The 144,179-nt window shown below is 44.2% G+C and overlaps 2 protein-coding genes and 1 pseudogene across 2 annotated transcripts; 1 reads left to right on the forward strand and 2 right to left on the reverse strand.

The window, feature by feature from the left end:
* Positions 1-19,486: 19,486 nt before the first annotated feature.
* Positions 19,487-117,530, reverse strand: LOC147890820 (uncharacterized). The gene is made up of 14 exons (XM_087389707.1): positions 117,378-117,530; positions 117,149-117,296; positions 115,420-117,060; positions 100,365-100,517; positions 87,562-87,735; positions 77,596-77,622; positions 77,295-77,415; positions 77,032-77,122; positions 68,116-68,209; positions 52,321-52,399; positions 20,889-21,060; positions 20,519-20,599; positions 20,178-20,408; positions 19,487-19,978 (listed from the first exon to the last, which is right to left on the reverse strand). Exons 3-13 carry the CDS (start codon positions 116,833-116,835, stop codon positions 20,261-20,263), a joined length of 2,556 nt encoding a protein of 851 aa, XP_087245833.1. The 5' UTR covers positions 116,836-117,060; positions 117,149-117,296; positions 117,378-117,530; the 3' UTR covers positions 19,487-19,978; positions 20,178-20,260.
* LOC147890821 (uncharacterized) lies at positions 26,412-28,654 on the reverse strand (annotated as a pseudogene).
* On the forward strand, positions 93,702-96,168 carry LOC147890822 (uncharacterized). The gene is made up of 6 exons (XM_087389754.1): positions 93,702-93,781; positions 93,863-94,713; positions 94,845-95,076; positions 95,202-95,349; positions 95,485-95,814; positions 95,932-96,168. The coding sequence occupies exons 1-6, from the start codon at positions 93,702-93,704 to the stop codon at positions 96,166-96,168; spliced, it is 1,878 nt and encodes a 625-aa protein (XP_087245880.1).
* Positions 117,531-144,179: the final 26,649 nt, after the last annotated feature.

Genomic DNA, 144,179 nt, shown 5'->3' on the forward strand with positions numbered 1-144,179 from the left:
GATCATGAGGTCTTTTTGGCATATACTGAAATTTTCAATTGATGTAATTGTAGCACCTTATTTTGAGGTTGCTACTCATATAATATAATCAATCAAAGATTTCACCCAAAAAAAAGTGTATAAAAGATGGCGAGCTCTGGAGCCCCCGCAGCCCTAGTCAACCCTCAGTCCCTCTCTGTTCCTTCTCTCGTTTTGCCCGTACAGCCCCCGTCTTCCACCTTGCATCTTGCATTGCCATCCGTATAGCTCACGTCCGCTATACAACATTCTGTACAGTCCATACCACTCGTGTCAGCTGTATGACATTCCGTACAATCCCCGGACCCCCGCAATTATCTACCCAGCCTTCGATTCCGCCCTTTCTACAAATTTTCCCACCCGTACAACCCATACTTGCAAAATCAGTACAGATCGACAGCTCCCGAACAATCTTTTGTTTTTTCTGCTGCCTTTGTTCCTCATGCTCGAGTCTTCATTCGATGAAAGTGTGGTATTTTGCCTTCTTCATCCTCTTTTAAATCAACAAAGCTTAATCTCACAGATGGCCCTTCTTCCCTGCAGTTGGATCTTCTGCGTCAGTTATGCTCAACCTTTGTCACAGATGTTCCTTCATCAGGTTCCCCATTTGTCTGCTCTTTGGACTCTGCCCTTCTCGTTTCAGGTCTTCAACAGGCTCAGCATTTTGGAGTCTGTCTCTACTTTATGGGTAGGGTTCTTTCTACCGCTCAACTTCGTCGTTGGACTGAAACTGCAATGGGTCCGGATTGTATTTCATCCTGTCTTTCTAGGCAAACAATTTTATTATGCCCGCGCTTCTTCGACTGATGTGGTGGAGCGGCTAGTCAATCGTGCTGGTGTTCCTGGGGCTAGTTTCTTCGCTTATGTCATGCCCTAGGATCCACTTTTCGATCCTTCTGCTACCCTTCTGACACACTATCCAGTTTGGATTACTCTCAAAGCGCTGCCTGTGTCTGTTCTTCAGCATCTTCCAACTCTTTCAACTTTTTTGGGAAGGCCTCTTCATGTTTCAAGACGGGGATTCTTGCAAGCCTCCCGTGATGTTCGTCTTTGCATTTTGTGAGATATGACGCAACCCATGCCATCTACTCTGGATCTTGATTTGGGATTTGCCCATCCGATGCGCATCAAGCTACATTTTGCATCTTTTCCCACGGCATGTTATCGGTGCCAACAGGTTGATGATTTTGCACGTGATTGCCCTTCTACATCCAAGCCCATTCCTCCTACTCATTCTTCAGCTATCCGGGTTACTCTTCCTTCTCCTCTGGTTTCTACTATGGCTTCTTTAGCGGAGCCTTCTACTACTCCGAAGCACTACTGGAGAAAGGTTGATAAATCACAGACAAATCTTCCTCTTGCTGAAGAAGCTCAAGATTGCACCCTTGAGCACCATCAGTTTTCTTCTACTCAGGATATGGATGTACCCTTTGCAAAGGGCATTTTACAGGATGATATCCATGCTCTCTTAGGATGCTGCCCTTGCTCTTACTCAAGTTGATCCTCAGAATGAAGCTCAAATGCTAAACCCTGCTTTATTAGATGCAACTTTTTCATCGGAAGATACAGATGTTGATTTAGATTCTCTGCCTTTGATGCCTGTGCCAGAGTTTTCTTCTGTCCGAGATGCAGAAGTACCTTTTTTACTGAAATTTTTTCATCCCATGTTACAAGTTTTTGACCCTCTGATTCAAAAATTTCGGATACCAACCTATATCAAGCAAAATCACGAGGGCAAAAAACTTGTTTTTATTGATGGTGTGGTTTCATCACTGCATCAGTTTTTTCAGAGCAACAATTTGAAGCTGGAGGATGCTGTTTGATCCTCCTCCAGCTTGATATCACTTTTCACTTGGCTACCTCATAACTTTTGCTCTGAGGTTTTACTTGTAAAAATTTTTTCTTTGTACTTATTGGTGGGTTTTTACCTCTTTTGAGGTTTCCCACATAAATATAAAGATTTCACTAAAAAAAAGTGTGTGTGTGTGTGTGTGTGTGTGTGTGTGAACATGAATGAAATTCATCTTGTTTTACTCGGGTTAGAGAAAGTATGTTTTCTTTCTTAAATTAACATGGCTTTCATAGTGTCTTCACAAGAAAGAGAGCATGTTTCCTATCCATTTGCAGGTTCCTATGATATGGCACATTTTCTATGTTGCAAGGATTTATACTCACGGTTCCATGATATAGGGAAGGCAATGTCGTGAGCATGGTTTAATTCCATGGACAGCTGACTGGATTCGAGCCAAGGTAATAAGGCAGCGACCACAAAGAAGAACGTGTAATCCATAGTTGAATCACTCCTGAGTGTAAGGTCTAGACAACCATAGTCTACACCACATGCCCACACCGAGAAGTCCATGTCCTTAAGAAACACGTCTCTCCCGAATGCGCTGTATATTGAGCCCTTAGTTAACCTAATTCTAGCTCTGATATTGCTGTATCATGGTACAGCTCCATCTGAGTCTCTAGGACTCTGGCGCTGCCTCTCTGTGAGGAGCTTAAAGAGGCAGCACTAGAGCTTCCACAATGATACTACAATGGCATTTCTAAACATAATTTAGAGGCTTATGTCTCATCGATCTTCATGCAATGTGTGTACAAGGAGAATCCTATTTATGGCACAGATATTTAACTTATTAAAAGGCCATCCTTGTTGCCCTCAGCAGTTTCAACATCTCCAAGCCAAGGCTATCAGTCACATCAAAGATCTTATAGTAAAATGTCTTCTTCATGTAGGGAAAGCATAAATAATTGCAAGTAAATTTAGCTGCCATTACGATACAAAATACAGGTTTAAAATATTGACAGTAACAGAACACTTCTTGAATAAAGGTTTAAGAAATAACCATGTAACATGGAGGGAACACCATGCAATCAATAAGTTGCTTGTGGTTAACGTATAACGTTCATACATATATATATATAGACACACACACAAAGAGAGAGAGAGAGAGAGAGAGAGAGAGCTCTTAGTGCATGACACCATGCCTAGAATTTTGAAAAGCCCATCCAGAGCCCTGGAATTCGAAGTGAATGATAATAACTGAATTGTTATCCGAACACTGGTCACTGTGCAATACCATTATTTCAAGTAGTTTTTGGGGGTTGCTGCTTCTGTACCATGGGATAAATATTCTTCCAGTATAAATGTGTCTGCTCATATGCATCTAAAACCTTATTCTCTCCTAGTACAAACATCAAAATTATTAGTATCCTATAGCTATATTACTCACCCAGACAAAAGGGTTAAGACAGTCTGCCAACGGGCCCTGAGAAGTCAACACCCCAAGAATGTGCGAGATCAAAATGGCCCATACAGTGCAAAGGATTCCGCACCAGCAAAAGAAACTTCCCCTTACACATACAGCAACTAAATATCTACTTTCCACAAATTGGCGTTGCACCACGAGTCGAACCAATCTTGATCATTCATGCATGAGCAGTGGAGCAGAGCTTTCCAATATTCAAGAAAATGGGGGAGGGGGGGTGCGGGGGGAGGGGGGGGGGGGGGGGGGGGAGGTTTGGGTGGGTGGAAGACCTGGTCTTCTCTGCACTAGTATGGATTCCAACGATTGCTATTTTGATCTACATCACTTTTCTCTTATATGGACAGTCAAGCCCATGAGACTCAAACAAAAGCAAAAAGATTACACAAGGTCAATCTCCCTCCCAAGCAGTATCCCACGTTGCTAGAGAGTGAAGCCACCCCAAAAAAGCATACTCCAATGGATGAGAAAAACACACACACACAATCCCAGACTTAGGAAAAACTCATTTTTTTCATACCCTGCCATAGGTCTAGCCCATGTCAGGCTCCTTACTGTTATGACTGCACCAGACTGGATCTCCAAGCAGCAAAGGCCAAGTGCACGGATACATGCTACACACCTCACGAGGCAGGTGGGTCCAACTGGGAGAAATGATGATGCACCAATAGGCATGACATGCCAACTTTCATTTGATCTCCAGTGAACTTTTTCACTTGGTTTAGCAAGCATATATGACCCAATGCTCTGTAATGAGGACAATAGATGGGTGTGGATCCTAGTCTACATGAGAGCATCATTGATCCCTGACTCCTGAGAGGCTAGTCTGTGGAATCTCAGGTATACTAGTTCTGAGAGCAAACTTGGCCAAGATAGAGCCTCACAACGGACCCTCCTGACTCCAGACATTGAGTCAGCAGGACCCACATGGTCAATAGTGGTGTGACCATAGCTGATTCATTTGTCCTTAGTTGTCTACCTCGATACTGTCCTCTGTAGTAACTCATCACACTAGAGCAGCCAAAGAACTATGTGAGCAAATTGAAAATTTATGGATCCACCCGGATTGTGCAACCATGGGAGAATTCTCACTTAATGAAAAGGATTAGTTTGTGAACATATTGAAGGCTGCCACCAGCTAAGAGCAAGGATACTACTGATCTCCAGAGTTTCGCAAAATTTACATCAGAGGCTCACAGACAGCTGGTGTGTGATACTTGATTTACTAACAATCTTTGAGAGGCTCACAGAGAGCTGGTGTGTGATACTTGATTTACTAACAATCTTTGAACAACGTACTTAAAACTTCATTCAAAACAAACTAGAGGGATCCAACTCCATAACATCCTATTAAGCCATCCAATTGGGCAACATTGTGAGTTTTTTGATGATCTGAGCTAAGGCGAGAACAATCAGAGCCTAGACATCTGACTGAGAGATTGCCAAGGTTGAAAGAAAGTCAAAGTGGAGAATAGTGCATTTAAATCTGCTCTATCGGAGCACCCTCCATTGAGTCTACTCAAGACAACAGAAATCCAGAACTACCAGAGGGGAGCAGACTATTTCCTTTATTTGCAGCAAACAGATTTTTCCATGCTTTTGTGTTAGAGAATAATTTTCGCTGCTGCTTGTATCATGAATCCAGGGACAATGAATGTTTTTCCCAGACGTCCACCAAACACCCATCTAATAAAACTAAACATCTCCAATTAATACACACGGACATACCATTCCTAGTCGTTTCAAACCATAAAAAATATAACTGGCATTGGAAAATCTGCACCTTGAATCGATTTACATGGCACTCATCATAGGGAATGGTCACTTTAGGGTACAGAGAGTCAGTACAGATCAAAATGATTTGACTAGTTGGCATGCGCACATTGTGACAGCACAAACAGATTGACCTTTACACACATAGCTTAATCTTTGATCCCTTCATCAGATATAAGCCGCACTGGCCATCCTCTAATAGACATATCTCAAGAAAGAAAAACATGCTGTTACCATATATTTTGTGTTGAGTCAATAGCTGATCAATTGCCTCTGATAGAGCCATAGAGGAGGACAATGCTAGCCACGGTGGTTTGCTGCGTTCCGAGGTGCAATCTCCATACGCCCTAACTCGGTATAGGTAGGTTCTCACCTGAAATGTTGCGTCCAGCTGCAATGGATATGAACCAAACTCAGCCTGGACAATCAGGGCTTACTGCGAATCATCCGTGCTAACATGAGTACCTGTAGTCGCTCCACATGAGCCCACTCTGTATCTGACAGATTTAGCCCCCAACAAGGGCTGCCGTACATCCCCGCTGGTTGGACCAAGGAGTCAAAAAGTAGGCACTTGGTCTGAGGGTCCTGAAAGTTCATCGAAAACACTGCCTCTCTAGTCTGGCCAACGAGGCATGCCCTCTACTCAAGTGAGCCTGCATCACCAGTCTCATGGTGAAAATAGGTCCGGAGAAGATAACCCCTAGCTATGTGTATGACGAGACAATCTTGACCATTGACCCGTAAAAAGTAAACTGCTCCCTATGCATAGCGACCCCATAACCTTGGTTTTGCCAAGGTTGACCTTCAACTCATGTGACTCACAAAAAGACTGTAGCGCATCTAAGTGCCTTTGGAGGCCCTATGCTGAGGACGATAAGAGTACCACATCATCTGCATGTAGCAAAATCTGAATCAAAGTGCCAACGAGAGAGCAACCAGCCCGCCCTATCTGCATAACAGTCTCAAGCTCATCAATGTAGAGGCCAAACAAGGTTGGTGATAGAGGACATCCTTGTTTGACCCCAATAGTACTCAAAATTTTATCTATCCATCCAGACTCTGTCCGAACTCTACCTAATACTCACTCGTAAAGTGCCATGACAGCCCAAAAAATCTCTTGATCATAACCCAAATCCTACACGCGCCTGATGAGACGGACTCTCGGAATTGTATCAAAGACTTTACGGAAGTCCACAAAGCAACAATGAACCCTCTGTTTCCATGCCCTCGCAGAATCTGGCCTATCCATATGCTTCAAGCCCTTATAAATCGATGAGCCTCGGCGTCACCGATGCATGAATCTTAGACATGACATGTCCAATCATGATGGTCTTGTAGTTCCCTAGGCTCATGGAATCCCATGCCTTGTGGATGGGTGAGATAGTATTAATAGTCCAGGTGCATAGGAAGCCAAGACAAACAGTTTCATTGAAAAGCTTTGGTAGGATCGGGGCTAGGATATCAATCCCATATGCAATGAATTCAGTGCATAGACCCTCATGATCTTTCGCTCAGCCATTATGAAGCTTTACCACAACATCCTTACCCCCCCCCCCCTTTAGTGAAGAGTGTACAGGAAGTGGAACGAGGTGTATGTGAGGTCTGGAACTAGCTGATTTGGGATGTCGTAAAGTGTGCATGCATAATCATACAAGATTTTAGTATCAGTGATAGATGAAGGGGACCATCGCTCTACAAATCTCCACCAAAATCCTTGGAAATATTGTTCAACAAGATGTTCAGTAATTCCTCCTCATTTTAGCGGATAAAGTCATGTTTCTTCCTACGAACTATCCAACGATACTCACATATCGTTTCAAGTTCGTTAGGAAGGTTGTGTTTGGTTTTGAATCTGAGGTGACAGCATGGATCCTTGCACTCATCATCATATCAACTATTACAAGGGACGGTCCCAAGTGGCGGTTGGCAAGTGGAGCTAGTAATGTAAGGGAAGGCGTGAAGGACAGCCTCGTCAAGTGAGGCGGCTTATCAAAAAAGCGTGATTCTATAGTAACAATATGAAATCAATGTAGGAACAAAGTGGAGACAGGTTGTGAACACAAGTGAGCAAGAGTGCACACACAAGAAAGCTCCAATAGAAATGTTCAAATGAAACAACACAAGTACTTGGTATATATAGTACCCAAGTACTACTGGTCAACCATAGGGTTGACTTTATGCCTACAACACCATATCTTTGTAATCTCTTACAAATCCCCCCTCAAAGATATGGCTGAAAGTACCCTGGAAACATCTCAAGTATACCCTGCAATACCTAAAGTACCATGGTTGCACAAATTCATCCGGATATATATGCAACCTATGGGAGTACATGAAAACAATGTCATTGTGAATCACTTCACAACCCCCCTTGACATTGTGAGAATGTCTCTGATCCCCAAGCCATGTTGATGTCGTAAGAAAAGATCTGTTAACAGGGCTTTGGTGAGCCAAGACAGAGAGTGCCATGGACATATCTGAGAAGCCTCTTTGCTACATTCCAATGTGTGATCGTGGGGCAATGCATGAATTGGCTCAAAAGCCCTATGGCGTAGGCAATATCAAGCAGTGTGGAGCATAGATATATCAAACTCCCAACCAATTGCCTGTACAAAGTGCCATCAAACTTTTCAGCAGTATCATGATTACTCAGCTTGAATCCCTTTTCCAATGGAGTAGCCACAGGCTTACAGTTCTCTATTTTAGATTTCTGCAACAACCCCTTCGAATACTTTGTTTGTGACATAGAGATCCCATCATGGGTCTACCAAAACTCAATGCCAAGACAATAATGCAATAGGCCCAAATTTGTCATGTCAAAGTTGTGACATAAAGCAGACTGCACTGCTGTTGCAAATCACCGCCAATGAGTATGATGTCATCCACATACAGTACCAACATGACCAATTCTGATTTTTGCTACAAAACATAAAAATTTGGCTCTGTATGAGTGTTTATGAAGCCTGGGACAGCAAAAACTGATGTATCTTCTAATACCACGCACAAGGTGCTTGCTTTAGCCCATATAGAGCCTTCCTGAGCTTGCATACCTTGTGCTCTTGTCCCTTCACCTCAAAACCTTGGGGCTGATGTACATAGACCTCCTCTTTAAGATCTCCATTGAGGAAAGCGGTCTTGACATCCATCTGGTACACTAACCAACCATAAAACGCAGCAAGAGAGATGACAGAACAAACGGTGGTCATCTTGGCCACTGGAGCAAAAGTCTCCTCATAATCTATCCCCTCCTCTTATGCATACCCCTTGGCAACCAAACGGACTTTGTATTTCTCAACTGTGCCATCTGAATGGTATTTCACCTTATAGATCCATTTCGTGCCAACCAAATTTTTCCCAATGGGCGCATCAACAAAGTCCCATGTGGCATTCTTCTCAATGGATTTAATCTCAGCTTCCATAGCTTTTTGCCATTCCGGATTATGCTGAGCATCCTTGAAGCTCTAAGGCTCATTTTCAGCTTCAATCACTGAGGTCATCAAAGCGAAATTGACCTTTTTCTTATTTTTTTGAGTGCTGGCCCTGGTTTTCCCCAAAGTAGGCTGATCCTTAGCATCTTGAATGGTCAACCTTGCCCGGGTCTGCATCAACATCTTTGGTGGCCTCACAATGTTGATAATGCTTCCAAACATGAGGCTGTCTATTCTCATTAATTGACTGCAAATCTGAAACATTTGAGGGAGAGCCATCCTCAACATGAGGCAAGCCATCTGAACTATGAGAAGTAGAAGGGGAAGCATCAAGAGACTTAATCTCACCATCCTCAAACTGGATGATGTCCAAAGAGGTGTCATCGTATGGTGGCAAGTCTACACTAGCGGGCTGCATGCACTCATTCTCAGCAAAGAGAACATCTCTGCTGATTATTACATTCCTGGTAGCGGGATTATAAAGCCTAAATCCCCTACTTTCAGTGTTATACCCCACGAAAATGCATTTGACACTCTTGTCATCAAGCTTTGTCCGATGTGCATCTGGAACCAAAGCATATGCCACTGAGCCAAAAACTCTGAAATGACTAACCTTTGGCTTAAAGCCATACAAAGCCTCAAATGGAGTCACATTAACCAAAGCTTTGGTAGGGCATCTGTTCAGAATATAAGTGGTTGTCACAACTGCTTCTCCCCAAAAAGCCTTTGAGACTCTCTTGAATTTCAGCATGCATCTCGTCATCTCCATGAGAGATTCTTCCTCTCAGGGAGTGGATTTGATGTGGTGTGTAAGGGCATGTCAAGTGATGTTTAATCCCGTGCTGCTTCAAAAATCCCTCGAATGCATGTGACATGAACTATCTCCCTCTATCTGAGTTGAGTGTTCCAATTCTAGAATTGGTTTGGTTCTCAGCCATAGCTTTGAACTCCTGAAACCAATAGAACACCTCATATTTTTCTTTCATGAGAAAAAGCCATGTAAACCTGGAGAAGTCATCTATAAAGGTCACAAAGTACCTTGCTCCTCTATGCGTGGGAATAGTCATGGGGCCACATACATCACTGTGCACTATCTGCAACACTCTAGTTGCCTTGACCCAATTCTTGCCTTGTTTACTGAATGGCAAGCAATGCAATTTGCCAAGTGCACACCCCTCACACACTTCATTTGCTGGTTGCTGCAATTTTGGCATTCCCTGAGTCATATTATCTTTGTGCAAGTAGGACCACGCCTTGTGATGGACATGCCCAAACCTACCATGCCATAAATCAGCTTGGGAAGTGTTTGCTACAGCTAATACCTTCTGATCATAAGGCTGAGCATCAAGCTTGTATAAGCCTCTGTCATATGTGCATGTTGCTACAATCTCATACCCTTTCTTTGAATCCTTGATCCTACATTGGTTATCCTGAAATTCAACCAACATATGTTGATCATAGGCAATGTTTGAAAGTGAAATCAAATTTTGCCTCAAATCTGGAACATACCAAACATCTCGAATATACTTAACTTTCCCATTATCAAGCTGAATAGGATTGTGCCCAACTCCGATGATATCTTGAGAAGCATCATTGGCACACGTAACCTGTTTGCCATGAACAAGTGTGATGCTCTCAAACCACTCCTAGCGAGGAGTCATGTGCTTAGTAGCACCACTGTCAATATACCATGCATCACTTGCAACAAGGGAAGCATCCCCTGATTGATTTTCAGCATTCAAATCCCCCCTGGCATCCATCTTCTCACTAAATGTAGCAAACACAAAATCTCTATCACCTTGGGCAAGATGAGCTTCACCGTGTGCATCTGAAGCATGAGTTTCAATGGGGGCAACAAAATTACTGCCAGAGCTGTCCCTTTGCCTTTTCTTTTTATTGGCAATCCTTTTCTGACACTCTGCAATGTAATGCCCTGGCTTCTTGCGATACTTGCATTTGCCCTTTTTTTTCTTTTTGCTTGAACTGCTTCCATTCCCCTCCTTTGGCTGAGTTGTATGGCTGTGTTTGCTCAAACTTTTTCTGAAATTTGCCCTTTTCACCCATGGCAAGTGTTTGCTCACCCTGACGAGAGACTTTGGCAAAATTTGAGCATCTCTCCTCTTCTTGCAACAAAAGCCCAACTAACTCATCGAACGACAGTGGGGCTGCCTTGAGAACAATGGTCAATGAAGTGACGATTGTGCCATATGAGAGCGCTAAGCTATTGAGAGCAATAGAGACGAGCTTCTTGTCTTCTATTTCCTCATCAATACTTGCGAGTTGATCACGTAGATCAATGATCCTAACAATATGATCAGTGATGGCCTAGCCTTCCTGCATCTCGAGATCCTTGAGCTGATTTGTCAAGGCAATGGCCCTTGCCTCATTCTTAACATGATACATGTTTGCCAATCTTTCCCATGCTGCCTTTGCATCCTTGCACGACTTGATAATCGTCATAATGTGCCTCTTCACATTTATGGCAATCAAAAACATCGCTTGGACATTGCGGCGGTCAAACTTCTTCTGCTCCTCCGTTGATGCTATGAGACTAGCAAGAGGGGTTGTAGCAGTCTGCTGTCTACCTGTAGTCTGACCCAAAGAAGCTGTGCTGGATGTAGATGGGCCTGCTGGCCTCACCTCATCCCCACTAACAATATCCCACAAGCCCTTACTAACAAAGATGTTCTTAAGCATGAATGACCATAAGGCATAGTTTGATCCATCCAGCTTGTCACCCTTGGATAAATTGCCAAAACTGTCTGAAAAAGTCGACATGATGCAAAATGGGAGACCCACAAGCTACAAATGTACCTGCAAAAAGAACTGCAAGTCCCAAAAGTGCAACTGGCTGCAAATGTGCCTACAAATCCCAAACCAATGCTTGTTGCAAGTGCAAAGTAAGACTAGCTGCTCTGAAATGCCACTACATTGCAAAAATGGCATAAACCAATCACTGCACTCTGCTACAATCTGAAGTGCAATCCCAAACTGAAAATGCACAACCCAAATCTGAAATAGCACACCCACGAGTGCTCAAATGCATCCAACGGATGCTAAAAGGCATCCACAACTCTAGAGTAACTACAAATGCACCTAACAATGCAGAGTATCTGCAAATGCACCTGAGAGTGCAAGAGTATGGGTTGCAAAAACAGTCCCGAAGCGAAATACACAGCTCAAAACACTTGCTGGAAGTGCAGCTTAGCCCGAACAACCTACAAAATAGTCCACTGACTGTGTGGGCAAGCTGGAGATGACAAAGGAGCTGAAATGAGTTGCTTGGAGCTGAATGAAGCTCTCGGGAGTACCTCTGAACACGATACACGTGTAGAGAAGAGTCTGAAGATGCCCGAAGCTTGAGTCTGGAGAGACTCAAGCTGAAAAGAGCCTAGATCTAAGCAAAAACGGCGAAAAACAGTCGAAATCTGCTCGAATCGCCTTCTAACAAGTCGTACGGACTCAAAATCAGGTTCCAATAATTCGTACGGATAAAATAATGCGGGACAGGCTTCTTCTTTTGTTTTCCCAAGAAATAGACTTCTATTAAGTAAGAGGAAAAACCCACGAGAGCAAGCTCTAGGTGGAATACATCATGAAATCATGAGGATAACTAAACCCCCTCAAAGTGAGGTGGAAAACAACCAAGGCTAAGGCTGAATGTGCCACCTCAACCCTGTAGGACTTTTAGAGAAGAAAGAAGAATACTTCCATTCCCAGATAAAAGAAGCCCTCCTAGTTGAGGCTGCACGGGAGTCTCCGTGCATACTCATCCATACGGCCATCAAAGTATGTACGGTGTCTGTCCAGATACTAGCCAATGTGTGCGAGGGATGAACCTGAGTTCCCTCCAATCCCTCTGTGCATCTGGCTCTCCAGATATGCCAGGATGCTATGCTCGCTAGAATCTCCAAAGAGATATCCACAGAGACATGTACAGCTGCAAAAGAAGGTGTGGTATCACATCCAACGATCAAGACACAACCTGATGAAGTCGAATCGTGATGCCTCGAGAGGAGTCAAGTCTCTCATAGAATACCTGAGGCCCTATAAGAGAAAGCCAAGCCACTGAGCCCCATGTCATAAAGAATGGGGAGTGGGCAAAGTGACTGAAAATCTTGGCTACCCCCATCCAAATCATCCTCGCCTGTTTGCAATCCCATAAGCAATGCTGAATAGTCTCCAAAGCAGAGAGGCAATGAGGGCAAGTAGGCTCGGCTCCGAACCTGGATCTCCAAAGGCTCACTGTAATCCCACCATGGATTGAAAGCCAAAAGAAGAGAATCATCTTTCTATTCCTGTGGGATTTCCAGAGTCTCTTCCAGAAGCACCTCTGCAAATCCGAAGTGATATCAAATGTCTCCCAATGAGGAACTCTAGAAGGTCTCCAACCTCTACTACTGAGCTAGAATCTCCTAGCATTACTGGCCGTGTAACAAAAGAAGGTGATGCTCTTCTCTCAATGCCTTGCGTCAATCCATTTCACTCTCCAAGGTCCCACTGCAACTACCTAAGGGAAACTCCCCCGTAGAGCCAAAGCTTCCAAGATCCGCTCGAGAGTAGTCGGGGGTCTAGGTCGAGGAACCACTCTGAATATGATCCCTACACCAAAACACCTACAACCCTCATAGGCTGAAAAGCAGACTCAAGAAAGATATCCTCTGTGGACCTGAGCAATCTGCCACCATCATGCACACTACAGACTAAAGCATCCTCATGTGCATCTCGGAAGACCAAAACCTGAAGAGGAACAACACCTCTCGTAAAAGTACATGCCCAAGTCTACCCAATTTGTTGGAAGGATTGCCTCAATCTGCAAGATCCTCTCTGCACTCCCTCTGAGATGTCCTCTCAACTGAGATTGGTCTCCTCTAGAAGCCTATGGAAAGCTTTCCATGACTTTTAAGATGATGCGGGTCCCCTCTACCATCTGGACCACTGCATGAAGAGTGACGCACCAAGTGGTCTACCATAATCATCCAATATACTGTCGTTCCACACGATCGGTTGTCTATCAATCTCTTCACGCGAGAAAGAAGGAATCCTCCGAAGAGTGCTCCTGACACTGGCCCTGCTTTCAGTATGGCAACCATGAGAGGGCACGAAGGTGATCTTAGGTGTGCTGTGATGAAAATCCACCTAATACTGCTCATCCAGTCTTGTCCTGAAGAAGGTGTACACGTATGTATGCTGCTAATAACAAATGTCTTCCAGGGCTCCTGCGATGGCATAAGTCTCCGCACCACCATCTTGCAGAGTAAAGCTCTGCACTGTAAATCTAGATCAATGATATTGAGACCCCCTTCTTGTGTAGGAAGGATCAGGGTCTCCCAATCTACTTGGCTAACACATCTGATGTGCCATCAAGCCCACTCGAAAGAAAACTTCTGATCGATCTCCTGAGTTAAGTAATGCATTCCTTAGAACGGCACCTCCATGAACAAACAAACTAGGCCGTGGCCAAGACGACCTGGTTGACCACCACAACTCTAGAGGCGAAATCCAGCTTGACTGGGCTTCAAAAAAGAAGCTTCCTCCTGATGCTCTCCAACACGGGAACAAACTACTGCATGGAAGAAATATCCAAGCAGACCTGGCAGCCCAAATACCCGACAGGCACACCCCTCTGAACCTAAGTGAATCCTATGTCAAGCTCCCAAACTGGACTGTCCTCATCACTAATCCAAAAGCCATTGGATTTATGCCAATTAATCTACGTCCCCGTTGCCAAGCATAATAAAGCCAATGCTATTCTGAAAGAACTGAGCGTCTGTGGTGTGGCATCCAAGTAAACTGCTGTGTCATCTGCCAACTCACTACTATCAAGTAGCTCCTCTTCCCTTCTGCTGGGAAGTCTCAACCCAAAGATGTCAGCTTAATACTCATAGCTTCAGCCACGAACAAAAAAAGAAAGAGAGCATCCCACAAACTGATCTAGAAATCCGAAATCTCTCACCTCTTACCCCACCAATAAGTACCTGGCTGTGGGTGTAAATGAAAGTATTACAAGCAAATCCAGGTATAGCAACCTAAAGGAAAGTTGTAGCCACAATTGTACTGATGCTCTGTCATAAGCTTTCTCAAAATCCAAGAGTAGAATGGCTAGATTCTGGCCCCTCTGCATGGCAACTCTAAAGCTTCCCAAAAAGAGAAAATGTTATCAAAAATACTTCTGCCATGCACAAATCTGGTCTGAGTGTCGTGAATAAGATCTGGGAGAAGAGGCTCTAATCGGAGGCTGATTGCCTCGGCCAGAATCTTGTAACATGTCCCCAAAAGTGTGATAGGCCTCCACTGGGACACTAAATTTCTGCAACCTCCTTTCGGGATAAGGTGGATGAGACCCTCTATGAGCGTCCTGACCATCTCGCCAGAGTCCCACATGCCCTACAAGCTTGATGTAATGTAGTCTCCAATCGTATCCCGAAATGCAATGAAAAAAGAAGGGGTGAGGCCATCCGAACCTGGGCACTTGCCCTTGTGAAGGGCTGAAAGTGCAGTCCTGAACTCTATGTTGGTGAAAGGTGCATAGGGCAAAACATGCATATCTGGTTTCACCAACACGGGGATGCTCTGCCACATAACCTATCTAGCATCCTCTCTATCCCGTGTGTCAGGATCTGCAATAAGAAGAGCGGCATAAAAATCTGAAGCTATGCGCATGACATGAACTGGATCTGACTGTAAAACCCCATGTGAGTCAATAAGCTGGGATACACTCTCTCTACTATTTCTAGGGCCAAGAGTAGAGATAAAGTGTTTATTGACTCTGCCACCCATCTAAATCCAGAAGAACTCCCGTGCATGAGAAACATACACTGCTCTCTGATCAAGCAATATCTACTGATGAGTCCTTGCTGTAGCAAGGCGCTCCTGAATCCAAGCATCTAAAGGCTGTTTTTGCTCTTCCCTCTGCAAAGCTGCCAACTGCTGGCGAACACCAATCTCACGTCTGATAATATCTCGTCTCTTGGTACACGCAACTGAGTGGTAGAAGTCGCTAATACTAGAAAGGACAACAGCTACATGTGATGGATATGGCTGCCCACCCTGGACATGAGAAACCCATATCTATAGGGCTGCCTCTGTAAGGACCTCCTCTGTGTACAAGGCATCTGGAATCGCGATGCTAGCAGACCGCCGGCCTCTCAAGTGAGGCCCCGAGATAGCCAGAACGACAAAAAAGTGGTCTGAAGTGGAAACGCCAACATCAATGCATTACCCGACCTGAAAACGAACCCCTCAACAGGGGAAAACCTCCTGCTCGATCAGCAAGGAATGAAACCAAGTCGCGGAAAATCAACAGGGAAAAGAACCCTGTCACCTGACGAAGAAGCCCTGTCAACAGGGAACCCAATCACTAACTCACCAAGAGTAGAGGGCACAAACTCCTCCTTTGGGAAATCTGAAGCATCTGCCAGAGCTGAAAATCAGTTTCTGTGAATCAGGCCGAACACCAAAGTGCGAAGAATCCCTTCTGACAGAAGAGGATCAATAGTGTAAACCATCCCCTTCCCCCTATCCAAGGGAGGAAGTAAGGACTGCTCTCGATCCTGTGTCTACCCATCCGCGGAGACCTCTACTGCCTCCAAGGGTGTCTGGTATTGTTGGTCCTAGGGGAGAAGCTGCAACCGGGGACGAGGTCGTAGCTAAAGCGTCTCGAACTGTGTGCTGTGAGACTGGAGCGACAACCCGAGGTGAAGCAGAGTCCACTAGTGTATCCTCGTGAACTGAAGGAGGAATCTGCACACGAACCGAAACCCACTGGTATGTGTCCGGTGCCTTTGAGGTAGAAGATCGAGAGGCACCTGAGGTAGAAGCTGGCAGTATCAAAGGAGCGCTCAATGGAGGAGCACTCTGGCAAGTAGGAGGTCAAGGAGGACCACCATGTGGAGGTCAAGGAGCAGTGTTGGACCTGTCCCACCCCCCTGTTGAGGCCGAGGAGCAAGTGCTGGATCTGTACCACCCCCTTGTCGAGGCTGTGGGACAGTAGCTGTACCAAAGGGCTTCTTGGGCCTTTTCTTCTTCCTGGGGCAATCCTTAGCAAAGTATCTAAAGGTCCTGCATATCCTGCACTGGTGCTGCCTACCTGTAATCTCTAATCTCTGGTGAAAAAAAGAACCATCCGAGCGCTGGATCATAACACGGTCCATCGTGAGGTTAGAATCCTTACAGAGGACCCTAACTCTAGGTATCCCATCAACCTTGGTTACCTCTACTGCAGTCAATGGCAACCCAAGGAGGGGTGGGACCTGAGCAACCACGCCAAAATGCTCCCCAATAACAAAAAGAAGTCGATGGTAAACCTAGGGAAGCCCGGAAAATCTGATGAAGAGCGAAAAGATTTCCTTATCTGCCTCCACTGGGTCGAAACCAATATCAAAGGCGTCAGAGAAGATCTTCATGTGTCCCAGGTGTAAAAACTCAGCTTTGAGCACTGTGCTCGCAGTCTCTGGAGTGTCAAAAACAACTTGGAAAAAACCTCGTCCCAAAAGACGAACATCTAACAAACGTGGAGTGAGGTCTGTTGGGAGAGCCGCAAGCATCCAGTCTCTGGCTTGGGATCTGGAAGGATAAGACCCGAAGATGCGTGTGAGCAACGTGGTAGAGCATTCAATCTCTACGTCCTTCTTGAGCTGCTGCAACTCGTCTTTAGAAAAAGTAATAGTTTTCGCGGCCGGTGGAGGAATTGGCTGACGGAATATCCATCGCCAATCGAGGTGAGGAGGCTGACTCGAATACTTTTGAGGCTCTGTCCGCTCCAAAAAATACAACGGGAGAAGGAAGAGGGGGGAGATAGGAAGAAGGAAAAAGAATGCGGGGGGTAGGGAGCGGGGAAGAGGGAGGGCTGAGGCAAGAGCGAGGGGAGGGAGCAAGGTAGAGGGAGCGAGGGAGCAAGGAAGGGGGAGCGGGTTGAGAGGAGAGGGAGGTAGAGGCGGGAGGGAGAGGCGGGGGTAGGAAGCGGGTAGAGGAGAGGGGTGTAGAGGCAAGGGGAAGGGTAGAGGCGGGGGAAGGGTAGGGGGAGGGTAGAGGCAGGAGAAGGGTAGAGGCGGGGGTGAGGGGAGCGGGGTAGAGGGATCGGGGGAGCAAGGAAGGGGGAGCGGGCAGAGAAGGGAGGTGGCGGGCTGAGAGGGAGAGGAGGAGAGAAAGCGGGCTGAGAGGGGAGGGGGCGGGCTGAGAGGGAGAGGAGGGGAGGAAGCAGGTTGAGAGGGGAGGGGGCAGCTGAGAGGGAGAGGAGGGCGAGACTGAGGGAGGCGGAGGGGCTGAGCGAGGCGCTGAAGGAGAGGGTGCAGCAAGAGAGCAGGGAGGAGCAGCAGCTCAGCAAGGATGTTTTTGGTCCCCTTTGGACAAGCTTGTTTGTATGCGAGCAGCTTAGATATTTCAAAAAACGTCGAAATCGAACCTCAAAAGGTCAAAAAACAGCCGCTAGACTGTTAGAGCTACCTCAAATGAAAGCTGGAGAGCTGAATGTGAGAACCATGAACACGCACTAAAGCACCAAGCTTGCGAGAGTCTGGAAGCAAGCGCGGGAAATGACTCTAGAGACGGAAGTGTTCTGATACCAAATGTAGGAACAAAGTGGAGACAGGTTGTGAACACAAGTGAGCAAGAGTGCACACACAAGAGAGCTCCAATAGAAATGTTCAAATGAAACAATACAAGTACTTGGCATATATAGTATCCAAGTACTACTGGTCAACCATATGGTTGACTTTATGCCTACAACACCATATCTTTGTAATCTCTTACAATCAATATATGTGAAGTTTATAAAGGCCTGCTGAGTACCTAGGAAATAGACTACAATCGAAGTGTATGTCATGATAGGTGCTATGAGTGATCGGCGAAGTGAAGGATACTATGAGGCGAGATGTGGAGACACGAAAGAAGAGATATGTGTGGTTGGCTCCAAGGGGGATTGGTGCTACAATGAAGCCAGTAATACAAGAGGCAAAGGAAGGGGATCCCATGATGTTATCAACAACACTAGAAGAGACTGAAAAAATCAAATACAGTGAGCTAAATGAGTGGAGCCTCGAAAGGGGCATCTGCACCCAACACAAGTACAACATAAAATAGAACTCTCAGCCCATGAGAGAATGGGAATTGTGGTGTGGCATCACTGTCGTAGTCCTCTGTATGCCAAGTCCACGAGAGACTCTGGTAGTGCACAGGGTTGCAATGGCATAAAGCCCATGATAGAGCGCTGATGGCAGTCTATACTCGTGGTCCGTTTGTGGTCTCCTAGCCATGGCCATACATTAGACAAGTCCGACTGTCACATATGCCGGTCGTGCCTCTGGTGAACTTGGAAGCAAGACCCCCAGAGCCTAATCTGTGCATCGGCATGCTGACAGGCATTTCATATCTCTTGCCTCGTCCCTCAGCTACACTATATCCATGGGGCATGTTGGTCCATGCTATCTAATTATAAAAACTCAGTGATCACACTCTGGGTGGAATCTAATTGAGCATCCTGATCTCGTCTATGTGCAATGAGCAGCTGCTCTCTATGTTGTACAGCCTCATGTATAAAAGTCACCAAATGTCCGATCTAGGTGAGACAAGAGGCTTGAGAGGGACAGGCAGTTGGAAATGGAGGACGCAAGGAGAGAAACAAGTGGTGGGAGAAACAGGGCAGGCAAATAAGAGAAAGTGGCGGTGTGAGGAAAGTATCCGTGCATATAATAAAAAGTAGATAACCATGTGGCAGAGAAGAGAATAAAGATTGAATTAGAAGGGCAAGCCGCTTAGAGGAACTTTTTTGCAAAACTGAAAGGAGAGAGAAACTTGCAAAAGATCAACCATCAATAGGCTAATTGGCCACTAGGTACTCAAATTCCACCCATGTTTTACTCGCTGTTCAAACATAAATGAGTATTTTTTTCTACCAAAAGAAAAGCAGAAACTGACTTCTGTGATGTGAAGCAAATTCACCAATTTCTCATCGATCTCGCAAGGCCTCTAACAGAAGATATAGGCCATCTGAATGTTAACCACCTTTATTTGTAGCAAATTCACCATTTTCTCATTGATTTCACAAGGCCTAACAAAGATATGGCCCATCTGAATGTTAACCCCCTAAAGGTGGGCTTCTTTACTGCAAGAACTGGCTTTACAAGATGCACCAAAACAGGTTTATGACATAACCTATTGATGAGACACCACATTTGACAAACGTGTGTGAGGGTTTCCAAGCGAGGCCATTAAAGTTTTAAAACACAGCCTTAGTCAAACCGTATACAAATTGCCAAGGCCCAAGGTGAATCCAGACAGAAGCGTTGGAAAAAACTACTTCAGACTGGACCCAAAAAAGGACCAGGAACCTCCTTAGCTCATGAAAGACCATGAAATCTAAACCACAGATTGCCAGCATCTACCTTAAGGAATCCTTGTAAAAGAGATGGGAGAAAATCACGAGGTCTCTCAACACGGATATACTTCCTCCAAGCTTTTGATTGCAAGGCCTATTGGAAGCCTGGAATAGTCCTGTTAAACAAAAAGTTCCACATGAGGTCAAGTTATACCGCTCAACATACAAACACTGAGGGTGAGCGTGTGTTTATTAAGTAATAATGCAAACAATGTGAATTCAAGACAAAACGGTGTAGCTACCTATGTCAAAACAAGTACATGTATACGAATCCACCCTTAGCACCCATAAACGGGCTATGTAAGTTCATCTTACCTATCAAACTGGTATTATAATTTTGAAGGCCTGATCATGGTAATGAATTTGCCAATAAGGCTGTTTTAATAAGGATTATTCATCTAATGACTCCTCTTTTGCTTCTCACCCCATGTGGGCAAACCGAGGGAGGAAGTTCTGCCTTTATTATTTGAAAACGACTCTCCAAGATTACCACGGCAGTTTGATGCGCCACAAAGGCACCTTACATTGGGTCCAAACTGTACAAACCTGTTTGCAACAGAAGTCCACAAGTAGTTAATTAATTGCAATTCTGTGTATGGAAGACAATGGTGACAGCGGCTTGCTTCTCTTCGTTTAATTAGTCAAACCAGTTTTACCTGTAGTCATATGTTAAAACTTCCCCAGCTTTGATGTCTCGCAGAGCAAAGATGCCTACTCTGATCTCCCCATCAACCCTCCTTGGCCAAATAGTGACATTGACAACAACAAGATTTGTTGCATATCAATATACAAATAGAATGTTTCCCATTCTGATAATGCAATTATTACATCCATTCAAGCTTGCGTTAAGAAATTAGCAGAGCGATAAAGTATTTCTTCAAGGGTGGTAGATTGTCAATCTCAATTTCCTGACCATGTAATTCAGACTACAGCTTTTGTAACAAAATAGAACAAGTCAAATACTTTCATGGCAAGGCATAATGCTGTGTCCAATAATAAATTATAACTGTGAGAGGAGGAACAAACCACTTTTCGAGCTTGCAGTTGGGATCACAGCTGTGATTGACAAAACGAGAGGGATTTCCTTTGAAAGTGGCATCAATGATAAAATCCTTCCCAATTTCACACATGTAAAAGTTTTGATCACCTCTCTCTTTCATCGTCCATAGACGCTCTTCACATATAGTATCATTTATGACTGTAGAAACAGAAGAACACAGTTGTTACCATGAGTTGCACAACAAGAAACAGGAAATATCTCCTGGTCTTTCATCTCTGCTTAAAGACAATTCGACAATGTGAAGATCGTTGGCTATGGACAAGCATTGATATTTCCCATCCTCTACTTCATTCTTGTCACCCATGCTTATCAAATTGACTACCTAAGGCGTAGGTGTCTCTAACCTTTCCTAAACAGAACACCAGAAACGTTTAAAGTAAGAACATTCAGAGCAGTGAAAGCAAGCATCATGATTTTTTTCCCTGAAGTAAATAAAAGGAGAGAGCTTTTTCAATCCTCTTCTATTATGACTGTCTTGTTGAAGGAATAAAGTTAAAAGAAGGGATGTATCCAATCTGATCTACAAGTTGAATCGATGAGTGAATGGCATATCTGCCGCAGTTAGGAACCAAGCCAAGCTGACAATATAGTGATTCTGTAAAAGGCTCTTCCTCGGCAGTGACAACACTTGCTCTTGTGATGTAAAGTGCATCTCAAAATAACCACCTGAAGGAACATGGTGGAGAGAGAGAGAGAAGGGGGGGGGGGGGGGGGGGGTTTGTGCGGGTAGGCTATGGAGAGAAAGAAAGAAAGGAAGCTTATTAAAGTCTTTAAAAGACCGATGGGTCTATGAGACTGTGAAAAAACCTGATACAATGAGTTGTGGTAGTGGAGCTACTAAACGAGCATCCACACCAATGTAAAATGCAAAAAATGCAAAATGGCAGTACTAAGTCATAAGTACAACATAGTACAACACAGTCATGTCAATACTCGACTATATATCAATCTCAGCATCATCATCATCATCAGCAGCAGCAACAGGACATCAGGATGGATGAGGCAGTGGAGGCATGAGGTTAGCAATAGAGCGTTGTTGGCCCCTCAAGGGTGCAGTCCTGGAACATCTCCTAGTCGTAGCTTTACGTCTAACCAGAGCCACTATGACCCCCGTCGGTCGGGCTCCGACTCGAAACAAGGAGGGGATGTCCCCAAGTATGATCTGTGTGTCAACCCTCTATCTGAGCTATCAGGTCACAGGCTCCGGGTCACGGTCATGTCAAGGTCTCGTCTCGTAGGGGTCTATGTGATCTGTCTGAAAGAACTCCGTGATAGAGCTCTGAGAGGTATCAGTCGAGGAAGAAGTCTGCTCGTCTCCGTGCTCGGAGTATCCTCTCACGGTGCCTAAGCATCTCATGAATGAAACCAGCCAAACACCTGTGGTCTGGGTAGGAGAGGAAATGGACCAAAATCTCTGAAGAGGCAGTAGAAATGCCCTCAGATCTCATAGTAAACAGGACACATGAAGATGAAATGCTCCTCTGTCTCAACCTCCTGCATGTCACACAGTGTGCATATGCACCTCTCCCTCGGCAACCGCTCTGCTCTGCCGCTCTCGATACGAAGTCTGCGTGAAGAGACCCAAAACTGCCCAAGAGAGATCCTCAGCGAGTGGGGTAGGTGAATCTGCGTGTATCCTAGTGGATCAATGAAATCCTCCATTGTGATATGTAAGAAGTGATCTCTGTAGAAGCCCAGCTTCACTAGAAGATCACTCGGGCCCAACCAAGACCGAAATGTGTGTAGCTGTAGTAGATCCTCATGGATAACCTGGTTGACGTCGTGTGATAGAAGGAGAGAGAACAGAGCATCCATGATGTACTAGAATGGAGGTAGTCTGTCCATGTGAAGCCCTAGTCCCTCAAACTCTCTCTATGCATGCATACCAGCACCTCTTGTCTCCTCCTGCTGCAAGTGCAATACAAGAGGACAGTGCTAGCCATGGTATCCTACTATGCCCAGAGGTATAATCCCCATACTCCCTGACTCGGTACAGATATGTGATGCCCAGAAATGCAACATCTAGCTATAATGGAGGTGACCCAAACTCCACCCAAATGATCTGGTAAGCAACAGATGGCTTACCACGGATCATCCGTGATAACATGAAAACCTATAACCGCTCCACCCTGACTCACTTTGTATCCGATAAGTCTGGCCTCCAACATGGACTGCCACACATCCTTGCTGGGCGGAACAAGGAGTCAAAAAGCAACCCTTTAGTTCGTGGATCCTAAAAGTGAGAGCGGAAGCACTGCCTCTCTAGTCTAGCCAATGAAGCATATCCTCTACTCAGGCGTGCATGCATCGCGGGTCTCATAGTGAAGATGGGTCCAAAAAAGACAACCCCAAGATAAGTGTGTGATGAAACTACCTCAACAAGGGACCCATCAAATGCAAACTGCTTTTGGCGCATGACGGCTTGAGATGTATTGAACATCATAACCTTGGTTTTACCCAAGTTGACCTTCAAATCATGAGACTCACAAAAGGACTGTAGTGCGTCAAGGTGTCTCTAGAGCCCCTCTGCTGAGGAAGACAAGAGAGCCACGTCATTTGCATAAAGCAATATCCGGATCAACGTGCCCGCGAGAGAGCAACCTACCCCATTGTGTCTGCATCACTATCTTGAGCTCGTCAATGTAGAGGCCAAACAAGGTAGGTAATAATGGACACCCTTGTTTGACACCGATACCGCTCATGATCTCGTCTGTCCATCCAGATCCATTCTGAACTCTACCTGAAACTTGCTCATAAACTGCCATGACAGCCCTCAAATCCTGTAGGTGTCGTATGAGGCGAGCTCTCAAAACCGTGTCAAATGCCTTGCGGAAATCCACAAAGCAACAGTAAACCCTCTACTTCCATGCCCTCGCCTCCTTGATGATACCAGCACGAGAATGTGGTCCATGGTCCCATGATCACGCCTAAAACCGGCCTGTCTCGCTACTCAAGTCCTTGACACTCCGCAAATCTAATGGCAACTCGTGGGAGACTTATATCCTTCATGAGGACATGGGACTGCTCCTTGTTTTTTCATTTGACCCCTTTTGAGATTTTATCCACCACCATGGCTTTTTTGCCACATTGTTGAGGCTAGGGATAGAGTACTTTCTCTCCCACCTGTTGTATGATTTGTTTTGAATGGAATATATCACTCTTCTGTACCTTAAAGAATCCACAATAAAGAGAAGATACTGAAGCAAGTAATCCCAAAAGACTACTAAGTATTACCCTTAACACCATCACTCCCTTTCAAAAGGCAAGGGATCCCATGAGCCCAAAAAACAAAATGACCGTTATTATTGGATATGTCATGTCCGAGAGCTATGCATCAGTGCTCCACACAAAGGTATTCGCAAAGCTTTAGGGACTCAAATCTGTGGGAAAAGCGAGTTTTCGAAGAGATTACCAAACCATGGATCACATACACACACTCAGAGGGATTATTGAGAAGGCCAAGGCATGGAGACAGAGGGTTTATGGTGGCTTTGTGGATTTTCACAAAGCTTTTGACACAATGATGAGCTCAGCTCATTCAGACATTTGCATGAGCAAGGGAATGATCAGGAGATCACTAAAGCAGCCATGGCACTTCACGAAAAAGTCTGGAGTAGGATCCAAGCAGGTGCAAGGTGGACAAAGGAGATTATGAGTACTATTGGGGTCAAACAAGGTTGTCCACTATCACAAACATTGTTTGGCCTCTATATAGACGAGATCGAGACTTTCATTGGGACACTAGGGGGGGCTCGCTGCCCTCTAGCCGGATCAATGCTCCAGATTCTCCTAGACACAGATGATGTGGTCCTACGCTCCTCAAGAGAGAGGCTTCAGTGACACTTGGATGCACTCCATACTTTTTGCAAGACACATGACTTGAACGTCAACCTTGGTAAAACCAAAGCCATGATCTTCAATACATGACTTGAAAGTCAACCTTGGTAAAACCAAGGTCATGATCTTCAATACATCCCGAGTAACCATGCTCAAACAACACTTAACACTAGATGGGTTGCAATATACATACTTGGGAATTCTTTTCTATGGCCTGATCTTCACGATGCGACCTGCATTGCAAGCCCAACTAAGCAAGGGATACACTACACGTGCTAGATTTGAGCGGCAACACTTTCACTCTCATTTCCAGGATCCCCAAACCAAGACTCTCCTATTTGACTCTTTGGTCTGCCTAGCAAGTATGTATGGCAGCCGGCCAAACCTATTAGAGACAGGTTCAGCTCAATCAAGAGGCTTCAGGTTCTCATGCTTTCACAAATGATCTGCAATAAGCATTCAATCCCACATCAGATAGTCCTACCTCAGTACAGAGCATCCCCACTAACACTCGATGCTGCATTCCAAGTTATCACATAACTCTACCACATTAAGGAGTATGGATCCTACACTACGGGACCACATAGCCTACCGTGCTTAGCGTTATCCTCATCCACGTCTTTGGCAAATGAGGGTGACCGGAGGTACTTGTATGCACGATCATGCAAGTAGTTTAAGAGTCTTAAGGCTCCACATAGACAAATTACCCCCCTTCCAACACAACATTGACGCCCCCTCTGTCCCACCACGAGATGAACTTGGTTATTCGAGAGGATCTCTTACAATTACATACATTCACCCCGTGATTTTACAAACAAAATCTCAATAGACGGCTTCATTGATCCACCAGGATACACATGGATCCATCTTTCCAACTCCTTGAAGATATCGATCGTGGCAAGCAGTTTCGTGTTGAGATCAAACGTCACTAGCATTGCCTCTTCAAAGAAAGTTTTAGAACCTTATTCAATTTCTTGGCCTACCCATATCAAAGATGCCTTGCGACTTTCATCCATGAGGCCATCCGGCACAAGGAGCATTTACTCAGGAGACACATAGGCAAGATCAAAGAATACATCTAAACTCTTCTGATGTCACATGCATCCCTGCACTTGGGTGCTAGGTGACACAGTGCCTACATCGACAAGTGCATTATAGTTCCCCGATAGGAGATTTTGTCGTATGCTGTGACCCCTTTGTGAGCCCTCAGTCAGGCACAAGCTACGTAGGTCAGTCTCTCAGCCTCATAGTTTTTTCCATACGTTACCATACGCATACGTCATACGAGTACGGAAGCATGATTGGAGTATGGTTCAACCCTTGGGGCTGAAACATACGTGACCCTAGTTTTATCCAAAAATTTTCATTGATCATTGTACACATTAAATTGACATAGAGGCATTAAACTGAAACTTGAAACTTGTATAATTGTATTAACTTTAAAGTCGTCACTCATGAGTCATGAGTCATGAGTCGTGAATCGTGATTCTTCATTCATGAAAGACTCCAGCCTCCAGAGACCGTAGTCATCTGGATTCTAGATTTTGATACATCATAGATGGAATCATAGATCATAGATCAATAATCAATACTACACCAAAAGGTCCAAAACATCATGATCAAACTTCAAAGGAAGTAGGTACACCGTATTAGTAACTACACCAAAACATGAAAGGCAAAACATCATAAAGAAAAGGCTGCCAGTGTGCCACAGCCTCAAGCTGCATCTTCATTCTCATCCTCTTGCTCATCCTCATCCTCATCATCATCTGCATCAATGCCTGCACCCTCCTCATCCTCCTCCTCCTCCTCATCACTATCATCCTCATCTGCCTCGCCATGGAACTCCAAAAGACTAGAGCTGCTTGAAGCTGCAGCAACATCCATCGTTCCTGTAAGTGTAACAATAGGGGCTGCAATGTCTTCTCCCTCTGTATCTACTTGCCTCCTAGCAGCCTATCATCATCCTTCTCCTTGTTGATCATTTCTAGGGTCACTTCTATCTTCTCAAATCCCCTTTCCTTGATTTTGGAAATGAGATGCAAATTAGTATGGATGTATACTAATTTCTCGGTATTCTTTGGAAGCAGCCTATTCCTTCTTTTAGTATGGATAAGAGAGAATGTGCTCCAATTCCTCTCACAAGGAGAAGCACATGTGCCTTGCGAGAGCACTCGAAGAGCTAACCGCTGTAAATTTGGTGTGTGAGCCCCAAATGTCTCCCACCATTTCACCCCTTGGTGCATTCTCTTTTCATCCTTTGCAATCGCACGAGCAAATGTGCCTGACTTGGATTTGTAAATATCCAACTCATCACATAAGGTGCCTTGGCTGTCAACATCATACTTGGTGTACCGCTCTATGGCATCCATCCACCTATCGTGCACCTCCTTGTCACTATCTGGATTTTTCTCTCTCCAAATAGGATGGAGAACAAACGCTGCCGCATGCAATGGAGAATGCATCATATTCCACCTATCAACACATAAGGCTCTAACATCAGCCAGCTTTGAGGATTCAATCCCATCAATAGTTGCCATCTTCTCGACCATCCGATCAATGAGTTCATATACAAGTCCCATGGTAGCCCCTTCCCTATCAGCCAGGCGAAGGATCTTCAAAATAGGTGCACAAAGCTTCACAATGAGTCTTACATCTTGCCAAAATGAAGCACCCAATATAATAGAAGACACCTGTTGTGCTTTCACAGTGCGTGACACCTTCTTCTTGCAATACTCATCACTGACAACCATGCGACGCAATCCATTGTATACCCTCTCATCCAACAAGTTTGCTAACATGATAAACATGTAAGCAAACCGTGTTTGTGCTGGCTTCACCAATTCCTTCTTGCTGAATTTTCTATACATTGCTAACACGGTGTGTTTCCGGGTAACAAATGTCACAATCATGTTAGCATGTACCAACACTGGCTTCACCCATGGAAGCTTTCCAATGTCCTCAAACAAGAGGTCAAGGCAATGGCATGTGCATCTAGTATAGAAAATGTGAGGCCACTCTTCCTCCACCAATTCTCCTGCCCGCACACAGTTAGATGCATAGTCCATACACACCTGCACCACATTTTCAGCCCCAACATCAAGAATGGCATCTTTCAGTATCCCAAAGATGTACTCCCCTGACTTATACTGCCCAATTGTGTCCACGGACTTCAAGAAGGCTGAACCAAATATGCATGAGACCATAATATTGATTATAGGCCGGCGTCGACTGTCAGACCAACCATCACAAGTTATGGTGCAGCCATATTTTTTCCACTTATCCCGAAACTGTAGCATCTCTTGATCTATGCATACTGCTTCATTAGTTAGCTCCGTTGTGCGCAAAACATTGTAGGATGGAGGCTTGAAGGTAGGCCCAACCTGGCTAATGGCACGAACCATCTCTAAAAAATAAGGGCTCCTCACCTTCCAATGAGGAATATCCTCTGCAAGAAAAAACGACGGAGAGCAATGTATGCATCCTTCCGTGCTTGTGACTCCCATGCCTTTTCCAAGGTTCCCTTTGACATCTTCAACTTCTTCTGCTTTGGCTCATATGCACTGCCAGATGCATTTCCACTTGCAGTACCACTCACTGAGGCATCTCCCAAATCAGCCACATCTTCAACAAGCTGTTTTGCAACAGTTTTTAGGGCCACCTTTGCCTGCAATCTTCGACAAGTATCTTTCACATTTTCAGGAGGAGCGGTACACTTGTCAACCCCCAAGCCTGTGAGCCCAAGAAAATGTGCCCTTATACGGGTCGGTCCTCCATCCCATGAATGAGGGCAATATTTACATTTACAAGTGAATTGGCCCTTCCCCAAAGGCTTTAAGGCCTCTACAAATTCCCATTCTGATCCTTTTTGTCTTCCCATTTGTAGATCTGCAAGCTGCAAATTTGCAAAAGAGGGCAAATAAGGCATTGGGCAAAGGAACAATTTCCAAAGAGGGCTTGAAGTCCTTGGAGGCTGCCCTGTTAGATGGCATCAACTAAAGAGAGAGCACTTGCTGCAAAACAGGAAAAAAAAGCAGCCATTGCATTTACCTTGACACTTGGAGCAGGTAGAGCGTAGAGGCAAGCTGCGGGCTGCAACTGTACGGTGACCACTCACCTTCAAAGCAAGTAGAAGAGGGCAAAGGGCTGTCTAAATAGAGGGCAGCAAGGTGCTGAAGAAGAGGGCAAACTGAAGAAGAGTGAAGGGCTGAGGGGACTCGGGCGTCGGGACTGAAGAAGACGGCAGCAAGGTGCTGAAGAAGAGGGCAAAGGGCTGCAGCTTGCCTAAATAGAGGGCAAACGTCAGCCTAAATAGGCTCTTGAGGCAGCAATGGTCGGTGTGCAGCCTGCAGGCAGAGAGTCGGTCGATGGCAAACAGTGAATCGATTATCGTGATTGGAAATTCATACGTACGGCCTTTCTTGGGATTCGGGAGCCTTCACAAGGATGTCGTACGGATTCGAACATAGCAGCCAAGCAATAATATAAGGTACGCATCCCGATTTTTTCACCCCAAAAAAAGTCACGTACGAAAATCCGTACGTATGGCCGTACGGAATCCGTACGGAAAAAACGACCGTACTCGTACGGATGCAACAGTGCTCAGCCTTTGGTCAATTCAGTAGTTAGTTCTTAGTACCCACTGGAGAACAGTAGGTTAAGTGTTTCCATCTTATAGTTTAGGTCTTAGCCTAGGTTAGGAGTCCCTTTAGGGTCCCCAAAGGCTGGACAGGTAAGCAGGGAAGGCAGCCTGCAAAGGCTGCCCAAAAACTCCCCTGGCAAATGAGCCAAGGAGGGCTTTTTATAGGCTGGTTGTAGGCCAACCAGTCTGTAAAACGGACTGAGTCGGTCTGTTTACAGACTGGGTTGGCTCAGTCCAGCCCTACAAAAGGGCCCCTTGGCTGCCCTGTTTTCTCATTTAGTTTGCTCCTGCCTTCAGTCCTCCTACAGCTCCACTTCAACCTCCTATGCAGCCCCTGAGATCCTCAGATCTGGCCCTGCTCTAGCCTCAGTCCCTTGGCCATCAGTTCAGCCTGATCTGAAGGTGACCACGCAGCACAACAGTCGGAGGTTTGGACCAGCAAACGGAGAGAGGTTTGGACACTGTTTCCTCAGCTTTCTCAGCTCTCTTTTACAGTTTACACAGCTCACTCTCAGCTCTATATTTCAGTCATCTCTCAGTTCTCTCATAGGCTCTATCACTTCTAGTTTTCACTCTCTCACTCACGCAGTAACCCTGCATTCCGGTAGACAGCACAAGCCTCTTCCTTGCCTTGCAGAAGTGTCCTACATCGTCAGTGTGGACAGCATCAAGGTCTCGGTATTGGTCGGCATTGCCTCTCAAGTCCTTGGGTCTGCTATACGTGTGCACAGTGAGCTATTCAAAAGCGTGTTCCGTACTCTCTCGAAGAGTGTTCTTTGTATTTCTCAGTTCTCCAAGTATAAAGCAAATTCTCCCCTAATTGGGGGAGGGGGCCCTCAATCTGTACAGGGACCCAATCGATTGTTGACTCTACTCTCTCTCTCTCTACCCTCATCTCCTTTCTCTCTCTATGGTAAATAACGCTCATTCCTCGCTAAAGGTTTAAAGAAGGTCTTGTTGTGAATTACACGATCACATAACCGTTGCATGCTACATTGGTATCAGAGCTTCGGTCTGTATCCAGCTTGACTACCGCGAGTGTATGGTTGTGCTAAGATCCGAAAAGGACACACAATCAAACGCCATGGAAGGGTCAAGAAAAGATTTCAACCACGAAGACTTTGAAGAGGAGAAAGACTACCAACAAGATACGCTTCCGCCAAATGCTCAAGAAGTGATGGCTAACCTTCTAGAGCAGAATCGAGTCCTGCTGCTGCAACAACTCAAAGAACATTCATTCCAGCTGGAAGAAAGCAGAAGACAGCTGGACCAGACAAAACAACGTCTGGAGAAAAAAGAAGCAAAAAAGCCACTGGAAGAAAGAGAAACCACAGATTTTGAAAAACTGCTCATGTTGATGCGTGAGGAACGCAAAAATGAGGAGGCACTGCGACGCGCACAGCTCGCCCAGGCAAAGAGGCAACAAAAGCTAGACCGAGAGGTGATGCTTCTCCAACACAAACAAATGTTAGCCGCTATGCAAGCAAGTTTGAGCGCAACGGCCGTCTCCACCACAGCTTCACCATCGACAAAGGTAACACCACTCACTCGGTCCACTCCAAATTTTGTTAAGTATGATGGTAAGTGTGACTATTCAACAATTTTGCAATTTATTCATCAGTTTGTAGCTCATTTTCCGTTAGTGCGGATTCAAGATGAGCAAGATAAAGTCCATCTTGCAGCCCCTCATCTTACAGGTGAGGCGGTGACTTGGTGGCAGCATTGGGCTAGTAAGCATACTGACCCAAAAACGTTTAAGACAAATTTCGTTTGGACAACGTTTGTGGCCGATCTCAAAGCCCGTTTTCTCCCACCCCAATATATGCTTAACCTGGAGGATGAGTTCACTCATCTCTCCCAGAATGGTTTGCTTGTGTTGACATACAGTAATAAGGTCATCACACTGGCGCAACAGTTGGGCGTGACAGAGAGCGCCAAGATGAAGCAATTCATCCGAGGATTGGACACGAACATACGTTTTACCATTCAGAACTTCGACCTGCCGGATTACAAGCGGGCACTGACTCTCGCACAAAATCAAGAGATGATGCTGAATTGGGGAAAGCCCAAGCAGGTGTAGAAAGATTCCAAAGTCCCGCAGCAGTCAAACAACACAACAGGTAAGGATCAAAAGAAGGACAACCATTTCCAAAAGAAAGACGGCGAGGCTTCTGGTCAAAAGAAGGAGTCCAAGCCAAAGATGACTCCGGATGAGAAAGCTAAAGCGAGTATTACGGGAGGCTATCTACAACCCAACGAGCAGAAGCGGTACCACCAAGAACATCGTTGCTTTCATTGCCACCACATCGTTGGGCATGGCAAGAAGGATTGTCCAAAGTGGCTTGCCGAAAGGGCTGCGAAAGCACCTACTTCATCCATCACTAATGTATTGGCTCTTCCAGCTCCGCCTCCATCCTCAGCTACGAATGCCGTCTTCCCTGCTTTGAACACCGTTCCCACGGTGGTCTTTCAAGGTAAGAAGGAGGGCGACTTCTCAGATCAAAAGAAGGCACTCATTCGAGCGTACCGCACAGCTAACGGGCATCTGTTTATTGTCCTGTTCGATATGGGAGTTCAGAAGATGCCATCTCCCCTCAACTTGCCAAGACAATGAGGTGCACCTTGGTGCCTCACGAGCTTGCAGTGGACGGGTTCACGCCCAGCTTGCGCACATCACGCATAAGGCCATCCAGTTCACTTTTTCAGTTCAGAAGGCCATGTTTACGCAGGATTTTATATTGACTCCTTTCGTGGGGTGCGACATGATTCTCGGGATTCAGTGGTTCCGTGAGCATGTTCCGACGTCTGATTGGCGATAGGACACCTTCACGATTGTGGAAGTTACGCGGTGATCAGAGCATACTAGGGATTCCATTAATCTCTCATATTCAAGCACATCGCGCCACCCACAAGGGTGCCATGTGTGCACTTGTCTATGTCCAGTACCAGATCACTGCAGTTCAAGCCACTCCTCCGATGGGGCAAGCAATGGTGGATCTCCTCCAAGAGTTCAAAGACATCATGCTCCGGGACAATCTGCCACCCCAACTACCTCCCAACCGACCCGAAGACCATTGCATCGATCTCCTTCCGGACTCGATACCTCCAAGTAAGTTTCCTTATCGACTTTCAAAGTCTATGGAGGGGGAGTTAGAGAAACAATTGTCTCAATTACTGCGCGCAGGGTTTATTAGACCTTCTTCTTCGCCTTTTGCTGCACCCATTCTATTTGTGGCAAAGAAAGATAAGTTTGCACGACTATGTGTCGACTACAGAGCACTCAATAAGCTTACGGTAAGCAACAAGTTTCCTATGCCCCGCATCGAGTACATCTTGAAAGATTCAATGGTGCAAGATTTTTTTCAAAGATTGACCTTAAGAGTGGCTATCATCAAGTCCGGATTTTTGAAGCTGACATCCCAAAGACAGCTTTCCGAATTGAGCAAGCTCATTACAAGTTCATCGTCATGCCCTTTGGTCTGAAGAATGCACCACCAACATTCAACAAGATGATGTCCAAAGTATTTACAGAGTATATTGGGAAGTGCCTAGTCATCTTTCTCGATGATATCCTTATCTTTTCCATGACAACCGAGCAACATATTCAAGATGTGCGATGTGCCCTACAGTTATTACGTGATAACCAGCTATATCTCAACGCAAAGAAAAGTGAATTCGGATTGCTAGAAATTCAGTATTTGGGCTACATCATTACTGCTCAAGGGATTCGATTGGACCCTGAGAGGATCCAAGCTATCACAAGTTGGGCTGTCCCACGACGGCCCAGGAGATCCGATCCTTTGTGCGTTTGTGTCAAGCATACAACTCGCACATGGAGGGTTTCTCAACATATGCAGCCCCTCTTAGAGATTTACTCAAGGGGGTAACGATACGCAAACAAAAAGTTCAAGTCACAGGCAAAGCTTTGCAAGCCTTCCACGACTTGCAACGGTTGACCATGACAGCACCAGTTATGAAGATCGCCTCTTGGGATGATCCATTTCTGGTAATCATAGACGCTAGCAATGTCGCCATAGGGACAGTTTTACAACAAGAAGATAGGCCCGTGGCATACTACAGCAGAAAGCTTAACGATGCCGAGAAAAACTATTCAATATATGATAAAGAGCTCCTCGGTGTCATCCAAGCATTAAAACATTCGAAGCCTTTCCTATACACACGGACCTTCATGATGAAGACAGATCACCAAGCCCTTAAGTGGCTTCAGACAATGCCTAGTACGCAACGAAGTGATCGGCAGCAACGGTGGAGTCAAATATTCCAATAGTTTGAGGGAATGATCGAGTACATTCCCGGCAAAAACAACCCCGTTGCAGACGCTCTCAATCGAAAAGGTTCCATCCAGACCATTGAGAAGGCCACTGTGCTCGAAATCAAAAGAAAGGATCTTGATAGCATGAAGACACAGTACGCGGAGTCAGCAGAGTTTGGCACACAGTTCCAATTAGCCACGACGCTTGCTCTAGGCCATTACTCATTAAAGGACAGTTGGCTTTTCTATAAAAAAAAGGTTATGTATACTCAAAGACAAACGACAGTTGCTTCTTCATGATGCCCATGACGCCCTTACCGGTGGTCACAGAGGTATCAACGGGACTTTGGAGCAATTAGAGCGCTATTTCTAGTGGCCAAAGATGCAGAAGGACGTATATGGCTATGTGCAGAATTGTCAAATATGCCAAAAGGTCAAGGCTTCCCACAAGAAAGCGGCAAGCTTACTTATGCCATTGCCAATCCCCGACGGTTCTTTCCAAGACATAGGTATGGATTTCGTGGGACCACTTCCAGCATCCGCAGATACGTGCAATACTCAATGTCTTACTATTGTTTGTCGCTTTAGTGAATATTGTATGCTAATTCCCTGCAAACAAACGACCAGTGTTGAAGATGTTTATCAAGTATTAGTTTCGCATTGGAGGGTTGCCAAAGACCAAAACATCCGACAGAGACTCCAAGTTTACATCTAACTTTTTGGCGAGCCTTGTTTGATAATTTTGGTACTAAGCTGCAGAAGTCCAGCGCTTTCCATCCGCAATCGAACGACGAGATGAAAAAGTATAATGGTATGACATTGGATATTTTGAAATCATCTTGTCATGATGCTCACGGAAAGTGGGAGCAGTTTCTTTCGCTTGTGCAGGCCATTCTGAACGATACTTATTCTTCGAGCATTGGTCGCACACCTTATGAAGCGGCGTTTGGATGGCGATTTACCTCACTCCTCACCCAGATGGTGTCTCCATCTCGTGAAGCCAACAAAACCACCGAATCCATGTCAGAGATTACGAAGTCCGTGAAAAGCCGCATCGCCAAAGCTCAAGCATCGTATACATGCCAAGCTAATAAATCCAGACGAGATGTCCAGTATAAAGAGGGTCAATGGGTGTATTTACGCATTATCAAGCAACTATTGAAGCAGGTGGGCAAGCGATGCCCTAAGCTGTCCTTCAGGAGCTTCGGACCATTCCCTATTATTCAAAAGATCAACGATGTCTCAATGAAGTTACGCCTACCAGACAATTGGACTATGCACAACATGTTCCATGTAGCTTGGTTGACGCCATATTTTGGACCTCCTCTTTCAGAGATTTCCGACGAGCAACAACCTAAAGTTCTTCATGAAGCCGAAATTTTGCAGCCAGAACAAATCCTTCTTCATAAATTCAAGCGTGGGTCAAGATGCAAGATCCAAGAGTTTTACACCAAGTTCCGTGCTCGAGGTACCCATGAAGCAGTGTGGTTGGACGAAGATTTTTTCCAAAGTTTCCCCAAATATTGGCGGACTACTTGAAAGCAATGAACCTACCGCCAAGTTAAGAGAGAGAGAATGTCACATGCACCCTTGCACTTGGGTGCTAGGTGACACACTAGCTACATCGACAAGTGCATTATAGTTCCCCGATAGGAGATTTTGTCGTATGCTGTGACCTCTTTGTGAGCCCTTGTCCAGGGACACAGTCAGGCACAAGCTACGTAGGTCAGTCTCTCAGCCTTAAGTCAAGTCAGTAGTCAGTTCTTGTTCACTAGTACCCACTGGAGAACAGTAGGTTAAGTGTTTCCATCTTATAGTTTAGCTCTTAGCCTAGGCTAGGAGTCCCTTTAGGGTCCCCAAAGGCTAGACAGGTAAGCAGGGAAGGCAGCCTGCAAAGGCTGCCCAAAAACTCCCCTAGCAAATGAGCCAGGGAGGGCCTTTTATAGGCTGGTTGTAGGCCAACCAGTCTGTAAAACAGAGTCAGTCTGTTTACAGACTGGGTTGGCTCAGTCCAGCCCTATAAAAGGGCCCCTTGGCTGCCTTCTTTTCTCATTCAATTTGCTCCTGCCTTCAGTCCTCCTACAGCTCCACTTCAGCCTCCTGTGCAGCCCCTGAGATCCTCAGATCTGGCCCTGCTCTAGCCTCAGTCCCTTGGCCATCAGTTCAGCCTGATCTGAAGGTGACCACGCAGCACAACAGTCGGAGGTTTGGACCAGCAAACAGAGAGAGGTTTGGACACTGTTTCCTCAGCTTTCTCAGCTCTCTTTTACAGTTGACACAGCTCACTCTCAGCTCTATATTTCAGTCATCTCTCAGTTCTCTCATAGGCTCTATCACTTCTAGTTTTCACTCTCTCACTCACGCAGTAACCCTGCATTCCGGTAGACAGCACAAGCCTCTTCCTTGCCTTGCAGAAGTGTCCTACATCGTCAGTGTGGACAGCATCAAGGTCTCGGTATTGGTCGGCATTGCCTCTCAAGTCCTTGGGTCTACTATACGTGTGCACAGTGAGCTATTCAAAAGCGCATTCCGTGCTCTCTCGAAGAGTGTTCTTTGTATTTCTCAGTTCTCCAAGTATCAAGCAAACTCTCCCCTGATTGGGAGAGAGGGCCCTCAATGGGTACAGGGACCCAATCGGTTGTCGAATCTACTCTCTCTCTACCCTCATCTCCTTTCTCTCTCTATGGTAAACAACGCTCATTCCTCGCCAAAGGTTTAAAGAAGGTCTTGCTGTGAATTACACGATCAGATAACCGTTGCATGCTACATGTGAGAGCATGATGGCTGACTTCTTCCAACTAGACAGCACTGACTAGCAAGACTCAAGGAGACAGCGGATCCGAGGACCCAAGTAAGAGACATGGCAGACTTGTCAATAGGTTGAGGCACAGATCAAACTACGAGACCTTCCCTCCATGCTTACTAGATCGGGGGCACAACCAACGCAAGTGACAGTGGCACTTGCTTGCCAACCACCACAAGGCCATAGCTAGGAGACCACAGCAAAGGACACATACCTATAGCCGTCAAAGCTCCATCACATGCTTTATGACACCACAACATCATACATCACCAACCCACCCCCGTAGACTTGACATCATTGTCAGTTTCTAGATGACCATTATAGCATCACTAGCCCCCATCCTCTCCATGACTCCAAGGATTTCTCTTTATGTATAGGTATCGGAATGATTACGTCTCTTTTTGCATTCTTCATGGGTGTTGATGCCCACTCAGAGGCTCACCCCTTCATGTCGGTGCCGCCAGCCTTCCTCTAGTGTATCATCGGTTCCTTGCCTCAATTGGAGCTTCCTTCAAAGTGGTCACAAAGATCCCCCCTCCCAAATTGACCCTATTTAGCAGCAAAGGTGATCACATCAAATGTGGTTCCCCGAGCTTGGGTTGTCATTGACGACTCTAATATATCCAATGATCATATCATGCTCCAACGCCCAAATGATTCTTTCTTTTGGTTGAGAGTCGTGATCGAGGATAGACAAGACCAAGGTAGGATTTGTAGGACCTTTGGGCATTTTGGAAAGGATTGCCCATGCAAAAAGAAGAGGCCTAAGAAGCCTTCCAGTACAGCTCCTCATCCTCGACACAGTGCTTCTCCAGCGCCGATAGCATCGCCTTTAGTTCTGACATGTGATGCACGACCAAGGCCGTTGCACCCGTGGTCTCCCACTGGGTTCCCATGCTCCTCCATCACCTGCAAATCAGGAGGAGCTCTCACTAATCCCGAAGCCAACAACGGCGAGGCTTCGGAAATTCTTGTTCTAGTTGTGACTAGTGACTTTTGATTCTCTTTAGGCTGCGACCAAAGGCTAGACCTAAGGCTACCCCTTGCTTAGCTTAAGACACTACTCCGTATGTTGCCCCAATTACAGCTCCTCCCACTGCTCCGGTTGCATCTCCATCCATGAATCCGACTTGCAACTCCTCCTTGCAACTCCTCACTGTTATTGTTGGTGATACAGTCTTCGGTCTTGGAGCCTCTGCAATTCTTCGTAATCATGGTTCTTCCGAGTAGCCCCATTCTTCGTCTATGTCCCCCCTCATGGATCAAGCAAAGAGGGGTTGTGCATACCATATCTCCAGCTTCGACAGAGGAGTTTTTACCCCAACACCAGGCCTGTTCATCAGAAACTCTTTTTCGGCCTTGGCTAACATAGCGGACTATCCTAAGAAAAATTTTGTGCCCTCCACCTTAATTAAGGTAGTGATTGGTATTCCTTTTGATAGGGTGTCTTCCTCCTTAAGTGGACGAGTTCTTTCCCCCATGGATTTTCCTCCACTTGGTGCTTTCCCTCACTCTTCGAGCAAGTGGTCTTCCCCCTTAGAGAGATTTGTTTCCACCACTAGGTCCGGTAAGGTGTTCCATGCCACTTCCCCCCATGCATGAGGATTGTTAGTTGGAACATATAGAGCCTTGGTGGTGTGCCACATAGCTGCCGCAGACAGATTATTTGTACTCAGCTTCATCCAGATGTTATTGGGATTCTATTGACATCCTCTTTATTCAAGAACACAAGCTGGATGCCCAGAGACTGTGCAAAGTCAAATAAAATGCTTTCAGGCCATACGTTTTGGTCACCTGCTTTGGGCACTAGGGATGGACTTGCATTGCAGTTTCAGATTCTATTCTCCACCTGATAGTTGGACATGGTATCATTTCTCCTTCCAAAGCTCAGTGGGTCATTCTTTCGATTGGGGGACGTAAAGCCGATCTTCTCAACATATATGCCCCTAATAATCGAGGGAACCGTGTCCTTTTTTAAAAGGAACTTCTCCCTAGGCCCCCATTGTAGATACATGGCTTATTGGAGGTGACTTCAAAATGGTGGAGGTGCCTTCAGACAAGAAGGGAGGTAGAGAAGGAGGCATTCACTCTTTGGAGAGAGCAACCTAGGTACCTTCTTGTTTCAATTTAGTGGCAGAGTGTTTGATTGGATGATGCCTTTCACACTCCATCACAAGCACTTCAATTCTTATGGTCAGACAAGAGACCTCAGATGCCCATTCATGCACACATTGCTTGGGCTTTGAATAAAGGTGGTTCAATATGCATTGTTTTCAAGGTTTCTACTTTAGACCATTTTCCAATAGTTCTGATGATCTCTAAGAGGTTGCTCTGCCATTATCAGAAATTCGGATGTCTTCTATGCAGAGAAGAACCTCACTAACACAGTTTTTGCAGATTTGGGTGTCTCAAATGCAGGCTCATCCCTGCACATGTGGTAATAGCCCTCTCTCGTATTAGTGAATTCTATCAATCAATCGCGATACCAGAAGGCATGAGATTCTCAAATAGGAGATTGGTCTTTACCAACAATTGGCATCCCTACAGAGGGGAGAGAAAAACGGCCTATATATGCTTGGATCCAAGAGTGCCATGATGCCAACAAGGCCTCATCAGCAGACATTGTTAGATCACAGAGCAGAGTATGGCTTTCATGTACGAGAGTCCTTTTGGATTCAGATGAGTGGTAGAGTCAATAAGTATTTCTTCTCTATTCATGGCCCGAGACATAGTAGAGAGAGTGTCTCACAACTTATTGACTCTCATATCACAGACAAATCATGATGCCATCATGCGTATAACTACTGAATTTTATGCCTCCCTTCTTCCAGCAGATCAAGGTTAAGGTACACCTTGCAGAGATGATGCCAGGTCTTGTATTTGGCAGCATATTTCACCTTGTGAACCCAGATATGACAATCTTGCTAGATGCACCTTTCACCAATGTGGAATTCAAGATTGCACTTCATGCTCTTCATAAACGCCAATGCATGGATTCATATGGTCTTTCACCATCCTTTTTCATTGCCTTTTGGGATGAGATTGGGGATGACATTACCTCAATCATACAGGGCCTGACTCACTTACGGAGGGTCTCATCCATCTCATTCCAAATGGGGCTTGTAGAAATTTGGTAAATTTGGTGTCACAATGGAGGCCTATCACCCTTTTGGGCACCTTTTATAAAATTCTGGCAAAAGCAATTAGTCTATGTTTGCAACCCTTTCTCTCGTATCCCATTCGACATGCAGACAACATTTGTGCATGGCATTATCAATTTTGATAATATCTTCGTCTTTTAGGAGACTTCACATTGGGGCTATGCATAGCAGCCAAAAGCTAGCCATCCTACTCTTGGACTTTGAAAAAGCTTGTGATAGGTTAGATTGGGATTTTCTCGAGAGCACTCTTCTTCGTTTTGGATTCTCATATCCATGGATTAGAGGATTGTCCTCTTTGAGCAGATCAGCCCATGGCCAGGTGCCTATCAGAGGAATCAAGGAAGTGAGATTTCAGATTTCTAGATCAGTCCATCAAGAATGCCCTCTTCTCCCTTTTCTTTTTCTGTTTGCGGCAAAAGCTATGAGGATCTTCCTTAGATCTCAAGCTTATATTTTTGGACTGAGAATTTCCTAGAGACATAATGAAGAACTCCTAGAGTGTGAGTCGTTGGATGATACTGCTGTTTTTTGGGACACCACTCCTCAGACTCTCATCTATGTTAGGGAAGCCTTGGACTTGTTTTGTACTGCAGCCGGTGGGAGATGCTCTGTTGGTTGTGAAGCAAATTTTAGGTGTCTGGAAGGTTAAGCATGTTCATTTGAAGAGATGGATAGGCGCGGTGTAGAAACTGTTAAATCAATTGGATGCCTGGATACTCCAGCATATTGAAAGAGGTTAGAATGTAAATGCACATGATGCTGCACAGGAAATTACAGCAGCCTATGTTGATGCAATAGGAGTGCAGGAACCCTTATACAAAGGAAGGGAGACATTAGCTTGTGAGGAAAGCTTCTTGTTAATTGGTAAAGTGCTTGAAGAAGTTCCGAAACAAAGAAAATACAGACTTATTAAAAGCTGTACTTCTTATTGTCTGATAGATGATGTTCTTTACATGAAAGGGGCTGATCTGGTGCTCAGAAGAATTCCTTGGCATGAGGAAGTTTTTCATATCCTACAAGCTAATCATGAGGGAGTATGTGGAGTACATTTTGTTTTCAAAATCATGCTGAGGAAAATACTTACGGAAGGATATGTGTGGCCATCCCTTGAGAGAGACATAAGACATTGGTGCAGGTCATGCCTACAGTGCCAGCAGATGAGTAAGAGGAGCTTACATTCAGAACTCAGAAATATCACGCTTGCTTATAATATTTTTGAAAAATGGGGAATAGATGCCATCGGTCCTCTACCCATGACAGCCAGGGGAAATTGTTATATGCTGACAGCTGTGGATTATTTAACGAGATGGGCTGAAACACGAGCAGTACGGGCTGTCAATGCAAAATCTGTATGTAAATTTGTGTATCAGGATCTCTGCTGTAGATTTGGTGTGCCACTGGAGTTGCTTTCTAATAGAGGTCCAGGTTTCAGGAGTGAACTGATGGATTTATTATGTGGTAAGCTGAAGATTAAACACAGATATGCAAGTCCCTATTACCCTCAATGTAATGGGATGAATGAAAAATTTAATGGTGTGTGTATAATATGAAAGTAGTCTTGGCAGGCCACTGGGTGCCTCACTCTACATGCAGTGGGCCAAGTGGGAGAGGGGACCTGCTTCTTCTTTGGGATCTTGAAAAGCTTTCCGTAGGCTTCCAAAGGAAACCAAATCAAGGTTGACAGGACATCTCAGAGGGAGTGCAGGGAGGATCTTGCAGATTGAGGCAACCCTTCCAGAGGTTTGGATAGACACAGATGATATGCCACTCACTTCCTCCACTTGGGCAGGTACTTTCTCGAGAGGCGGGGTTCCTCTTCAGGTCTTAGCTTTCCGAGATGCACAGGAGGATACTTTGGTTTTTAGTGTCCAAGATGGTGGCAGATTGCTCAGGTCCACAGAGGACATCTTGCTTGAGTCTGCTTTTCAGCCTATCAGGGTTGTAGGTCTTTTGATGCAGGGATCAGATTCAGAGTGATTCTTAGACCCTGACCCCCGGCTACTCTCCACCGGGTCTTGGAGGCTCTAGCTCTATGGGGGAGTTCCCATCAGATATTTACAGTGGGACCCCGGAGAGTGGGAGTGGATTGACGCAGGGCATCGAGAGAAGAGCATCCCCTTCTTTCGTTACACGGTCAGTAATGCCAGGAGATTTCAGCTCAGTAGTAGAGGTTGGAGACCCTCCAGAGTTCCTCATTGGGAGACTTTTGGTATTACTGCGGATCAGCAGAGGTACTTCTGGAGGAGGCTCTGGAAATCCCACAGGAATAGAAAGATCACTATCTTCTTTTGGCTTTCTATCCATGGAGGGATTGCAGTGAACCTTTGGAGGTCCAGATTCGGAGCCGACCCTACTTGCCCTCGTTGCCTTTCTGCTTCGGAGTCTATTCAGCATTGCTTATGGGATTGCAGACAGGCGAGATTGATTTGGATGGGGATAGCCAGGATTTTCAGTCACTTTGCCCATTCCCCACTTTTTATGACTTGGGGCTCGGTGGCTTGGCTTTCTCTTACAGGACCTCAGGTTTTCTATGAGGGAGTTGACTCCTCTCGGGCCATTTCGGTTCGACGTCATTGGGTTGAGTTCTGTTCGTTGGATGTGGTACCACTGTCCTTTTACAGCTGTACATGCCTCTGTGGATACTTCTTGGGAGATTCTAGCGAGCATAGCAGCCTGGCATATCTGGAGAGCCAGATGCACAGAGGCTATGGAGGCTACTCAGGTTCATCCCTCGCACACATTGGCTAGTATCTGGACAGACATCGTACACACTCTGATGGCCGTATGGACGGGTATGCAGGAGGACTCCCGTGCAGCCTCAACTAGGAGGGCTTCTTTCTTCAAAGAATGGAAGGATTCTCCTTTCTTCTCTGAAACTACTATAGGGTTGAGATGGCACTTTCAGCCTCAGCCTTGGCTTTTTTCTACCTCACTCTGAGGGGTTTTTTATTTATCCTCATGATTTCATGATGTATTCCGCTTTGAGCTTGCTCTCGCGGGTTTTGGTTCTTACTTAATAGAAGTCTTTTTCATGAAAAAAAAAAAGAAAGTAGTCTTTATTTGATCTTCCTGGGCTATGGCTATCTAGAAGTACCCTGAATATCCGTCACACAAGCTGTACATTTCATGACCCGCCACTTTATCAAGAATATCATCCAGAAAAGGCAGAGGATAGTGGTTTCTCTTTGTCATTGCATTCAGAGGTTTGTAATCAACACAGACTCTCCATTTGTCTACACCTTTCGGCACTATGACCACAGGTTTTATCCAATCAGAGTGAACTACAGGATAAATTATTCCTGCCTTGAGAAGCTTATCTACCTCTTCCTTCAGCACATCTCTCTGTTCCGGGCTTATAATCTCCTTATTTTCTGAAAAACAGGTTTGGCACCTTCCTTCAGCTCAATCCTCAGAGGCTTCCCTTTAAATCCCCTGATCTCCTCATAAGAGGTGATAAACAAATTGGGGTATTTCTGCAACATCTTCAAATATTCTTCTTTCTCCTCAACATTGAGATCAGGATTCAATGATTGCTCAATCAACACCTTGATTGATTCTTGAGAACATTTGGGCTGCATTAAATCCTCAATAACCTCAAACCTATCCACCTCTTCCTCACCGAACCCTGCTGCCCCCACAAAATCCACCTATGAATCCTCATCTACCAAATCCACCAATGCTATTGTTCCTTCATCACTTTCTGAAGTCACCGAACTCTCATCCTCACTCCTGGTTTCACTTCTCTCTTCCTCTTCACTTGCTGAATCTGAAACTTCAGCCCTGCTTACCATATCGAAATTCAATTTCTTCCCATTCGTATGCACAGAAAAGATTCCTTTCTGCCAATTTTGAATTGCACCTACCTTCCTCAACCACGGCCTTCCAAGAATCAAAGGATAGGCTCCCAACCCCGCAAGCATCACATGAAACACTGAATGCCTCAACCTCCAGACCAGGTACTATCCCTAAAGTCTTCACCTTGGAGTGGTTTGCCATTCTGATGTGATAACTAGAGGAGCGGGATATCTTCAGTCCTAATCTTTCCACACAAGCCTGGGTAATCTCACAAATCTGTGCACCTCCATCTATATAGGCCTCTCCAAAACCCTTTCCTTTATGCCAGGCTTCTACAGCAGGTAAAAGATCCGGCAACTCTGAGACAGACATCAGCTTAATTGTACCTTTATGAGAGTTCTTCTTTGCTGGATTTACAGCCCGCCTCCATTCTTTTTTAAGCTTTGGGCATAGACCAATCATTGGAGCAAATGTAATGTCCGGTTTCCTCGCTGAAAGATCTTCAACCAAATCATAATCTCCCTGCTCCTTCCCCATGGGATAATCTGCAGTTCTGTACTTCCTTCTGGGCTTCCTGCTCTTCTTCCTTTGGTAGGTCATCATCTCCTCAGACTGCTTCCCCTTCTTTGCACTCGGACCAACCTCCTCTTCTCTATCTCTCTTTCCTAATGGCATGACATCTTTAACTTCCTCCAACTCCAACAAGCCAAATGTAACTACCTTACCTTTCCCTTTCTCTTCTGCAGCGGCTTTACAAATTCGAGAGGTACTAGGCTGACCTGTATCTTTTACTTCTACACTATGATCATTCACCCTGTTATTCGACCCTGTTTGCAATGGATAAACATCACCTTCAGCACGAGGAGGCTTATCACAGTGTGTGCTGTAATGTCCCCACTCTCCACAATTAAAGCACTGGAAACAAGGTGCAAATGACCCTTGACCTCGTCCTGCCTGCCATGGGCATGAATTATTTGAAGAAGGCATGCTGCCTCTGCCATAACCACCCGATGATCTACCTCTTCCCCTACCGATATTCTCCTCCTTAACTTCAGGCTTCTGTATTTCTGGCTTCACATGAGAGAGAATTTCAAGCACATGCTGAACCATTGGCATCTCCTACATCATTTGTGACAATCTTATCTGCTTCCTCTCCTTCTCTTTTGCTACCTTGAGAGCATCCTCATAAGTGACCAGCTCTTTACATTCAATCTTTATCCTAATCTCCGGCTTCAGACCAGCAACAAACCTATCCTTTTTTATGACTCTGGGAGGAACTTCAGGTAATAAGGCCATCTGCCATTTATTCCACAACACAATGAACTTACCGACATACTCATCCACTAATTGAGTCGGCTGTTGCTGCAATAAACATAGCTCTCGGTCCGCCGGCAGGTGATAGAGCCCTGCTCTCTTCAGGATGTACCACTTACTCCCTTCAGAGCTTCCCATGCTTCAGTGGACACCTCTTGGGAGATTTTGGCTAGCATTTCCTCTTGGCACATTTGGAGAGCCAGATGTATAGAGGCCTTGGATGGCACCCAGATACACCCATCACAGGTGTTCACGGGTATTTGGACTGACACAATTCACACTTTGATAGCCATATGGGCTACCATGCAGGGCCCTTCACGGGCAGCCTCTTCTAGAAGGACTATATTTCTTCGAGTTTGGAGGGATTCTCCCTTTTTCTCGAAGGTTTCTACCGGATTGAGATGGCAATATCAACCTCAATCCTTTCTTTTTGGATCTTGAGCTTTTCATGCATTGCATGATGTATCCCGTATGGAACTTGCTCTAACGGTTTTCTTTAATACTTAATCAAAGTCTCTTTTTGCAAAAAAATAAATAAATAAACATAGCTCTCTCCAAATGCCATCAGGATCTCTAACACACATAAACCTGTCCAAGAAAGCTGTCCTCACCTCTGGATAAGTCGGGTTTCTGTGAGCACCCTGATCATCACGCATCCTTGCAGAGAAAGTCTGCAGCCAAGTTCTCGCTTCTCCCAACAAACAAAAGGACAGAATCTGAAGAAGGACTTCTGGAGCATTCCTGTCTTTAATAAGAGCTGTGAACTCCAAGCACTCTAAAAACCTCTCTAGATCTTCATTGGCCAATCCGTGAAATCGAGGAAATTCATGAACCATCTCTCCTCTTAACTAACTTATCTCAAACACACTTCCAACCCAAAATACCACCCAACCTCTTCTTTGAAGAAAGCAAAAATAATCACTCTACTGAAAAAAGCTTACCTTGCATCTGACTGGCATTCTTCTTCCTAAGAGCAATCACTTTCAAAGCATTTTGAACCTTAGCACGGAGACGTAACACCCGAAGTTCAACATCAAGGCATCTATCTCTCCTGTGTCCACACTCCCCACATAACTCACGATGAATCACTCTCATGCGAGGCTTTGTCTTCATATTTTCAATCCCTAACCAGACAGAAATTCAAGCAACATTCCCCACCCAATTCTTCTAGGCCATTTTGTCTTGAGTACCCACTCTCAATTCGAAACTCCTCCTGTCCCACCGTGATCGCCAAAAAAGATGATAAGGAAAAAAAAGAAAGACAACCAAGAATTATGTACTTCACCATGTCAGATAGCTGAGACTTCATAGGGATCAGCTGCAATGTTGGCTCGTAGACGATGAGCTTATGAACCAAATTCCAGAGTATGTGACTTTGTAATAGGCACCGAGACAAACCCCCACAAAAAAAAACTGACTGAGCATGGATCACACAGACTCAAAGAGAGACAAAAGACTACATAGCCCGAAAAAGACTGAACTTAGAATTGAACTTCTCCCCAAAACACAGAAAACAGTCAGCCTCAGAATACTATGAACCCACAGCCCACATCAAGGCTATCTTCGTGACTCTTCAAGATATCAACCCACAAGCTAATCTTATCATATCTTTCCCAAGATCATCATTGAGCACTAGCAATAATGCAGCCCACCATCTCTAGAGATTCTATCAGTTGAAGTCTCTGCAGCAACACCTGGCACCCGCCTGTGGCCAAAGGCCTCACTATTTCCAGCTTTGAAGCAACTCAGTGCTCACACCACAACTAGCCAGCCCGTGCGCACATTGCAGCACCCTCTCACTCACACACAACCTCCGTCCAAGGACCTCCAACCAGCAGAAATGACGCCACAGCCATATAGCTCCTTCCAACACAAACTGCCCGCATAGTCATCCTCCTCAAATCCAGCAGCTCCCAATAAGAGCAATAGCCAGTGCTCTCCACACTAGTCTGCTACAGCTCGTCGCTCATCTCCACCTTCACGACTTCTCTCATGCTCATAGAGCTCATGGAGCTCACGCCTCTTCAAGGTCCTTCAGCCTGTGTAGTAGCGACGCCTTTCCCACGAAACCAAGAAGTGCATGGTGCATACTCTCTGTCGCTCACAAGCCTCTGCGTCGCTCTGAACCTCCAGCTAGCAGAAGCACCTCAAGCAACTGCCACATAGTTTGCTACAAGACTCCAGCGAGAGCCAACTGTGCCACAAAGTTCGTCAACACGAAGCACCTGGAGCCCATATACTCGAAGTTCCTGTAGTCGAAATCCCACACCCGTCACGAACACAATCACCACCGCAGCTTCTTTGGCTCACAAAGCTCTCTTCGTCACACACACGATGTCTTCATGCACAGGTTTCAGCTTCCTGCTCACGCACGACCTCCAATCAACAACTACAAGCCTCTCCAACCTGTCTGGTCGTTCCAACCACCAACTCTTTTTTAAGCCCCTCGTCAAAATATACCAAATGATCTTTCCAGCAAGCTCCCGTCGTTCAGCTCCTAGCCGCCACGTCGCTATCTAGAAGCTCCCCTTCTTCCTCACGAAACCACGTTGGCATGAGCAGGATGCCTTCCCAATCAGTCCAACCACCTCAGCCTAATTTGCAACCTCATCAGTGACATTTTACAACTCTCAAGACATTTCCCCCAAATCACATTAAATGCACATTTTGGACCTTTAGTCACACAATTCCCACACACATTAGCATGTACATTAAAGCTTGCATGCAACCCCGTACACACACATGAAAAGCCCTTTGACATGGACACCATAACATATCAAATTCCTGTAACATGCAAGTGCACATTGACTCAGGAAAATATAAAAAACCCCTTCATGACTTGACTTAACATGACCCCAAAAACATTTCGCTTGATCATACACTAGACACCCTTGCTCTGGAAGTCTGGTACAACCACATTGCATTTCATCATTTCCCATGAAGTCCCTACAAAACATACTTTATTATCTCAAAAAACTATACGTCAGTCCATCATGCTTGTGAAAGAAAAATCCACAAATGCCAAAAGCCCACACCTACCCTAGATGTGTACAACTATGTGCCTACCCACAGCTATCTACAGTGCTCAAAAACTTGATACAGATTTCGTCCTATGAGCGGCTGAAAATGCCACCTCATCCTTGAAGGAGAGTCAGAGAAGAAAGGAGAACCCCTCCAGACTCTGAGAAAAGCAACCCTCCTAGCAGTAGCAATCCTGGAGGTTCCCTGTATGTTCACCCAAATGGCCATCAAAGTGTGTATAGTATCTGTCCAGATACTCGCCATAATCTAAGAAGGGTGAACCTGGGAGTCCTCCAAAGCCTCTGTACATCTGGCTCTCCAAATATGCCATGCTGTAATACTAGCTAGAATCTCCCAAGATGTGTCTATAGATGTGTGGGGAGCTCTGAATGGAGTAAACAGAACATCCCGGAGGGAGCATGACTCCACGAGGTATTATCGAACAAAGAAAGTTGTGTCTGTGTCATGTCCCTCAAAGAAAGCCCGTGGACCAATGAGTGACAACCAAGCAATTGATCCCTAGGTCAAGAAGAAGGATACTCTATGAAAAATGCAAAGTATTCTAACAACACCCTTCCAAATCGTCCTCACCTGAGTGCACTCCCAAAGGCAGTGATGCACTAACTTAACCGCCCGCTGAGGTGGCATCGAGGACATGTAGGGTCAGCCCCAAACCTGGATCTCCACAGGTTCACTGCAATCCCTCCATGAATAGTAAGCCGAATGAATAACGTGATTTTCCTATTCCTAAGGGATTTCCGAAGTCTCCTCCAAAATTTTTTATGCATCTCTGTAGAAATCTGAAAAATATCCCAATGAGGAGCTCTAGAGGGCCTCCAACCTCTACAACTAAGTTGGAATCTCCTAGCATTTCTGACTGTGTAACGAAAGAAGGAGATGCTCTTCTCTCGGTGCCCTTCATCTATCCACTCCCATTCCCCTAGATCCCACTGCAAGGATCTAATACGGGAACCTCCATACAACCAAAGCCTCCAATATCCAAGAGCCAGGAGAACGGGATCTGGATCAAGATACCACTGTGAGTCTCTACCCATCTCCATGTATCCAGTAATCCTGACAAGCTGAAAAGGAGCCTCCAAGAGAATGTCCTCTGAAAATCTATGGAGTCGGCCTCTTGCATGGACCTAAAAGACAAGCGTACCCACATGTGCATCTCGCAAGGCTATAGCCTGCAGAGGGATACCTGTCCTCGTAAAAAACCCCAACCAGGTGGACTCTGAGATAGGCAAATGGCATGTATCCATCCACTCCACTGGTTTGGCTGCATCTATCTAGTGCATCTTGGTTGCACTTCCTCTGAGGTGACTAACTGAACGAACTCTCTGATCCTCTGGAAGCATCCTGAAAGCTTTCCAAGCACCCACCATGGAGGTAGGGCCCAACTCCCATCTAGACCATTGCGTGTAGTGTGACATACCCAGTGATCTGCCATGCTCATCTAGTATCCAATCATTCCACATGACGGGCTGCCTGTTAATTTCTTCACAAAAGGAGAGTGAAACTCTCCGAAGAGTACTTCTGAAGCTGTCCCTAGCTTTCAGAATGGCAACCATGAGAGGGGAGGTAGGAGATCTGAGATGGGCTGACGTAAAGATCCATCTAGGGCTGTCCATCCAATCTCCTCCCTGAGAAGGTGTGCATGTCTGTATACTGCGTTAAAAAAAATCCTCCCATGGCTCCTGACCAGGCATCAAACCTTTGACTACCATCTTGCAGAGCAAGGCTTTACACTACAAGTCTAGATCAATAATATTGTGACCCCCTTCCTCAGTGGGTAGAATAAGAGTCTCCCAAGCCACTGTGGCTATTACATCTGAAGTGCCATCTAATCCACTCCAAAAAAAATTATTGATAGGTCTCTTGAGCTGAGTGCTTATAGATCGGCACCAGCAAGAGCAAACAAACCAGGCTGTAGCCAACAGTACTTGGTTTACAACCACCACTCTGGATGCAAGGTCAAGTTTGGCCGAACTCCAAAATAGGAGTTTCCTCCTGATGCTCTCCAACACGGGAGCGAACTGTTGTGCTGGAGAAATGCCCACCCCAACTTGGCATCCAAGATACCTGACAGAGACACCCCTATGAACGTAAAGCCAATATCAGCACCCCAATCTGGAGTGTCCTCATCACTAATCCAGAAACCATTGGATTTGTTCCAGTTAATGTGAGCCCCTGCTGCAATGCAAAACGAATCCAAGGCTGTCCTGAAAGAGGTGAGTGTCTGTGGGGTGGCATCCAAAAAAATAGCCGTGTCATCTGCCAGCTCACTGTCCAGCAACTCCTCTTCCTGTCTCAACGGAAGTCTCGGCCCAAAGATATCAGCTTGAGCTCTCATATAGAGGCTCATAGCTTCAGCCACAAATAAGAATAGAAAGGGGGACTGATCTGAAAATCTGAAACTTGTCTCCCCTAACTCCACCAATGAGTACCTGGCTATGGGCTGACCTGTAAAGAGCAAAAACCCCTCTAATCCACAAATCTGAAAATCCAAAGCGAAGAAGGGTTCCCTCTAAAAAACCCCAATCTACCCTGTCATATGATTTTTCGAAGTCCAGGAGTAGAATTGCCAATCTATGGCCCTCATGCATAGCCCACTCAGAAGCCTCCCAAAATGAGAATACAAGGCCCTACTTTCCAAGTTAGTGGTAAGGGGACTTATGCCTTGGCAAGAGCCATGGAAAGACTTTTTATTCGAAGCATACGGTCTTGTATCCCTTCTTCAGGTGGAGATTGGGAAGGAGCACCAGATGGATTTTACTACAATACACCTCAAATCTCCTTCCCCTCCTCTCATGGATGTTGTTCATAAAGCCTGGAACACCTTTCAAAATACTCTTCAGAGAGTTTCCCCATCCTCTATGGAAGAGATTGATAGGCAGCATGTCATGTGGAATCATCATAGCATACTCGACGAGCATGTCAGACCACTTGGCCAGTCTCATTATATGTAGTGGTCCAGATGGGTGTGAGGCCCTACCTTTTCTATAGGATCCTAGAAAGCTTTCAAAAGCTTCCAAAGGATCGTCAACAACAATTGGTATGCCATCTCAAAGGAAGTGTAGGGAGGATTCAGCAAATAGATGCAACTCTTCCCGAGGATGGAGTGGATATGGATGATAGGCCGGGTGTTTGCCGTACTTAGATGGGAGCTTTCTCCAAGACCGGCATCCCTCTTCAAGCCGTAGTCTTTCGAGAAGCGCACAAGGATGCCTTGTCTTTGATGTTCAGTCAAGCGGCAAGCTGTCTATATCTTCAAATGATATTATCTTGGGCATTCCCTTTCAGCCTGTCAAGATCGTAGGGTTTGTGCAGCATGGCTAGGATTCAGAGTGGCCCCTAGGTCCAAACCCTCGTCTTACTCTCTTGGGATCTTGGAGGATATGGCTATATAGAGGGTCCCCATCTAGTTTTTGCAGTGAGATCTAGGAAAGTGGGAATGGATTGATACAGGGCACCAAGAGAAGATTATCCCCTTCTTTTGTTATACCGTAAGGAATGCCAAGAAGTTTCAAATCAGTTCTATACGCTGGAGGCCCTCCAGAGCCCCTCATTGAAGGAACTTTCATGTTTCCACTGACCTGCAAAGAGTCTTTTCGTGGGGACTCTGCAAATCCCTCCGGAATAGAAAATTCACTCTTCTCTTTTGACTGTCTATTGTGGACAATTTGCGAAGGTCCAGATTCGCGGCACAGATTCTACTTGTCCTCACTGCAGGTCTATTGGGGAGTTGAGTCATCATTGTTTATGGGATTGCAGACAAGAGAGGGTTATTTGGAAGGGGATTGCTAGAATCTTTAGTACTTTTGCTCTTTCCGACTTCTAGATGACTTCGGGTTCAGTGGCTTGGTTCTCCCTTTCGGACCCTCAACTTTCTTTTTGAGAGGAAGGACTCTTCTTGGGCTCACTCAGTTCGACGACACTTAGTTGAGTATTGCTCTCTGGATGAAGTTCCCCCCCAAACTGTTGCATGAAAATCTGGATATCTCTTGGGAGATGCTAGCGAGTATTGCAGCGTGGCATATCTGGAGAGCCAGATGCACAGAGGCTTTGGATGGATCTGAGGTCCATCCCTCTCACACCATGGCCAGTATTTGGACTAATACCATAAATACTTTGATGGCCAGTTGAGCAACCATGCAGGGTTCTTCCTAGGCAACCTCTGCCAGGAGGGATATATTTCTCACAGAATGGAACTCCCACCTTCTTCTAGAAGTCTATAGCAGGACTGAGGTGGCACTTTCAGCCTCCTCCCTTGTTTCTTTCCAGTTTGTACCGAGGTTTTCTATTGACCCATTTTGGGTGACTTTTTTTCATGCCATGCATGATGTATTTCTGCTTTGAGCTAGCTGTTGCAGAGTCTTTCATACTTAATAGAAGTCTTGTGATAGCCTTACAGTGCAGACCTATACCATTTCAATAGACAGAATTCCCAATTTATAATATTCAAAAAAACTCTTTGTGACCAGCATAAAGCCTGCATTCTCTTTCTATTTTGCACATGCTGAAACGAAACCTCTCTATTTTCATATACCTTCTCCAACATACTCAATAACAAACTCTTCCTTTCCAATTGCCTCCATGGCCTCTGCACCCCATCCACACATTAAAGTCTGCAGTAACCATTAGACAAAACCATGTAAGCTCAAGTACAACTATCTGCAAATTAATTAATATGCAGAATTTGATTAATCCTGAACAGCATTCAAACAATTTGGGAAACCATGCCAAAGAAGAAGAAGACACAAGGATAAATACAGGAGAATCACCCCAACACACACACACTCCTTTCTTTGTGAAATCCATTTGTCATTATATCACCAAAACCAGTCCCAAAGAAAGGGACTAATAACTAGAAACATCAGAGAATGTCATTATATGACAAGGTAGGACTATCTATGTCCCGCGCATGCAGACAATCATAAAACGATTTCGTAAAGATGCATGGAAGAACTTATAATTAGCCAAAGAGGGATCACCAAAGACCCAATGATTGATGTCCTTCCATAGGGTCCATAATGCCCAATAATGAAACCAATAAAAAAGAAAATCATATCCCTGCCTCACAGGATAAAACCAAACACACAAGCATGCACACCCACACACTCTTTGTCTTTTTGGGTGAAATCCATGTATCTTCATATTACAAGAAGCGGTCTCCGAAGTGGAGACCAGCTAATACAAAAACAGAAAATCTGATTGTAAGACAAGTAGAGAGTGTAATCTATTTGTTGAACAAACAGGCAATCATAAAAGGATTGCATGAGCAACATCTAGAAATAGCAGAACATGGAAGAAGTAGGCTCTCTAAAGACTTGGTGGTTCATGTCTTTCCACAGAGTCCAGATGCCCAATATCGAACCCATGTGAAAAAAAGACCAAAGTCTAAGATCCAAAAAAGCTTGCCAACGCAAGCAATGGGAAAGGGGCCTGGAGGTACTACTAAAGAGATTGCATGAGTTCATGGGTGACAAGGCAATTCCAAAAAAGATGGAGCAAGGATTCTCTAGGCGCCAAACATCTATGACATAGAGCAAGAGCAATATGCCTACATGCCAAGAGTTGGCCAAAGAAATAACACCAAGCATCAGTCGCCATAGAAAGACCTTGACAAAGAGGTGGTTTGCACAACTAGAGCTGCTGCAATCTTGTATGCCACCATTTGGCATTACGATTCAAGGACCAAAGCTGATTTGCATGATGCAAAATCCAAGGAAGAATCAAAACCCTATATAAACCACCCACCCACTGAGATATCAGCCAAGTGTAAGGGCGGGGGGGGGGGGCGGGTAGCAGAGTCCTAGCAATGTAAGGTCCAATCAATCAGTAAGATGATACGTAAGCTCCAAACATGGGTACTAGTAAAAAGCAATGAAGCATTTGAAAAAGATAGTGCCAAAGGGGTCGATAATGCATACCCAATCGATATTCTCTCGCCGCCAAAGAAAAAGGTAAAATGAATCCCTTTTTGTGAAATAAAATATGAGCACTTGGGTTCTTACAAAGCAAGGGATCGATCAGACACCTTTGATCAGTACAGACTCTCAGCATGCAAGGAAGTCCCATCCAAAGATCACGACCATGCCATTTGAGATGAGAAAGAATCTCTTTCCAAGCCAATAATATTTTGGAAACAAAAGGACAGCCTTTAACTGTGCCATCAATATAGCCCAGAATGAGGTCACATAGGGTAGGATGCCAGTGCCAAAAGCAAGAGTAGTCAATTGTGAAAGTAGGTGATCCATCATGGCAGCCCAATTCTGATCATTCTGCAAAATTGCAACATCATCTTTCCTTTATAAGCCAAATATGGATGTGAATATTTAATACGTTCAAGCCACTGTGCATCTTTTGGGAACAGAGATGCTCCATAGAGACTAACATGATACTCTTAGACCATGCTTTGAGCATAAGAAAGTGTCCATAAGAGTGAACATGGAGGGAGTAATGTCTTTTTTGTCAAGCATCATCAAAGGCAAGAAAAATTAAATATAGGCCACCAAAATTAATTGTACAATTTGGAGTCAAACATGAAGAGGCTAAGTGGCACCTTCCACTATTATGGAGCTTTGCAAGTACCCAATATATTGCTGACGACGAGTGATGGTCCACCCCACCAAGATGACGAACAAGCTAGTTGGGCAAAAAAATCTCTCCCGACCACAGAGAGCCATGCTAATCCTTAGTTGCGAAAGATCATCTTTTGTGCTCATTAAAGTGAAGAATGAATCATCAGCATAAGCTTGCGTAATCATGGGCTTTCTTCTGTGTATCTCTCGACCATGTAGGACATCAATGGCCACAAGATGATCAATATAGCAAAGCATCGGATGAGTAGCTATTGCATAAAGAAAAGCACTAACAGGGCATTATAAAGTCCACTGATCAAAAATATCTTTAGATAAAATACGCGTTGCTTTACTATCACTGTATAGCCAATAGATAACATGTTGCATTTGATGTCCAAATCCTAAGAATGGCATGGTCTGCAAGATAAAATCCCATTGTACAGTAGCAAAAGCTTTGGCGATTCAACAAGAGTACATCATGTTGTTACTTTGCATATTCTATCCCAACATCAGCATTTGCAATATTATCGACGATCTGTCTACAAGGGATGAAGCCATATTGGGTAGGATGTAGACCATCATGGAGAAATTCTATTATTCTATCAACCACCATTTTGGCAACCACCTTATAAATGACTGACATGAGTGTTGTGACGCCAAAAATTGATATTTTTTTATTTGGCAATGATATTGTTTTCTTCTATGTTTAATAAGAGTTTGAGTATCAAGTGATAGCCTAACGGCTCTCACTTATTTCTATTTTTTAGGATATTGTATGAGATTGAGAGGATGAGTGGAATGGATCATTATAAATACCATGTGTATGAATGATAAATACCTTAGTATGGGGTGAGAGTTATTTGTGTATGGGATATTATGGGGGTTTTAGAAAATAGAAAGAGTGAGTCATATAAAGAGGTGGGCTCATGTCCATGTGTTCCAATAATATAAGAGAGATCACATGCCAAGCGTGTGAAAGGCATGTGGAGGAGTGTGGAATCAAGAGGAATCCTTCTAGAATTCCTATGTGAAATAAGAAGGATGTGGACATATGGAAAAGACAAGGTCCCTATGGGCTCCATGTAGGGAGACTCTTGACTTTCTCAATATTTTAAGAGTCTTGAGCATCTTTTGATGGAACACATGGCAAGAGCAGCCAAAAAGGACATGGATGGTGACATACGGGCTTATGTGATTGATAGGAAAAAAAATCTACATGCAGCAATTGTAAATGGATGAAGAAGGGTGACAAAATCTCTATAAAAAGAGCCCTCCTCTCCCTTGTTCATCATCTCTTCCACCATTAGGCCTCATGTTTCTATAGCTCTAGTCTCCTCAAGCCTCTTCCATGAGCCTTCTCTCTCTTGTAGATATTCTCTTATGTAGACTCTTGAGTCCATCTCTCTCTAGTTCATTCTCTCTCTATGAGTAGTCTTGGAGCTTCCGCTCCCTCTTGTATCAATGAAACCTCTTCTTGTCCTTGTGTTTGTAGTATTTTGAGTTGCATTGGAGTGGAGTCTCACTCTATTGGTAATGAAGGTGACTTCAGGTTCTCTCTCTTCAGTGTCTCTTCCCTTTTTTCCATTGCTTTCTCTTCCAAAGTGCTCAAAAGTGTTGTCTATTCGGCCACTCATTGCGCATACATGGTTCATCTATTTCCCAAGCCACAAAGGGAGCTCTTCCTTGCCTCCTAGGCAACCTCTATGGAACTTGGATTGTTGATGAAGTCTAAACATGGAGATAGTATTCTCCCAAGTCGGCACCAGTAGAAGAAGTAGATGTTTTTCATGACAATTTGACCCCCTGTCAAGATTTTGCTCATAACTTTTTACTCGGTGGTCCAATTTGGACGAAACTTATATCAACGCGAAGCTCTCTTCAAGAAGCATCATGCTATGTCTTCAGTTATCGTATTAGATTTCAAACCAAAAATCTATGACTCTGTGTGTGACTGTTTCTTTTTCAGCCAATTTTTACTCCCGTCCAATAAACTGCCCATATCTTTCTGATCGCTTCTCTATTTCTTATGAAACTTATATCAGAGCGAAGCCCATTTCATCTGCATACGTGTTTGAATATTTTATATCATGTCTCTGCTGAAACTTATGGGTCTTTGTGTCTTATGACAGTTTGGAGAGTGTTTTGAGCTAAGTGTAAAGGTGTCTATGAAGGAGGTGCAATGTTTCCTCGGAACCTACCCATCCGACCCAATCAACCCCTTCAAACTCCTCGATATATATCAGTTCATGTCATGTTGAGCCGCAAGATCTTCTTTCAACAACATATTACTCTTCTCTTCGACGCAGACCAGCTTGCTGAGATTATGACCTCTGCTGATCCTTTCCTTCTCCCTATGCTTGAGTACAACATCACTTGGGATGTTACCATCTTCATTCTCATCTAAGGTAGGAAAGACTAGTATGGTCTCTTGGTATAAAAGCTTCTTTTTAATGTCCTTTTTCTAGTGATAACTATGTCTATCACTCAATTCGAAAGCAGTAAGAAGTGAAGAGGTGCGTGAAGTTTATTACCCCCAACTTCATGTCACAGTGTGATAGGCTGCCAATCAGCAAATGATTCACAAAGATGCTTTTTAGGAATCAACTTAACCAACCCTTTATTCCAAGCATCTAGCATTTGTTGATTTTGACATGCACTATTAATAGATGCAATAAGGGCATCCAAGTAAGCCAAAAAGAACTCCACTGAAAGACCATCCCAACCCAGGGACTTCCATTTGCCACATGACTTTAAAGCATCAAGGAGCTCCCTTTCTTTGGAAGGTGTCTAAAGCTGCAGAGCCTTGGTCAGGGAGAAACGTGCTGCAATAATTTCCGTCTTACCAACAAACTTTCTTGCAAAGAGAACTCCAAATTATCAAATTGTCGCACAAAATGATCGACGCATGCTTGAGCAAGGTGTGCCTGTGAGGAAGCCCAAAGACCATCAGATGCCAAAACGCGACAAATATTATGAGCCTTCTTCTTATAATGTAAACTTTCAAGAAACTCTTTAGAAGAGAAACTTTTATCCAAAAGAGTCTTTTGCTTGGCCTTAGTTTCCCATATGATAATTTTCATGTGGTCATTCTTCCGTAATAGATGCTTAGCACTACATAAGCACTCAAGCTCAGGCTGGGTTAAATCCCTGACATGGATGAGTTCTATTAACTTTTGATAGTTGACTTTAGCATCTGCGACAGCTTTCCTCAATCAGGCAAGCAATGCTTCCCATAGTCATGAATAACAGATTGCATACAAAAACCAAATGCATTCCAAGCATAATCAAAATCAATCTCGCACTATTTCCGAAGCAGTGCAATGGCATTACCAACCATTTGCTTGTACTCATCATGCTCCAAATATTTATTTTTGACTATAAGAAGCCTTTTATTTGGCAACTTGTCATGAAGCATCTCATGAAAAGACAACCTCATCCATAATGGAGCATGATAGGAATGAGGGAAGGCATAATCCACCCACATTTAACAAGTAAGAGCATCATATTGTTGGACATTTACCATTTACCGATGATCCAACCTGGCCAGATATGCAAGCTGGACATTATGCTGAAAAGTATCTCTTGAAAGCATAGGCTTCAACTCTCTCCAAAGATCTACAAGACCAAGCTAAGAGACCAATTGAGATCAATGTTAATGCTCCAAAAGCCAGCATATCAGTTTGGAATGTTGCATCTAACTGAAATGGAGATGCCCCGAACTCAGGCTAAATGATCTGATGGGAAGCCGATGGCTTACTACGGATCATCCATGATAGCAAGAGAACCTATAATCGGCCCACTCGAGTCAACTCTGTATCGGAGAGGTCTGGCCCCCAGCAAGGGCTGGCATACATGCCTGCAAGTCTGACCAAGGAGACGAAGAGAATAACCTTGGTCCATGGGACCTGAAAGTATCAGTGGAAGCACTGTCTCTCTAGTCAAGCAAGAGAGGTGTATCCTCTGCTCAGGCGGGCCTCCATTGCCGGTCTCATCGTGAAGATAGGACCAAAGAATAGAACCCCCAGGTATGTTTATATATATATATATGAGACAATCTCAACCAGTGATCCGTCAAAAGTAAACTCCTCTCTACGCATAGCTGCTCGAGAGGTGTTGAAGATCATGATCTTGGTTTTACCAGAGTAGATCTTCAAGTCATGGGACTCACAAAAAGCCAATAGTGCATCTAGGTGTCTCTCAAGCCCCTAAGCAGATGAAGATAAGAACATCACATCATCGGCATATAATAGAATCTAGAGCAAGAAGCCAGCAAGAGAGCATCCAGCTCCCCCTAGGTCCCCATAAAAGACTACAGCTCGTCCATATAAAGGTCAAACACGGTTGGAGAAAGTGGGCAGCCTTGTATAACCCTGATGGTGCTCATGATTCCATCTGTCTATACACTACTAGTCCAAACTCTGCCAAAAACCCTCTCGTATAATGCCATAACAGCCTGGACAATCTCCTGGGTGGCCATAACCCAACTCCTGTAACCGCCTGATGAGGTGTGCACGTAGCACTGCATCAAAGGCTTCACGAAAATGCACAAAGCAACAATAGACCCTCTGCTTCCGTGCGCTGACCACCTCTGTGACACTCTTGAATATCTAAGTACGTGGTCCATGGTCCCATGATCATGCCAGAAACCTGCCTGCCCCTCTGCCTTGAGTCCTTGCATCTATGCATAGCAGCTGAACTCCATGTCAAGTATTGAGGCATATATACATGCCCGATCATAATGGTCCTGAAGTTTTCTAGGCTCATGGGATCCCCTGCCTTGTGAATAGGTGTGATGGTGTTGAGGGTCCACGTGCGTGGGAAACCAAGGCAAACTACTTCATTAAATAGGTTTGCTAGGATCGGGGATAGGATGTCAATCCCGTATGGTTTCTGCCCTTTCCCTTCGTTCTTCACGTCAATTTTATTCCCTTTGCTGCTCACATTTGCTTTCTTCCCCTGTTTCAAGGATTTTACTTGAGGGTTAACAATTCCTGCACTTTTAGAAACCAATTGTCGTGTTGGTGGAATGCATTACACTGTTGCAATACCTCCTGAATGACTTCTTGCTTTCCACTTCCCTCGAGATCATGGACATTCCTTTTAAGGGCTGCAAGCCAAAGCTTGAGTTCTCGGACTTCAAGTCCTAAATAATACACACACTCTTGCGGATCGAGGGGCTTTGTTCTTATATGTTTTCGCAGCTTGGAGACATGTTGGGGCACAAAGAAATACAAGGGCTTAACGGCGATGAGCGCCCTGATCTGGGCAATTTGGATGTATCCATCTTTTTTTTTTTTTCCAAGAAAGACTTCTATTAAGTAAGAGAAAAAACCCGCGAGAGCAAGCTCTAAGCGAAATACATCATGAAATCATGAGGATAAATAAACCCCCTCAAAGTGAGGTGGAAAACAAGTGAGGTGCAAATACCTTATGGAAACTCCCCCGTAGAGCCAAAGCTTCCAAGATCCGATGGAGAGTAGCCGGGGATTTGGGTCGAGGAACCACTCTGAATCTGATCCCTACACCAAAAGACCTACAACCCTCATAGGTTGAAAAGCAGACTCAAGAAAGATATCCTGTGTGGATCTGAGAAATCTGCCACCATCATGCACACTACAGACTAAAGCATCCTCATGTGCATCTCGGAAGGCCAAAACCTGAAGAGAAACACCGCCTCTCGTAAAAGTACCTACCCAAGTCGAGTAAATCAGTGATATATCATCTGTGTCTACCCAATCTGTTGGAAGGATTGCCTCAATCTGCAAGATCCTCCCTGCACTCCCTCTGAGATGTCCTGTCAACTGAGATTCGGTCTCCTCTGGAAGCCTACAGAAAGCTTTCCATGACCACAAAGATGATGCAGGTCCCCTCTCCCACCTGGACCACTGCATGTAGAGTGATGCACCAAGTGGTTTGCCATGATCATCCAATATACTATCATTCCACATGATCGGTTGTCTATCAATCTCTTCACGAGAGAAAGGAGGAATCCTCCGAAGAGTGCTCCTGAAACTCGCCATGCTTTCAGTATGACAACCATGAGAGAGCAAGAAGGTGATCTGAGGTGTGCTGTGGTGAAAATCCACCTAATATTGCTCATCCTAAAGAAGGTGTACACGTATGTATGCTGCTAATAACAAATGTCTTCAACGGCTCCTGCGCTGGCATAAGTCTCTGCACCACCATCTTGCAGAGTAAAGCTCTGCACTGTAAATCTAGATCAATAATATTGAGACCCCCTTCCTATGTAGGAAGGATGAGGGTCTCTCAAGCTACCCTGGCTAACGCATCTGTTGTGCCATCAAGCCTACCCCAAAGAAAATTCTGATCGGTTTCCTGAGTTGAGTGATGCATTCCTTAGAACGGCACTAGTATGAACAAACAAACTAGGCCGTGGCCAAGATGACCTGGTTGACCACCACAACTCTAGAGGCAAGATCCAGCTTGGCTGGGCTCCAAAAAAAGAGCTTCCTCCTGATGCTCTCCAACAGGGGAGCAAACTGCTGCATGGAAGAAATATCCAAGTAGACCTGGCAGCCCAAATACCCGACAGGCACACCCCTCTGAACCTAAGTGAATCCTATGTCAAGCTCCCAAACTGGACTGTCCTCATCACTAATCCAAAAGCCATTGGATTTATGCCAATTAATCTACGCCCCTCTCGCCAATCCAATGCTGTCCTGAAAGAAGTGAGCGTCTGTGGTGTGGCATCCAAGTAAACTGCTGTGTGAACTGCCAACTCACTACTATCAAGTAGCTCGTCTCAGCCCAAAGAAGTCAACTTGAGATCTATTACAAATACTCATAGCTTCAGCCACAAACAAAAAAAGAAAGAGAGCATCCCTGACGAACTGATCTAGAAATCTGAAATCTCTCACCTCTTACCCCACCAAATAAGTATCTGGCTGTGGGCTGATCTGTACAAAGAGGAAACACCTCTGATCCAAGCATCAGTAAAGCCAAAACGTAGAAGGGTGCCCTCCACAAAACCCCAATCTACTCTGTCATAAGCTTTCTCAAAATCCAAGAGTAGAATGGCTAGATTCTGGCCCCTCTGCATGGCAACTCTGAAGCTTCCCAAAAAGAGAAAATGTTATCAAAACTACTTCTGCCATGCACAAATCCCGTCTGAGTGTCATGAATAAGATCTGGGAGAAGAGGCTGCAATCGGAGGCTGATTGCCTCGGCCAGAATCTTGTAACATGTCCCCAAAAGTGAAATAGGCCTCCACTAGGACACTAAATTTCTGCAACCTCCTTTCGGGATAAGATGGATGAGACCCTCTGTGAGCGTCCTGACCATCTCGCCAGAGTCCCAAATGCCCTGCAGACCTGATGTAATGTAGTCTCCAATCATATCCCGAAATGCAATGAAAAAAGAAGGGGTGAGGCCATCCGAACCTGGGCACTTGCCCTTGTGAAGGGCTGAAAGTGCAGTCCTGAACTCTGTGTTGGTGAAAGGTGCATCAAGCAAAACATGCATATCTGGTTTCACCACCAAGGGGATGCTCTGCCAAATAACCTATCTAGCATGCTCTCTATCCCGTCTGTCAGGATCTGCAGTAAGAAGAGCGGCACAAAAATCTGAAGCTATGCACATGACATCATTTGGATCTGATTGTAAAACCCCATGTGAGTCAATAAGCTGGGATACACTCTCTCTACTATTTCTAGGGCCAAGAGTAGAGAAAAAATGTTTAGTGACTCTGCCACCCATCTGAATCCAGAAGGACTCCCGTGCATGAAAGACATACTCTGCTCTCCGATCAAGCAATATCTGTTGATGAGCCCTTGCTCCAACAAGGTGGTCCTGAATCCAAGCATCTAAAGGCCGTTTTTGCTCTTCCCTTTGCAAAGCTGCCAAGTGATGGCGAACACCAATCTCACGTTTGAGAATATCTTGTCTCCTGGTACAAGCAGCTAAGCGGTAGAAGTCGCTAATACCAGAAAGGGCACCAGCTACATGTGATGGATATGGCTGCCCACCATGGACATGGGAAACCCATATCTGCAGGGTTGCCCCTGTAAGGTCTTCCTTTGTGTACAAGGCATCTGGAATCTTAATGCTAGCAGACCGGCCTCTCAAGTGAGGCTCTGAAATAGCCAGCACAACTAGGCCCTGTATGTTCCAGCTAATAATCCTCATCGACGGGAGGATGTAGAGTGGAACACCTTACCCGACCTAGTGGCAGAAACAAACCCCTCAAGAGGGGAAAACCTCCTGCTCAAGGAGCAAGGAATGAAACCAAGTGGCAGAAAATCAAGAACAGAAAGAACCCTGTCACCTAACGAAGAAGCCCTATCAACAGGAAACCCAATCACTCACACACCAAGAGTAGAGGGCACAGACACCTCCTCTGGGAAATCTGAAGCATCTGCAAGAGTTGAAAATCAATTTCTGTGAATCAGGCCAGACACCGGAGTGCAAAGGATGCCTTCTAAGGGAAGAGGATCAATAGTATAAACCATCCCCTTCCCCCTATCCAAGGGAGGAAGTGAGGACTGCTCTCAATCTCGTGTCTGCCCAGCTGCGGAGACCTCTACTGCCTCCAGGAGTATGTCTGGTACCGCTAGTTCTAGGAGAGAAGCTGCAACAAGGAAGGAGGTCGTAGCTGAAGCGTCTCGGACTGTGTGAGGTGAGACTGGAGCGACACCTGAGGTGAAGCAAAGTCCACTAGTGTATCCTCATGAACTGAAGGAGGAATCTGCACACGAGCCGAACCCACTGGTATGGGTCGAGTGCCCCTGAGGTAGAAGGTCGAGAGGCACCTGAGGTAGAAGGTGGCGGTATTAAAGAAGCGCTCAATGGAGGAGCACTCTAGCGAGTAGGAGCTATACCACCATCCTGAGGAGGACCGCCATGTGGAGGTCGAGGAGTAGTGTTGGACCTGTACTACCCCCCTGTCGAGGCCGAGGAGCAGGTGCTAGATATGTACCACCCCCCTATCGAGGCCGTGGGGCGGTGGCTATACGAGAGGGCTTCTTGGACCTTTACTTCTTTCTGGGACAATCCTTAGCAAAGTGTCCAATGGTCCTTCATATCCTGCAGTAGTCATGCCTACCTGTAATCTCTACTCTCTGGTGAAAAAAGAAACCATCCGGGCGCTCGATCATAACACGGTCCATCGTGAGGTTAGGATCCTTACAGAGGACCCTAACTCTAGGAACCTGATCAACCTTGGTTGCCTCTACTGCAGTCAATGGCAACCCAAGGAAGGGTGGGATCTCAGCAACCACACCGAAATGCTCCCCAATAACAAAAAGAAGTTGATGGTAAACCTGGGGAAGCCCAGGAAATTTAATGAAGAGCGAAAAGATTTCCTTATCTGCCTCCACTGGATCGAAACCAATATCAAAGGCGTCAAAAAAGATCTTCATGTGTCCCAGGTGTAAAAACTCAGCTTCGAGCACTGTGCTCGCAGCCTCTGGAGTGTCAAAAACAACCTGGAAAAAACCTTGTCCCAGACACAAACCTCAGCACTCCGGCTCCAGCTTCTTCCCAACAATGACTTCAAGCTCCTTCTAATGCGCACCCCAAGGCCAACAAAAGTAGCAGACGATGACCCAAGCATCCCAACGGCTCCCATGATAGAGGCGAAACATTCCATTGAGCCAAGCTCTCAGTGCTATCAACAGCTCCAACGACGAACGGCACGGCTCAGACGACTTCACCATAGCGACCAACAGCTCCCACATTCTCCAACATAAATGACCAACCGAGCTCCAAGCCTGGTTCATACTCCCACACCATCTCCCATAGCTCCACAAGCATTGCTTCTGGTGCCATAGCCAGCACGGCCGGCAGATCAACAAAACGACGCCCTATGAGGCAACCTTCTCCACAATCCACTGGACGGTCGCTCAACGGACTCCTACACCTTCAATTGCAACACGTCCAACGGCTCATGTCTTCCGCGACTCCTTAGATGAGCCCCACGCTGACCTTGATCCTCAAAACGGCATTCAAGCTACACTCAGAACGGCATCCAAGTTCTCCAAATCTCCAACTTGCAGCCAGTGACCATCCTCGACTCAACACGACCAGAGCAACAAAAATACCGACACCCCAGTCAACAGGTCGACGATGCTCCAGCTATAGTCACCTCCAACACCCAGCTTATGGGTACGGGATAACAACTGCATCTCCACGACGACGAATGCTCTGCAAATGACCATCGAACAACCGCTCAAAATGAAGCCGTCCTCGTCCTCTTGCACATACCAACGTTTTTTCTTCAAGGTTCTCTGACCCTAGGAAATAACACGTGTCAAGATAGGCTTGAACCTAAGTCAAGTTTTGCTTACAGAGGGTTAAGTGTGTTGGTTAGTTTTTTGCCACACGGCACTTAAGCTCAAGCTCTGGTTAGGTCAACTTGACCATGGGTTAGCCACGTCAACAACCTCGGGTGCCACATCATCACCTGCCACATAGGCAGGTCCAATCAACAGACAACATCTTTGCCAAGTCATCGGTCACATTGGCACAACACATCATCACATGATAGCTCATTTCTAAGTCTGCAATGCCACATCATCATGGCCATGTCAGCACAAAGCCCCTTGCTAGGCATTGTTCCTTCTCTACAAGCACACAATGCATTCTACATGTGACTTTCCACTACCACATCATCACTGTGCCACCATCATCATTTTTGCTCTCTCTTGTGATCAAAATCTGGCTATCCTTTCGAGGGCCGTATCTTTTGATCCAGATGGAATTTCGCAGCGCTCCAAAAAGCAAAACTACTCGCCAACTCACGCTCTATGCACCTGTTGTTCGGACAAATCGATGTAATGGGATCATACCAAGGGTCATAAGGTCTATGGTTGTGAGTGTGGTCACACGAGTGAGTGTGTGAACACGTGTGTGTGTGTAGGTGTGCCTGATTAGGTGTGACTGATGATGTGTCAGTCAGTAGGTGTGATTGTGAATATAGGAGTAAGGTGTGTGATTGAGAGATTCTAGGAGACATTAGTAGTCTTCCTGATTGAGATGATTGTGGATCTAGATTCCAACTACTCATGGGCAGTCGCCTATATGTACTCCATTCTATGAATGAATCAGTTGCCATCGCCTTCATACTTGTGCCATTGTCTCTGCCTCTTCTAACTTGTCATCATGCTTCCATGCTTGCACCAACACTTGTCACATCAGATTTCACATCTCAGATTTCCACAGGTCGACATCATCAAATCCTCTTCATCGAGACACCTCTTGATCCATTGCAACGCACCCAGCACTTAAAATGAATTCAGAAACAAAGCCAAGTAAGCCATTGCCACATTACCTGATTAGTTCCCACTGGCGTCACTCCCATCGGATCTATCATTGGTATACACATTCACATATCTGACACCCATTCAATTCTCTTGGCATTTGACACTTCAACACCTCAGTGTGACACTAGGAAAAGTGATTTTCCTCGAATTCAGGATCGTTGCACACATTTGCACACATGCCACCCATGTAAAAGTCACACATTGTTGACTATTTCTGGCATTGGTTCTCGCACACATACACATCAGCCTTATACAGCCTCTTGGCTATCCCGACACGCAAATGTCATCATTACGTTATAGGCTTGATCCTTGGCAAACATACGTTCTCACATGACTTGGTTTTGACCGTTTTGCGTAAGCCCCCCAGTGGCAGAGTGTTCTCATGGGTAGACACTCTCGCTGATACACGGATAAGCCTCTTGCACAAAGCACAAGACCACCTCTAGAATGGAGTTATCCACATCACACAGTTGATGATACACTAGTCATGACTTTGGAGGAGATCCATGAGTGGAAAGAGAAGCTACCATTTATTGCCACAGGTATGTACCAATTTATGACGCTGACTCGAGCCTCACTCGAGCCTCATTGGCCTTGACAGATCAGATGCAAATGCTTGGGATGTTAGCATGGATCAGCCCGCAGTTTCTAATCATGTGCATTCCTTGGTAAGCCCTCCGCATGAGGCACACTTCTCGGTAAGCCCTCAGCACAAGGCACATTCATCAGTAAGCCCTTAGCACAAGGCAAATTTGACGGAAGCCCTCAATACGAGGTAGTCCCATCTACATCAACGCAGACTGATTCTAGTGATGTACAGCCATCACATGTATGCATGGATCCAACTCCATCTACTGTCACATCAGATGCAAATGCACACCAAGAGTTCAGTTATGATCATGCCGTTATTCAGCAAGTCCGTCCTCGATACGAGGCACTCACATCTTCTGCCGCAAGCAAGGATTTATGCCTCATCGCATTACGCTCCTCACGTGATTCCATTCCAGCATCCATCATTGATGCTTTCACCTCTGACACGGAGCTTATCACATCTATGGACACGGTTCCTACCAGCTGTTCAGATCAGCACATCAGTCTTCAGGACATTCCAGCATCGGCTTAGTCATGCCGAATTGCATCACCCTTGGATCCAATTATCACCACCTCCGATCAACAAGTCATTCCTCAGCATGAGGATACCTATGCATCAGTGCGGTCCTGCCCCAATGCAATGGACATCATCAGGTTCAGCCATAGCACAACCTAGGGAGACTCAGTGTTTCATTATGCACTTATGGCTGTCGTATACAGTCCATACTTGATGCACATCAGTGGTTGAATCTATGACTACAGGTCAATCCCTACACCAACATTCGGCACCTCCTATGCCTCAGGGACATCCTATGCATTTTGAGTGATATTCCATGCTTCTAGGCCTTTATACTATTAGCTCATTCTCGACGAGCCTTTGATAGATGCTTCATCCCATGACGATGGATGTTTAGCCACGCACACATCAAACAACCTCCAGCTCATGACAGTTGAGCATACAAGTTTGACAAGTTGCCATACCTTGTCATTTGTATGGGCCTCTTCATCAGCAGAGCAGCGTATCATACATGTACCTTCAGCCCCAGATTTTCAGTCCCTAGATCACTCTATCTACAATGACTATGCAGTCTTCTTCGACCCCGCATCATACTACAGAGATTATTCTACTGCAGCATACCTCCGCCATTGCTGTTGGTTTTTTTGGGTTGATGACACTCCTATATGTCACAACCTACCGGATCACATAGCCATAGCTATATCGACTAGCTTTACATCCGGATGCCTCTTCTACAGAGCAGCAGAACAGTCCACGATGACTTATGATATGTTCAGCTTTGACATGTTTAGCATGCAGCCATACACAGTCATCACACTATCATCTTTCGATCGACCAGTCTTTGATCCAAGAGGACATCTTACTTTTTGGCTTTCCTTCCTCATCCCTTCGACCTATCTTGCGGGTTTTATTCCCAAAGGCAAGGGATGACCCACAACTTGCGGGAGGGAGCTGTAGTAGGCGGGAAGGAGGCGGAGAGAGAGAGAGAGAGAGACGTTCGTGGAAGGTCTCACGGGCCTGTGGGACAAATTGCGGAAAAAAAAATTAGAGAGAGAGAGCGGGAGGGGGGGGGGGGGGAGAGGGGGGTAGTAAGATGATATACTGAAACAATAGATGGATACATGATTACTATCTTAAGTTTCTTATTCTAGATAATAAGAAATAGTGCAATGTCAGACCTGCCCTTGACTTTAGCTTTACTAGCATACAAAACATTCAAAGTTAATCAGCAAAAATCGATTCAATCAATTGAGCTCATAAAAAAAGCTAGGGGCATGTGTCTACTTCATCGTCACAAGATATAAATAAATAACATACGAGTGAAGCTTTTTGAGGCTTGATAGTAAGAGGTGAATGAGGATCATGTATATTACCTTAACAAGCTTGATCTTTTTCTCTTTACGAAATGGTTTGTTCGTACATTTCTCGTCACACATACAGCACTTTGAGCAGCTCATAGACTGAGCCCTATAAATAAACATGCCACCAACTAAGATTAAGTAGCTTTTACAATCGGCAATCAGAAATTTATCATTACTCTTCATTAAAACTGAACATTATTCTTCCTTAGGAATGTAACAATGTGATGAGACATCTATTTTGCTTCTTCGCAAAGAATTTAACACTGCCATCATACATATATCCTTATTCTTCTAAAAATGAACTTCACTCATCCTTAGGAATGTAGCAATGCCATGAAATTTCTATTTTCTCCTTCACAATGAAGTCACACTGCCTTCAGTAGCAATACCATCATACATACATACGTCTCTCTCTCTCTCTCTCTCTCTCTCTCTCTCTCTCTCTCATCTAGCAAGTCTCGTGATTTGGTTGCTTCTTTACGCAGATGATGTGGTTGTTTTCACTGATAGTGAAAGTAAGATGCAAAAAATGATGGATATCTTCAGCATATTTTGTGCAGAGAGTGGGATGGCTATTAATGTCAACAAAACTAAACTCATGATAGTCAAGACTATACAGCCAAGCAGCCCCCTCCAAATCTTATATAAAGGACAACCCATTGAGACAGTGCACTCATTCAAATACTTGGGTATTGAAATCCCCGCCAATAATAGATGGAACAGCTGTGTGCAAAGGAGACTTGATGCAGGATGGGCAAAATACTTCCAATTTGAAAATGAGTGCAACAATAGCAATACGAGAAGGTGGCAAGTACGAAATATGATCTTTATGGCATATGTGATACAGACAGTACTCTACGGAGTAGAGGTATGGGGTGGGAGTATATCTCCATCAACGTGGAATGAGATAGAGAAAATGCAAAAGTCTTTCATTAGGAGGCACCTGGGCATCAAGGCTACTACACCATACTCTTTGTTACTCCTAGAGACAGGATGTATACCCATAGAGCTACATGCTCTGAAGAGAGTACTCAGATACATCACAAAGGTCAAGTGCATGGATAATGAAAGGCTACCAAAGAGAGCATGGAATGAAAGTCAGAAGCTTCAAAAGACAAACAAGGGCAAGATTTTGACATCCGGATGGGCACAGGACCTAAAAAAATGGTTCAAGAAGTGGGAAGTAGAAGAGTATTTAAACTACTCTTCAGAGGAGATTGATGAAGAGGCTTTTCATTATGACCTGCTGAATGCACTACACAGGAAATGGCAAACAGCAGAAAACAAAGATAAATTTGAGTACTATCGCACATATATCAACCCCGAATATTGGTCAATTTATACAGGAAGGGAGACAACAACGCAGAAGTACATATGTACACCTATAGCAGTGCATAAACGGAGGGCTTTAGCCTCACTTCGCACCCGATCACACCAGCTGCAAATAGAAACAGGGGGATGGAAAAAGATGCCAAGGGAGAGTAGAATATGCCAACTATGTGATCAAGGTATGGTTGAAACAGAAGAACACATGGTAATGATATGCCCTCACTATGCACACATTAGGGAAGAGTTCAATCACCTCCTTGAGGGACATAACAAACTGGCTGATTTGCTGCATAAAGGGTCACCTTCAGCTTTAGGAACATTTGTGTATAAGCTCTTCAAGCATAGGAATCCACCTGAATCCTAGAAGGTGGTTTCTCTTTCCACCCTCCCATCTTCGGGAGGAGCTTTCATGTACTTGTGATATTGTATTGCTCAGGTCCCATAGGCCGGTTTTGGTCTTCAGAGGACGATAATATATTCTTCTTCTTCTTCTTCTTCTTCTCTCTCTCCCCCTCTATGTATATATATATATATATATATATATATATGTATGTATGTATGTATATGTGTGTGTGTGTGCGTGTGTGTGTGTGTGTGTGTGTGTGTGTGTGTGTGTGCATGTGCAAGATTTACATGAGGGTCTCAAAAAAACAGAGAGCCTCAACAAGAAATCAAATTGAGACCCTCATGTAAATCTTGCTGATAATATATCTCTCATGGATTTACCCACAAAAACAAAAAAAGTGTGTGTATGTGTGTGTGTGTGTGTGTGTGTGTGTGTGTGTGTGTGTGTGTGTGTAGGAAAGAGGTCAAATGGGCAAAAAGGACAGCACAACAGTTGACTCAATTTTCACATTTAAGGCCTCTCTCTGAAACAGAAAATGATTCCCTCTCACAAGCCCGGATCAAACTGACTGATAATGATCAATGGAAATTGCACAAATGGCAGATTAGAGCAAGAATGAAGCCCCTTATGGATAAGGGCTGCTCATCCAAAGCCTTCTTCCAGGGCCTGCATGCCACTCGAAAAAAAAACTCATGTCTAAGGGTAAGGAAGCTAGATGGCTCTTGGACGCACTCCTTCTCTGATCTCCAAGATGAATGCCAAAATTACTTCCAGACACTGTTCTCTACCCCTGGCTCCCCATCAAATCAAATGACTGATGCGAGGACTGAATTTCTTCAATATGTTTCTGGGATAGTGGAAATGGATGATGCTCTTTTATTTGAGAGACCTTTTACTAACACAGAACTTGATAATGCATTGTCCCACCTCGGCAAATACAAGTCCCCTGGTTGGGATGGTCTTACGGTGGAATTTTATATTTCTTTTTGGGATGATTTGAAAGATGCTCTCTTACAAATGATCAATGTTGCCTGGCAAGAAAATCAATTGCCACACCTTTGGAAGCATGGTATAATCAAACTTGTGCCGAAAAAAAATCTCTGTGATCATATGTCAAATTGGAGGCCTATTACTTTGATGCCTGTACTTTACAAACTCATTGCCAAAATGATTGTGTATAGGCTTCATGGGATACTGAATGCTGGCCTTCATCCTCATCAGTATGGATTCGTGCCGCGAAGACAAATCTATGACAATATCTCCAATGCATTGACTGCAATTGAATATGCTAAGTACACGAATCAAGATGTGCTCATATTGCACGTAGATATCACTAAGGCATTTGACACTATACAATGGGATTTTATCTCTCAAACCATGACAAAGTTGGGCTTTGGTCCCAAGATAGCAAATGCAATTTATTGGCTTTATTCTGGATCTACTTCCCAGTGCATTCTCGGAAGTCATCTATCTCGGTCATGGATATTGGGTAGATCAGTCAGACAGGGCTGCCCCCTTAGTGCTCTTTTCTATGCCATTGCGACTCATCCCCTACGGATGTATCTTGATCATCTTACAAGCACAGGACAGATGACTAGTCTTAAAATCCCTAGGGCTGCATCTTTTTTGGCACAGGCATATGCTAATGATTCCTTCTTTATGCCACAAAACTCTCCTCGGGAAGTCCGCATGCTTATGACCACATTATCATTGTATGGATTAGCAGCGGGATTGCATGTCAACTTTGACAAATCCAAATTGCTTCCCCTGAAACAATGTGACTCACATTCTATTCTTTGGCCTGGTCAGATAGTGCATTCCAAAGATGTAGTCAGGCATTTGGGATGTCCTATAGGATGGCATATCACCAGGAAGCAGCAGCTAAAATGGATCTTCCAAAGACTTCAACATAAATTGGAATATTGGAAAATTTCTACTTGGCCACTTCATGTCAGGCTCAGAATAGTACAGTCTATTGTAATGTCTTATGTTCAGTTCTTTTTGCCTTTGCTTCATTGGTCCTCCAGAGATATCTCAGCATTTATGTCTCAAGCTATGGAGCTGTTATGAAAGACAAAAACTGTTGTGAAAGCATTGAGACTGCTGAAGATGGAAATGGTATGTTCCCCTAGGATGCATGGAGGACTTAATGTTCTAAATATCAGATATCATGTACTTGCAAGGAAGGCGACTCTGCTCCATACCTTTTTCCGTCAAAAACAGCCATGGACTTGTATGATAGCATCCATGTGTGTCAACATGAGGACAACTGCTTATGGCCATTGGACTACTGATCATTGGGAGGTTGTCATTGGGAGATTTGTAGGAAAGATTCCTGGATGCCCTTTCTCTACTGCTCTGATATTGGACTGGAAACAAGTGCTTTCTAAAGTCAAATGAGCTCCTGATAATCATTCGGGGACAAACTCAATGAGGAAAGAAAGTATTCATTGGAGTGCCATCTTTGACATTCTACTTGCTTTACAGGAACCGGTTCGGGCATATAATCTCATGAAATTGGGAATTAGATACATCAATGATGTGGTAGATGATCACGGCCATGTCTTATCTTTTCCTCGGGCCACTGCCTCTTATGCTTTGGGAATGCATCACAGATTGATATGGAAGAAAATTGCTGATCTCTTGCATCCTTTTCTACCTATTTCCCCTGTGGCTGACACAGAAAGGCTTATAAGTTGGCAATTGTACCCCTCTGCTACATGCTCTCGTCCTATTCCTCTGCCTGTTTTGACCTCCATCAAAGTCTACAAGCTTCTTCAACATGCCCCTTGGATTCATCAATATGCTAATACTCTATGGCATATCAGGCAGCCCCTTTCATGGTGGCGGAAGAATCTCTGACTATTATGGAGGTGTAAAATGCCTTTGAAACAAAGACTTTTTCTTTGGAGATGCTTGACCAGCACATTGTCAGTGGGAATCACACTTGCCAAACGTCACATTGCACCACCCACCTGTTTACGATGTCACGCTCTTTCAGAGACTGTCCCTCATTTGTTTTGGCATTGCCCGTCTACTCGGAACCTCCTTGGGAAAATTTCAGATCATCTTCGCCTCCGTTTCCCGAGTCACATATTTGGGAAACATTTTTGGCTATTTGGCAGATTTAGGAGGCCTTTATCTCAATACTCACTCTTTTTTTCATGGGTGAGATATTGGGCTCTTTGGACAATCTCGGAAGAGCACAATTTGGCATATTTGGGCCGTCAGTTTCAAAAGTCATATGAATCTTTTAGAGCCTCATTGCGGCAATCTTTATATGATGCCTGCCATGAGGGTGATATACATGCATCTTGCATTGAGCTTTTCTTTTTATGCTTCTGATCTGTGGGATACTCTCCATTCTTGGAGACTTTCCCTCTTGTAAAGTTATGACAATATAAATACAATGCACTGGATTTTACCAAAAAAAAAAGTGTGTGTGTGTGTGTGTGGGTGTGTGTGTGTGTGTGTGTGTGCGTGCAGAACATTCTTGTTTTTGAGTTTTTCTATCGGGCTCTCTTTCGGAGTTCTTTGCTAGTGTGTGGGAGACTTCCCATATTGTAAATTCATGAGCATATAAATACAATGGATTTTACCAAAAAAAAAAAATGTGTGTGTGTGTGCGTGCAGATGGTATTTGCTGCATGCTCAGCAGTATGCTGATTTCACATGTACATTGCGGATTGATCACTCCCTCCTGCTATCTGATCATTTCCCAGTATGCTTGACATTATCAATAGCACGTCTGACAGATGATATGCCTTTTTTTGGTCATCGCTTGCTCCATGTTAATAGTGCCTACTTGCTTCATCAACAATTTCAGAACATGGTGAGAGTGGCTGTCCGTCCCCTCCTCTTACATGCTCAGGAGGATATGGATTTTGCTTGGATCAGCCTTGCTCATCGTTTACAGGCTGTTATTCAAGACTATGGACGGAGTTACATGGAAAACCTTCGGCTCAAGATAAAATGGGCTCAATCCCACAAGCAGCAAATGGATGCAATCAGTTCTCATAGGCAGCTTACTTCTTCTGAACAGGATTCTTGTGCTTATGCGGTTCATATCATCCATCAAAATGATCTTCGCAAATTAAAGAAGTGGCAAATTCGAGCTCGTATGAAACCCCTTTTGGATAAGGGCTGCTCCTCCAAAGCCTTTTTTAAAAGTCTCCATGCGGATAGGCGAAAGGAGGATATTTGCAGGATCAAGAAAGCTGATGGCACCTGGACCACTTCCAAATCAGACTTGGAATTGCAATGTTCTACTCACTTTCAGCAGCTCCTTTCCTCTCAACCTGATCATTTGATGCAAGTAAATGCAGCCAGGTCTCAATTTCTTATGCATGTTCAGCCCATAGTATCTCGGGAACAGGCCCATGCATTGGAGCAGCCTTTTATGCTTAGTGAACTGGAAGATGCTTTGAGTCATCTACGCAAAAGCAGCTCCCCTGGTTGGGATGGACTGACTGTTGAATTCTTCCGTGCATTTTGGGGTGATCTCAAGAATACTCTCCTTCTAATGATCAATCATGCTTGGGCAGAACAATCTCTACCTCCATCCTGGAAACATGGCCTAGTAAAATTGATTCCCAAAAAAAGGTTGTGTGAGACGATGGCTGATTGGCGGCCTATATCCCTCATGCCTGTCATTTACAAACTCATTGCTAAAATGATTGTCCTCAGGGTTCGCTTCCTCTTGCAAGCAGGACTTCATCCTAGGCAGTATGGGTTTGTCCCCAGAAGGCAGATCACTGACAATATCTCCAATGCCTTGCTTGCGATTGAGTATGCCAAATATTCTAAACAAGATGTTCTCATTCTGCAAGTAGACATTGCGAAAGCTTTTGATACTGTCCATTGGGATTTCATCTCTCAAACTATGCAAAAATTGGGATTTGGCTTTCGACTTGTCCACATCATTTACTGGCTTTATTCTCATGCCACTGCACAGTGCTTGCTTGGTGGTGGGTTGTCAAGAACCTGGACTATGACTCGCTCAGTGAGACAGGGTTGCCCTCTTAGTTCCTTACTGTATGCCATTGCTACCCATCCGTTACTCTTGCATATGGACTATCTGGCAAATACAGGACAGCTTCATGGTTTGCAAATTCCAGGGGCACAGTCTTTTCTTGCACAGGCTTATGCTGATGATTCATTCTTCATGCCAAGGAATTCTCAAAGTGATCTTTCTCGTTTGATGCATACACTGAATGATTTTGGCATAGCTGCTGGACTGCATATCAATTTTCAGAAATCAAAACTTCTAGCTTTGAAAGAAGCTGATTGGCATGCACTGTTTTGGCCAGGCCACATTATCTCTTCCCTTACTATTGTCAGACATCTCGGATACCCCATTGGCTGGAATATTACTCCGCAACAACAGCTCAAATGGGTGCTTCAAAAGATCAACAAGAAGCTGGAATACTGGCATTTGTCCACTTGGCCTCTACATGTTCGACTCCGGATAGTACAGTCCATCATTATGGCATATGTGCAATTTTATTTGCCTCTTCTTCCTTGGTCTTTCAAGCATTTGGCCTCTTATATGTCCCAAGCTATGGAGATATTTTGGAAAAGCAAATCTCTTAAAAAAGCTTTGCGACTACTACCTATGCAGTCTATTTGTTCACCCAAGACTCATGGGGGGCTGAATATTCTCAATCTCCAGGTTCATATGTTGGCAAGAAAGAGCACTATGATTGCTGATTTTTTTCAGCAAAAACAACCATGGGCTATTATGTTAGCAGCTATGTGTGGAAACATGGCTTCCCATGCATATGGGCATTGGATTACAGATCACTGGGAAGCAGTTTTATCTACCTTTCAGGGAAAAATTCCTGGTTGCCCTGTTTCTACTGCTTTTCTTCATGATTGGAAGAGAATTCTTTCATATGCAAAATGGACAGGTGCTTCCTCTCATCATGGCAATTCTTTTCGATTGGAAAGCATCCATTGGAGCAAGGTGTTTGCATCGCCTCTCGCTTTACAGGCACCTATCAAAGCATATAATCTCATGAAATTGGGCATAAGATTTGTTGGTGATGTTGTGGATCAACAAGGCTATACACTTTCATTTCCACAAGCTTGCAGGACATTCTCCTTGGGTCTGCATCATAGATCCATTTGGAGAACACTTTCAACTATGTTGCAGCCATTTGTTCCGGTTCCTCCACTGTTTGCACAGGACAGATTAATGGACTGGAATTTGACTTCCATACCTCCTGCTACACATACACTCTCGATACACAATCTGACTTCCTCGAAGGTTTACAGATTTCTTCTTCCACAGCCATGGATTGACAAGCATGCCAACACTCTTTGGAATTTGGATAGGCCTTTATCTTGGTGGCAATCCCGTCTCATGAAAATCTGGAAAACCAAATTGCCATTGAAACAGAGGCTTTTCTTTTGGAGATGTATAGTGGGAGCCTTTTCCATTGGGGTGAAATTGGCAGCTCGCCGCATTGCTTCTCCTTTCTGCCCCCGTTGCTCTCATCCCCGCGAGACAGTTCCTCACTTATTATGGTTTTGCCCGCACTCTCGCACATTGATCACTCATGTTTCTCATTTATTGCGGCTTCGGTTCCCTTCTATCAGATTTGGGAAACTTTTCTGGATGTTTGGATGCTGCTCATCTCAGATGTCTCCATTACTCCTTTTCTTTCATTGGACTCGCTTTTGGGTTTTATGGACCATCTGGACACAGAGACTGCATTCTAGGATGGGTCAACAGTTTCCTCAGGCATATATTTTCTTCAGAATGTCCCTTAAGCAGTCTTTACATGACAGTCTTGCTGCAAGGGATTTGGATGCTACTTGCCTTGAAGTGTTCTCTACTTGTTTTTGAGTTTTTCTATCGGGCTCTCTTTCGGAGTTCTTTGCTAGTGTGTGGGAGACTTCCCATATTGTAAATTCATGAGCATATAAATACAATGGATTTTACCAAAAAAAAAGTGTGTGTGTGTGCGTGTGTTTTTTTTTTTTCTTCCCTAGACTGAAATTCCAATAGAATCGCATTTAATGGCTGGCTTGTGCTCATGAGTGAGTTTAATATCAGTCCTGGTAAATCTTATATACATGCCCTCATAAAAGATTGCAAATCCTAAAATTATCAAATGAGTAAAGGAGATTCAGGCAATTACAAAGAGAGAGGGAGCGAGAGAGAGAGAGAGAGAGAGAGAGAGAGAGATGACTGACTAACTGAGAGAGAGGCATGGGACAGGAAGGAAGGACGAGGAGAGATTTAGAACCTGCATTCACAACCATCTTGACAAGCAGCTTTGCAGCTACAACCAACTCCATCATCCACATCATCCCGTTTCTTTTTAACAAGAAACACATCTAGAAGGAAATTAAAGTTCCACAAAAGAAACTCGAACAGTATCGTGGCTTTCTCCAACCTCCTTGTAAATTACATCAGTCAAAGCATAAAAATACATCAAGTGCAAGCTAAGTTTCAATACATTAGCAAATATAAATCATGTAGTTACTAAGAGACATGTACACAGGATACTACGACGGATGTGTATGAAAGGGGTTGGCTCAATCCCATTCCCAGTGACTTCCATGTGCAGGTTTGATCCTATGCTGAAGTCCTCATGAACATAAGGGAAAGGTAAGCGCCTAAAAATTTCCTGCAAGCAACCAAACTACCTGTATGAGCTGTCAAAACTGGTATATTGCAAAAGAACATCATTTGAAAGGATGTATATTTTATGAAGGAGCCACAACAAGAACAGGTCAGAAGACACCCTTCTGTAACAAAGAGAAGTCTTGAACTAAACTGCACAACTTAGCCCAGAATGCACACTGACCTGTGTATCACTTGTCGGTGTCCTGTGCTGCACCATAAAGCCACAAGAAGCAATCTTATGTCAGCAAAAAAACCATTTCAGGGTTCATATCCTCTCTCTCTCTCTCTCTCTCTCTCTGAGGCCACGGGCAGATCAAGGAGGAGTGAAAATAAATAGAAGCTAAGATAGAGCGAATTGGAAGAATTCAAAAGAATTGAGGAAAAATGTGAGCCCAAGATGGAAATCACAGTCTCAAATGGTGAAGGAATACAAAGCCTCAAAAGGCTATTTATAAAAGCCTGAGCAGAAGAAGAAACAAAGCTACCAACATCAAAAACAATGGGTGTTCAAAATGATGCGACCGGCCTCTAAAAATTACATGCAGGAGAAGTTTGGATGAAGATAAAACCCCATATCAAAAATGCCTGGCGGGTTTGGAAGAGATGACACAATGGAAAAACCATTGGATTATAAGCTTGTGAAATAGAATTCTTCGTAAGAAATAGGTCGAAGGATGCTGCAATAAGATCAAAAAAGGGGCCGAACACTTGAGGCAAGCAAGAAAGGCTGATACGAATGACGAACCAACAAGAATATATGTCCTTTGATGAGCAAAGTTGCTATGAGCAGGTCAAACTAAGTAAGAAGGCCCGGAAACCGTCGAATTGTGAGAGATGGCCAACAAATACCATTGAATGCATGACAAAACCAGTCTAGCAAATTTGCTATCGTTCATAACCCACACATGGGGCTAACTCGACGCTTTCATATAAATTTGCATATGCCAAACAAATGCATCAGTGCCACGTGTATGCTCATGCATTTGTATACTTCACAAGTGGCATTGCATGCCATCTAAAGTAAAGTATAAAAGCATGCGTGCACTAAGAACCGTCCTATCTGAAGGGAGTATAGTTAATACGCACTCTTGCATGTCCTCACGCACACTCAAAAGCTGTATATGCGAACTCGAAATTCGGGATGCAGACTGAGAATAGTACTCAAGCTTTCGTATGCATGATTTTTAACCCATGCATGAACTTGCAAGCTAGCATGCAAGACCAGATATGTGGGCATGTACACTAAAGCGACTCAAGAGCGAGCAATCAGGTGTTCAACCTGAGTCCTGACTACACATAGACCTGCTCTAGGTCCCAATATCACAAGGAGTCCATCCCAATGGATCCCCTCAAATGAGGCCTATAACTCATATATACATAGAGCTACCCAAGAATGTCCCAACATGGAGGGAACTTGCACAGTGGGTCTAAACATTCAATCTCATTGGACTCCTTTTAAAGAGTCCCATGCTTGGACCTAACCTTATCATAATGCCAGCTCATGCTGTGTCCTTGCTTTCTCTAGCCTAGATCCTTGGTTCCAGATTACAGTTGGCATAACATATGGCCTAAAAAATGCCTGCAAACAAAGGTTACCGCCATGAAGGACTCTCATCATCTATGCAGCTTGTAGCCGAAATATTTGTATGCGAGGGTCACCAATGATGATTTCATTATCGGGAATATGGTTCAAATCCCTGCATGTTAGCCCCATATGAGGACAAGGGGTAGTGACAGCTGCACAAGAAGGGACAGAGTGGACTGTCACATGGGTAGAAGAAATGACTGTCATGTGGACTGTGTAGGTTAGTATGGACCCACAGTTAGGGCTGAAAAGACTACAAGAAACTGCCATGGAGCATGCCCAGCCATGGGGTTGTCCATGGGCTTCAAACTGCAGACATACGGGTGGCAAATCAGGCCCAGGAGATGGGCTGGGATGGGGTCAGATTAAACCCAGTAAATAGCTCAGGCAGAGAGGTTTTCATAGGCCCGTATGGATGGCTGGTCGGCAAGCTTACAGACCAGGTCAGCCTGTCTACAAGATCGGCCAGGCCCGACAAGGGTTGTCAGCCACTTCTCTATGTAAGGAGGCACCCAAGGCCTTATTATGACCACCAGAAGAATGCAGAGCACAGCAGCAATCTAGAGCAGGAAAGCATCATCCTAGCAGCTGCTCATAGCCTTAGGAGGCTAAAAGGCAAAACAGTAAAGTGCAGCAGGTCATTGCCTCAGTTCTCTCCACAGGAGCAACATCTTAGCAGTCCACAAGAAGCACATTGTGGGGTAGCTTTTGTATGAGAGATCTATCCATTTTGGGGCAGTGAATACTGTTGGGGACACACCCCCATCCTCAGGTGATATATGAAATATGGACGCATAATGGCCCAAATACATGTGAAATACAAGAAAAGGAGTGAAGCCCCTTAAAGGCCAATGGACACGTGTAACTTGGGGCTCCCACTGTCCCATATACTAAAATGCAGCCTACTTGGCCTAATATAAACACTAGAGTTACTCCGCCCACAGGCCTTTTTGGGGTGCTCTAGGGATAGTTGTAGGATTGGGACCCTTGCACGCAGTGCCCTCTCCTTGTGTGACCACAAAGTGTGGCCTGTGGACTTCAAGACTTACCAATGGTATCAAAGCTTGGTTGTGTCCTTCGGTTTGGCAACCTGTGGCAGACTGGACAGACTATGGGCACCATGAACTGTGGCAATGCAAGGTGGCCTGTCTTATGTTGCAATCACAGATCCTGTGAAGCACAAATCACAGCGACGCCTACATATGGGACCATGTGCAGTTGCAGTAGGATGTGATGCACTGATTATGACAGGCCTTATCCGTTGATGGGGACCAGCGATGCTGGTATAGTCGTCTTTCCAGTTGGTTCACCCGACTGGGCCTCGACTTAGACCGGTTGCCTCCTTTTCAGTACAGCCTCGACGCTCCACCATCTCCTCTCTCCCCCACTGACCAGGAGGTCAACCGGCTCATTCGGGCGGATCTGCTCCAGCTCCACACCTGGCGGACATGGTTTCTTCACTCCGAGCTTCCTGTGAAGCTCGACTTCTACCGCCGACACTGCCTCCAGATCTCACAGGAGGGCTTCATCACACCTCCGGGTTACACACAATTTCATCTACCACATGCGCTCCGGATCTCCCTCGGTCAGTTTAGGGTCTCGTCACACCGATTACGGATCGAGAGTGGACGCGCAGAGGGTATCCCACGAGAGGACCGCCTTTGCCCACTTTGTGACTTGCAGGGGATCGAGTCGGAGGAGCACTTTGCTTTCAGATGTCCTATCTATTATGCCATTCGAGGCCGATACCACTGCCTCTTCCGCAACGGATTCGGCTCCCTCCCACACATGTTGCAATTCCCGGATCAGCGATGCCTAGCCGCTATCTTACATGAGATGACCCGCCACCGAGATATTTCTCTCCGAGCACGGCGACACGAGCAGCACACACAGCGTGAGGACACCCAGCGGCCTATCACTGACTTCTTTCAGTCATAGGATACCTCTTCTCAGTCTAGCCGACGACGCGGACGTGAGCGAGAGCCAGAGCCACGACAGCTGTGTCAGCGGACAGACTCACACATCCAGGTCCATGACATCTCGTCTCTGCTCTCGGCCCGCACCACTGGGGTTACCGTTGCCCTCATCCACAGGGCCACCCGCCGCCCCCGACGACCGAGCTCGACTAGGCCGTGTGACGTCAGAGGCCAATCATCTATCGCAGGGTTTTTTCCGACTTCCCATTTGACGGCCCCTCTATGATTGGTCTCTGACGATCACCACCTGCACATGTATACTGTATCTCCCTCCTCTGCCCCATTTTTGGTGCCCCCTCCTTCTTCTTCTTTGTATCATCTAGAGGTAGACACATATTTTTTGTATCAGGACTAGACACACAATCCTTCATAACCTCTTTTTTGTAGAAACGGTTGGTTGGCCCGTTTTGAGACCACCACCGTTATGCTCATTGTATCAGTTATCTTTAGTCTCATAGACCCTCACGGTCTCCCGAAGACTTTAATAAACTTTCTTTCTTTCTTTCTTTCTCTCTCTCGTGGGGCTAAACCCCCAACCCAACCCGAGGGTGAGGTTAAGCTGGGGGTTCAACAGACAGCCAACTATGGACTGGCTTACCCTCTCCTCCAAGTCCCCCTCAACTCCTTCAACATCCATCAGGACTCCGTACTCTACAGTTGCAGCCATGACACCCTCTCCATATGCACGGAATTACCAACAAGAAGGCTCAAAATGTGACCCATCCTTGGGCAACAAGATCAGATTTCTGCAACAGGCAATGAGAAAGCTACAATTGGAACTAGCAAAAGTAAAGGCTCGACTTCATTTTGAAAGGGCCTGGTAAGCAAGCAGTAATTGATGAGGCTGGAAAATCTTGTTAGGATTCGCCCCCTACCCCGCAGCTAGTCTCTACAGTCAAAGATCTTGTTCACACTGAAGTACAACACTGAAGTACAAACTGCTACAAAGGAAGTGATTGTGGAAGTGGACACCAAAGCAAGTAAGTCTGATATTCAAGCAGAGATTAAAGAACACGAAGCTAGATGTGATAATGCATTGAAGATTAGAATAGGGGGACTCCCAAAAGATTGGTACAAAGAGGAGGACACATGTAGTGAAATATTGACAAAGATCAAAGCAAGCTTGCCCAACATTGAATGGGTGGATGAGGAGGAGGAGGAGGATGACGACTCCAGGCCAGCTTCTATTTTGCACTATAAAGGTCATGCAATCCATACACTGAAGTCAAAAGATATGCGGATCAAGCTTCTTCGACAATCTTACAAGTTGAAGGACACCAAAGTATGGATAGCAGAGGAGCTTACACAAGCTCAACTCAAGGTTAAGGCAACTGAATTAGCTAAAGTCAAAGCTGCCAGAAAGGATGGAAAATGGGCAGTTTACCGTGAAGGTGTGGCACTAATCAAAGAGTTTAAATGAAAACCAAAAGACTCTCGGTCTTAAACCGATGTATGGATGTTTACTCTTCCAGACTATCATGTAGGTACTCTAAATAATGTGACTTGCTTTTTACACTCCTTGGAAGCTATCATGTGCCCTCCCTAAAGCAGATGTACTAGAGGGTTTCTTGCTGTCCCATAGACCTTTTGGTCTCCAGTGGACGTTAATAGACTCTCTCTCTCTCTCTCTCTCTCTCTCTCTCTCTCTCTCTCTCTCTCTCTCTCTCTCTCTCAGCCTTCTCTTTTTCCCTCGCAGCCTTCTCTTTTTCCCACTCTTCCCAGCTACCCCTGCTACCCCCGCTACCCCTACTACCTCCGCTACCCCTGCTACCTCCGCTACCCTCGCTACCTCCCACTACCCCTCGCTACCCCCCGCTACCCCTGTTACCCCCTCTGCTACCCCTCTACTACCCCCGCTACCCCCTCGCTACCCCCCCGCTTCCCCCTCCGCTACCCTCGCTACCCCCCCCCCTACCCCTCCGCTACACCTCTGCTACCCCCTCCGCTACCCCCCCGCTACCCCTCTGCCACCCCCCCGCTACCGCTACTACTCCATACCCCCTCGCTACCCCCCCGCTACCCCTTGCTCAGCCCCCACCTCCCCTCGCTTTTTTTTTTTTTGTTTAACCCCCGCTCGCAGCTCCGACCCTTTCTTTTCTTTTCTTTTCTTTTTTTTTTTCCTTCTTCTTCTCCTTCTTCTTCTTCAACAACTCCGACCTCCTGCAATCCCTTCTTTGCCCGCTACTGCCTCCCCCATAATGAAGGGAACAGGGGGATGAGGACAGGAGACTAAGCGAGAGACTTTTCGGTCCAAATTTGCATATGCGTGGAGATGGGGAAGGGGAACGGTGACAAGGCAAAAACACAAAAGCAACTCAAACTGGAGGACTTCAACAAACGCAGCAACCAAAGCGGCTTGACAATGGACAGCACCGAAACCCAAAAGAAAGGGGCCCACCCAAAGCCCATGCCGCTCACCACATCCTCGACCTCTATGGTTACCACCACTATTTCACGACCATCATCCACCTCATCATCTACGCCACCTCTCTCCTCCCCTCTCCTGCATCATCATCACAGGTCTCCTCTCCAGTAGCCTCACCACTAGCCCCACCGGCCACGGCTCCACAATACTTTCCCCTCGTATCACCTCTACCTCTTAGTCAGCCACTCTTAGTCAGCCACCCTTCATCACCTCGTCCCGACCTCGCTACTCCTACATACCACTCCCCTGCCCAAATCATGCTATCCCCACCCTCAATACAACCTCAGCAGCCCACCTTCATTCCAACCCCTCTCGAGATCCAGTTCCCACATGGACCAAGACATCTTAAGCCCCCACCAGATGCTTGGGACTCCCTATTGGCTGAGATACACAGCATCCAGGCCCGTCAGGCAGAGCTGACACATTACACCCAAGAGCAAGCCCGATACACCCAGGAGCAGGCCCGCATTATACACGAGCAAGGCACCCTTATCCAAGGACTCAGACACGACATCACACAGCTTCGAGAGGAGCTCGGGACCCTCAGAGCAGTGCCTGGAGGGACCCCAATCACAGAGATGGAGGCACAGATAGCCATGATACAGTTGGCTATAGCAGAGACGACTAGATGGGTGGACGTCGCGAAACGGAAGCCCGCAAAGGCAACCGTTTCAACCGCCATATAGGAGCAACAGCAGAGGGCTTCGAAGGCCCTCAACATCTGGATACGAGGGATCATGCGAGACAGCACCAACACCACTACGACGCCCATGGAGGAGGCGATCACCTTTGTGACCACCACCATGGGGGTCCCCGACCATGGCATAGAGGGAGCATGGCGTGTTGGGAGAGATCCCAACCAAGAGCAACCCCTAGTCATTCACTTCAGAGATTCACATGCTTGACTAGCGACACTCCGATGCCGAGCCGCTCTACGAGAGCATCCCACCAAGCAATGGGCCAGTCGTGGAGGCCAGCATGCAGCTTGACATCACGGAGACCTCCAAATGGGTGGATGTCATGAAATGGGATCCTGCGAGAGGTTCACTGTTTTGGCCACCAATTTGGGGAAACAACAACAAGCTAGTAAGACTCTCAACATCAACGTCCGAAGGATCCTTTGCACCTCCACCACTACCATCGACAATGCAACCAGCTTCGTGGCTTGCACTTTGGGATTGAGGGTCCGGTCCATGGACCATAGGAAGGGACCCCACTCAGGAACAACTTCTTGTCATCCGTTTTAGAGACACTTGAGCTCGCCTTGCAACACTACACAAGCATACAGCTATGGAACCACCCCCAGATCCATTTGGATGAGGACCTCACACCTTTGCAGGTAGAAGAGAGATGCACCCTTCTATAGCAAGGAGAAAAAGTCAGCAATGGTTTAAGATGGCGGCTTTTGATAGAACCTCGACAACCATTTAATGGTCCCCCTACATAGGGGGGCAAGGTCTATCAAATTCAGAGCATCAAGACCTTGCCTTGCATTGTTTGGAACCATAATGGTACCTTTATGGTCAGATCCACGGAATTTCTCTTAATCTTACAAAGGACAAGATATAGATTTCTACAAAGAGACCCATCAGAGCCCAAAGCACCCTTTGCTGTATAGTCGACGAATACACATGGGAGGTGGCATATCGGCATGAAACTTGTGAGACAATTGGAGTGCATAGATCAAGGCGTACAGATGATGCATCTCTCACTAGGATGATCTCTGTTGTGAGAAGCGTGACACACATTCTAGTTTTTTGTGAATTTGGATCCGATGCCCCCCTCTACAAGACCTCTTCATCGTAGTATGCTACCCCCCCCTTGACCTCACACTTTTTATAGATCTACGTCAAGAGGCTGCGACTTCATTACACACAAGCCTTGCATCCGGAATCATGGAATTCTTGAGCCACAATGAAGTCCTCCTTGTCGAGGGCTTCAACAACGCATCAGGTATCACTTCAAGAATTTCAAAATGACTATTCTATTGCTAGATATTAATCTAGATGAGGCAAGCATATCTCATATATCCACAGACAGGTGAGCCCCAGTCACATCTTGCGAGCACGCTTTCTTGGAAAAATGGGCAAGATACAAAACCTTATCATTTATAATGGTCTAGACTATTGGCCCTCCTCAAAAGGATTCACTTGCTTTCCACATGAGGAGGGCTCCGGTGTAGTTGACTACCTCATGGGGTCCCCTACCTTTGCCCCACTTAACATCGACTTCTTTATCTTACCGGAAGCTGACCACACCTATAGCATATCCATCCCCCATCACATAACACACACTAAGACCAACTCTCGAACACACTACATATCATGACATCGACTTTGATGGTAGCCTCGCTGCTAAGTACTTTGCACACCTTTTCACTTTACTCACAGACTCTTGAGTACATCCTGCTCCTAGAAGATCAAGCTGCTCTGCTCACCCACTCCCTTCATGAGGCCGCCCTACACACTTTTGCACACACCACCCGCTCCACTCACCCGCCACCCCTTGGCTCTTTAGCTTGCAATAGCTGATGCTATGATGGGTGTATGGATTTACACCATCAACTCAGATTCAAGGCTAATCATCACCTTCCGAATAAGCCAAAGGCAATATCCAAGTATCGCCGTGTAGTCTACCAAAAGAAGCAAGCTTTCTTTCACCCAAACGAGGAGAATTTAATATATATTATGTTTACTAACGACTTCTGGTGGAACTTTCTTGTGCAACGAGACCACTCTGCTCTCACAGACACCATACTCTGGCAATCTTATGCATACACCCTGTACGACATTCGTCTCACCAATCATCACATGACCTCACCTTGCCCCACCTCTTACACATTGTTCACCACCAACGGCATAAAACACGCAAATTTGAAGCTCCATCACATCCGAGCGAAAGATCATGAGGAACTATGTACTGAATACATTGCATATGGACTTGGCAAAACTTTTCAGCAAAGCAATTTGCACTGGTTTCCCCCACCTAGATCCTTACACCATTTCTCCCAATTCATAAGGGAGGGGATCCCATGACCATGGAAAACTACAAGACCATTATGATTTGGCATATCATGTCCAAAATATCTATACATCATTGCTCGACACTCAATTAGGAGCTACAGGGACTAAGTCAACGAGTTTGTCATGTTGATTGCAAGCAAAAGCGCAATTGGCACTCAAAACACAACTAGATCTTCATTAAATATTAGTATTTAGGTGTGGGACCGCCACAATTATGGACTCCAAGTTCAATAGCATGTTTTGATGAACTTTTTCAGCAACTTCAATACACAACTATGTTTTCCCAACAATTTCTATCCTCCTAGAAATAATCAAACAAAGGTCTACAACCAGCTAGCATACCTACTTCCATTGCTACAAGAGATTATGAAGCTCCAACATTGGCAAGACACTTACAAGGCTGTATTTGGCAAAAGCTTTGAGTCTCTTCCCACCAAAGATTCAAAAAGGCTTTACGAAGTTGCCAATTTCACAAGTAGTCGCGAATTCTAGAGTGTATCGAAGAGAAGATTTCCAATAGAGAAGAGCACTACCAGATGTTGAGTACAAAAAACATCCAAGGATTGAAAAGAAAAGACTGCAACAAATCAGGAGGAAGTGAATTGGGTAGAACCATCCCAATCTCTCACATAAGAATTTTGGTACCTTTCCAATCATCTAGGTCATCGACAATGTCTCGTAAAAGACTATTACTAACATTCATCCCAAAAGAATATCTTTTATTGCCAATTATGAAGGTTAATTCAGCCATGATGCTAAAGAATCTTGGATGAAAATTTTTAGAGAAAATGTCATCTTCATACATCACAACCATCATGAGCCTGAAGACATGGACCAAGCATGCCCACACATTATATAATGACCCTAATGAGCTAAGACTCCAATCTCTCCATGATTCCTGCACTCAATTCAGTCTCAACTTCATTGTTTTTGAAACCACCATGATTAACATCAATATGCATAATCATGCCAAGCATTCAGTACACACCATCATGAACATTGAATCATATACACAAGACCACAACCATTGATATGCACAATCATGCCAAATACGATGTTTAAGAGAATCAATTGCTGCACAAGAATGAAATGTGAAATATAAAGAACCAAATTACTTGCAAAAAATGGTCTAAATTACCTTGTTTTGTACCCTCCAATCTCGTGAATGTCGCCAACAAATGATATGGCCAGGTTTATGAATGAAATATAGAACATACTCTGGAAATGCAAGGCATCTCTTGTGTGCTGAAACAAGGCACCTTTCACATCTCAAAACCCTTGCTTTACGATGACTTCGACAAGCCATACAAACCTGTGTGCTTTAAAGAACACAAAGTTCAGCAAACACATCAATATTGATAATGATGCATTGTTTGCAACTACCAATAAGATCACGCCAAACATTTTTCCCAAACACCAAACATTTTGTGTGTACATGCATTAAGGTTTTGTATATACATTCCTTGTAATGCGCCTTTATTTACACTGAACTCTCACACTCTAAACATTTTCTATCATGATTGCTCTACTTAGAATTATTTGCAATCCAACATGTTCATGCTCTTCAATACTAGATGCACAAAATAACCTTGCAATAAGAAAGAATTTAATTTTATGAATGAAACAAGCTGACCATTTGAAAGAATTAAAATTAATTGGCATTCTTAATATAAACTAAAGACAAAGAAGCTACAAGTAAGTCATAACCCCACACACATTAGAATCATATCCTAACCCTATAAGCATAACATACATACACACACATCCACTCATAGGCATGCACACGCACACATACACACTAAAATTTTATTACACTCGAGCATGGAAAGAAAAATGATGTCTAGGCCATTATGGAATGCATAACAAAGATGTTAGCAAACGATCAAATCTTATGTGCACATCTAATATGTAGCCAATAACAAGCACCTCTATCAAAATCATGGATGTTAACTTTTACAATACCATTCGCAAACTTATTAGACTAACTCCTCCCAAAGGTCAACCACCACCTAGGATAGCATGAACATATTCGAGGCAAGAACCTTGATAAAGAAGACTTCAACATTTCATTAAAGGGATAATGCAATTTTTCATAAAGTGTTGTAAAGAGCCATCAATATGTATTCTCTTTTTTTGGGGGCAAAAAACTGAAGTTGTAATATGTTTTCGCATCACATGAAATAAGTAAGTCAGCAATCTCACGGTAATATACCCAAACTTTTCCAAGGTGGACTAAGCCAAACATTGCTCTAAAAGGGAAGAATTAGGAGCTTTACTATAGCAAAGCCTCCAAAAGGCTCTTCAAAACATTGTATGGTAAGCAAGTGTGTGGAACCATGTTTTAGCATCCTCCAACTTTGAAAGGCCTTTTGGGCTAAAAGCACCCATGGGATGTAAATGCTTGTAGAATGGCCAACTAAAGCACCCATGGGATGTAAATGCTTGTAGAAAAGGTGTTTTGGTTTGGAGCTACCTCCCAAGACACTAAAACAATCTAGGAGATGATCAATAGCTTGGTACCTTAGCACATTTGGAAGCATCGATGTCCATGTGGTATTAAATATCACCTCATCAAAGACTCCCTTTAGACATGGATACATAATTGGGTTAGCACATAATGTCTAGACTAGTGATATTCTCCCCAAGCCAAGTCTTTTTCTTGCTTATAGGCTAGTTTAAGATTGATGGTCAAAGTTGTGCATCCATACATTGCCTTGGCCCCTTCCTCCAAATCTTTTCTTTACCAAAGAAAGTACTAAAATTTTAAAAACAATACAAAGAGTCAGCCATCCATGAGCAAAAACTAGATGTCCTCTGCAATTTGCTTTGAGAGATCACTCCCTACCTAGGGTACCCTGGAAGTAGATGCGAACAACCAATCTAGTGGATTCCAAAATCCGAAAAAGCCATGAAATAAAACTTTAACATAACATATTCCCCCCCAACTGCAAAGTACGCAGAGCATACTTAGCGGCTGCATAACCTCAACCTCCAAAGTAGGGCCCCTCAACCTATATCAAAAACAAAAGGTGCTAAGTTCCCATCGAGTGTACAAAACTCGTCCATGGTATCAAGCCCCACTAGTCCCCCACATGCATGCTGCCTACCACAAACGATAGTAGATACATCAAGAGTCAAATGAAAACACTGCCATGTAGAGCACCAATCCATGTGCCCCAATGCCTTCACCAACTTTGCCAAGCCACAGGCCAAAAAAACACAGCCACAACCAAGAGAAGCTATTACAGGAAAACTTCAAGCAAGAATCCTTTATGGAATCTCAATATTCACCCCATATTGTACAGTATTCAAACCCACATGATTATGCATAGCAACCAACCAATCAGCAAACTCACCCCCTGCCAGGACACCACATAGCTGCACTGGTCATCAAACATCACAATTGTACCATGAGGCTGGCCCTCTCCACATAAGTCACAGCATTTGAGGTCAACTCCAAAAACATAGATTCCTCAAACTCACCCAGCACATGATCTATAACTGAAGATCCCTCAGCAAGCTCTATTGCCTCATCCCTACAAGCTCTAATACCCTCGGACACATCACCTAAGTCATCAACGAATCCTAGAAGCAAACAAGCATCCTCCCTATGTGATAAATGCTCACAGAAAATACCAAAAGGACACCCACCTTCAACCATATCATCACACTAGCTCAACATATCATGTCCTCAATGAGAGCTTCATCCTCATTCACATCCTAGACAAAGCATTTGACACTTTAACCACCCCATCATGCACAATTGGAGTGCCCTTCTGGACACTCACCATCTACTTCACTTCCTCATATGCAACCCCATAATAACTCCCATTTTCCTCCTCCACTAAAGGTGAAGGCAACACAGTACTAGCGTAATCTATCACTGGAAAAACAAGTTTACCCATTCTACTCTTTCTTGCCATACCACAGTATTCAGTTACATTTTGCAACTTTCATTCTTTCTTTTCAGCGAAGAACACTGCTTCATCAAAAGACACCTTTCCTTTCTTCAAACGTATCTTCAAAAGTGTAGTAACAATGTATCCACAAAGCAATTTACCTTGAAATGCTCAAACTACCATCACTCTAAACAAGAAGTGCATTTAGATACTTTCCCCACAATTCCTCGAACCTTAGTGCCACTTAAAAGACATGCACCCCTTCTAATTGCTTTAGACCTTCAATCTACTGTAAAATACCTAAAGGAGACTCTTGTAGCTTAAACTACTTGACCAAGGCACTACCCAGAGTACGCACAACAGAAGACTAATAGAATAGCCTAGGAGCTCACACAATGTGTGTGGGGTGTGGAATCACAAACTTCTTAACTGAATGTGCATCACATAGATGTGCAGACTCATCAATAGACAATGAACCAGCCAGATATAGAAACCACCAAAACAATATGTTTCCGTCTAAAGCTATGGACACAATACAAAAGAGATAAATTTAGAGTCCCACCAATGGTGTGGACCTCTGATCTTACCACAAGGTACTTCTCCTATCTACCTGCTATCTCTAGACTCGAGCCCACGTGCTCCACCTCGAGCATCTGTAGACTTTCTGTCCAAAATGATCTCAGCAACCTTCTGCCCTGGAAGACAACAGTCTCTCCCTGGAGCTAAGTCTGCAGCAATAATTCTCTCCTTCACTTCCTATGTAGAGGCCCAAGGATGGTGTATATGCTGCTCCTTTCTGCTCCTCAAAAGCTGCAAGGCTGGATGCTCAAATGAGGCCTGAGGCCTCTCCTTTTATAGGGCAAGGATACCCCTCCATATGGACCGACTAGCAGCCCTAAAAACCCACCCATTGTGGGGTCTACTAGCCGACCCAGTAGCCCCCCTATGGGCTCACAAAACTAGGCCCTTTCAAGGCCATTTGCAGGGCCGACCTGCCACATGGCATGCACCACTGGCCAAGGCCCTACTGCCTCAGATCCAGGGCCTATTGCAGGCCTCTCACCTGCCCATAGCCATTGCCATCTGCCCCGCATCCTTCTTCATGCAGGTGCCTGCCTGCTGTAACATCCCTGCCTCCTGCCAGCAGGCCTTTACCAGCCCCGTACAGCCACGTAGCCACTCCCATACCATTCCGTACTGATGCACCATCTGTACTTGCTGGAAACCCTGCGCAATCAGGCTGCTGCAGGTCCCTGATGTCCAAGTGTCTGCTCCGTACTGCCTTCGCCATCAAGAGCTCCACAACTTGCCACGTACTCTTCTTGTTAGCCCATTGGCCCTATGTGGTGCTGACCATGTGGCAGCCTCTGCCTTTTGTTGTGTGCTGCCCACATGGCAGCTCATGTGCGGCCTATGTGGCAGCCCCAATATCCCCTGGTCTATCTCCCCCATGCTCTTCTTATATGGGGGCTTACAGATGGGGAGGTTACCTTTCCAACAACCATAGTCGTATACATGTCCCTGGCATCATCATCCCCATGGAATATCCAGTTTGATCCAATACAATACGATACATAGCATTTAAAAAAACGTCAAGATACAATGTAGGCAAGAATCTCCTGATAGATTGTTGTCTACTATCTGGATGAGTAGCTTGTCATGCCCTCCTGGTAGCTACCCAACGCTTGACGAGCGCCACAATAACCTCGGTCGACTGTACCCCAAGCTTGAAAATAGAAGAAATGTCGGTGATTGTGATATGTGCGTCTGTCCTTTGTCGAGTGTGCCGCATCTTAATCTCAGGGTCTCTACCTCTCCTGCTATCTGTAGCCAGGGGAGCAACATGCACTAGCTGGAAGAACTCTGTGATCATACTCTGGGATGGACCAGGCATCCCCCCGCTCTTGTCTCCATGCTCTGATGAGGTGTTTTCTATGTCGGACCGCCTCATGGATGAAAGCGGCTAGGAATCTCTACTATGGGTATGAGAGGAGTCTGTAGAGGCCCTCAAATCCGTCTGTGAAAAGACAGTGGTATCATCCACGGATCTCATAGTAAACTGGGCGACAGAAGACAACATGCTCATCTGATTCCACCTCGTGCCGCTCACACAATGTGCACATACAACTCTCAGTAGGAATCCCGATTGCTCACCCGCTCTCGATATAGAGTCAGTGCGATGACACACAGAACTGTCCACTAGCAATCTTGAGTAAGTGTGGTAGATGGATCTGGGTGTACCCTAGTGGGATAATGAAACCCTTCTCGGAGATGTGCAGGCAGTGGTTCCGATAGAAACTGAGCTTCATAGGAAGCTCAATCTATCCCAACCAGGCCCTGAATGTGTGTAACTGTAAGCATAGTTACTATCAAACGCGTTTGATTGGCTTACCAAACGTTTGGAAACGTTTGAAAAACAGGCGTTTGGAAACTTCAATCAAACTTTGCTTTCAGTGCACAAGTTTGAAATTTTTCAAACGTTTGAATAACCCACGTTTGAAAAAACCCTAAAGTCATAAAATGTGCAAATTCACCTCTTTTTCCACGCCCGTTTTGACGACCGTACCTGCACGACAACTTCCGTACCTCCTGCGTTGGAAGCGACCCAGGCCCTAGGGTAACGGGTTGCATGCTACATGCTGCATCCTGCTCTAGTCTTCTACAGCCTTGAGCCTACAGCCCAAGTCATACAGCCCACTGGTGACTGCTCTACACGCTACTCAAGAGTCAAGACTAGAGTCTAGACTGTAGGCTCTACTGGACTGTGCACTGTGCAATCCCAAGCTCGCCGCTCCAGCCCCCCCATGCTGAGTTCTCTCCTGTAAGGTAATTTTCTTGCTGCTGTAACCTGTTAGAACCTAAAGTTGGCAAGTGAATGCTACAGCCTGTTGAAACTTGAAAGTTGAAACTTCAAGCTTCACTTATAAGTTATAATTATTTTTATTGTCTTGACTCTTGTTTGAACTTTGCAGTCTGGAATCTGCAGATAGCTTCAGACCTTAGCCTTGCATTACTTTCAACTTTCAAGGTGCAAATTGCAATTTGCAGATATATCATATACGTTATAAGCATCCTTGCAAGCTGCAAGCTCTAGCCTCGAGAGAAGAGTCTCGACTCTCAAGTCTCTACCTCCTCACTGATCAGGTAGTTTTAACTTTTAGTCTTTTAGAGGCTATAGCCTTCAAAGTTCAATACCACTATTTGAATTTTGCAGCTTGCTTCTTTAAATCAACCTTGAACCTAATACATACAGGTTACAGGGAAGTGGCAGTTATTTTGAGTCTACTAATTTATAAATTCTAACTTCTAAGTACTTGTAATTTGCAAATTGCCATGTCTTGCAGACTGCAGTTTCAAGTTTCAACTTTCAGCCCTCATCATGGGTAGGATCAAAGGAGCTGAGTGGGAGTATGTTGAGATTGAAGGTGATTCTGGAAAGGAGACAAGTGGAATGAAGAGGTACAAATGTGTGTATTGTGGTCATAGTCACTAAGGAGGGCCACATAGAATCCGTGGGCATATTCTTGGCATTAAGTCCAGAGAAGTTAACCCTTGTCTAGCTCCTGATGTGGTAGAAATATGCAAGCGGTTAGATGCTGCAGCTAGTGCAGCAGTTTTGGTAGAAGACGATGGCGGTTTTGTGGAGATGGAAGGAGCTTCCGATATTGGGCACGAAGCAAGTAACAAGCAGCATAAGCTTCCAACCTATGGGAGCAAACAACATACTCTTGTACAGTCTTGGCAAGTGGCTGCAAGAGAGAAGGCCATGAGTGCTTGCAGGAAATTCTTTTTTGGGGAGGATTTGTCTTTCAATTTAATTCGTAGCCCTTTCTTCTTGGACTTTGTCAAAGCAGTTGGGGAGGTTGGACCTTCATGGAAACCTTCTTCATATGAAACCTTCCGCACTAAAGACCTTAGGGAGGAGGTGAATTCCATTAAGAAGGAGCTTCAAGTGGTGAAGGAGAAGTGGCCAAAGTATGGTTGCACAATAGTGTCCGATGGCTGGTCAGACACTAGGAGGCGATCACTTATCAATTTCATGGTAACTTCTATCCATGGGAGTATTTTCATGAAAACAGTGGACACTAGTGGCCACTTAAAGACAAGTGAGTACATCTTCACCATCCTAAAAGAGGTTATTGAAGAGGTAGGGTCAGAAAATGTAGTCCAAGTTGTCATGGATAATGCTTCCAATTGTGTGCTTGCTGGAGATATGCTTGAGGAGGACTATCCCCATATTTTTTTCACTTGTTGTACTTGCCATTGTCTTGACTTGCTATTTGAGGACATCGGCAAATTAGATTGGGTGAAGCCTGTGCTTGACATAGCACGGATGATTGTAACATTCATCACAAGGAAGCAAAGAGCTTTACATATGTTTCCGAGCATGAGTTATTAAAGCCTTGTGACACTAGGTTTGCCTACATGTACATAGTTTCGGGCAATTTACTAGATGTAAGGCAAGCATTGAGGAGGATGGTTGTAAGAGTAGAATGGACAAGATGGCGGACCTCCAAAACAGAAAAAGGCAAAAAAGTGGAAGAGCATGTCCTTGACAAAGCATTTTTGGAGCAATGCCTTATCATAAAGAACTTGTGTGCTCCCATCTTGAAGCTTCTCCGTCTTGTGGATCGAGAGGGTGCAACCATGGGATTTGTTTATGAACTCATGGACAAGATGGTGGAGGAGCTTGATGCCATGAAGAATATTTCAGCGGATCACGTGAAAAAAGTACATGACTTATGTGTGTCAAGGTGGGCTTTTATGAGTCACTTGTAAGTTGTAACTGTAAGTTGTGGTATCATTTTTGTGCATTTTTTAAGTAGATACTTGATAGTTATTAGTGACTCATATACATCAATGATATTTTGTAACTTAGGTGGAATATGATGCACTCTCCCTTGCATGCTTCTGCATTTGTCCTTCATCCCGTTTGGAGAGGCAAGGGTCAAGAAACTGATCTAGAGGTGCAAAGTGGTTGGTCGACCACCATTGAGCGGTATAGCAAAAATGATATGGAGCTGCAGGTAAGGCTTAAGTGATATGGCACATGCTTCAGGATGTATTTATGCAAGCTATAAGCTGTATCAAAGTTTCTTGAATTTTAATTTTTGGTTGGAACCTGGAACTTGGGACTTGTTGTTGGCCATTTCAATTTTCAGGCCAAATTGATAGACCAATTGAATATGTATCGTGATTGTGAGGGATCATTCTCACGTATGGCTGCAAAGGACAAGTCACTTATGGCCACAGGAGTGAAGTGGTGGGAATCTTTTGGAGCTAGCACTCCAAAGCTACAACGACTAGCCATCCGCATCCTTTCACAGGGTAGTAGTGCCTCTCCTTGTGAAAGAAATTGGTCCACATTCTCACTTATCCATACAAAGAAACGGAATCGCTTGAAGCCCGCACAGATGGAGAGATTGGTATATGTGCATACAAATCTCCGTCTCACAAGAAACATCAAACAACGGGGTTTTCTCAAGATGGAGGTGAGTGAAGTCTTTTGGATCTTTCAAGTTTCAATCTCCTATCTCTCTTGGCTATTTTGAAGCTTCTTCAAGCTAGAACATAGAAGATTAAAGGCTTATCTTTCTTTCGAATTTCAGGTCACACTTGCTATGCTTGAGAAGGAACGTGATGTGGATCGCTTACTCACATTGGAGAAGTTGCGAGCTGAGCTAGAGACTGCTGAGCAGCCAATCACCACAGTGGATGTCGATGATGGGTTGCTTGATATGGACGAGGAGGATGACAAGGATGAGAATGAGGACGAGGATGAGGATGACGATGAAGATAAGGAAGAAGAAGGGACCCAAGACATACCAATGGAAGCAATAGCATAGATTTGTTTGTTTAAAGCTTTTAGATGCTACCAATAACCAGCTATTTAGTAACTAGTTACTAGCCTTGACATGGGGACAAAATCACGTTTCATATTTTTCAGCTTGCAAGTTCTAACTTGGAAGCTGTTTTTTTGAGAAAAAAGGTTTCGTATTTGACTTTGTAATTTTGTTTTCAATTTATGGGCCTAAGTGCCAAGTTCCAAGCTTTGTAATTCAACTCTTTGAGAGTCAAAACTCAACATGTGTCGGTTTGGCAGTGGTAACTTGTAACTTGTAAGTTGTAACTTGTAACTTGTAACTTGTAAGTTGTAAGTTGTCAAAATATGCAACATAGCATTTTTTTTTATTGAAATTACCACATTAAAAAAACCCACGTTTGGAAACTCTCCCTCATTTTTTCAAACTTATCAAACGTTTGGAACCCCCAAACGTTTGATTGTAACTATGACTGTAAGAGATCCTCCCGAATGATCGGGTTGAACTCGTCGCCCTGAAACGGGATGAATGGAGCATCGATGTTGTACTGAAAGGGTGGCAGCTTTGTCTATATGGAAAGCCAATCTCTCAAACCATCTGCATGTGTAGCATCCCTAATCACCCAAAGGTGCTAACGCCATTGAAGATGCTAACGCCAACCAAGGTAGCCCACGCCGCCTTGCAGTACCAGAGCCATAATCTCGCACGTGTTATAGATAAGTGAGGTTTGGAATGCCGCATCTAACTATAGTGGAGATGCCCCGAACTCAACTTGAATGATCTGATGAGGAACAGATGGCTTATTGTGGGTCATCCGTGATAACAAGATAGCCAATAACCTCTGCACTCGAGTCCACTCTGTGTCAAATAGGTCCGGCCCCCAACAAGTGCTATCGTACATGCCTGCAGGTCAAACCAAGGAGTCGAAAAGGAGAACCTTGGTCCTTGGGTCTTGAAAATGTGAATGGAAGCACTATCTCTCCAATCGGGCAAAGGAGGCGTATCCTCTACTCACGTGGGTCTGCATCACCGGTCTCATCGTGAAGATAGGTCCAAAGAACAGAATCCCCATGTAAGTGTATGATGAAGCAATCTCAACTGGTGCCTTGTCTCTGTGTGAAGCTACTCTAGAGGTGTTGAAGATCACAACCTTGGTTTTACCCACATTGACCTTCAAGTCATGGGACTCGCAAAAAGCCAATAATGTGTCTAGATGTCTCTGGAACCCTCAGCGGACAAGGATAAGAGTACCACATCATCAGTGTACAACAAAATCTAGAGCACGTAGCCGGCAAGAGAGCAACCCCTCCTCCTAGGGTCCTCTTAAAAGACTCAAGTCTGTCTATATAAAGACTAAACAAGGTTGGCAAAAGTGGGCAGCCTTGTTTGACCCAATGGTGCTCATGATCTCATCTGTCCATCCACCCTCCCTCCGAACTCTGCAAGACACCCTCTCGTAAAGTGCCATAACAGCCCAAACTATCATCTAGCCATAGCCCAGCTCGTGCAATCGTCTGATGAGACATGCTCATGGTATTGTATCGAAGGCTTTGAGGAAATCCACAAAGCAATAATAGACCCTATGTCTCTGTGCCTGGCCTCCTCTACGACAATCCTGAGTGTAAGTATGTTGTTCATTCCCATGATCACGCCGAAAGCTTGCCTGCCCATTTGCTCTAAGTCCCTACATCTCTGCATAGCGGCTGACCTCCATATCAAGTGCCAAGGCATATATCTTGGACATGACATGCCCATGACATGCCCAATCATAATGGTCCTGTAGTTTCCTGGACTCATGAGATCCCCTACCTTGTGAATAGGTGTGATCGTGTTGAGGGTCCAAGTGCGTGGGAAATCGAGACAAGCTGCTTCATTAAATAGCTTTGATAGGATAGGGGCTAAGATATCAATCCCGTATGCAACAAACTCGGTGCATAAACCCTAATGATCCTTTGCTCGACCATTGTGAAGCTTCATGACCGCATCTTTGATGCCCCCCTTAGAGAATAGAGTGCAAGAGGTCGATCGTGGTGTGTGTGAAAGATCAGGAGTGGGCTAGTTGGGGATGTCATATAATGTGCAGGCGTAGTTGTGCCAAACCTGAGTATCTGTGAGTGGTGAGCAAGACCGCCATTCAAGGAATCGTCGCCAAAAGCCTTTGGAGTTTTTACTAAACAAGATGTTCAATAATTTCTCCTCATTTTGGCTAACAAGGTTTCATTTCTTCTGGCGAACTAGACGGTGATACTCACGTAACGTGTCCGATTTGCTCGATAGGCCATGTTTGGATTCGAATCGGAGTTGTCGGCAAAGAGCCTTACACTCGTCATCCTATCCACTATTGCATGGCATGGACCCTAGAGGTGGTGGATGGTTAGAGAATGGATGTACGGGAAGGCATGAAGGACAACCTTGTGCAGGATCAAAGCGGCCCAGTCCTCCAAGAGAGGTATATGGTCAATATAGGTGAGTAGAGTGTAGAATCGTGCAAAGTATCTTAGTGAGAGATAGGAATTGAAATGTATGTCGTGATAGGTAGTGTAAGTGGATAGTGTGGTAGGTGGTGTAGCAAGGCGAGGAGTGGTGATACTAACGAAGAGATATGTATGATCAGCCCTAGGTGGAGGTGGTGAAACAGAGAAGTCTGTGATGTGTGATGTTAAGGCAAGGGATCCCAAGATATAATCAACCACGCTAGACTCCACATCATGTGGAAAGTAGGTGAAGCCACTGGAGGAGAGCCATCGCTCAAGAGAATAAGATCATGCGCCGTACCTAGATCAAGGAGTGCATGTCCATATGAGGTAATAGGGACCTGTCTATCAGCGGACACTCCTCATATGCCAACGTCGGCAAGATCTATGTCAAGAAGTAAAACAACATCTTCTCGAAAATCTAGCAATGGCAATTGACGAGCTCCCGTCCTCGCATTGAAGTCCCCAACTAGGAGAACATCTCCGCGACTCAAAAAATCCATGATATCTTGATGGAGAGGTGGTATGGTGATGTCTCAACGTCATCCTGCACTACCTTGGCGAAGTGTGATGTCTCTAGTGGGAAGTAGCAGATCGCTATGAAGAGATCTCGGCAAGTCATGCGTCGTAATCGGATCCAAAGGAACCTAGAGTGTGGGTCCCTCCTCTACACTAAGATTGCCCCAATGAGAGATGATCTATATAGGACTGCCACTCCTCCTGAACCACGTACTCCACCTGTCTCCCTCGTCTCCTCCCCGTAGGCTGACTCCCAAGTGTATCCACTGACCATCGATAAGGAGCGCTCTAGGCTCTGATGTCTCTGTGTAGAAGACTCTCTCATCTTGTGTAGGACTCCGAGAAATTCCCAAGCTCTAACCAAAGGGTACCATTACAGTTCCAAATGGTGTAAGCAAGGGTCTCAATATCCTGCGTCTCATAGACCCCGCCCCCTATGTGGGAGGACGGTCAAGTGATCAACGGGGTTCGGTGATGAGACGTCCATCCCGCACTACTACCACTTCCCCTCCTTGTGAGCTGCATCCCGCAGCTACAAGAGAGCACATCTCTCCTCTATCTACAAAGAAGTCAAGTCCTCATCCATAGATATAGTGAGGTGGGATGAGGGACCTTTTGGAGAGAAATATTGTTATGTTTTTTCCCCCATATAAAGGCTTCTAAGAAATAGACAAGAGCAAAGCACATAAGGTGCAAGCACATCACCCATAGCATGAAGAAATCAGGGTTGTGGCTGAAAACGCCATGTCAGTCCAGTGAGAGACTTGGAGAAGAAGGGACTGCCTCTCCACTCTCTCAAAAAAATTGTCCTCCTGCCACCAGGCCAATACAGATCTTGAAGTTCCTTTCATCCTAGACAAAAGAACTAAACAGAGCACACAGCTCCTAGCTGTCACTTAGTATGTTCTGAAAGAAATGCTCAGAATGAAGACAAAATATGCAGATCAACAACGAAACATTGGGTCCCATGCTTCGAGTGCAGCAGCCAGCTAACAATCCTGCATATCAATATTCTCCCACAATTCCAACAAAATAATAATGACCATGTCATCATGGACAACCCCCCTGAGTCTCCGTAATGGCAGCACTTAGTACAGCGTTTTGCTCACCGTCTAATGCAGTGGTTTCCAACTAATCCCTTTTATACTAGAGACAGTAACAAATCAAGTGTAGAAAAAAACAGAAGCGAACTCACACGCATACAAGGAGATAGAGGGAGGAGAATACATGCTGAGGGCAAATGAATTCTCCACTTTTGCGAGATATAGATTCCTTCAAATTCTGAGTACACTTTTGATGGTAAATTCTACCACAATCTTTGTAGCGACAAGAGACCATTTCAGTAGGCACAACAGGTACTTGACAATGGAAGCATTCCACCTGCAAATTTTGAACAGCTTAGCTTCCACTGCATGAAAAAGAAACCGACTTCAGTGCTATAACAAAACCATAAGAACTATTTTTTGAAAGAAGCACTCACACATAGTTTGAAAAAAGGATCTTGTATTTTTTTAAAGGCATAACTATAGCAGAAATCTCAGTTTAAAAGAAATTTTCACATAACCTTTGCAATATGTAAAGTTAGACCGTCAAGATTCTTCCAATCTTTAAATATTCAGAAATAAATAAACTTACGTATATGGACATCTATGACTTACAAATTTGATATATGTATCGCTTTGTGTGTTAAGTGTGTGTGTGCATGCACGCGCACCTGGATTCATATTGGCACTACCAATTATATAGGGCCAGCAGCCTAAAGACCTAAAAAATACATATTTGTACATAAATAAGCCTGTTGAAAGAGTAGAGACTCAATCAAACTATCATAAAATTAGAAATCATATATATATACCTTTGTAAGACAAGAATAAGTCCAATCATACAAATTTAGAATTTTTGTTGTTCTAAAGATCAAAAATCTACAAAGAAAATAAAAGAGAAAATGAAAGAGAAGAAAAAAGAGGTAAACAAAAACTTTTATGAAAAACAAAAGGAAGACATACTTAGCAAGCAAAGCAACACTTATGTCGTCATCAATGCCCAAGCATAAACAGCTATATTGGGTTTCTAAAGACCCGCGGAGTCTCTTGGGCAAACCCAGTGCTTACTAAAATACGTCAAATAAACAAAAGAGAATGAAAACAAGATATAAAGAAGAAACGAAGCAAGTGACTAAGCAAAAATAAACAAGCAAGTCAAGAAACAAAAACTTCCAAAAAACTCTCTCTCTCTCTCTCTCTCTCTCTCTCTCTCTCTCTTATTTAAAACATAAAAAGCTAAATGGCCCTTTACACTTATGTATCGTTTCTACAAAGAGGCAAAAATACATTTCTAACTTAGAAAGCACAAGTATACTCAAACAAACTCTCTTTTGAAACTAAAAGAAAAACGGGCTATTCAGCTCCCCCCTTTTTGTTTTCAGCTTATGTTCAATCATTCTAAACAAACCTAAGGCCGAAACACAATAGATAAAAGACTTCATATCTAAGAATGTGCGAACTTTTTTCACTATTTTCCTTGGATTATACCTCTTGTGTAATAGTAAAGTGATCAAATTACTACATTGAGTGATAAAAGACTCCTTAGTTGTACAAAGGCGGGATAATCTATGGAATTGGGAAGATTGACTCCATATTTTGCCAGATCATAAATGTTTGAGTCAATGTGATGCATTTTTATAATGTGTAAACCACTATATTCAGGTTGTTCACGTTTATCGTATATATATCAACCTCTAATCCTATGGTAGATTAAGAAGTCTAAGATCTAAGAAAACACAAGAATCCCCTCTTGAAGTGCAGTTCAGTTCACAAGAGTCACGAGGATAGATTCCTTTTCCAAAAGCTCTAGCGTCTTTGTACATAAAGTCTTGAAAGTTGGGAACATCTGGTACAAATAAATCATCTATAAAACGCCTAACTTGACTAAGCTTATGTAAAATGATAGGGCAGGTATTGATAGAAATAAGACGTTGCATAAACTCAAATTCATAAGTGAAAAGATAAAAGTTTGCTAAAAAGACAGCACAATTAGTGCCCATGGGAATTCCTATAACTTGTTGAAACAAAGAATCACCTATTGTGATGTAAAGATTATCTAAAAGAAAATCTATCCAAGAGCAAACATCTTCTACACTTACTACCTTTGTGTATCTTTTCTTTTTAGAACCTATGTCATGATCTTTATTTTTTAGCCACAAAAACTCAAAGCATAAGGCTGTTTTCTCAACTTTTAGCACTTTGCATCTATCTTTGTCAAATCTCAGCTTGAAAACTTCAGCCACAAGCTTTTTAATTCTAAACTTCAGGGCTTCCAGCTCAATCTTTGTGTAAAGCGTGGTAAAATCATAGGTTTAAAGGAGAATAGAAGACTTTTTCCTGAATGCTTCGAGAGGAATTAAAAAATTTTACAATAGGAATCACTCCTACAGAGTCATTTAAAATCCAGCTTGAGTTCGAGGGGACATTTGCCTCTTTTAATAAGTCCCTCCAAAGTTCATGGACACTAGGCAACATGGCTTTGAAGCAGTAGCTTAGCCATTTAGAGACATTCGTCAAAGTAGTCTCACAAGCAGCTGCAATAAATCTTGGCTTTTTTGCAGTTTTGTGAAACTTCCAAGCAGCACAAAGAAAAGGTATGCTTGGATTGCAAACAAACCCATAAGACTTACAAAAACTCTCATGTTTTGAGATCAAATCCTTTTGAGAAACTAAGGCAGGGGCATAAGTTTTAGCAGACGAGTTCACTTCTCTCAAAAGACATTCTAAGTAAAACTTTTGGCAAATAAAAACAAAGTTATTGGAACATTTGTCCACATAAGAAATGACAAAATTCCTATGGAATTTTCAAAGAAGAGTTTCATCTTCTTTAAAAAGATGGTTACTTTTCTGAGCAATTAACCGAAGGGACTTCTTCTAGTTTCAAAGCAACTTTCTTCAAAATCTTCCCTTTCCATTCTGATAAGATATTTTTAACTCCTAAACATTCTTCTAATTGCAAAACAAACTTTGAGATTCCCTTATGGATAGCTTTTAAAAGACAAGATTCTTTAAAAGAGTACAATCGAAATTTCGTGCCTTTCATGAAAAGGTCTCTTAGGTTACTAGAAAGCAAAATTGAGGTATCAGTTGTGACTACATGTCCTAAATCAACATCAATAAAGCTTTGGAATCTCTTACTTTTACAACAACAAGGTTCTTTACTAATAGAAGATTTTGAATGCTCTGAAAGCCTTTTACCTATCTCTCCATAGTTGAAAGCCTTTTGTCCTAAAGTTTTTACATACTTCCAAGCTACTACTGGATGCTTCCAAATTCTTCTCACAAAATGAGGGAGAGAATCCATTACTTCAGGAGACTTCAAAATGGAGTTTAAGCGTATCTTGTCAAGTGAGGGAGAAGTAAAAATACAAATCAAGAGTTCCTTATTTAGATAGACTTCTTTGCTTTGAAAGGAAGCTTTTACTTTTAAGAAGCGATCCAACGAAGTTTTAAGTTGTATATAATGGAGCTTATTTAGATTCAAATCCTCAAAAGAGAAGTTTTCCAAGGTGTATTGAAGTTTAAAAAGAACTTTGACATTATATTTTTCAAAAACTTTTATTGAAAAAAGACCCAGTGACATTAATCTATCTAGGTAGAGTAGTCTTCTTTTATAGTCTCGAGAAGCAAAAACTCTTGGAATTGAGGAAGTTAAAGGAACTAAAGGAGAAGGAAGTGGAGGAAGAGGAAGTGAGGGAGGCAACTCACGAACTACATGTGAGATTGCACGAGAACTAGGACAACCTCGTAACATAACTTTAGGTTTCCATACGATGTTAGATGTAGGACTATGTTGGTAATGAGGAATGTTAAAGGGCTTGATATGAGTTCTCCACATCAAAGGGTTCTTTTTAGAGGTTCTTTTATTTTTACGAAGAGTTGATTTTCCTTCCAAATTGAAACCTCTTGGGAAGAAAGTGTGTAAAGTTCTCATCCAAAACAATTCACGAGGACGAGCAGCCTTGTAAAAGTTCTTGGCATTATTAAAATGGCCCTCTATATGCTGAATGGGAAAGCAATGAAAAGATTCAAAACCGGACTTTGCCATTGCTGCATATAAGGGTTTTGAATTCTCAATTAAGGAATTCTTCCTATGAACTTTTCTAGCTTCCCTAACATGTTCTTGAAAAAGAATAAAAGCTGTCCTATAGGTTTGTCCTACATAAAGCATATTACTACTATGTATGTTGTAGACAACATAAATTACTTGCGTGGAATGAACAGGACTAATAGAAATAGAAGTCTTGAGATGCTTGTTTCTAAGACGTCTTAGTTAATTAAGAATTCTTATGCTATTATTAGTATAATGAGTGCTAACTAATAAAGCCTTAAAGTTAGACCAATTAATGTTACCTTCCCCAAAATCATGAAGATTATTCATGTTTGGCCTAGCTAAAAAGTTATACCTTTCTCTATATATGTTTCTTCTAACTTTTTTGTTTTAATTTACCGAGCTAGACCCAACCAAATCACCTACCAAAGAGACAAGACCATCACTAGAATTTCCAATGTTGTTCGGTGAGGTCAAACGATCCAACATTGGGAAACTTGCTTGCACTCTCCCTGCCCATCCCAAGGCAGTTTCTCCCTTGCTATATCCCCTAACTCTAGCAAAAGCGAGACTAGTATTTAGGGGGGGGCATGCTTGCACAGTCGTTACTCATCCCAAAGTAACTCCTCCCTTACTACTACAAGGGAATGTCACAGGAGCCTGATGACATCCCAAGGATTGCCCTCTTGGTTTCCAAAAGGCGAATTCATCATAGCATGTATCGCTAATGCCAATATACCCCCAAACTGGCGATTACAGTTAGGATTAGGCAAGGCCCCAAGGCCACTGTAAGAGCTTAATCAACCTAGAAGCACCAAAGAAAGAGAAAGAGAAAAGGAAAGTTACCAATAATTTAAAAAATAAATAAATATAATATAATATAAAGCGATCATACAGTGAAATAAACCAAGGAGAGCAACTAAAACAAAACGTAAAAGCATACTTTTTAAAGAAATAAAATTAAAAATAAAATAAAATAAGGGAGAGAGAGACAAAATTTTAAAAAAAAATTAAAATTAAACAAAAAGAAAATAATTAAAATAATAATAAGAATAAATGAGAATAAGATTAGCTGTTGGGGCTTTTGCACCCGCGTAAGATAAAACAATGTAGTTGAACAGCTGATCACCACTTGAGTCTTGGACGAAAATTCAAAGAATTTGCATATCCGCTAAGGTGATAGAAAAATATACCTTTGTAAGACTAGAATAAGTCCAATCATACAAATTTAGAATTTTTGTTGTTCTAAAGATCAAAAATCTACAAAGAAAATAAAAGAGAAAATGAAAGAGAAGAAAAAAGAGATAAACAAAAACTTTTATGAAAAACAAAAGGAAGACATACTTAGCAAGCAAAGCAACACTTATGTCGTCATCAATGCCCAAGCATAAGCAGCTATACTAGGTTTCTAAAGACCCGCAGAGTCTCTTGAGCAAACCCAGTGCTTACTAAAATACGTCAAATAAACAAAAGAGAATGAAAACAAGAAATAAAGAAGAAACGAAGCAGGTGACTAAGCAAAAATAAACAAGCAAGTCAAGAAACAAAAACTTCTCAAAAAACTAGAAACTCTCTCTCTCTCTCTCTCTCTCTCTCTCTCTCTCTCTTATTTAAAACATAAAAAGCTAAATGGCCCTTTACACTTATGTATCGTTTCTACGAAGAGGCAAAAATACATTTCTAAGCACAAGTATACTCAAACAAACTCTCTTTTGAAACTAAAAGAAAAACGGGCTATTCAGCTCCCCGCTTTTTGTTTTCAGCTTATGTTCAATCATTCTAAACAAACCTAAATAAGAAATCATAAAATTAGAAATAAGAGGCATGTCGTCATCCATGCGCTTTTTCATATATACATTGATGTTTGTCCCCTTTTCTTTTCTCAAAAAAAATAGATTTGAAAATTGATACAAGGTGAAGATGGAGATAAGTCCCATAGAGACACTTGGCACTCTAGTATATAAAGTAGTATAGTACTACTCTAGAACACACTAAAAGTCACTCAAATTAACTCCATTTCCTAACACCCCCCCATGGAGGAAAGGTGAGGGACTACTAGAATGGAACCAAGAACAAAACATGACAATGATGGTCATCAAAACTGTGCATGCCGGTCTAGAACTAGACATGGCTCCCACACAATCTCAGAGGCAAGTAAGCATGGCTCAGAGGCTAGTGGGCATAACATAGAAATCTCATCTAGCATGGCTCAAAGGCTCATCATCATGCATGGATGCATGATCAACTCAGAGGTCTAGGAGACCAATGCACCAACAAATAGACCTATCAAAGCCAAAAACACATGGCTCCCATAGTACATCCCCACCTGGCTCCAAAGACTAATGAGGAACATGGAGCCACACACCAAAAATATAAAAGAAATACATCATTTTAGGAGGACTATCCAAGGCAGAGGACCTTTATTGACTCAACACACATGATTTATTGCATTCACTTTTGGGAAACATCCCCAAGGCAGAGTACCCAAATATATTATGCTTTAGAAAGCAAAATAATGATCTCCATCATCAAAGCTCTAAATGCGGGAGACAGACTGTAAGAGCATGATCCTGTCGGTGGGTCATCTTCATCTACATCATCATTAGTGGCGGATGCCACCCAATTGGCATGATCCTTCGATTGTTGTTGAGCAAAAGCTTCTAGTAACACCTGTCCTCCGTATGACCGAGCTTGTTGCAATAAGTGTACTTGAATGGCTTGAATGTCTTTCCTCGTGCTAGTGGAGTTCTTTGTTGCGGCGATCCTTTTCAAGCAAAAGAGACACCACATCTTCGAATGTAGTCGATGCAATGCGAAGTACTTCAAGGGCATTCTCAAAGCGAGAAATCCCTTCCATACTTGTCATCAGGACAGCCATTTTGTCCTCGTCATCCGAGCAACACTTCAAATTGGAGAGTTGTTGAACTAAAGATTGAATTTTTGCTATATGCACACTCAAAGTATCAGACTCTTCCATTTTCAGCTTATAAAATTGCATTTTCAAAAATACCTTGGAGTTGGTGATCTTGTTACCAAATATATTCTCGAGGCGTGCCCAAATCTTCTTTGCCTTGGACTTGAAGTCGATGTGATGAATCAATGAATCATCTAGGCAAAGCCCGATGATTGCGATGGCCCTCGAATTGTGTTGCTTCTAAATCTTTCATGTTTGAAACTTCGTTGATGCCTCAAGTGCTTCATCATCTTCGATGGCATCCCAAACATTCTCCTTCATGAGAAGGAGTTGCACTTTTGTTTGCCATGTGGGAAATCCGTCCCCCTTGAATTTGTCCACAAGAAGAGAGTTGGTGGAAAGCGAACCCATAAAGCTGGCAGCTAGGAGAGAGAAGAGTGATGGATAGAATGAAGGGCACAAGCGAGCTGAGGGAAAAATGGAGGACTGAGAAAGAAATGGGAGAAATGGTAGGCAAAAGGAAAAAAAATGGCGGGCACAATGGAGATGTAGGAGAGGAAGAAATGCCGAGCAGAATACAGGCACCAACTTGCCGGTAGCAACTCCAAGAGAATCTCAAGCAAAAGGAGCAAATGGCGGGCTGAAGCAGAGGTCAACGATGAAGAGGATGGACAGCTCCACGTTGAGCTGGCTGCATCATGCTTGGGCTGTCAAATCATTGAGCTCCAGAACAAAATTTGTGCGCAGAAACAAATTTCATCACTTCTTGCAAGGGCTGTAACTTTTCACAGAAAATTCAGATTGCAATGATGTAAAAACGAAATTTGTAGTACTCAAGGTCCTCTACAACTTTGTTGAAGACACAAAGCCCTGATTCTGCTTCTAGATCCGGATAGAAGCATCGCATCATCCGTAGGTCACAAAAAGATATAGCTGAAGGAAAGAGAAGAGAGGTGGCAGATCATGGCGTGGAGAAGAGAGCTCTAGATGGAATTGGAGAAGCCATTCCTCCGAGGGGAATGAGGGAGAGAGGCTTCAATGTCCTCAATCTCTTACCTCAACCTCTTGGAAGATAGTCTAGCTCTGATACCATATGAAGATGTAAGACATGGAATGGAATGGAAAGGAAAAGCAAGACTAGGAAAGCATAATGGAAATGAAATAATGCGAGAAAGAAATATACAACTAAGCAAAGTACTTACATAATCAAGAAAGGCATGAGGCTTGATGAAAATGACAATGAAAGTACAATGCCTTTATAGGATAGGCACACACACTCTAAGTGTCAAATGTATATGGGATAAATCCCATAGTGACACATGGCACTCTAGGATATAAAGTAGTATAGTACTACTCTAGAACACACTAAAAGTCACTCAAATTGACTCCATTTCCTAACACAAGGTCTGCTTTTCAGAAAGGCACTGACAAGAAGAAGAGACTAGCCGGTTGCAGCCTGCTTCTCGAGGTTCAACTACCTAAGGTGACACCAGAGCACGCTCTAAGAGGCAGTGTAGCAGACTATACAACCAATAGATTCCTCTTTCTGTGTGAATGTAAAAAGCACCGGCAAGCGAAGCCATGTAAAAATACACACGACACTCACAAATTTTTAATACACACGACTCTCACAAGTTTTTAGTACACACCACCCTCACAAGCTTTTCCAAATCCCTTGTTATCTTGCTTACAAGGTATATAATGTGCAGCCAGACATTGACTTGGGTGGTTACCAGTCAGTTGTGGTGCCCCCACATCAGAAGACTACACCTTGCAACCATATATGGCAAGGAATGATGCTACCCATTGTTTCTCAAGCATCATCCTTACGTAGGTAGGGTAGACATTGCATGAGGATGACATATGTGATATCTTAGTTTGAGCTAGGAATCCTACCTCTACCTCAAACTGAAAAGCATGACCTGCTACCACCATTCAATGGTTGAACATTGGACATCTACGTAGCAATCATGAGATAATTTTAAGTGTGCACCTCTAGCTGTCTTGGGCCATGGAAAGGAGTGTTGGACCATCACTTGAAACACTAATATGCAGCAATGGCATCTACCATCTCTCCCCAACGCATGAACACGTGACATCTGCATGGCAATCATGCAATAATCCTAAGTATGCACTTGTAGAAGCCTTGAGCCGTTGAGCAATTGCATAAGGAGTATTGGATCGTCTCCTGACCATGGTGCATCTTGCCTTCATCATGCTGGTGCATCACAAGCACAAACGTGCTCTTATCGCAATTATAAAGGTGTTTGTTCGCAAGACCCACACCCAACCAATTGGCATCCCAAAGAATGAGCCAAGTGCCCAAGTCACGCCCCATAGTCGCCCACAAAGCCCCATAGCCTCCCAAAAAACCCCAAGAGGGGATGACTCTGGAGGGCTCAAGGGATCATTATATTCAAGGTTATCCTTAGGGTAGAAGTATTTATGGGCTTAAGCAAACCCCTCTATACACGTGTCAACAAGTTTTCATGGGATTAAGCAACCCCCCTCTCCATGATTAAGCAACCCCCCTCTGTACATGTGTCAACAATGCATGGTCTTCTTGACCTTTGTATTCCATGGACCACTCCACGTTCACGAGGGGTGAAGGCCGCCACCTCCAACACCATCCTGTGGACAAACCCCGAAGCATTAAACATCAAAGCACTAACCAAATCAAAGGCCATCACAGCGACCAAGATGACATGAGACAAACCGCATAGAGGTCAACCAACCAAAGCTGACCCAAAGTGCCTCAAAGTCCATCCCAACTAAACATTGACAGCCAACCACTAGTGCAAGCAGCTGCCACCTGCACTTAATGCCCACTGTTGATCGCAACATCTTAAAGCGGAGTCCACTTAAAGCTTGCCACGAATCGCAACACCTTCGCAACACACAGGTCACAAAAGAGCCGCCACCACCATGTGCCATGCATGTGACAACATTGCCGAAATGCCTACTCTAATACCATGTAGGATGCCACGTGGCATCCCAAAAAATGGACCTGTTGCGGGGTCCCCAAGTCCGACCCATATCCACCCAAAAAAGCTTCAGAGCCTCCCAAAAAACCCAAAGAGGGGATGACTCTGGAGGACTCAAAGGTTCATTATATTCAAGTTTATCCTTAGGGTAGCAGTGCTTCTGGGATTATGCAAGCCCTCTCTGTACACTTGTCAACAACGCACGGCCTCCTTGATTTTCTTTGCATTCCATGGACCACCCCACATACACGAGGAGTGAAGGCCACCACCTTCAATAGCTATGACAATGGCACCAATTCCGCACAAGGCCATAGCTAGCAAAACATAGCGGACCACACATACTGATTGTCACCAACACTCTATCACAAGTTGTATGCCACCACAGCCCCGTGCATCACCAAGACTGCTCGTGGACTTCACGCCTCCACCAGCATCCATCGGATCACCACAATGACACCACACCACAGCTTCCTTGCTTCTCATGAGCTCAGACACTTCGCACTTTGCACTAGTCTTGTTATGCACTTGCCTTGGGTGTACATGCTCATATAGAGGCTCCACCCATCCAACTCATTATGTCTGCTTTTTCAGTCTCATAGACCCTTTGGTCTTTCGAAGAATCTTCCCATGGGAGAGGTGGAAAATAAGCAGCATGATCAGACGCAGCCTGAAACATCTATTGGAACAGCGACTCATAAAGCTAGGAAGCTATCTAAAAGAAGTTTTGGAACACCGAGACAAAGTACTTGGGCTAGCACACTAACTAGCCCAACAAGTACTAACTAAATAGCAGTCTATAGTTTCTATTCACTAGATGTAAAAGGTCAGTATTTTTTGAAGTGATTACCAGTCCCATAGATCCTGAAGGGCCTTGAGAGGGCTTTAATACAATCATATCATATCATACCATACAATATCATGCTGTTGCAACCCCTGGGTGCTGCCCTTTAGCCCCCGTGTGGGCTGTTAGCAGGCCACCCTGCTATCTGCTGCTACAACAGGCCACCAGGCCTTCAAGACAGCAGCACCAGCGCCCGCTCTACCTGCACCACCCCCACCACCTACTGTACCACTCCCCGCCACCTGCTGCACCATTTGCGCAATCTACAAGGGCACCTAGACCCCCCTACATAGTCTTCCATGTCGGGTGGACTGGTTTGGGATGCCCTAGGCCCTTCATCAGCTCAAAAGGCTATTTCTAGCCCCTACACCTCGACTCCAACACCCTATCGCTGTTCAAACAAGCCCCAGGTCTGCAAAGAATCAAGAAATGGCAATTTCAGATCAAGAAAAAGCAGAAGTGATCCTACCAGCAAATGCAATACTGAAAAGACAAAGAAGGACAAGGGAAGAGTTACCAGCATGCTTTAAGTTCACCCGGGACAGCAAATATGTGAGGAATCTCTTCATTCCTGCTCTCTTGTGCTTCTGTAAGTCAGCACTAATCAAGAAAGGGATCAAATGGGAACAATGGGCAGCCCACAGGACCAAAAAACAAGAGGCCAAAAAGAGCGAAAGTATAGTGTCATTTAGACCAAGCACAGAAAATAGAAGATAAGAATATCAAAGGTTGCATATCAACTGTGTAAATTTCAGGATGCTGAGCTTGAATGCAAACAAAAGAAATTAGGGGAAAACAGGAATGATGAGGTCTCCAACCTACGTGCTCAATTACAAGATGACATGAAGAAATGGCAAGGGGAAATGCAAACAAAATTAACTCGAATGTTGAATGAGAAAACCAGCTCTCTTGCCTCCCAAATTGAGATTCCAGAAGTCGCCACTCTCAAAGATGAGAACGAGAAGTTGAAGACAGGTGCACATTGGGAGGAAGGGGAGCTTCAGCCACCTATCCAAGAAGAGCTGAACCTTATCAAAGAGCAAATGAAGCAGCTCAAGGATACAAAGGGGACCTCAGAAGAGGAATGTAAGCTCATTGATGAGCTGAAATCTGAGAATGAGCAGCTCATCAATGAAAGGAAACATGCTGAGTCGCATAGCAAATCACGAAGGGAAAGGCAGATATGCTTGCATGGAAGGATGTATTAAAAAAAGGCACAACAGCACCCAAAAAAGAGCTCATCTCTGAGCGTCAACCTCACCTGTGAATCAGCTTGGAGAGTGGGTAAGGCAGATGCACCGACAAGGCTCGTAGGTCTAGCATCTTCATTGCGGTGTGCTATTTTCCTCTAGACACATCATCCAATGCACGAGAGGTCACTACAAATGGACACAACCCGTATGAGACTGTCATGACGAGAAATCACTAATCCGTGATTAGTAGACATTAAAACATTATTATATATTATACGCCAATGGTGTAACATGTATATGTTTATGATGGACGCCGACCGATTTGTTATGGCGGTGGATCATCTGAGTAGATAGGACTAGTCGAGCAGGAGCCACTGCTTCAGACGGAATCGAATTTGAACATGTGATACTTATTCTATTAATAAAAATGTGCACACACGTGTCTAGGTCCTAGGGGCAATAGGAAGGGAAGGGTGCATTAAGGTGCATTGAATGGCAGATGCATGGGTCATAGGCTAAGGGTCTTTGCCTGCATTCATGGATCTCACTCTACATACGTCTGTGTGTGCGTGGCATGTGCGTGTGCGCGCCCATGCATGTGTGTATGTTTCTAGTCTTCAGTAGTAGTTGTCCCGCTTTGGGACAACTATAAATGTACATTCTTCTTAATGAAATGGTGCTTTTACAAAAGAGTGTGTGCACTTTGTGTTTGCGTGTGTGTGAGGCCCATCATATAGATCATGATGTCTTCTTGTCATATAATGAAATCTTCTCATGTAATACTGAGCTCCCCACTTTGGGGACTCCTTCTCATGATATAGAATATTAAGATTTTCACCCCAAAAAAAAAGTGTGTATGTGCGCGGGGGGGGGGGCTACTTGCTGCTGCATGTTCGCCTTCAAATTGTTCAGTCTATTCTCATGGCTTATGTGCAGTTTTACTTGCCCCTTATCCCCTTGTCTTCTCGAGATATTCAAAAGTTTATTAGTAAGGTTATGGAATGCTTTTGGTGCACCAAGCATGATCGTAAGTCCTTCTGCCTTCTCAAAAGCCACTATGTATGTTCGCCCAGGCTTCATGGGGGTTTGAACATTCTTGATCTTCATACTCATTTGGTCGCGCACAAGGCCACCTTTTTGGAGCAGCCGTCTTTTCCACTCTCCCCTTGCTGGATTGGCGGTTTGAAATGGGTAATGCATTGCTTGGCATGCTGTCAGACTGGTCTACTTGTGATTATGCATGTTTGCTGAAAGGAACCAAGGTTATAGCACTAGGAGTTGGTCACTAGCACAGCCACGGGTTGGCGTTGTACTGGGTTGCACCTGTCGGTGAGCTCTTGAAGGGAGTCCCTTTGATAGTGACACTCCAAGAAGGCATATTACTTTCTGCTTCCACGGCCTTGGATTCAAGATTGTGGCAATCATTTTTGGCATCTGAATAAGTCTCTTTCTTGGTGGAGAACTTCTCTTTGGCGTTTCTGGAATAGCAAACTTCAAGCAAAAAGTCTTTTTGTGGCACTGTTTGGTTGGGCTTCACCGGTGGGATCTTTCACAGCCTCCAAGTGCATTGCTTCCTCGACTTGCCCTACTTGTTCTCATGCAAGACAGACGGTCTTGCATCTGTTTTGGACTTGTCCTTTTGCACGGGATTTCTTTTCTGATTGATGACAAGACTTCGACCTTGCTTTCCATCCACTTCCTTTGGAAAGCAGTTTTGGTTGTTTGGAAGATATACTTCTATCCCGGAGTATGATATTTCTTCTCCTGTTGTCGATATTGGCCACTCAGGTCATTATATCATGCTCATACCATTCAACTGTATGAGCACTCTTCAGTGAATGTCTTCCCATACTTTCACTTCGGTCTCTACAGGATGCTTATGCCTTCAGAGACCTTCCTCGGGCCCAATTGGAAGTTTTTAATTACTGTTTTTAGTTGTGAGAAGTAGCTGTCCCACTGCAGGACAGCAATGAATGTAAATGCTTTCTTAATGCAAAATTTCTTCTACCAAAATGTGTGTGTGTGTGTGCTGATCTTCCTAAATCATGTAGCTTAGATTAGTGGAGCTAAAATTTACAGCCCCAATAGCCAATCACAGTTACAAGAAGTTGCTCTAGCAAACGTTTGCCGCATGCAAGCTTTTGGGTGCCCTTTGTGGGCTGGCTTGATGAGGGTGACCAGGTTAGCCTCACCTCATTTGCACATTGACTACAGCTTGAGCCTCTCTAATCATGATGTACCATGAACATGTAGCTCCCCTAAGTTTCTCAGTAATTTGCATGGTCACAAGTCAATGCACAGTGTACAATTCTTCTCCCCCCAGGGCACGACCCTCTTTCTTTTAGACCTCAAATCTTCTGCTTCCTAAGTTCTCCAGTCTCATTTACACTGTCTCCGTAAAATTGTAGCAGTGACTTCCTACGATGATGATTATCAACTGCAAGTCGTTGAAAGTCCAGGGAGACCCCGATCTCGCAACAGCCAGGTGTTTCTGGAAACTATAAATCTAATCATTATTCTGCCCAAAATTTTAAAAAAATAATAATAATAAATCTAATCAGTAATGTCAACATTTTAAAGTCTCTATAAAAATCAAGGCATTTCTAAAGTCTATAAATCTGAGGCCAAAACATTCCTAGAGACTATGAATCTGATGCCAACACTTTTTAAGTTTACTTAGTAAATAGCAAGTTTCCAGTATAGCAAGGTTGGATTCACTTTTGACGGACTCCAACAACTGTAGCAAGCTGCAAACCTACAAATCCACCCCATGGTCGTTGAAGATCTGATTCGAGTCTGTTTAGCTTTTACCGAATTGCCCTGAGCTCTAAGCAACTCAAGACCCAAAAGTCTTGCAAGCCAGAGTGTAGCATCATTCACACAACTAGGCTGTTTTCATTGTCCATGCTGTTTGGTCTAAACACTAAAGTATTTTACAATGCTCATCACGATGATAACAAAGCAAGACTGGGATTGGACTTGTAGGCCATAACGTACATACACGGAGTGTGATAACATGACCCAGCTAGTTCAGTTGAAGCCAAAATGTTGAAAGATAATAAGGAGAGATGAAAAACTAAGGGCATTGGTCACAACCCACATACTCTATTTTCAATCATCGTCGGGCAAAAATGCAAGCACGGATGCATTTCATGTCATGTATATCTACATGTATATTTGTACATGCACGCAAAAGGGCGGTCGATACATTAGAGGACCACCTTACAATTTTCCATTTCCATCCTCTTTAGCTTACCATTCGTCTGGCGCCACGGCTGAGAAACGGCAAGCAGTTTTCTGTGTTGACAGCAGTACCGGTGCTTTCAAATTTCATATTCCTTTTCCTAAGGTATGTTTCTAAGAGTGCTCTCACAACAGCCTTCTTTGACACCTGTTTTATTAACTTGCTCCTGCCAGGGTTCTGGGAACGAAATGCTCCTTGTAGCTTCCTGTTTCCGAAGGCCGTGCACATCTGTGAGCTCCTCAAAATGGGGCCAGTCCTCCCTTGTCCATTATATGTTCTCACAACTGATCGTGTGCTACTTCTTGTTTTCAAATAAATGCCCCCTCCTTGTTCACGATCATCCAGAGCCTGTGCTTGAATCCGCCTCTTCTTTCTTGTTTGAAGATCCTCACACCCCCAACTAGTATTGCCTTTTAACTTCGGCGCTAGAGGATTGTTCTCAACAGGACTATGGGTTCCATGATTTATATTTATGGCTTCACAACGGTATAATAGACACCCGTCATTTTTATCGCTGCTGTTTCCAGAATCTTTAAATCCATCAGAAATTTCAGTGCGCTCTGCCAAAGGTTGGTCTGCTCCAACAGAGTCCCTGCTTGTTCCATTTGGGCACCGTCTTTTCGCACGTTCCTGTAGGGATTCCTCGTTCCTCCTAAATATCACACTTAATCCAGAACTGCAGGCCTCGACATTGAAGCTAGCGCGTGATATAGGAACATGGAGACGGTTTAAAGTGCCAAGATATTCTTCTCTTACGGTCTGGGAAGTAGCAAAAGAGGAGGTTCGTTCCGTTACCCGTGATGTACACTCATAATCAATAGGAGGCGGGGTTGAGTTGCATCCGTGTTGCGAAAGAAGATCGGTCTGGGGAGTCGCAAAGGCGGAAGTTCGTTCGGTTACCCGTGATGTAGACTCATAATCAATAGGAGGCGGGGTTGAGTTGCATGCGTGTTGCGAGGATTCGCTCACAGCTGAAACTTCCCAATCGTCTCTTGAAGGATACCCTTCGACTGGAACACAATCACTGTCAACGGCGGAGAACTGGCAGCCCGCTGTGTCTTGGCGAGAGACTTCGATGGAGAAAGCACTAGGCTCCTCTGAAATTCCATCAGAAATCCTGCGAACGTGCAAGATGGGAGAACATTTGAATGATGGAACACCATACAGAGGTCTTTTATGTTTCCGGTAGTAGAATTTTCTTAGCTGTGTTGCTTTACTTCGATAATCTGGCCTTTCCTTGTGCAAGCTCGAGGATGATAGTACTTCTTCTTCCTCGGGCACCGTTTCCAATGACAACTGGGCGGGTTTTTGGTGGAAGTGAACCAGCCGAGATACTAGCAATTCACTGTTACAGGAATTATCAATCGACCCGGTGGTCCGCTGATTCTCAACACCGGGAGTGGCAAAGCACAGCTCTACCGTGCTCATCGTACAATACCCCGGGAATGAGGATACATCAGCGGTCACAAAACCGTCGATAGCCTAAAAATCAAACACCAACCAAACACCAACTGCTGGCTTTGCTGAGTAAGCTGTTTCGAGTGGCAGTGCGCTGCTGATCAGTCTCGCAGTGCACCGTCGGAAGTTGCGTAGTTGTACCTTAAGGTTGTCTGCTCCAGCAATGTAGGTCGCTCGAGCTCCTGATGGACGGATCTGTCATGGAAAAACGCGATGACTTGTGAACATGTGAACGCCTTCTTCTGGCCTTTGTTTTGGTGCTTATAGTTGGAATCTACCTCACCTTCGTCCCCATTTGGATCCAAATTCTCGCTCGGACCCAGGCAATTCAACACAATCAACGTATGTTTGGTCGCCTTGTCTCAACAGACAGCAGTCTCAGAGCATCCGTAGGCATCCACATTGCAGTACAGTACAAAACGCACCCGTTCCTGCGAGCGGAAAGAAGGAAATATAGTAGCAACGAGTTTCCAATTGGAAATGCAGGTAAGTGAATTTGGACATCGGCGTACCGGATTGGAGCGGAGGAAGGCGCGGGAATGGAGGGAGAAGAGGAGCTGAGAAGAGAGAATGAGAAGAAAGGTTCAAAGAGCAGAGAGATGGTTCGTACTGAGTTTGGCCATCGCCATCGCCATCGCCATCGCCATTGCCATCTCCATTGATCGATTCTGTGCACAAAAAGAAAGGGCAAAAACTTGGAAGATGAAGCAGGAACCTGTTTTCAAAAGGGAAAAGATGAGGCGCCATTTTTCCCCTTCCCTTTCAAATTTCTCCTAACATCATCTTTACGTTTAATTTAAGAGCCTTTTCATTCTCATTAAGTTTAATTTACTCAGCACTTAGAAAGCTTCATTTCCTCAACACTACACACTACACTCTTACAACGTTCATGGATCTTTCCAACTTGGAACCTTTCATGCCTTGCGGATCTCTTCCGCTTATAGACTATTCGGATGCTATGGCTGACATCGGATGGAGATAGCCCCTGGTATCCGAGGCACAAGACTATGCCACTTTGATGCACACCCACGCTCAAACTTTTCGAGACTTGACACTTCCACCCCAAAAAGTGCATAATGGAGGAGGTATGGAGGTCCAACAGAGGGGGGCCTCTCATTTCAACGGTCTGCATCTGTTCCACGGTTTGATGTCAACACTCGGATTTCCCTAGTCTGGCCCCATTCGCCAATGCATGTGGCCACACCTCCAACCATCGAATTCACCTCCAAACAGCCATGCATGTGGCCATGCTCTTAGGTGACATCCACCCATGACTACTTCCACATGGCAAACCATTCAAAAAGTTTTTGTCATCCCCACTAGAAAATTTAATGGCCAGCCTCCCTAGGCTACCCAAGGTGGAGACATCTAAAAAAGTGGGCCATTGCTAAACAAACAAGGTGAATTACATTCAAAAGGCCTTCCCTGTAGGGAGATTTAGAATTGTGTAAAGGAGAGAGTGGTCAAATCAATAAATGAAGTTTGTTCGGGTTTTTTCATGTTCTTGTGGTTTGTTCATTCATGTGTGGTCAATAGTGGACCCATGTATAGTAGAAGTTGAGTGAATTCTTTTTGGGCCATGAATGTACGAACATGTGTTGTGTTAGTGTTCATTTTGTTGTAGGACAATCCTTGTGAACGATGTATTGTTCTAGCTGCAGCACCTGGTTGAATGGGGAATTGGCATCAAGAAATTGTGTTTAAGTGGTTCTTGCCTATCTGAAATTACCCAATAATTGGGTGTATTGGAGTCCAAGTACATGGAATACTGTCTTTGTAAAGATATGAGTTTGTGAAGAGAGTTTGTCTTCCTGTGCTTTTGTCATTAAACAAAATCCAAATGACTTGGTTTTCTATGGTTGTGTTTGAATGTTTGAATATCCCATCGGCACCATTGACCAATCCATCTAAAATATCCAAGTTGCCGGAACATATCTCAACTATCATTCCTGGTTTCAAATGTAGCATTTTGTGCAAGCCATCCGTGTTTTTTGGATTCGTTGGTATTGTTATGGTTTTGTTGCATGTCTTGTGTTTTTTATCAATTGCATGAAGAATATATGGATTTTGTTGTAGAAAGTCAAACACTTCTTTGTTGTGCATATCGTTTGCAGCATTAGTGTAGAAAAGGTGGGAAACATCTTGCTTTTCCAATGGTTTTCTGAGGTATTGTTGGTTTATATATGAGAAGTCCGCTAATGTTTGCTGCCCTGTTCTTACTTTGTTGAGTAGTTGTATGTATTGGCAATCTATTTGTCGCATTGGAGTGTTTAGTTAATAGAGTAGGACGTTCTCTTTCCAGAAAGATGTGGTCATTGATGTGTTTGATGATTGCTCCATGAAAAGCCACAAACCTTTTGTGGGGCTAGCTTGGCATAGATCTCCACACAAGAGAACATCAAGTCCTACAAATGGTTGTAGGTGGTTATGCTTGATTTCTCTTAAACACATGTCAATTGCTGTTGCAACAAATGTGCTATGGCCAATCAGTGAGACTTTGTTGAAAACAACTAGTTCAAGGTCTTTGTATAGTTGTGATAGCTCTTGTAGTTTTTTCGCCGATAAACTTGTGTAGTGGGATGCTATTAGTGGTAAATGTAGAGCTGAATGAATTGTTGTGCCACCAATATTGAATGCTGCTTTGCCAGTGTAAGCTAGTAAGAGGACTTTTGGGGTTCCATATTGCAAGTTTGTTTGTGCGAGTAATGCCTTAGAAGTACTTGAAAGATGGCCATTAGGGTAAATGTTTTACGTGTTCCAACATTCCCATTTAGAATAGATGGAATGGCTTCATTGGTTCAATCCTTTGTTTGAGCATGACGCTTCTATTAGGCTTTGTTCAATGTTTAGTTTCCTTAAGGTAAGGTAATAGTCATTGTTAGGTACAAGTTTGTGTGTTAGTAAGTATTCATAGTGGAATTGATTTGATTTAGTTGGATTTGACATGTCAATTCCAATGTCATATGTGTTGATGTTTTTGAGAAAGAACTCTTGGAATGAGCTTGTTGAGTTTTTGGCTATTTGGGTCTATGATATGTTTGTTGTCATAGTACATGTAATGCCATGTACGGGTGTTTTGGTCAAGTGTTGGCTCAAAATTATGTATATGCTAAGAATAAAATACATAGGTCCCTGTAGTAACTATCGGGATCATTGATTTCATTGTAGTTGTTGAAGTGGATAATTTTAGGTGTTTTCCTTTGTTTTGCATTTGTTGCGGAAATTGTATATTCACTTGCAAAGTTTGCCAAGCAGATGTTGTTAAGATTATTGGCACATCTCAAATACTTAATGATTACGTCATCAACGAAGATTTTTGTGCTTTTTGGATGTAAGTGTTCTAGTTGTTCTCGTTGATTCAACAACAATGTGCGTTTCTTTGGAGGATTTGTGTTAATGTATCGAAACTACCTTGTAGATCTTGAAAGTAGCAAGGATAGAGCTAGATAGAATGCTTGTTGTGAACTTATATGTTGAGTGTTCGAAATTGCATTTTCAACATACCAAATACCTCCGTTTGGTGGAGCGTTGGAGGTTATGCTTTGTGATAGAGTAGCTTTGATGGCTTCTATAGTTTCCTTGTTTGTTTTGGTCATGTATGATGTGCAATATGCAACAACTTCATGGGGATTCATATGAATTGGGCATCTGTGCTTGCACCCCATAACTTTGACAAAGTTGGATTAAAACTGTTTGTGTATATATCTTTTGGTTGTCTTCTAAGTAATAATGTTGGCTGGGAAATAGAAGATCGTAGAGTCAAAATATAATCTTCCTCGGATAATTGTAGAGCACTTAAGAATGTGGTATAGTCTAAGGACAATGTGCTATCTTCCATTAGGAAAGATTTAATTTTCTTCAAGTTTCTTCTAAGAGTGTTGTCATTGGAGTCAACTTTCAAAGGCAATAACACCTTTGTGTTTGCCATAGGTGGTCTTGGAAATCCAAATCTGCATTTTTTTTCTTTTTGTAGCATGTTTTATGATGTTTGTACATTTGAACCTCTCTTTCCTCGAAATGAAATTTTGAAATGTATGTATCTACAAAAGCCTCAATCTCAATATTAGATGATATTCCAAAAGTATGTGCATTTTCAACCCAAAGAAGGCCATGATCATGTTGGCTTCCTCTATTCTGGATTTAGTGACAAAGAAGAAGTCTGTCACATTGCCTAGGATGTTGTTGAGTAAGGTCTTAAGTGCTTGGAATCTATGAGCATAATATTGTGCAGTAGTGACAGCATCTGAACGAATTAGATGTTGCATTTCTATGTTTTTGTTTGAATGTTGCTCATATATTGTTCGTTGGTGAACTTCTGAAGGAAATCCATTACTTGTAGTTAGCAGAGGTACGTAGGTGTGAGAAGTCTTGATACCCTATGTTGGATTGAAGAAGTTTTTCTATGTTTGTATCCAAGAGTGCATGCTTGGCTTGTATTGCTTGTCCTTTTTGTTTGTGCTTTGCGGATCCGAATGATAGGACTTGACACACTAAAATTTTAATTGTTTTGAAGAAAAGGTTATCTATGGAGAGAGCAAATCAGTGATCCAAGTTTGTTAGTTCCCAACATGCGACATTTTGATATGTCGTATGTTCGAGAATATTGTAGTTTTGTTTACTGCCGAAGAATAGTTTGGGAAATGCTAGCTCTTCACAGTATTTGTCTTTGAAATTTCTTAGTGGAGAAAATCCTTTAGAAGGAGCAATTACAATAGTTTTATCTTTGAAGTCAACAACTTGTTGGCTTGTATATATTCCATGAACAAAAGTATCAGTCTCAAGATGTTCTTCTAGTGTTTGTGTGTAGCCATTTTGAGTGTTCTCGTTATGTCTTGTCTTCTACTTGTAATAGTTTTATGCACTTTTCCCAAAGCGGGTTTACAATGATGTTGCCAACAACTCTGTTAGTGCAAGCATAGTGAGGGGGGTTGGTCGGACCACCCCCACTCATGTAGCTATGTTTGTATGATAGTTTCCATTTAATTACAACAGCAAAATGTGTTATGCTCATTCAAAAACCTTGGCAACAATCGTTGAGCTCTTACAACACTTCCATGTAGTCCATATTGACCTTCATATGTCAATTCACAAATTTGTGCAAATGGTATTCTAATGGAGACTAAGTGTGCTTCAATGTTATTTAGTTGGCTCATATATGTTTTCTTTTAAGCCATTTTCATATTCTTTGAAGATAGCAATGGCACTTTATGATTTTTCACATCTTTATAGCAAAGGGAACATAAATACTTAGTTTTTGATTGGGTGCTTAATAATTTATGCCATTTGCATGGAGAAATATTCCCATGTGTTCTTTTAATTTTCTCAGCTTTGAAAAGAACTTCAATGAACCACAACAAATACATGGGAAATTTGGAGTGTCCAATATTCTTTTTTTATAGTATTCTTCGTATGAGATATGATTCTTTTTCCTTTTACGTGTACAAAGTTCTTTGGCAAAACTTGATGTCTCTTTTGTTGAGTTCGGTATGTCAAGAATACAAATAGGTGCAAGAACAATCCTTCTTATTTTGTATATTTTGTTAAAGTAGCTTCCATTCTATAGTGACTTTCCAAACAACAACCATGGAATAAAGATGCAATATCTCTTACAGACGAGTTTGGGTTATGCAAGAGAAATTGTCGTAGTTGTGCTTCATCTTGTGTACAGCATACTTTGTAAGCACGCTTTCCATCTAAATGAATCAATGGAGCAATTGTGGAAACACTAATGGATTCAGCCAACAATAAAGTGTTTATAAGTCTTTGTTTACTTTTGCCTATTGTAGTCTTTCTTGAAAGCTTTATCCCATCATAGCATAACAAATCAAACGATGTTCCAAAGATGGAATAAAAACGTTGTAGGGTGTCTATAATTAATGCACAAGATGTTGAAGAATCTGAGCTAAGTTGTGTATTCTCTCAATTGTCAACAAGGCATCGTTTGGCATTGTAGTTACAAGTGCCATGGACTATTACACGTCTTCGTTGTAGACATAATGTTCTCAAATGTCATACCTAGCAATTGTTGGTATGTTAGACACGGGAAAAACTCTAGAACACAAATTAGAGCATTTGTTGTGTTCACACGATTTTGAGCAATAAAAGTTGGATTTTTGGCTAATTGTTTTGCATGGAGAAGTCGTTGCAAATCCATGGTTGAGAAGTCGACCCTACATGTCAGGTGATATTGCCAGAACTGTTGAGTTCAATGGATGCCCATCCTGCAAGTGGGATTCATTGCACCCATTGAGAAGCTAGAGTGGATTTCTCCAATCGTTATCATGCCAAGAAGAACAAAAATATGTGGTGATTACCAAAAACTCAATGTGGCATGGATTCAATGCTTGATGAGGTTGTAGGGCATTAAGTCTATGCATTCCTTGATGGGTACAATGGTTACAACCAGATCCGGATGGCTCCAAAGTCTAGCCAAAGACCGCATTCATTACGGCATGGGGGTGTATGTATGCACATCAATGTGGTTCGGTTGCGGAATGCACCATCCACTTTCCAGCGTGCCATGCAGGAAATCTTCGGGGAGTACTTGACGGACTTCATGAGAATCTTTCTAGACGATCTTAACGTGTTCAACGCCAAACATTTGGAACACTTGCAGCTCTACTTCCAACGCTGCCAGGAGGTGTCATTCAGTCTCAATCCCATGAAGTGTGCATTTGTGGTCCGCAGTGGCTGTTTGTTAGGGCATGTCATCAGTACCGAGGGAATTGCTGCAATAGAGCATAACTACTTGGTCATGGAAAGAGAAGGCTTGGGGATAGTATTTTATGTAAATGTTTTGGGATGCTGATTTATGTTCCATGACCACCACTTTGCACTGCTGTATTTGGTGAAGCAGCAAAACTTGACAAGTTGGTTGGCGCAATGGATGCTACTTCTTCGAGAGTACAATTTTGAGGTGGTTCATCGACTAGGGTCACAACATGTAGTGGCAGATTACTTGTCTTGCCTGGAATTAGGGAGCCCACAACTGGTATTGAGGATGAATTTCCTGACGTGGAGCTCAATGCAATGGTTATGCTAGCCGTTGTGGAAGTAGTTGAGGAGCAGGTGAAGCAAGGAACCCCGTGGTCATGGTATGATAACATGCTACACTTCATGACGTATGAGCAAATGCTGAAATATTTAACCAGAGATCAAAGAAAGCGGTTAGCACTGAGAAGCCACAGATTCAAAGTGATGGTGGGTTAGCTCTACCGCCGCAGGCATTTGACAGATGTCCTGCTACTCCAATGCGTGCTGCCACACGAAAAAGAAGCCATGCTCATGGAGGCACATTGTGGAGTGGCATGTGGCCACTTTGCTGGAGCAATCACGACCAAAAAGGTGTTGCAAAAGGGTCTGTGGTGGCCTACAATGCATAAAGATGCCTGCCAATTCGTGTTTCGATGTGATCTATGTCCATGGTTGGGGTAACCTTCGGATCGGGATCGCATGCCAATGTAGCCAGTGCTTCCTTTGGCCCCATTCCAGAAGTGGGTATTGGACTTCATGGGTCCATTCAAGCCCATGGCCACACGGAATTAGAATTGCTATGTGCTAGCACTACAGATTACTGCATCAAGTGGGTAGAAGCCTCGGCACTATGGGACAACACTGCATGCTCCACAGCCAAGTGCTTGTATAAAGATGTGTTCTGTCTCTTTGGTTGTTCGATTGAGCTAGTCAGTGATAGAGGAAATCATTTTGTGGCTCAGGTGGTGAAGAAGATGACCTTCTATATGGTGATTCACAAAAAATCATCTTCTTACTACCCACAAGTGAATGGCTAGGCGGAGTCTTCCAACAAGGAGTTCAAGCCGATTACCACATTGCTGGTGAATAGTCATCGCACGAATTGGGATGAGAAGTTACTCTCTGCAGCATGGGCATACCGCATGTCATTCAAAGTTGCCACAAGTTTGACACCATTCAAATCGGCATTCAGGATGGAGGCTATCACGCTAGTGGAATATGTTATCCCAAGCCTCCGCATTGCGGTCGAAGACATGGTACTTCCACATGAGTCAATGGAGTTCCAACTTGATTGTTGGCTTCTTCCCACGGCTCCCGCAGAAGAGCAAGGTATTCTCAGTGTGCAGGGTTCTGAGGCTTTTTGTCACCTACGGATATATCGGTGTCATTGTTTGTAGTAAAAGTGTAGTTTAGGACCTTGGGTCATAATCTAGTGAGAGACGTAGGCTTAAGTGTGGTAAGCAAACATAGTGCATGCATGTGTGAAGGGAACGTGCATCATCATGATTGGGCTAATGAAGGCTTTCTCCTTCATTGGGGGTTAAAGGGTTTAGGAGGAGTTTTAAGGATTAGAGGAAGGTTCAAGGTTCAAAAGGAGGTTCCAAGGTTTACAAGAAGGTTCCACGTTTTAGAAGAGGGTCCATGGTTTAAAAGAGGGTCCAGGGTTTAGAAGAGGTTCCTGGGTTTAGAAGGGGTTTAAGGGCTAGAAAAAGGATCCAAGGTTCAGGGTAGAGTACATGGCAGAGAACTCGTCTCCCTCGTAGATCATGGAGGTCAAGGGTTGAAGGACTAAGGGTTTAGGGGGAGCATAGGAGTGGGAGAGGAAGAAGGTGTAAGAGCATGGGTGGGAGGAGAGAGAGAGGGGAAGGGAGGAGGAGAGGGGGGAGAAGGGAGGAGGAGGGAGGAGGAGAGGAGGAGTTGGGAGGAGGAGAGGGAGAGGAGGGACTGCAAGGTTTGAGGAGAGGGGATGAGGAGTTACAAGGTTAGGACATGCTTTTAGACATGGAGTGCAAGGAAGCATGGACACTTGGAGACAATTGAGAGTGCTCTCAACGGAAGCAAGAACAGAAGAAGGAGAGAGAGAAACAGAGAGCCACACAAGTTTTGGTGGGTGCAGAACCACCCTAATCTTCTTTTTCATTCATTTATATATGTGTTTGAGTATTGTACATAACTGGGGTTAAGGCACAGTGACCTTTAACCCCCACAACCTCCCACTTAAAGGACAATGTGCCTTTAAGGGAGAACAACCAGTGAGCATACTATCCAATGCCCATCAATACACGACAATACTCAAACCGCTGACTAGGTAGACTCTTCGTCAGCATATCTACAGGGTTATCATCTGTATGAACCTTGATAAGCTCTATGCGCTTGTCCTCAAGTACCTCCTTGATGAAATGGTACCTAACCTCAATGTGTTTGGTCTTTGCATGAAAGACCGGATTCCGTGCTAGCTGAATAGCACTCATGGAATCACTATGCAATGTCGGTACACCTGTACGAATCCCCAAATCTCCCACTAGCTGATCAAGCCATATAGCCTCCTTGGAACCCTCTGTGGCTGCAACATACTCAGCCTCTGTGGTAGACAAAGCAACACACTTCTGTGCGCGAGACATCCACGACACTGCACCACCTGCAAAGGTGAACACATAACCAGAAGTGGATCTCCTACTATCCACATGCCCTGCATAGTCTGAATCTGTGTACCCAAGCACGCATGTCTCCTTTACCAAAGCAAATGCACATCTCCTTGGTACCCTTCATGTACCTCATGATGCACTTAACTGCGTCCCAATGCCTCTTTCCTGGATTAGCCATATACCGGCTAACAACTCCCACTACAAATGCAATGTCTGGTCTAGTAGCTATCATAGCATACATAGGACTCCCAACCGCTGATGCATAAGGAACCTTGGCCATCATGGCCCTCTCCTCATCTAATTTGGGACTATCTGTATAACTCAGTTTCACATATGGAGGCAATGGAGTACTCACTGCCTTCCCCCCCTCCATATTGAAACGCTGCAATACTTTTGTAACATACTCTTTTTGTGAGAGCCAAAGGAGTTTCCTACTCCGATCACACGTGATGCGCATACCATGAATATGACCTGCAAGTCCCAAATCCTTCATATCAAAGGCCTCATGCAACTTGGCCTTTAATGCATCTAGCTCATAAGTATTCTTGCTAGCCAATAGCATATCATCCACATATAGTGCCAGGATTAGCAGGCTACCATCCTTAGCCCTTTTAGTGTAGAGGCAGTGATCAATTTCACTCCTAAAACCCTGGGACCGAATGAAAGCATCAAACTTCTGATACCATTCTCTAGGTGCTTGCTTAAGACCATAGAGACTCTTCTTTAGCTTGCAAACTAAATGCTCTTTGCCCTTTTCTTCAAAGCCTTCCGGCTACACCATGTAAATTTCCTCATGCAAATCCCCATGCAAGAAAGCTGTCTTGACATCCATTTGCATAAGCTCCATATTCTCTGATGCCACTAGTCCAAGCATGCATCTAAGTGTGGTCATCTTCACAACCGGAGAGAATATCTCATCAAAGTCCACACCCTTCTCTTGCTTGAACCCTTTAGCAACCAAACGGGCCTTGTACCTAAGCACATCATCACCTGTGACCTTCATTTTGTAGACCCATTTACATGGCAAGGCTTTCTTTCCATGTGGCAAAGAAACCAAGTCCCAAGTCTTATTCTTCATAAGTGAACTCATCTCTGATTGCATAGCATACTCCCACTTGCATTGATCCTCACGCATCATAGCCTCTCTGTAGCAAGAAGGCTCCCCGCAATCAATAAGCATCACATAGTCTACCCCTAGAACAAACCTATCAGGTGGTCTAGACACTCTAGATGATCTTCTCAAAGGCATTTCAGCTTGCTGTCCCATTTGCATATCAGCCACATTTGGCTCATTATTTCCACCAATAGATGATCCATCATCTACCCTTGATTGTATACCTGTGGGAGTACTTGGTGGTACCATTTCTTGCACATTTGGTGCATGGACAGCTTGCTGTCTATCAACATATGCAGGTGGATTCACATCCTGGAAAGTGATTCTCCTCATTTCCACATCCCTCATGGGTGCCTTATGCATCTTCTTCTCATTGAAGACCACATCATGGTTGCGTATGATCTTCTTTGCTTCTAGATCCCAAAGACGATAGCCCATCTCTCCACTTTCACCATAACCCAGAAAGATGCATTTCCTAGACTTAGGATCTAGCTTCTTTTGAAGCTCTTTTGGCACATGTGCATATGCCTCACACCCAAATATACGCAAATGAGAGTAAGAGGACTTCTTGCCACTCCATGCCTCTTCAGGAATACCACCATCCAAACTCTTACTAGGTGATCTATGATCACATGCACTGCAGTCTTCATTGCCTCAGCCCAAAAACCACCAGAAAGACTTGTATTGGAAAGGATGCGTTGCAACCTTTCTTGAATGGCACGGTTCATCTTTTCTGCAACTGGATTTTGCTCTGGAGTACGAGGGGATGTGAGCTCCCTCTTAATCCCACATGTATCACAGAAATGCTGAAAGTCATGAGAGAGATACTCTCCACCATTGTCAGTCCGTAGGCATTTAAGCGTTCTACCTGACTGATTCTCAACCAGGGCCAGCCATTTCTGAAATACCTGAAACACATCACTCTTCCGAGCTATAGCATAAGCCCACAGTTTCCTAGTTGCATCATCATTGAATGTCACATAGTATTCAGCCCCGCCTAATGACCGTGTAGGCATGGGACCACATACGTCTGAATGCACCAAATCAAGCATGTCAAACTCTTTCTTTCCCCTTCTTTTATGGGCTGATTTAGTTTGCTTCCCATAGAGACAATGCTCACAAAATTCAAAATCAGAGAAACTCAAATGCGGTACATAATCCAAACGGCATAAGAGTTTCATTCCATTCTGGCTCATGTGCCCCAACCTACAATGCCACAAAGAAGTGCTTGGCTGCTCGGTTATTGCAACAGCATGATCAAATACCCCTGATACATGTAAGGGATACAAAGTCCCACACTTGGCACCCCTGGCCAAAAGCATAGAGCCCTTCTGAATTTTTCAACTCTGAAAGCCAAAAGTGGTGTGAAAACATCATCTAGCTGACCCACTGAAATAAGACTCTTGGTCAGCTTAGGCACATGTCTCACATGTTTCAAAACAAATGCAGACCCATTTGCAAAAGAAAACTTTATGTCACCTGCTCCCACTATGTCACATGCATAGTCATTTCCAAGATGCACACAACCTGTCTTTCCACTATCATAGGTGGAGAACCATTCCCTATGGGGAGTAACATGGAATGAAGCACCAGAATCCAAAATCCAATCCTGGGAATATGCATCATCTGAAGTGGTAAGCAACTCTGTAGATAAACCAGACATGAAGAGAACATCATTGTCACTATCATGTGTGATTGCATTGATCTCCTCGATCTTCACTTTTCCTTTGTCCTCCCTTGGACTCTCTTCCTTTTGATTTGCACCCCAATTTGCATTCTTTTTCTTATCCTTTTGCTCTCTTTTTAGTTTGTAGCAATCCTTTTTCATATGGCCCTTCTTGCCACAGTGGTAACACTCAATGTTTCGTGCCCTGGATTTGCTACGAGACTTTCCTCTTTCTTGGGACTTCCCCCTGAACTGTGATCTACCCCTTTGCACATTTAAGGCTGCATCCTGCTTGTTGCCATCCATAGACTTCCGTCTAATCTCCTCAGCCAACAAGCTACCCATAACATCATCAAATTTCAGTACTCCACCAGGTTCAGAGTTACTGACAGCTGTACGGAAGGTATCCCATGAGGATGGCAATGAACATAAGAGAAATATTGCCTTAGTCTCCACATCAAAATTCATCTTCTGAGCCTGAAGCTCTGGCTGAAAATAATATTGAATTCATTCAAGTGAGAAGCAATGGAGACCCCTTCCTTCATCTGCAGCTCAAACAACCTCTTCATGAGGTAAACTTTATTAGAGGCAGTTTCCTTCTCATAAGTGGCACACAGTTTCTTCCACAAATCTTCCGTAGTCTGCTCATTTACTACTGTGAAATAAACTGACTCTGCAAGATGAAGTCTAATAGTAGACTTTGCTAATGCATCCAACTCATTCCAATCATCCTCAGACATATTTGTAGGCTTAGCTTCAATCCCTGTCAAGGGTTTAATCTGCTTCTTTTGAATAAGCACATCCCTTATTTGTTCTTTCCACAAAGAAAAGTTTGTCCCATCAAACTTTTTAATGTTGAAAAACTCCTTTTCAGACATGGAAGAGGATGCCATAATGCAAATAAAACAAAATCCCAAATGCTAGTGCATACAAGAGAGAATCACACCAAATACCAGGTGCACCCAAATGTGTATGCCACAATAGAGTGAAATATCACCAAAACTCAAAGCTCAAAGCATCAAAATATGCATCTGACTCATGTGCATATACTATGCATCCATATGAGCAAATCTGGCCCAAAAGAAAATGCCAATAAGTGCCAAATGACTCAAGCATAAACACCGTCCACTGGCATATGCATCAATAATATCTCATCCAAGAGAGCATAGCACTATCAGTGCATCACCTGCAATGTGTCAAAGCTGTCCCTCAGCATAAAATAGCATCCATGTGCAAAGCGTCCATAAAAATAGCATCCCACAAGGCAATTAGGGCCTATCAGCGCATCCAATAAGGACCGCAATGCATCCAAATGGCCTATAAATCATCCACTGCAACCCAATGCATACCACGAATGAGCACACACTGCTCAAACTGCAACCAGAGTGATCTGCATAAGGTATGCTCAAGAAATCATAGTCCCACGGTAATGACCGTGTTGAGATATCAAGCTCTACTGCCGATATATCTCCTGGATGACTATCATTTATGTCACCGCCTATGTTAGTTGTACTCGTGGTGTAGTTAGACTACCACGTATGTTTTTGGTTTGGGTTCACATATGAACCACGTATTCTAGGTTTGACATATAGGGTATTTCCCTCTTCTATTGTATTGTTGTTGGTGTGCAAAAGTGAAGAAAGGCTTCACCCTCCAACCTTGTGTCCTCTCTCTTTTGTGTGTTGTGAAGAAAGCTGGACTTGAGTCTCCTATCTCTCTCCCTTATTCTTTACAGACCGCTACTAAAAATAGAACCTGAAATTCCTCAAAACATGGGTGCCATTGCATAATCGGACTCAGCAAGAAAATCTGCAAATATCTCTCTTCTGCCAGAACTCCAAAATCCCAACCGATGAGTGAGAAATGGGAGTCAATACTTATCCACTGCCATGTGGCATAAATCTAAGGTTTCAAAACCTTAGAATGAAAAATCCATAACAGAGAGACGAAATCGAATACATAGAGATCTATAACTCTGAAAATCCTCCACCGAATCGCGCAAGAACTAACAGGTAGGGGTTTTTGGGCATCCGGAACGCAATGGGATAGACGGTTTTGGAAATCGTGGTCTCAATCACTGGGTCCAACACACGGACTGAAAAACGTTTTTGGAAACTGAGCTGTTTGTAAACTCCACCAGAGTGCAAATGATGAGCAACATAGAAGTTTTAGGACCTCCTGAGTCCACCGGAACTGACAAATCTGCAAATGGTTGCTCCAAACTTGAGTTCCAATACCCGGGCAAAAAACGCAGAAACTGACACAGTGAGCCAGAAATCCAATGAAATGATCCCAAATTCAAGAATGAAGGTGTTTCCAAGCTCCTGAAGTGAAGTGGATACCAAAAGCAAGCAATAGTTGCCTCTACAAGTCAATATGGAGTCTCTATTGTTAAACGGAACAGGGAAAAGCTCAAAAAACGACTTTTTCTTTGAAAATTCTTAACAGGCTCTCAAAACCACTTCGCAAAGCCAAAGTGACTTTTCCAAAGGTTCCTCCAAGGTCTCTGCACACTCGGATGCAAGTAAAGTCACCCACAAAGCTTCCCACAGAGCTTCTCCTTCCTCCCACAGAGCTGCAGAGCTTCCAAGCATTCACACACGCTCAGCTAGATCACCCGGGCTCTGATACCAGTTGAGAGTGCTCTCAACGGAAGCAAGAATGGAAGAAGGAGAGAGAGAAACAGAGAGCCACACAAGTTTTGGTGGGTGCAGAACCACCCTAATCTTCTTTTTCATTCATTTATATATGTGTTTGAGTATTGTACATAACTACAGTGACCTTTAACCCCCACAACAATTGTTTGGAATACCAAAGTAGAACTCAACACAATGCCTCAAAGAGTGTGGGCTTCATTCCATTATGGGGTATTCATATAAGTTGGAGAGCTTCTCTCTCTGCATGTAGGAATTGTAAGACATTCTCTCTCTACATGTAGAACTTGCATCCAAGATGCACATATAGAAGTTGCATGTTTCATGTAGGAGTTGCATGTAGAACATGGATGTAGGACTTGCATGTTGCATGTATTGCATGTACAAACTACATGTAGGAATCGTATGTAGAACTTGGATGTAGAGCATGCATGTAGGAGTTGCATGTAGAACATGCATGTAGGAGTTGCATGTAGGACTTGCATGTTGGAGATGCATGTTGAGGATTCCTAAGAGAGATTATTCCTAGGCTTATGCAAGTACAAGCGGAGCTTTCTTGCTCCTCTACACACACATTCTCTGCTACCTAAGTCCATGTTGACACAGAGACAACATATCTCCAGATCCATTTTATTACCCATCCTTGGGTTATGGCTTATTGTGATCACGGAGTTAGGATGCCATGCAGGTAACCTAGTGGCTGTGGAACTCATGTCATGCTAGTCGATCCTGTTGTAAAGCCTTAGCACCATACAATTTTTGCTCTGTTTCCAGGAAGCCTATATCCACCACCATTTATTCGAACAGAGATATGTGGCATGCTTCTAAGAAGATGACCCTTTGATAGAGTCGGCTTGTAGTCTAAGCATCAATCCATTCATTGGGAGTGTAGGCAAATGGCGATCAATGTGGATAGGAACCTCCAGAATGTATTCCAAGGTTTTGCAAAAGATAGCACCTTGATGAAGGATGCGGTCAATGTTGCCACGTATTAATTTCTCATACAGTTGAAGTGCTCGGATTAGTGTGCCTTGGATGTTCCATTCTACACCAAAGTATGGCTCGATCATTGGCCAATTAATGGTGTGATCCTCACCCAAAGTGTGTATATTGATCTCCCATCTGTGCCATCGTGGAACTACATAGAACTTGTGATGTTAACTGAGACATGGAGGTGCACGCAGGTATTCTTTCAAGAAGATTACATCAAAGAGCTTGGGGCGGTGCCAATTAAGTTGGGGATCCAACTTGCTGACTCAAGCTTTACTAATTTGGTGCTAATGAAGGCTGGTAGGAAAGTTGTCTAGGGTCCATCCACCTCAAGTTTTCATATCAGGATATTTGCTCTATAAATCCTTGATGGGGTTACTAGGAAGTCGTATTACATCAAAATCATACCCATCATTAAAATTTGGCATGGGAGTTCGAATTAGATTATCTAGATCTTGATATTTAAAATGAAATATTGGGTCATTTTCTACTGATGGCTGCATAAGTAGTGTCGAAGGTGATGGCGAGGCATAGAGAGAATCTGGGGACATGGGGGAGAAATATGGAAGAGTGTTAGTTGTGGGAGGGGAATTAGAGGGGAGGGAGGGAAGAACTGGGAAAATGGTTTGAGCAGCTTGGTAATCCTCGAGGGTAGGATTAGCAAGGGAAGGGAAGAAGTTGTGTGAGGGGCTCGTAAGTTTGCAAATGTTGGGTTAGTTGAAAGTGGTGAGAGGCATGAGCAAAGAAACAATGAAGGAAGTAGATGTTAGGATGGAGCTCAGGGAAGGTTAAGAGGGTGGTAGCAGCAAGGGTAAGTGAGGTTATGAGATTGGCATAGAGAGTGATTAGATATGGGAAGTTAGATGTGAGATAGGCCATGTCATCCTCCAACACTTCTTTTTGTTGGTGCAATGGGATCATCAGCCACAAGGGTGGGATGTTGGTTATGTCATGCCCTGTAGATAATAGTGATGGATTTTGTAGCAATGGCAACAAACCAGTAATAACCTTGAGGGGAGGAGTGCCGATGAGGCAGAGATATGCGATGAAAGCATCCGTTCCTAAGTGTTATAGTGTAGACAGGCAAAATAAATTTTTTCATCTTCGGACAAGTCTTGGCAAATTTTGCGTGGGTTTTTTGCCCCTATGGAATGTTCCCATTTGATGTTTGGATGAGTGGATATGATCTTGAGTTGCAATTGCTTCCCTTGGATAAGCACTCGTGCTTTTAGGTGATCTTTCACTTGTAGAGCAGCCACAAGCTCTTGGTACACCACCGCATTGTAGTGATACTTCATCGGTGGTGTCTTCCCTTGCCTCATTGTTTTGCAATAGCAATTGGAGTTTAGGCTTTGAGATGACTATCTTTTGGGATTGCATCTCATCCATTTTTTCCTTATACTTATGGTAGACTATCTTTTGGGATTACACCTCATCCATTTTTTTCTTATACTTATTATAGATGGATGTATATGCCTCCTTAAGCTTCTTCATTTGCAAGGTGACCTGCGCTTGTTGAGGAATGACTTTAGTGGTATTGGACCATTGGTCCAAGACTTGTGCTTGAGAAGTGTTAGCCTCTGTAGAGGTGGCAAGTTGGTCCTTTAAGATTTGGCAGTCCCTCGTAAGCTCTTCAATGCTAAATGTGCATGTTGCCAAAGATTGTTGCATGTCTTCAAGCTTTTCTTGGCAATCTTTGAGCTCTTCTTCTTTTTGGATTAAAGTGAGTCGAGCTTGTTCCAGTTCCTCTGCCTGCTGATGTGCTGAGGTCAAGTAATCATAGGGGGTTCGTAGGATCGCCATAGCTTGTGCTACTGCTGTCAGCTGCATTTGGCTCTAGTGGCAGTTGGAGGTCATGTCCCACACTGCCTTCTCTTGAGCTTGGAGAGCTTGGTTCATGTGCAATTTTTCAACATCTTTCTCATCCATTTGTGCCCAAAGTGCTGTGACCTCTGTGGTGATTCGATGGAATTGGTCTTGGATGTCTGCTACATTCTGTCTTTCCAATTCTTGGGCATTTTCCTCCTTGGTCAAGCTAGTGAATAGTTCTAACATTTGAAGCATTTGGCTGGCTTGATGATGGAGAATGACAAATGGTGATGAGGATTGGTGAGATTGCTGATACAATTGGTGCCCATGTAGCCATCCTAATGATTCTATAGTACTTTTTGGCAGTTGTTCCAATGGTAAGTTAGCCACTTGGGTATAGCAATCGTATTGCTAATCTGGCACTAGCTCTCGTTGTGGCTCATTGACTAGCATGATGTTGACGGGCGATGCTGATGCCGATGTAGCCTTGGGCTCTAGTAACTGCCGTTGTTGGAAATATATTGGTTGCAATCGTGCATCGAGCTATAGCATTCTCATGGGGCTTTTTTTTTTAGGTATCCACATTTGCCAATGTGATAGTAGGAGAAGGTGGTGATGGCTCCCATGCTGTGGTGAGAAGGGGATGTCCAAATCCTCAATAGGTTTTGGCAACTAGGACACAATCATTTCTTATTCCTGTATCTCTTTATTGATGATTATAGCCAATAAGTGTGGAACTTTACATTTTTGGCCTGATGAGCCATCGAGTTTCTTTTTGAAAAAGATGACTAAGTGCTAGATCCAGTCTTGCTTTAGTTGCATACTCAACAAAACAAATGTGTGGATTGGGAGGGATCGATTCTTGCTGCACTTAACCCCTAGGATTGTGGATAGGAATGTTGTCATATTCTACTCCATTGGCTTCTTCTCTTGACTTGACATGAGACATGTGATTGGCAATGTAGTGTTGGGCACCTTTGGGGACCACTCAAATTGAATTCTTGAAGAAAGAGGAGCCATCTGGTTATTCTTCCTATTGTACACGGACAGTTTACAAGATAAAGATGAAATCATTTGCCAATAGATAATGTCGAAATTTCTTAACACTATACACCATTGCTAGGGCTTCTCTTTCTATGGTGGTATAGTTGATCTCTGCATCTTTGAGTTGTCAACTGGCAAAGTAGAATGGGTAGTCTTTCTTATGTTCACCAGGTTGGCAAAGAACACTCCCAATTGCATTGGAGCCATCAATCATAGATGAATCTTGCATCTAAGAGTTTTTCTAGTTCGTCATAGACCATGGTGCCATATTTTGGATTTCTTCAAAAAATCCACATGCCTTAGGGTGGGCACCTTCCTTAATAGATATCGTGCGTACTGCCACTTCTAGTGAAATTCCCTTCATTTCCTTGTATGACCATGCTAGGTAGTCTCGGTATTCCATTAGGAGTGCTTTAAGCATTGTTTCCTCTTCTTCTATGAGCTGTTTCTAAATGAATACCAATTTCTCTTCCTCTATGAGCTGTTTCCAAATGAATACCAATTTTTCTTTCCCCCCTTCAAAAGGGCAAGGTTTATTGTGTGAGTTTAAGTTGGTCCCTCATAGATTGGAGTCTCTCCAATGTTATCAATTTCTTGCACTTTAAATTCTCTTACTAGTCTTGGCATTGCTATGGGGACACTACCACTGGTGTAGTTCTTGAAGTACTCAGGCATTTCTTGAAGATCAGCCTCTGATGGTGTTGAACTAGCCTTACATGGGCTATGGGCATTGGGTGGTGTAGGATCATTAACCAATTTTTGAGGCTCTTGTGGACTTTCTTTTTCTAAAATCTCATTATCAAGCTTCATCCGCACATGTGGCTTAAACTTTCAAAACTTCTTACGTTGGGAATTGTGGGCTAACTTTTCCATTGGCAAAGTATTCCCAAGTAAGGGTTCATTGCTGTGCATACTCTTTTAAGTCCAATGGGAGACCATTCAAGAGGAGGTGGATCAGATTTTGGGAGATTTGGCTTGGTAAGATACAACTCTACAATCCTCATTTGGACTCATTCGAACTCATTTAAGTGGTCATCGGCCTTGGCTTTGTGGTAATGTCCTCCTTCGGTTTTCTTGTGGGATATTTTGCTATTATTCAGCTTTGGAGTTTCCACTTTTGGAAGTTCAACTGCCATTAAAGCATGGAGAATGTCTAAATCATTGTCAAAGACATGTTCTTTTAATTGAGCATTTTTAGCCACTATTTCAAGGTCCCAAGGAAAATCCTGATCTTCATGGTCATGGCCTCTAGGCGATCTTCATTAGATGTTTCTACAGTTGACTTGGCTTTTCCCTTTTTAGAGCGCTTATTGAGCGTACTGGCTCTTATCACTATTGGTGTCAATCATCTTCGATGTTAATGGCCATCGCATGAGCAACACTGAATGTTTCGTAACTACTAATCTTTTTCATGTATTTGTGGATTTTCTTTCTTATGCCTGTAATGAACCAGACTGTGAGGTACTTATTATTGGGACGTGGGTCACATTTGGCAATTAAGCATTTTCATCTTGCCCAAGTAAGTGCCTACATGTTCCTACCGACCCTGTTTGCACTTGCTCAATTGGAGAGCGAGATCATCTTGTAGTCTCGCCATTTGGAGGCGTATTTTAAATTCAATTTGTAGAAGGTCCCGTGTGGCTTGTTCTTCCACTAGGAGGTCTAGGTACCATTTAGAGGCTTCATTAGTTAAGGACATGGGGAACCATGCGACCTTGGTTTCATTTAATTAATCTCCTCCAGCTCAACATGTGGCATCAAAATGCTAGATGAATCTTGCTGGATCGCCCTGGCCATTGTATTTGGGAAGTTCAATTTTGCCTAGGGGTCGCCTACCTTGATTGCTATTGTTGCAGCCAAAACTATTGTGAGGGATAAAGAAATTGTTTGCATCTGCCTCTTGGTCAATGTCACCATCATCGCGATGACGATTTGCCATGTCGGGACTTGGAGGAGTCAAAGGGAGCGTAGTTACATGCAGGTTTGTTAGAGGCATTGGTTGGAGCATAGTTGCATGCAGATTTGTCGAGAGGCTGAGTGGATGGCTCTTCTGCAACAAGTGCGGGTGTTGATGTAGGTGTGTTAGGGGGGTTAGAGATGTGTTAGTGTAGTAGGGACCATTGTGTTAATAATGTGCCTAGGATAGTCCCACGTGAGTGCGAAAATGTGCCGATGTAGACGTATCATCAATCGGAGGTCACGGCAAAAATTTATGAGCGAGTTTGTGCAAAAAGGGACCCACACGAGGGTGCAAATTACTAAGTGCTAGGGATGCCGAAATGGAGTGTAATGGACTAGAAAAATGCCTTGTAGGGTGGTGTTTTTGAGTGTGAAATGACGGTTCAAACTGGTTTCTATTCGGGTCCCATTTGATCGAGTTGAGGACCTTTAAATTTGAGTCAAAATTAGGTCTTTTTGGGGGTGGCTTGAGTCCTAATTGGGTGTGAATGGACTTAAAGTCTACCTGGGAAGACTAATTGACGTAGCCCAGTTGACCTAATTAGACCACTCCAGTTGGTGTAACTGGTAGTTAGCCACTAATCTAACTAGTCAATTAAGTTAACCTTATCGAGAATTAGTTACTCTAACCTAACTGTAGCTAAACTAACCTAGCGATAGTCTAACGTGACCTAACCCAGTTAACTAGCCCTAGGTTAGCCTATCCTAACCCAACCTAACTAACTAACTCTAGGTTAGTGGCGGGGTTAGTTTTAGGGTTTTAAAAAAAATCTCGAGGTGGGGAGGGGGTGGCAATTGTCATGACAACGGCTGGGCAGGGATGGAGGAGGAGCAGAGGGGGAAGGGATGAGGGGGGTGGAGGGTGAGATTCAAGAGGAGAGAAAGGAGGCTATTGAGGGGTGTGAGGTTGAGGTGGCAGGTGTGGGAGTTGTTAGAGTGAGCATGGAGCGAGGGTGGCTGTTGGATCGTGTGTGGGGCAAGGTTTACCATGGGTAGAGCGAGGTAGGAGAAGGGGTTGGGTAGGCGATGCATGGGTGCTACTACCTTTCAGGCGAAATCCCCTAGCGTGCAGCCTTCCTGGCGGGCATCACCGCTGGTTTGTGGGTGGCACCGCCACTGGTGCGCCTCTGCTGCCCATTGGCGGGTGGCAACGTCGGGTGGTTTGGCTGCAGAGCAGGGGCCTTAGCCCCTTAAGAGTAGAGGGGGGGAGGAAGTGGAGGAGAGGGGCGAGGGGGGTGGGTGTGGGGGTGGAGAGGGGGAGGTCAGGGTGGAGGAGGGAGGGGGGGGAAGGGGGGGGGTGTGGGGGGGGGGGATTTGGATGGGGGTGGGGGTGGAGGAGGAGGGGGGTGGGTGGAGGAAGGGGGGGGTGGGGGTTAGAGGGGGTGGTGGAGTGGTGAGGGGGTAGGTGGTGCAGGAAGGGTAGGGGGTGGGGGAGTCGGTGGTGGAGGAGGGGTGGGGGGTGGTGGTGGTGGAGAAGGGGGGGTGGAAACTTGAGGGACGTAACTCTTGATGGAAATTCAAAGGGAGGAGGAGATCATTACCTTCAATGCTCTTTGAATTCTTTCTTGATGTAACAAGATTGTTGAGGGCAAATGGAGATGGGTGGATGGCTAGGTTATTACTGCGAGGATAAGAGTCAGATGGTAGTCGATGAAGAGGGAGGAGGGTCTTGCCTAGGGCTCAGAATGGGGAAAAGGATTGAGGCTAGATGTGTAAGAAGAAGAATGAGGGGATGGAGTGGCTTTTTATATGAATGGGTTTAGGATTAGGGTTAAATCCTAAACTCTTCCCGGGCCATAACTTTTCATTAGCTTGGATCGCTCTTCTGTAAAAGGTGAAATGTTGGAAATTGTGAGCTCTACACATTGTTGTCCACTAGATAGCCTGATTTGTTCTTCAAGTGGCTTCTTTTTAAGAAATAAAAAAAATTTCTTAAGGTAGTAACCCAAGGCTGATGCTTGGGGTTGATATTTTTGGCTAGAGTTGGATTTTTTTAAAACTCTCCTTGCCCTTGAGTGCTATGTTCATGAAAGTTTATTGTAGTTTGCTTTTTATACATACTTATGTTTACTCGTTACTTGAGACGCTAGTCTCCCTGGCAGCAGTGCCAAATGTTGGCTCTTTCCCACGGCTTTCGTAGGAAGAGTAGGGTATTCTTAGTATGTAGGGTTTCAAGGCTTTTTGTCACCTACAGGTATATCTATGTCATCGTTTGTAGTATAAGTGTAGCTCAGGACCTCGGGTCGTATTCTGGTTAGAGACGTAGGCTTAAGTGTGGTAAGCAAACATAGTGCATACATGTGTCAAGGGAACATGCATCATCATGGTTGGGATAATGAAGGCTTTTGCCTTCATTGGGGATTGAAGGGTTTAAGAGGAGTTTTAAGGGTTACAAGGAGGTTCAGGGTTCAGAAGGAGGTTCCAGGGTTTAGAAGAAGGTTCCAGGGTTTAGAAGGCTCCAGGGTTTAGAAGAGGGTCCAAGGTTTAGAAGAGGTTCCTGGGTCCAGAAGGGGTTTAAGGGTTAGAAGGGGGATCCAAGGTTCAGGGTAGAGTACATGGCGGAGAACTCATCTCCCTTGTAGATCATGGAGGTCAAGGGTTGAGGGACTAAGGGTTTAGGGGGATTATAGGAGTGGGAGAAGAAGAAGGTGTGAGAGCGTGGGAGGGGGAGGAGAGAGAGGAGAAGGAAGGAGGAGAGGAAGGAGAAGGGAGGAGGAGTTGGGAGGAGGAGAGGGAGAGGAGGGATTGCAAGGTTGGAGGAGAGGGGAGGAGGAGTTGCAAGGTTAGGATATGCTTTTGGATGTGGAGTGCAAGGAAGCATGGACACTTGGAGACAATTGCTTGGAATACCAAAGTAGATTTCAACACAATGCCCAATGAGTGTGGGCTTCATTCCATTATGGGGTATTTATACAAGTATGAAAGCTTCTCTCTCTGCATGTAGGAATTGTAAGACATATTCTTTCTCTACATGTAGAACTTGCATCTAGGATGGACATGTAGAAGTTGCATGTTGCATATACGAGTTGCAAATTGCATGTAGGAATCGTATGTAGAACTTGCATGTAGAGCATGCATGTAGGAGTTGCATGTAGGACTTGCATGTTGGAGATGCATGTTGAGGATTCCTAAGAGAGATTATTCCTAGCCTTATGCAAGTAGAAGCGGAGCTTGGTTGCTACTATACACACACATTCTGTGCTATTTAAGTCCATGTTGGCATAGAGACAACATCGATGTAGTGGAGTAGTTGGAGTGCCGACAATACTGCCTCGAGCACTTGGATCCCCAAGCCAAGGGCAAGGGTGTACAACAGGAGCCCATCCCGATTGACGATCTCCCGGGAGATGAGACGGTCACCATTGGCCTCCACCTAGGAGCTCAAGTTGTTCAAGCAACCCCCTCTATGCCCTAGGTCTCAGGTTCTAGCCACGGCCCACCCACACAAGACCACCTCCTTTGTCACCGTCTCCTCCTCCCCTTCATGGGCAAGCCTCACCAAAGCCCTACAATTCTTCAGTGCACCCCATTATCAGGCACCAAGTGGGTACAGCCACATGACAACTGAGCAGCTCTCCCATGTTGATCAAATGGAGCAGCAATTATTCGAGGCAATGGCCCAGCTCCCACAAATGGCATGCACAATTCTACAGTGATGGCAGGAACATGTCTCTCACCTCTCCGTGACTCTCCTCCAGGCACAGCTCTCCGCGCGTGACAACCACACATTAATGGTTGTCGCCCAAGCCATAGGGCAAACTGCCCTCAATCGAGTAGAGGAGTACCGCAACAAGGCAAAGGAGCTCTTGCTCTTAGTCACCAAGCTCAAGGATGAGCTCACTGCAAGTGAATATCTGGTCCACAGACTCATGGACCAAGTCGACAAGGTAGAGTCTAGCCTCCGAATTGTAGACAAACAACGAGCACAAGCAATGGCACAACAAGCAAGGACTCAAGAGGGCTATGACCACTAGATCTAGACCCTCTGAGATCTCTTAGCACAGGAACGGGTACTAACTATGTCATTGCAGGAGGATAACGAGCGATTGCATACCTCCAACCACACAGAGGATTCTAGGTTGGAAGACCGTGAGTAGCAAGAATTTCAGATGTACCACGAGGTCTTTGCACAGTTAGCCACATACATACTCGCCCCATGCACTATCCCCCAAACCCTCCAAATGCACTTTGACGCCCTCCGTGCACAGAATCTCATCTTCCACCTTAATCTCATTGCTCCACTTCCTCCTAACGCCCTCCAAACCATCCTCCGCTGTAATCCCAACCATTGCCACCCCATTCTCGCCATGTCTTATTTCTTGCTAGGACCTTAGCCATCCTGTCTCTCTCTCCTTTGTCCCTCTGACCTCCAAACCCTTTTCACCCACCCAATTTTGCTTAGCTTCCAGGCATGGTGTCAAGTCGCAGAGTCCACAAATTATCCTTAGGACGATGACGCGATGCAATTAGCCAAGCCCAAGGAACTCAGCCCGTGGGTCTGCACTCCTGACAGTCTTCAAGCTGACATCAATTGGATGTAGGCCTATGGCCGAGTCACCACAATACAAATGCAAGGGAATCTCGTTGCTTACTGCTCCACCACCTACCATCCCCTTGGCATAATAATACTCTACAACTAGGTGCTGCAAGCTCTCCAAGACTTACTTGAGTCTTTGGTTAGCAATTTTGATACAATCCACGTAGCATACCACGAGGAAGTAGCCGAGGAGGAGGGTCAAGAAGCCATAGTTGTATTTAATTCTTCCACCCCACCTGTTGAGCTCCCATAATCACCTCTCATTGATCTCGCCCAACCCACCCAACAAGCCACCCAACCCATCCCACCTCCCCTTCCTCACACAAATCTTCCTAAGTACTCTTCTACTGCCTCCTCCGGTTGACCTCTCAGACTAAGCACTCAATACGCTGCTCAAGTCAGCACATTTTGTACATACTCCCATTGACACGACTCCCATAGGGACAACAAAAGAGGAACCAATGCCAATGGAAGATGATGAGGTTTCTGCATCTCGTCCCTCCCCCCCATTAGAAGATGTACAATGGAGACCCAACTTGCAATCGTTCTAGGAACTGCTGCCTGATAGTGCACCCATGCACCATTGGAAGAAGTAGCTCGAAGGCTCCTGCCTCCACCTCGACGAAATCCTGGAGGTGCGCCTCCTTATGTAGCTCATCAACCAATCCTTCAACGACTAGTGCACACACACAAAGCGCACACGAGGAGGTTACCACCTCTCCCCCAATGCTCCAATCCCCCTCATTGATGATGCCGATGCCGCGGTCTCTAGCCTCTCGCTGGCACATCCCTTTTTTTAAAAAGGAGCAATTTTGGCACTACTACCATAGTGCCCAAGTCGATTGATGGGATCCACCCCTTGTACATGCCCATGGAACATCGATGGTGGACTTGGGCCGAGTTCCACGAGCTCCAGTAGAAGGACCCTAACATTTTATACAAATTTTCAAAAGAGATGATGCAGGAGGGATTTTGTTTTTGCCTCCAGTCCTTCAATGACACCTACGGCTCCATCCTCGATCCCACGATCATAGTGGCAGTCCACTTCAACTGCCTTATTCTCTTACTCCTCCGCGATCTCCCTGCCCACATTCAATTGATTGACGACAAGCTGCACATCTCAATAATCAGATAGTCTTCAACCTTGGCATCGGCCCCACTCAGTTTGAGGACTCCACCTCTATCTCTCAGTCCGTAGTGTCCATGGCCATCACATCCACATATATGAGGACATGCACGCCACCCATTTTTGGAAGTTCCGCTCGTACCTAACATGGCTCACTCCTTGCCATTCAAAGTAACCAGTGGGATGATTTCAGACTAGTCAATGTGACTGAAGCTATTGTTCCAATGGAATTCATCATCAGAAGCCTCAAAATTGCTGGAAAAAATAGATTGTCTTGAGAAGAATCACTACATTACAAAATTGAGAAATTTCTCAAGTTGGATGAAGACATGATATAGAGCTTTGCTATTTTTTAAGCCATTCAAAAAGGAAGACAAGCTTGGGTCAATTGGAATATTAAGGTCAAAATATTCCAAAAGGATGACTTGATACTGATGTACAACTCCAAGCTGGGACTATGGCTAGGAAAATTCAAACTAAGGTATGATGGTCCTTTTTGAATCATTGAAGTGATCCCTCACTTGACCTACATAACAACCCACTGGGCAAACTAGTAAACGATTTCTGATTGAAACCATACGCTGGACCTGATCCAACCAAAAAGATTGTCAAGGCAGAACGATCCAGTCTTCACCAAAATTCTATGGAGTGCTTCCATCCACCAAAAATATCGATTTAACTTCTTTACCGGACTTTTGAAACTGGACACAGCGTAGAAGTGTATCTTATAGCATATAGAGTTCCTATAGCGCCTCACTTCGATTGCACGATTTCATGTTCTGCAAAAGCAGCTCCATATGACATCAGGATACATTAGTTTTGGGCCCAATTTATGACTTGTCTTCCATACTACTTCCGGTTTACTGAGGAAATGTTACCTGAATACTTTGCAAAGCGAAATAGCAGCGGCAATCTTCCATTCATGCATTCTTTGTGAAATTAATAGGGACACCAATCCTCCATTTTCAAATTGGTGTTTCCAAAATAAGATAACCTCTGCTCCAAAACAAATACGGT

The sequence above is a fragment of the Dipteris shenzhenensis genome, chromosome 18, assembly GCF_047967505.1.
Source record: "Dipteris shenzhenensis isolate YYH24624 ecotype China chromosome 18, Dip_SZ_1.0, whole genome shotgun sequence".
In the NCBI taxonomy this organism is placed as follows: Eukaryota; Viridiplantae; Streptophyta; class Polypodiopsida; order Gleicheniales; family Dipteridaceae; genus Dipteris; species Dipteris shenzhenensis.

Coding starts and splice junctions, on each gene's coding strand:
- LOC147890822 (XM_087389754.1), top strand. CDS start 93,702: ATGGGTAGGATCAAAGGAGCTGAGTGGGAGTATGTTGAGATTGAAGGT. Junction 93,782..93,862: donor GAGACAAGTGGAATGAAGAG/GTACAAATGTGT, acceptor CATTAAGTCCAG/AGAAGTTAACCCTTGTCTAG. Junction 95,815..95,931: donor GGGGTTTTCTCAAGATGGAG/GTGAGTGAAGTC, acceptor TTCGAATTTCAG/GTCACACTTGCTATGCTTGA.
- LOC147890820 (XM_087389707.1), bottom strand. CDS start 116,835: ATGAGCACGGTAGAGCTGTGCTTTGCCACTCCCGGTGTTGAGAATCAG. Junction 100,518..115,419: donor GCCGTGGCGCCAGACGAATG/GTAAGCTAAAGA, acceptor CAAAATTTGCAG/GTGGAATGCTTCCATTGTCA. Junction 21,061..52,320: donor TATTGAGTATGTTGGAGAAG/GTATATGAAAAT, acceptor CTGTTTCTACAG/TCATAAATGATACTATATGT.